Raw genomic sequence first — 144,179 nt, forward strand, 5'->3', positions numbered from 1 at the left:
TGACATTTGTTCCCAATGCAATACTTTGTAAATGAGTTACTGAAAGCAGTTTTGAAATGGGGTCCGTGCATGTAATTTGTAACCTCGTGGGGGACAAATTTTACAATGATAAAATGATCATTACAATGTCCTGATTATGAGAGATAAATGTTTCTTTAAAATGTTGTTGCTATGCATGTAGCCTATGGGGATGGAATAAAATTCCATGTCTGTTGGAAATATTTTTTTGATGTGGTGTCATAATTAAACTTAATGTTGATATGGCACACTAATTAACAAGAACATTTCAAACTGGCACTTCATGTCAAAAAGGTTGCCGACCCCTGCGAGTAGAGTATCGTTTCAGTCGTATCATTTTAGTAATAATAATAATAACAATATAGTAAATATTACCCTAACACTTTAATCCCAATGTCGTGAATACAAAGTTAATGGATTGAAGCGGTGTATGGTTCATGATCAACGATGAGCGGTGTACGGACAAAAACCGCGGAGGTAAGCAAGTCGCCTCGGTTTTTTGATAGCATGTTATAATAGTCCGTGGGCTGAGTAGGGTTTACATGCACCCCCCCCCCCCCCCCCCCCCACAACTTAACTTCCCGGGTATGTCCATGTACCCCCCACCCTAGGGGTTAGGAAAAACCATGTTAACAGAAAAAAAAAACTCATTCCCAAGGTACCTCCCACGCATATTTTGATGTTACCCCCCCTCCCCCCCCCCCCTCCCGTGTCAGTGATTTCCGAAAATTAGGGGTAGGCGAAATTCAAATGGCCATAACTTTTTACCTAGTCATCCTATGGTTGCATATGACCCCTCAAAATGTTTGTCCTGGGACACTCTTTACAATGATGTGTTATATGCAAATGAGGTCACTAATGAGGTCACCAGGTCAAACTATGAGGGAATGAGTTTTTTTCTGTTAACATGGTTTTTCCTAACCCCTAGGGTGGGGGGTACATGGACATACCCGGGAAGTTAAGTTGTAGGGGGGGTGCATGTAAGCCCTACTCAGCCCACGGACTAACCCAACCCTTGTGAGGTATATAGATTACAGTAGAAGCAGGATTAGCGACTGTTTAAAAAGCTAATCATATGTGTTTGTGGTTTATAATATTATGTTTGTGGGGGGTCGGCAATACCTTAGTCCAGGAAGAATTGCATAGGTAGTGAGCTCTGACTGTCATGAAGAAGAAGAAACCCTCATGTATCATAAGTAGGGATCCAGTAGACCGTATGTCGTGGAAGAGCGTATCTTCGTTCCCATCACGAGGGGTGGGGTTATGTTAATTAGTTAGGGATTAATGGTAAATCCCCTGTATGTGACGGCCTCTGTTCCTTATGACATGCAGCATACACACCAGGCAAGAAATCACACATTGAGAACACTAAATAAAACCAACCAGAAGCAGGACATTGAGCACTACCGATAACACCGACCTGGTGAGCGCACAGGCAGGCCGTGGGGCCACGCCCCGAAGACCAGTGATTGGTCTGGAATTTGGTTCAAGCAAGGACTGTTAAGATGGGATTATGGGATTGGTGGAGCAGGCACGGATGACGTCAGAGCCTGGAGTACAAAAGAAAGCTCTGCCCAACATTTGCTCTTCTTTGTCTTCTCGTGGCTGGCTCCGATCTGGCTTTGGCGGTGAATGGCCATGATTTCATATCTCGCTCTGCTTCGGGATTTCACGGCGAGGGGTCGGAGTTCATAGCGCTTTTGTGCGAGGATAATTCATTGACGAGCACGTGAACATTTTGTGGTGCGCTGTGTGGGGTTCGGATTGAAGGCACGGCCGCATTTTCTTTTCCTTGGCAAGTTGGTGTTGGTGAATGAGATCCTGAGGACAAGCGTGGCTGGAGCGACCGAGCGGGCCCAGCCTGTTCGCTTCGCGCATGGAGCCAGGAGTGAGCGGAATGCGCACGGAGGCCTAGTTTCCGCTCGTGGCAGTGCGGCCTGTGTTCCCGCCAAAGAAGGGGGGGCTTGACGATTCCTTATGAGGTTCAAGAGCAACTCGGAGCTAAGTGCGCACAATAAATAACATTTATTTTCGTTCTTTTTTTATTTCCCTTTGTCTGTATTCGGGTCTGTATGGGGACGTCCCATTTAGGATATTCGTCTTATCGCGCATTTTCTTGTTTGCTGGCATTTATTTTCATTAAACCTGTTTATTTGTACATTTAAATTCCGTGTCGGTTTTAGTTAATTGTTGCAGGTGCGAAGACATTGGGTGGAAGCCGTTCAGGTAAGTTCATCATTCTCCTTTCCCTCGCGTGTAACGAGTACCGTCATTTTTGGATTGAACGCCTTGGAGTAAAGCTCGTTTGGTCATCCGTGTCACCCTGCGGTGTTCACTACAGGGTAGTCACACGACAATATATTACAAGCCCGGCTACGCCGCTGTTAGACTTTCGGTCTTGTTTTTTGAAGATTTTGATCAATGTCAATTAAAGATTTATTAGACCTGGTGTTGACTTAATGGTTTAGGTGGCTACCTTGAGATCCTTGGGTTTGAGCTCCTGTCATGAAGTTGAATCAACACCAGGTGGGTTGATTCAGCCTGTCGTCCTTCTGAGGTCGACAACATGAAAACCAGCTGACTGGTAATGGGGGGCACTGCAACAACAACAACAACATGCATTTTAAGGCCATTTTCCCTGCTAGAGCGGGGGTTAGCCTTGCGGTCCCCATGACAATCTTCTCCATTTTGCCCTATTTTCTGCATCTCCCCTTGTTAACCCCCTTGCCCGCATTTCTTCTTCCACCATCTTTCGCCAAGTCTTTCTCGGTCTTCCCCGTCCTCTACTTGCTTCTACATTAACTTCCATCACTCTTCTCAACCAGTCACTTTCATCCTTCCTCAATACATGACCAAACCATCTCAACCTGTTCCTCTTCACAGCATCAATCACAGGCAATATTCCCATCATCTTTCGCAATTCATCATTTGTCTTCCGCTCTCTCAACGATACTCCGCACATCCATCGAACCATTCGCATTTCCACCCTTTCCAGCCTTCGTTGCTGCTCTACGTTCATTACCCATGTCTCGCTCCCATAAATCATAACACTTCTCACACATGCAGCATACACCTTTCCCTTCAGCTTCAGCGACACTCTCCTCCTCATCAGCACGCCACTCAGTTCCCGAAACTTCTTCCATGCACATCTCACTCGAGCAACCGTTGCCGAGTCTGATCCACCTTCTCCATTCAGCATGTCTCCGAGGTAGCAAAATGTTTTCACACCTTCCAGCTTCACGCCGTCTCCAAGATCCAACTCAACATTTCCTCCATCTGCAGCTCCCTCTGTGCACACCTTACATTTGAATGTAGCTGCCACACTGGTAAATGACCCTCTCAGACCACTACATTTTTGATGAACCCACTCAGCACACATTGTACATTGAATGGAGTTCACTCCGACACCCTTCCTGCACACAGCACACGGCCACTTCCCAGTTCTTTCCACCTCACCACATGCTTTACCACTTGCCATCACCTTTGTCTTTCCGATATTCACCTTCAGACCTTTTGTCTCCATACATTCCTTCCACTTGTTCATCTTTTCCTTCAGTCCATCCATACTTTCCGCAATCAACACCAGATCATCTGCATACAACAACTCACACGGTAAACCCTCCTTTACGTTCTGAGCCAGCACCTCCCTCACAGCTACAAATAGTAGTTGACTTAGTACCGACCCCTGATGCACTCCCACCTTCACCTCAAACTCACCACTGTTCCCGTCCTTCGTCCTTACAGCTGTGCGCGCTCTTTTGTACATTGCCATCACTACTCTGATCAACCATTCCTCCACTCCTAACTTCCTTAATGCCCATGTCAATACTTTGCGTGGAACCCTATCGAATGCTTTCTCCAGATCAACAAACCCAAAAAACAACTTCTTCCTCTTATCCATGTACTTCTCCTGCAACTGCCTCACAATGAAAAGCGCATCTGTCGTTCCTCTTCCTGGCATAAATCCAAACTGCATTTCGTCGATCTTCACTTTCTTCCTTATCCTCCTCTCCAACACCCTTTCCAATACCTTCATTCCATGCTCCAATAACTTTATCGCTCGGTACGAGCCACACTCCAGAGGGTCACCTTTCCCCTTGTATAGAGGGACGAGGGTACTCAGTTCCCAATCCACTGGAATGCGGCCTTCTTTCACCACCAGATTACAGATCTCTGTCATTCTCTTCACACCCCAACTTCCTGCTGCCTTCAACATATCTCCCACAACTCCCGTCAGCCCTCCCGCTTTTCCACTCTTCATTGCTTTTATCGCTTCCTCAACTTCCTTCTCAGTTATCTTCTCTGCCGGTCCTAAAACTGGGTTACTCTCTATGTTGCCATCCCATTCATTCTCTGTATTCAACAGCATTTCCATATATCTTTTCCATCTTCCTTTAATTCCATCTGGGTCGACAACGATTTGTCCCACTTCATCCTTCAAGCAACTCACCCCCATCACATCACACCTCTCTTTCGCTATGTGCTTTGCAATCCTGAATACTGCTTTCTGACCCTCTTCTGAATCCAAGCGTTCTCCGAACATTTTCCTACATGCCTCCTGCGCCTTTGCTACCTCTTTCTTTGCAGCCTTCCTGGCTGCCTTATAACTTTCATGCTCTGCTGTTTCTGCTCCCGTACCCTTCGCCTTCTGCCACTCTTTGAACTTCTTCCTCTTCTCGTCAATCCTCTTTCCAACTTCAACATCCCACCACCATGTTTCCGAGTGCCTCGGTGGTCCTTTTGTCCATCCACATACCTCACCAACGGCTCCCAACAGAGCATCTGGGGGCACTGCATCAGCAGGAAAATGATGCAGCCACAGCTGCATACAAACCACCACCAAAGATTCATTAATTCCACCTAGTTTGGGTGAGAAGAAACAAGGTTTGTCAATGAGTGCAATCAACGTTATTATAATAGTAGAAACTCTAATGGAGACTTGGAATAAAATGTTGATGCTCAGAACATCCATGTATTCTAACTCCTGGATGTGTTTAAGACTTGCATAGCAGTGTAGGCCTCAATGGTGGAATGAAGTGAGTGGGCCTCAGCCATTACCTTTTTTCACTTTTCTGCTTCTTCCATCGCACTGCCGCTTTAATCTTTCCCTCACCGACTAGCTACCCTATTTCTAAAAGCTAACATTTACAAACTGAGAATTAAAAATCTATTTACACTCTTTTCCAGCTTCATCCTTCACCACTGGATGTGTCTAATTTAGCCTCCCTCCATACTCCAGAGGGTGCAGGAAGGCTTATACCTGTTGAAGGGTTTGTTTCTACAATTAGTTCCCCCAATTTGTATGGTACCGGAGTTTATTAGACCCCAGGAAGTTGTAAACCACCATTTTGAATTTTATTTACTTCCTGCACTGCGTGACGTGTAATGCACCCCCAATATCTCCGCACCCCCAATTTCTAAGCTGTATCTCGGGGTCCAGTTGGGACTTTCGGAATTAAATTTTGCTTCAATAATGGGAATACAAAGTATGTGGAGTTGACATAATTTTCTTGGCCTTGACCTAATTTTAAGATCATACCCCAATTAGGCATTTTAACATTTTCACCATTACTCGACTAAGATTTGTCCGATCAGAATGAAATTGCCCTCGAGATCAATTGCCCTCGAGACCCTCAAGATGCATTTATGTTTAATTTACATCATACCCCTCCGGGTTAAAGGTCAAGGTCAAATGGCGTTCCGAAGAACAAAATGCATTTTTAGTTATCGCTCAATTTTGCCAATATGGAATGTCAGACTGTTTGGCCGTCCAAGTTGTTCTTGCATCATAATAGCATAGCTGCACTGAAGTTGTGGATCTGATATTTGATTCGTGTCCTTGACCTAATTTTTTCAGATTGTGACCTAATTACCAAAAAACACTTTTGAAATCACGACTTGAAAAATGTTTCTCTGATTGTCATGGTAACATTTCATGGATAGGTTGGAGATGGACCCATTTTCTTAATTTACTCTAGCCCTAAATGTTGAAGGTCAAGGTCGTAAGGCGGTTTGAAAACAAAAATGTCTATAATGGGGTCACGGGCAAAGGATAAGTCGTGGGTGATCGCCAATGTGAATTTGTTACTCTTGGCGATCACAGATATCTAGTTTTAAATGTTTTTCCTCTATTTTCACCATCCCCTCACCCTTTATTCTTGCCTTACTTTGAGAAGGCCTCTCCCCCACCTGCACCATCCCCTCCCTCCCCAATGCTTCAACTCTCTGCATGCACTACCCAGGTACATCATTTTATATGTATTCTTCTTTCGTATCAGCATATGGCTACAAGTAACGTCATTGGCTGAGGCCGGTGCTGTGCCCCTGATGCAATGCCCTCTGCTGGTTAGACCAGGAATTTGTAATTTCTTCAGGGTGCTGGCGATGGCTCGCCTGCTCGTCACAAAGCACACTGAGATCTTTAAATGTCCACCAATGAATTCTGGCAGACAGTACGCCCAGTGTAACGTTTATTAGAGGGACGGCACATGTTGACGAATCACCATCCTGCAAAACACCGGGATGACAGTTTATGGCCGGGCCAAGATTCAAACCCAAGTTTGAAAGCTGAGGTCGGTTTGCGTACATCGAGGCCATCCTGCCAGTCCATTGGCTACACTGCCCAATTCACAAATGTGCAGTGGAATTCAACAATCTGCTCTTTTCCCCCAGGGGATAAACCAGACTGGCATCCCATAGGTCATGTTTGAATCCACCTGGAGACAGCAGTGTGAAGGATTTATATTCCAAGATTCTGGAATCAAAGCCATTCTCTGGAAAGTTATCAATCTTTTTGTTCTTTGCCATTTATTGATTTTAGGGGTTGGTGGTTAATCCCCTCGTCTTGCTTGGTCCCATCTACAGGTATCAACAGACCACGTACACCCTCAAATGCTTCCTGCGAAAACCTCATCTTCTCCCAAAATCATCCAAACCGAAGTGAGAAGAAATATCTAACTTATACCAATTACTAAACCCAGCAGCAGTATCGGTGTTGTGTGTTTAATTTTCTCCACCTTGATATTACTCAGGTGTGCTTTATAATAGAAGGTACAAAAGATCATCTGTTGATAATAGTTAACTTGAACGAAACAGCAGAAAACATGGATAATTGTGTTCACAGTGCATTTTAATATCAAACATGGATTATAACACGACATAACATGTAATGTCATGGACTTGTTAATCCAGAGATTTTATTTCAAACATCTTCAAAAATACACATTTCATGTTCATAAATATAGCACGCCATCATTAATTAAACTAGGAAATGTCTTCACCATAATCCGTTTGTTACACGAGTGTGCGGGAGGTTGTGTGTGAGGGTGTGTACACACTGTGGGTGTGTACGAGTGTGTTTATGTGCATTGTCCAAGAACATTAGCGACGTGGTGCCGTATCTCCTACGTCGTATTTGTAAAAGTGTTCAATGTGTTCCGCGAAGTATACACGAACCCTAACTTTCAAACTGGGTGATGGTGTCGTGCATGACAAGACCTTGTACTGGGTTCTCCAAACACTTTTCCATGTGTACTCGAAAGTTCTCTCTGACAGCAGCAAATTCCATAATGTCTCTTGGCTTTGCTTCCCTCCAGAACTTGTCAAAGTCGGAGAAGAGGATACCTGCGTGGAACCCAGGAGAAATGGCATGTTAAAGCCCATTTATTATCAAATGTACATTTTGATTCGAGAAAAATATTCCACACATTTGATCCTTCGCTGCTTTGAACAATGCTGGAGTAAGTAACACATGGGAGGTAGCGGCAGATAATGGCATTCTATGATATCCTTGTGTTTTGAGAAATGTAGCGGAAAGAATGTCTCCATATTCATGTAACATCACGGTTGTCGTCTTTCATCACATCTAAATATATATAAATGAATCAAACACTTATAACATCATTTACAATGCGTAATTGGTATGGTTACCTTTGGATGTACATGTAACCGTTGATGACAATGCTTCAATTTTAACTAACCAGTGAGGTACCCGTGCTACGCACGGGTGGGAGGCCAGAAGCAACAAACAATGCAGAAATGGCGAATGCTAAAGCATGAAACCAATAAATTCCACATTCCTGTGGCATCTTCAGTCGCACGTCAGACATGGACAGGAAGTTCGTGAAGGACTTCCATGAAAACGTACCCGTTCGCAAACAAACGGGTATGTTTGTTCCATACCCAGTCAATGGCGAATCTGCATATGGCGATCCGCGAATTTCACGTTTAGAAAGCAGAAACCGTCACGGCATTTCATCATTCACTTGAACTCGATATCTCTTTTTTCATTCCAAACAGCATAACTACAATCACAAATGAAATAACATTAATATAAAAAAATGAACTTTTAACAACATTCGTGACGTAAACAAATATTTAAATCCTGATGTGATGTTCCGTACGGTTGGGTGAATACAATTACGAATTCAAAATCGTAATTGTGTTCACTCAATTCCAATCGTCAATTGATACTTTAACAAAACAATTCACACGATTAACGTTTGACGATTTAACATTACTATTGAATGACGGTTGTATTTGGATATTATCAAACAGGCGCATTGCCGTCATCTGTCCACTTCCGCATTCACGGCAGGTTGATAATTGTCATCAACATCTAAACAGTATTTGTAGAATTTCAATAAAAGCCACATCACTGTTCATATCGGTAAATATTATTCCATCGTGTTTGGAAAACTTGGAAAAACAATACAGCCTATTTTACTCCAGGGGGTCCTAGGATTACCCACCCAAAATATTGTTGCGATCGGTTCAGCCGTTTTTGCGGTACGTTCGAACGGACAGACGGACGGACATTTGGTGAATTATAGTAATATAACCAAGAGCACACAAGCATAAATCATCAACAAATGAAGGAGTTTTCTTTTTATAAGTTGATTAAAAAAATTATTTTCAACGAAATTAAAATTTTGAATATGTTTCTCTTTCTAATAATGCGCCCCGCCATTACGGCTCTTATAGACCTTCCAAACTATAATGAGCAACATGATACAATATCTGCAAAAGCATCTGCTTACCATTTTGTTAAAGCAGAAATAAAATTAGGCCTGGTGTCGGCTTAATGGTTAAGGTGTCTACCTTGAGATATTAGGGTCCTGACTTTGAGGCCCTGCCATGTCACTGAATTAACACCAGGTGGGTTGCCTCGGCCTGTCATCTTTCCGAGGTCGGGTTCGAATCTCGTCTCGGGTACAAACTGTCATCCCAATGTTTCACAGGTAGAGCGATTCATCAATGTGTACCGTCCCTCTGATAGGTGTTAAACGGGGGTCTGGTCCCTCGGCATTCGTTGGTGCACTTTAAAACTTTAATGAAAGCAACAATCTGTTTACTTCATATCCTCTCGTGTTGAGATCATTAAAAAAGAAAGTGATGGATGTCCACAGCCTCTGGGAGAGAGATAGTCATTAGGTCATCGGCTATAACCTACTTTGGACAAATACATCCAATCTGGCATCTGAATCTCAGTGTAAAGTCTGTTCGCACCTTATAACTCCATGTGCAAGGCCTTCACCCAGATATGGCTCTGCTGCTTCCCATCTTGCCCTTGTTGAGGCTGTGGAGTCTAAGGCCCTCATCATTGGTACTCATGACTGAGGGACGGGTCCCAGAGCCTGCAGATTGGTGGCCTTTCAGTCCATTACCTGTTATTTTTGTCGTGTCTCACCTCTTCGCCCAACACCTGCTTCCACAGGACACACAGGCTTTTTATACAAGGGTCTCAGCTCATGGAACAGCTAAATGACAATGGGCATAAAGTGAGGTCATCTGCACGCATGTGCTCGAGTTTGTCCTTATGTGATATGATGTGGAGCAAAAACATATCCTGCGATGGGCATTCACCTGCAGAATTGATGCTGAAGTTGGCGACTTTGAAGAATATCAAATTGCTCCCCCTCCACCCTCCACCTACCTGTGAGTCAAACAAGTTATACCTCCCACGCCCACCCCATATACCTCTTCAGACCCCAATTTTTTAATGCTGTGAACAAACTTTGGTGCAACACGGGTGATGAAAGTTGTCGTCAAGTTTCATCAGAGTTGTGTGTGTAGTTTCTGAGAAAAAGCAAATACCTATTTTGGGGGGCAACTACCCTATAGACCACCTTAGACCCTGATTTTTTTTTTTATGCCAGGAACAAGCCTTGGTACATCATGGGTGACAAATGGAACGTTGTGGTCAAGTTTCATCGGCATTGTAAGTGAAGTTTCTGAGAAGAAATCAAATACCTATTTTGGAGGTGAACCACCCCCAATAGGTCCCCTCAGGACTCGATTTTTTTTTAATGCCATGAACCAACTTTAGTCACAACATAACAAATATCATTTGTGCCAAAGTTGGCCACAATCCCTTCAGCAGTTTCGGAGAAGAAGTTGCAAGTATTTTCGGACAGACGATGCGCCATCGCATAAGCTCCCGAGAACTTCCAGGTGAGCTAAAAACCCAAAAGGCTTCTGCTGTACTGTCTAGGTTGGGAGAAACGTGGGATGTGGCAGAAGACCGAATTGATGAACTCGGTGTTCACTTGTGCCATGTATGGTCAGGCTGGAGTGCACAAGGTCAACGAACTGCAACATGTCCGCATGAATGAGCCAAGGAGGATCAACTCAACCTTTCAAATGATGTGGATCTGAGAACATCACCACCATGTACAAATCGTCTAGAGCAGCACATGTGGTGGGTGAACGATCCGATTGGAACCTGGAAGAGCACCCATATCGCAAAACCAGATATTCCAGATGTAATGGATGGGAGTTGAGGGATGGCAAGCTGGAGACACTATGGTACATAGGAAAATGTTCCACCAGTGCAGCTCATCAGTATCATCGATGAACCACCAGAGTCTGCCAATGTGGACTCAGATGACACGGATGCAGAGATGCCAGATATCCTACATCAGGTTGGTGGAGACAGCACTGACAGTGATAAAGATTGATGACGTTGACCAGTGAATGACCTCTGTGCCCATTCATGATATTGAATACATTACCCAGTATGTCTTGCCTGATGGTAGCTTCGGGGTTGTCAGCCCAAGTGTGTCATCTGAGTTCCGGTTAGGTTTTGTTATGGGGGGATGTTTAATTAGTATGTGTGGTGCTATTAATGGTGGGATTCCTCACTAGTGTTTATGTGCAGTGCCATAAGGGACAAAGGATAGATCACAAGGTTTTACGAGCCGGGGAATTGGCATAATCCCTACGATAACTAACACAAGGATCATCCTTGTATGATCACAAAGATACACTTACGTGAACAAACCGCCGAAACAAAATTACATGTGGGGTTCCCTATCACGATAATCGGAGCACACTACCTATACAGATCTACCTGACTCTATATATCACTACCCCAAAACTCATAACAGTATGAAACATGGAAATTGAGTGCACCGCGAATCGACCACAGCAAGTTTTGAGGTTACCTCTAAATATTGATCCAAATGACAAAGTGGTCCCAACTTGTGAAATGTTAACATTTGATTTCATATTCAGGATACCCTAGGTCATCAAAGAAATATAGTGTCAGAGGTTTGTTGGGGGGGGGGGGGGCACTAGAAGCAATAGTGGGGCACTAGAAGCAATAGTAGGGCACGGCCTATCCTTCGAGGTGAAGTAATTCACCTCAGTCAGAGCATATACACAGAGACCAGGGAAATGACCAATGACACACACCACCACCACCACAATCCAAACGAGCAAGGTTGTCCCATAGTTTTTCTCCTATCATCAAAGAATGGGGGTCCCGAAGGCTTTTCCCCAGTCTCGTCATCCGGTGAGCTGCCCAGCGAAGGGCAGATGCTGAGGAATTACTCTCACAGAACAGATTTTTCTGAGTTTAATTTATTTTCGTGAATGTTGCAGAATGAAGTGTTTTACAGTGTCCAGAGTGCAAATCCTGCCACCAACCTCCGATAAATAGGTAACCCAATGGCAGGCCACAGTTGGCCACCGGATATGGATGGCCATTGGCTCACGAGGAGCTACCCTGGCCTTTGGCATGTTTTATTTTTAATCCGCCTGGGGTTCCATATCCATACACCCTCCTCACCTGGTGCGGGAGATGGTTTATTCGCTGACAACTCGACTGTGAAACAGGTTGTGAGTACAACAGTACAGGTTTACATGATAACTGTAGCAAGTCACAGATATGATCTGGGCTGACAATACAAGGAACCTTCAAAGTAATTTTAGTGGGGCGGCTTAGCCCAAATATTCAAAAGAATTGTGCATTTTGTGATACAAGCACCAAATTTGGCACAAATGTACATTAATATGTTGCGAACATTTTCAGATATTGGGCCACTTGAAATTCCGTAATTTTTTTTTTCAAATTTTTTCAAATTTCGTAATTTCAAATTTTTCGGGTGACACCGTCACAATTTCGGTCTTCGAGGCCGGCCGATAGGCAAAGTGTGACCGGAAGGGACGAGGTTCTCCTGACCACGTGGCCCTCGATCTGGGAAGCGAGAGGCGTTCCATTAGTGGACGCGCCCCTCACGCCCGACTTTTGGGCGGCCCCGGCAGGTTTGTTTTGACGTTCCGTGACAGGCCCCGCACCCCCACCTCCGGGCCGACCGGAAGCTTGTGCTGAGTACATCATACCTGAACAACTCAGTGAGGCAGAACACAGCAGTGCACACCAGGGTGACCCCTTCAGTGCATAAACCAATTAACCTGTCCACTGCAGGGCATATAGAAATGAAGTTATTTTCTGCATATAATAATAATATAAGTTCAGTTCTATATAACAATTTCTGTTATCACCACTACCACTACAACTACCACTACTACAAGCTTTGTCTGGAATTTTGTGGACTAACAGACAAACAGACATACAGACAAGCTGGGATCAAAACATTACCTCCTTCCACCATTGAGTGTAGAGGTAAACATCATGGAAATTATATCATGCCCTAGATTTAATTCATGCTTACCCGTGTATTTGCTTCACTGGTTCACAAGGTCTTTTGCATACATGTAATTCAGACTCTCGTCTTCATTGCTGACCACACAATGTTCGCAACATATTAATGTACATTTGTGCCAAATTTGGTGCTTGTATCACAAAATGCACAATTCTTTTGAATATTTGGGCTAAGCCGCCCCACTATATCGGCCGGCCTCGAAGACCGAAATTGTGACGGTGTCACCCGAAAAATTTGAAATTACGAAATTTGAAAAAATTTGAAAAAAAAAATTACGGAATTTCAAGTGGCCCAATATCTGAAAATGTTCGCAACATATTAATGTACATTTGTGCCAAATTTGGTGCTTGTATCACAAAATGCACAACAGGTTTTCTATGCTGCTACACTATTTTTAATCCTTGTACATTGAGAAAGCATGATGTTCCCATCAGCTGTACAATCTTACTATAGCAAATAAAATAAGGCAATGTCAGTGTTTCTGTATGTCTGGTCCTTATGGAATCAAGAACGGCTATGCTGATGACCACCATCTTTTATTCGTGATCAGGGTACCCAGGGTCAGGTCGTGAGCATTAAATAAATCCCCCGTGAGTGTGAGGGGACGACTCGCGATGCTTCCTCTGTACATGCGGAATAATGCAAGTGATCGAAACACCGAGCCCTGCTGGTGGGAAAACGATGCCAATTCTGAAAACGAATCCTCTCACTCCCAAAGGGAGCAGGTATTGACGAGTCTGACCGTCATCTTGTACATTCCTTTTAGCGGGTGTTGCCATAAGCAATGTCTGTTCTTTATTGAATAAAAGACGGCTTGGCCGACCTCCACAAAACATTATCTGAGGCTGTCGGATTCATTCAATGGTTTAACTCTCGTTACCAAGTGGCGAGTGCATGCAATGGATGCGTCATTATTTTAACGTCACGACCCACTTTCCTCTAAAAGGGTGATTGCGGGCCCTATCCAACCAGGTGGTTATTTGTGATGGGAATGCGTACTACAACAAATAGAATGGGATGTGAAATGTCAGCATACTCACAAAACACCTCATTGACATCCCTTAGGCTCGGTGCAGCAGGAGCAACATTGTACATGTGGCATTTCAACGTGCCCTTGCGCAGGAACGTGTACACCATCTCAGTGAGGTCAATCCCTACGATGGCAAAAGAGAACCTGGGAGAGAACAGGCAAGCAAAAAGGGGAATGGTATGGAATAGAATAGCTTTGTTGATTTCATCCATTGGTAATTGGTATACCTGTCTGCGAGCGCAGATCAACACCACACTTTGTGAGCAAGACTAGTTCCTCATTCTACCGGAAAGAATGGAAGTTTTACACACTGAATTTGGCAAAAGGCTGGGGTCAGAGGGCAGCAAAGAAGCACACATTGAATAAACCAATAACAATATTCGAAAAAGATGAAAATAACAGAAGTGTTGCAGGTCGACATCAGGTGGTTCACAGTGAACTGCCACTTTTGATTGAAACACAGGGATTGAACAAATACGTAAGTAATTCAATAGGAAGAAGAAAAGCAGAAGTGTTAAAGATAACCGTGCGGTTATACCGAGGAAGGTGGATAAACAGGAGGTTAATCAATGAGACTGGGGAGATGAACATCACGGATACTCCGGGTGGGAATCGATGAAAGAATGTTCAACAAAGTTTTCAAAAGAAAATGTTCACAGAGTGAAGATTACCAAGAAAGTAGTTTGAAGGATTGGCCAAACAAGAGACGAGTAAAGTATTCAAAGCAGAAAATTGACCTAAAAACACCGACTTGTAAATTTCACCTTTAACCCTCTGGAGTCTACAAGCCGATAAATTCGGCTTGTAGACATTTCGGCGCATGCGTGAAGCCGATAGAATCGGCTTGTAGACTCCAGAGGGTTAAAGAAGAAGAACGGGGGAAATATTCCAAGACCAACATTATAAATCAATCCCTGGAGAAGATGTGTAAGACGCCGTCAATGTCACCGATGTAGTCGTGATTTTACATACAAATAAAAATATTTTATATTCACAAAAGGTTGGGAGAGAGTGGTGGGGGATTCATGCTGGTTCATACATTGGTTCATGTGAGGTAGGAGTTTGGGGGTTACGTAATACAAACCACAACTCGAGGGCTGCAATCGGAGATGGCTCCTGGTATAACCAACTTCGCTAATTGGTAGCATTTAAAATTCTACCTCAAAATGAAAAATACATATTTACAGTGCATTCAGAAAGTATTCAGACCCCTTCACTTTTTTCACATTTTGTTATGTTGCAGCCTTTTGCTGAAATCGTATAAATTCCTTTTTTCCCTCATCAATCTACACTCAATACCCCATAATGACAAAAAGAAAACAGGATTTTATAAAGTTTTGCAAATTTATTAAAAAGAACAAACTGAAATATCACATTTACATAAGTATTCAGACCCTTTGCTATGACACTTGAAATTTAGCTCAGGTGCCTCCCATTTCTCTTGATCATCTTTGAGATGCTTCTACACCTTGATTGGAGTCCACCTGTGGTAAATTCAATTGATTGTACATGATTTGGAAAGGCACACACCTGTCTATATGAGGTCTCACAGCTGACAATGCATATCAGAGAAAAACCAAGCCATGAGGTCGAAGGAACTGCCTACAGAACTCAGACAGGATTGTGTCGAGGCACAGATCTGGGGAAGCCTACAAAAAAAAATTCTGCTGCATTGAAGGTTCCCAAGAGCACAGTGGCCTCCATAATTCTTAAATGGAAGAAGTTTGGAACAACCAGGACTCTTCCGAGAGCTGTCCGCCCGGCCAAACTGAGCAATTGGGGGAGAAGGGCCTTGGTAAGAGAGGTGACCAAGAACCCGATGGTCACTCTGGCTCCAGAGATCCTGTGTGGAGATGGGAGAAACTTCCAGAAGGACAACCATCACTGCAACACTCCACCGATCTGGGCTTTATGGCAGAGTGGCCAGACGGAAGCCAAACAGTTCAATATTGGTTTCATCAGACCACATAATCCTGTTTCTCACAGTCTGAGAGTCCTTTAGGTGCTTTTTTGCAAACTCCAAGCGAGCTTTCATGTGTCCTTCACTGAGGAGAGGCTTCGGATATCATTGCTTCGGATATCAAATCCTTCCTCTTCTCCAATGGCTTGATCTCTGATCATCAATTTGGATTCAGACCAGGTCACTCTACTCTGGACATGCTGCTTCTGCCGTCTCAACAATGGATGGAGGTCCTCAATGCCAAACAGGAAATTGGAGCTGTCTCCCTTGACATATCACGTGCCTTCGATACGGTCTGGCAGCCCGCTCTGCTCACCAAACTCTCCTCCTTTGGTATCCATGGAAATCTCCACACATGGCTTGCGGACTTCCTCTCTGGTCGTAGTCAACGTGTGGCCCTGAATGGATTTCTCTCATCTCCCCTTCCTGTTCTTGCTGGAGTTCCCCAAGGTAGTGTTCTGGGCCCTGTGCTTTTTCTGGTCCTCATCAATGATCTCTCCGACTCTCTTAAAAATCCTCTCTATCTCTTTGCTGATGACTCCACTCTCTGCCGCTCCATTCCTCATCGCTCAGATCGGCCGTCTGCAGCCTCTTCACTCTCTGCAGACCTGGACAAAATCACAGACTGGTCAAACAAGTGGAACATGTCTTTCAATCCTGACAAATCTCACAATCTTACGATGTCTCTCCGAAAAGACCGACTGGACAACCCTCCCATCTACATTCTCAACAATCCTCTCCAAGAAGTTCTGTCACTCAATCTCTTGGGTCTCACTATCTGCCATGATCTTTCCTGGGCAAAAACACATTTCCAAGCTGGCCTCCAAAGCCAGTCGCCGACTGGGCATCCTCCGTCGTGCGAAGTCCTTCCTTGGCACACCTGAGCTCCTCACCACATACAAGGCTTTCATCCGCAGCTCAATGGAATACTGCTCTCCCCTCTGGGCTGGTGCTCCTGCCTCACACCTAGCTCGTCTTCACACTGTTGAAACCAAAGCGTTCAGAATCATTGGAATCTCCCGCGATTACGCTATCTCCGAGGGCCTTTCACTTACTCACCGTAGGCAGGTTGGTGGTCTTTCCATCTTCTACCGACTCCTCTCCGGCCTTGCTCCCCCAGATCTCTCTGGGCTCTGTCCCCCAAATATTCCTGCAGGTCGCACAAGATCTGCCTGCAACCCTCTTATGGTTAAACTGCCAAAATCAAGACACTCTGCTCACCTTCACTCCTTCATTCCTCTTTTCTCCCGCCTCTGGAACAAACTCCCTCACTCTTCAATCCCACTCCTCCCTCCAGGTCTTTAAAATGGCTGTTCACCACCATCTCTTATCTTCCCCAATCCAAAACCTTGATCTTTTCTACCCCCGCTAATTTCACCCCAAATCCACTTTTTTGAGGTGACTTTTGTCTTCTTTCCTGGAAGTACTTGGTGTCCTTGCGTTTTATACCTATTCTGCCTCCCCCCAGGCCCTCTGCCTCCCACACATCTCCCGATGTCCCTGCCCTCAAATGTTGTGTTTGTGTGCTTCCTCCCCTTCTCTCCCCATCTTGTTGACCGCTCCCATTTTTATATACTTTGTTTACTTGTTTGTTTGATTTGTTTGTTTGATAAATGTTAGCTCTTTCAAGAGCCTCGACTCTGTATTCCAAAAAAAAAAAAACACTTCCGGAATTGTTTGCTTTAGTTGTATTCAAATGTCTGGTGATTGTTTTGTATTTATTTATGCAAATGTGTACTTGTATATAACTGCCATTAATTTTAAAAGGCTAAGGCACTATCGAACGATCTTTTTTTTCCCATTTTTTTTTTTGCCTAAAACCCCCCCAGGCACTGATTGATGAACCTCTGAAAGTTTGACGAAGATCCGTTCAGCCATCTCTGAGAAAAATGGTGACACACAGACAGACAGACCAACACACAGACAGACATACAGACAGACATCTCTTATATAGTAGATAATATCAATTCTGGTATTTGGGAAGTTATTACACTTCTTTTCAGTCCGACTTCCATGTACAAAATATCCCTCCACAATCCCGTTCAGCACTCTCACCTCTCCCCTAGTTTATGCATGTGCACATGCAATTGCGCACCCAAACACACATTATTGTGCAAAGATTAGCAAAGAAAGGTTAACAAGACGGTCAACCTTCAGCACTCATTAAATTAAACAGAACTCACCCATACTGTGGATGAAGAGAATGGGACAGTACACTTCTTGCCACATTCTGGTGTTGTGATGCAAAGTATCTGAAAGCAAAGCATGGCCTTCTGTTCGTAAAAGTTGGCCTAGTCAGTCACAGACCAGGTGCAGCTGCATGATTAGGCACATTGATGTACTATGGTTCCAAACAAATCGACCATTTTCAAACATCCGGTCCTGCCCACACAATACATTATTCCTTCAACTGTCAATCTGTCTCCACCTTGTCAGCATTTATACATTAACCGTTTACCTGTAGGTACAGGCAGGGCCCAACCCTGAAAAAAAGCAACAGGTGAAGAATTCCTAAGATTATGCATATATATATAATTTGTGCCCCAACTTACCTTTGATGCATGTCATCTGAACCCTACAGCTCTCTGACGTTATTGATGTTAGTAGTGAAGATGGTAAAGTGCATGTAAATAAACAAATAATTAAAGGTGGTATGTCAATCGTGTTGGCCTTGTCCTACCATTCATTTCAGCCTGGTCACCAGGTTGGCAATGCTTTGCTGTGCACCGGTGCACAGGGCACCATACGAGGGTGGTCTGTGGCGGTTATGTCGCTGCATGGGTTGCACCCACACACCAGGCACACCACAAACCCAACTTGTACTAAATCAATGTCTACCATGTTTTGCACCTGCACTGTCACTGCATCTCTAATTTATTTAAGGCAAGCTACAAGTTCCTGCTTAACTCAAACATTCTCCATCAAACCCCTCTGCTGACTGTTTTCTTTATGGTGTCATGTGATGCAGTAAAAACAGAACAAAAATTGGGGGTGGGAGGGGGGGATGAGGAGGTGACATTCGCGTCTCTCCACTGGTCCTTCTCAAGGAGCGACGAAGCAGAAAGATGAGATGTGCAATCTCTTCTAAACGTCCAACTCAAGTTCGTGAACATGGCTTTTAGGCCTTTTGGAGTGCCCTCTGATATGCAGCTGATCCCATCATTGGCTGTCCGCTACTAGTGGGCAGTGCTGACTTCCGGGTTGTCCTGCCCCTCAGCGCAGAGACCCCGTTAAACATTCCGCCTCCATCCAGGGCCATCCAGGGCCCCGCAACTCACTGCACCGCCATAGCCTCCAGTTGTCTGGGCAAACAGCCCATGATGACATCAAATTAAAGTGTGTTTGGCGTTAAATACAACAAGTCCTCCACCTGACCTCACCTGCATAAGAGGTTTTACACAATACAACCGTACTATACTCTGCTCTATAAAGGCCCTAATTCTGTCACATGCACACAATCACAGTTGCCAATTTATAGTACCCTAATACAGGTGTAATTCTACCCTACTCAAGCACATGGTCCATACTATTCTTGCACAATCTCTGGATCCCCCACCTCCCCCTTCCATGTAGCAATAGGATAAGATGTGTTGTTCAAATTCCGATTCAAGATACATTATCTTGTTTGAGGGGAGACTGTGTCTGAATCTTCATCAGTCACATAGACTACACATGTCACCTGGACTACCAATGTCGCCTGGACTACCAATGTCGCCTGGACTACCAATGTCGCCTGGACTACCAATGTCGCCTGGACTACCAATGTCGCCTGGACTACCAATGTCGCCTGGACTACCAATGTCGCCTGGACTACCAATGTCGCCTGGACTACCAATGTCGCCTGGACTACCAATGTCGCCTGGACTACCAATGTCGCCTGGACTACCAATGTCGCCTGGACTACCAATGTCGCCTGGACTACAAATGTCGCCTGGACTACAAATGTCGCCTGGACTACAAATGTCGCCTGGACTACAAATGTCGCCTGGACTACCAATGTCGCCTGGACTACCAATGTCGCCTGGACTACCAATGTCGCCTGGACTACCAATGTCGCCTGGACTACCAATGTCGCCTGGACTACCAATGTCGCCTGGACTACCAATGTCGCCTGGACTACCAATGTCGCCTGGACTACCAATGTCGCCTGGACTACAAATGTCGCCTGGACTACAAATGTCGCCTGGACTACAAATGTCGCCTGGACTACAAATGTCGCCTGGACTACCAATGTCGCCTGGACTACCAATGTCGCCTGGACTACCAATGTCGCCTGGACTACCAATGTCGCCTGGACTACCAATGTCGCCTGGACTACCAATGTCGCCTGGACTACCAATGCCGCCTGGACTACCAATGCCGCCTGGACTACCAATGCCGCCTGGACTACCAATGCCGCCTGGACTACCAATGCCGCCTGGACTACCAATGCCGCCTGGACTACCAATGCCGCCTGGACTACCAATGCCGCCTGGACTACCAATGCCGCCTGGACTACCAATGCCGCCTGGACTACCAATGCCGCCTGGACTACCAATGCCGCCTGGACTACCAATGCCGCCTGGACTACCAATGCCGCCTGGACTACCAATGCCGCCTGGACTACCAATGTCGCCTGGACTACCAATGTCGCCTGGACTACCAATGTCGCCTGGACTACCAATGTCACCTGGACTACCAATGTCACCTGGACTACCAATGTCACCTGGACTACCAATGTCACCTGGACTACCAATGTCACCTGGACTACCAATGTCACCTGGACTACCAATGTCACCTGGACTACCAATGTCACCTGGACTACCAATGTCACCTGGACTACCAATGTCACCTGGACTACCAATGTCACCTGGACTACCAATGTCACCTGGACTACCAATGTCACCTGGACTACCAATGTCACCTGGACTCTGTGCATCCGAGACATCATGTTTTGTAGCTTTTCTGTGGATATTATCCGAATAAGGATCTGCACTCTTCAGTGCACTGTACACTGGTAATGATCAATACACTGCTATTCACAATTGAAATATAGTAGTATTCACCATTTATAGTACATTCGTTAACAATAAATTTACCTATTACATCGACAAAACTCCTCCCTCCTCCCCTACCATGCAACAAACACTTTGCTTTTGATCAAAAGCACCAAAAGCTGAAAGCAGTACAATTTAAAGAAGAAGAAGAAGAAAAAAATTATTCCATCAGCACAATCATGCTCGTTATTCCAGCGGTTAAAGGATAAAAGTAGAGAAAGAGGAATGTCAAAACAGTGTGCATAAATACTTACTGCAAGTTAAGCAGGCCCAACATGCCCATGCCACGGAAATCTGTTTGAGGATCATTACCTTGGAAACCAATGTCTCCCCACTGTTTGCTGATGCGTGCTGAAAGGGGCACGGTTGGCATCAGCAATGACCACAGCTGAGGAAAAATTAAAGGAAAGCATGAATAATATTTCTTTATGGAATCTAAAATGGTGGTAAGATTATATTTTGCAAGCATTTTTACAAGGCCATTTGAGCCTCGGAAAAAGCAGATTTTGCACTCAGGTTTGCATCCAATGATAAGGTTGAGACATTAGGTACAGGGGGTTTGAAGGAAATCGTTGAACATTCAGCCTTGTCTTAATAAGTGGAGTCAGCTGTGATCCCATTGGAGGAGAGGAAGGGAGAGGAATGGGGGGGGGGGGGGGGACACTGCACCAGACCTAAGGACTTTGAGGAAGGCCACAGGATGGAGAGGTCACCCTTAAGATTTGCCAAATAATGTGTTCTGGCTTACAAAGGAACATGGACGTACATTTCGAGTGTTGTGAAATCACAGTTGCCAAAGTCGGCTTCACCTTTCATGAAACTTTATGGGAAGACTTTACACATGTCCATTCATCATATACATACATACATGCATATCTACCATGTAATATATTGTTACGGATCCGTGGTGTGGGGTTCTCCACGAGGGGACACTCCTCAGGTTTCTCTCAACCTCCGATCCTGAGGCCACCGGTTGCAAATAACTCCTAATCCTCGGTAGCTAACCAACCACGAACGCCAATCAGATGACTAAATCTACCAGGGTCCCTCGTCTGACATCTGAAATGACACCATTTACCTTGGGGTGACGTGGCCTGCCCAACCGGGAACCATGCCCTCGATGTGTACTCATTTGCCTAGCAGTGCAAGTTAAGGTATGTGACACATTCATACAATCAGGTGTTATTCACAAAGTACAGCAGGGCAAAGGCATTTATTCGTGTGGTGCGGCAATGTACAAATGCAAAGGAGACAGTGCTGATCTTGCTCGTCTAAATAACCCCCCCATATAATCTTATCTATCGAACCTAACATTGGCACTTAATCAGACTCACACCCGAGGTAAAGGTAGACTGGTTTTAGACAGACAAAAGCATGGCGAGGCTTTGGGCAACCTCATTGCTCAACGCGCGAGGACTGACAAGTCCGATGCTTCCCTGTGCTAAGAGAAGGGTAATGGGGAGTAATTGTTTTGCTCTTTTTAGAGTCAAATCGCTCACCCAGCTTGCTCCGGTGCTCCTCCCACATTCCTCTCTGCTCCTCTCCATTCTCAGTCTAGATTTCTAACTCCTTCGAGATCCAGACGATTCCATGCTTGATCCAGACAGTTCTCTAATTCCTCTAATAGTTCTCCTCGATTATTCATTTGATCCAGACAAATAGATGATACACAATATATGCATCTGGGGAGGGCCAGGGTCTGGTGGAGGTCAAAGGTGTTGCTCCGCCTTTTCCAGGCATGGTCGCTGGAAGCAAAGGTCATGTGCTCCCTTCCCCTTTGGTCCTGGTGTGGCATGCTCATTGTCCCAAATGAGCCTCCATGTGGGATCATCCTCTCCACGAGCTTGTCTGTCAGAAAAGGTCCTCGGTCACTCCTGGGACGTGTCACGGGTCTCAGCTCCCGGTTTAACATGGGGCTGATGAATATTGTTCCACGTTTGCCGCCCAAATGCCCGGGCCGTGAGGCGCAGGCCGGTGATTGAAGTGGTTGTGTTGGTCTAGTGATTGAGGTGCCGTTGTTGAAGTGGTGTCGTGCTTGAGCCTGTCTTGTGGTGCAGGCGTGAGTGAATGGGGAGCAAATAAGCCGAGATGATGGTTGTTTGTCTTGAGGTGGAGGTAGGCAGTTGTGACTTGGAAGTGATTTGTAGTCCTGCGGTGGTTGAACTGTGGTTGAGGCGATGTTGCGACGGTGATGGCAGTTTGGTTTTGGCACGCAGATTTGAACGGAGTTTTGACACGCATTTGCTAATGAGGGATGATGCGCTTCCTCAGCAGCTCGAGAGAAGGTGAGCGCATCTCCTTTAATAGATAAAAGAGGAGGGAAGGACCTTTAATAGATCCACACATTCCCTATGAAACCCACAAGGGAGGCCTGTCTGGACATTTAATAATGAAACAACGAACTCGGGAAGATATACAGTCGTGGCTAAAAATATTGGCTTCATATTATTTTATTCTGTGCGGACAAACAGACAGACAGACAGACCCTCTCCTCTGGCGAGGGTAATAATCATTTCCATAAGCGCACGCACGCACGCACACACACATGCACACACACACACACACACACACACACACACACACACACACACACACACACACACACACACACACACACACACACACACACACACACACACACACACACACACCCAAATATATTGGCACCCTTGCACTTTTTTTCAAATAATTCACCATTTATTCCAGAAAATTGTTGAAATTAAAAAATATTTTGGTATCCACATTTGTATTTCTTTGGTTTGCAGTGGAACAAAACCAAAAAAACTGAAAAAATTACTAAATCTTAGCTTATTCCACACAGAAATCCTAAAATGGCACGGACAATATTATTGGCACCTTTCAGAAGTTGTTAGAAATAATAATATTTCAAGCAGGTGATTCTCCTTTACTTTGGAATTGAACTCTCCTGTGGTGAGTTGCAGGTGCCTGCAATGTAAAAATCATTCATTAAACCAGTTTGAATAGAGAAAAGGAGTCATTCTGCTGTTTTGTGTCACTGTGTGAATGACAATGAGCATGGAGGAAAGAAAGAAAACCAGAGAATTGTCTGAGGGGGTCAGACACAAGATTGTAGCCAAGCATGGACAATCTCAAGGCTACAGGTCCATCTCCAGAGACCTTGATGTTCCTGTGTTCACCGTACACAATGTTATCAGGAAGTTTAAGGCCCATGGAACTGTAGCCAACCTCCCTGGATGTGGCCGCGAGAAAAAACTTGATCGAAGATTGCAGTGAAGGATTGTTCGAATGGTGGAGAAAGCACCTCGATCAACTGCCAGATTCAAGCTGACCTTCAGATATAAGGTACGACAGTTTCAATTCGCACCATCCATTGCCAACTCAATGAAAGGAGACCAATGAGGACCCCACTGCTGCTGGGAGAGAGACATAAGAAAGCCCGACTGGAGTTTGCCAAAACACACCGGAATGTGTTTGCCAAAACTTGTACAGGATGTGAAGGATGTGTTTGAGTTTGCCAAAACACAAAACACACCATCTGTCCACAGGTTGAATGTCCTGTGGACAGATGAGACCAAATTAGAGCTTTTGGTAAAGCACATCATCTCTATGTTTACAGAAAACAAAATGAAGCCTTCAAAGAAAAGAACACCTTCCCAACAGTCAAGCATGGAGGAGGTTCAGTGATGTTTTGGGGTTGCTGTGCTGCCTCTGGCACTGGGTACCTTGAATGTGTGCATGGCATCATGAAATCAGGAGATTACCAAGGCATTTTGGAGTGAAATGTTCAACCCAGTGTCAGAAAGCTGGGTCTCCGTCGAAGGTCATGGGTCTTGCAGCAGGACAATGACCCAAAGCACACTTCAAAAAGTACCCAGGAATGGTTCAAGACAAAATGCTGGACTGTTCTGAAGTGGCCAGAAATGAGTCCAGATCTAAATCCCATTGAACACCTGTGGGGAGATCTGAAAACAGCAGTTGGGAAAAGGCACCCTTAAAATCTGGGAGAACTGGAGCAGTTTGCACAAGAAGAGTGGGACAAACTCAAACTGCCAGTAGAGTGGTGTAGGAAGCTCATTCATGGCTATAGGAAGCGCTTGACTGCAGTTATTTTGTCAAAAGGCTGTGCTACCAAATATATTTTTTTCTGATTTAAAATAGTCCGGCAGGGTGAACCTTGCACTGGAGTACCTACAAAATGTTTTTTCAGATTATGCATCTATGGACCCTCCATATCAAGATTCCGAGTGATGCCAAGCTGGCTGGCATCATTGAGCATTTTGAGAAAATGGCCCGTTTCCATGGCAACCATTACTAAAATCGAAAAATACAAAAACGCAAATATCTCAGGATGTAGATGAGCGATTTTCACAATTTTGGTGTCTAAACATATATTTGAGAGGATGGTCTATCGATTGGGGTCATGACCTTGATGTTTCAAGGTCAAGGCCATTGTGAAAATCCAAGGTCAAACTATAAAATCGATTTATTTTCTAGTAAATTGCCGTGAAATAGCGATTATTGGCTCCGAAGATTAAAACAGGCCTTCGGCGAATCCTGATAAATTCAAGGGTTGTTTCATTTAGCTGCGAAATCACATTTCACATTGTAAGCCATTTTATAAATGCCAACTTTCTCATTATTGCCTCGCCTATAGACCGTCTATGTTCCTATGGTGAGGCCTACTTTCATGTAACATTTCTATTTCATCTCATTATTTACTAACGTTGGCCTTAGCCTAGGCCTAGAGACCTTATACCTCGATCGGCCTAGAGCCGTGTTTCAGGAAGAAGAAGTCAAGAACACACATTCGACAGAAGTCAGTCATTATGTTGACTGGTGTGTCAAACTGTGTGGGTTTGGTAAATTACGGCTTGTGATTTGCGACAACATTCAACGACAACCACTCCGATTTATTTCAGAGGCAACATCAGACGGGAGGGAAAACAAAAACCCTAAGTTTTCTGGGACTTAGTCGATCGTGTGGGAGAGTGCCGCCCCCCACCCCCACAATCGTAACACATATATTGTTAATGCCATAAATTATGATATTGGCATATGTATAACACTCCTCAGATTTACGGGACCAAAGAAACCAGATATGCCCCAGGAGAGAGCAAGGAAGTCGGTTTTATCGCTGAAGATCTTGGTGACACAGGTCTTGGCCGAAAGAAGAGCTAGAGCAAAGGACTTCGCCTTCTTTGAAGAAGTTAGAGGCGAGAACCCGGGTCCAGAGTGGAATGGCTTCAACAGTCGAATGGCCAGAGAAGAAGGTCATTCAATGAGCCCTCCATCCTTAAGTGTCTATACACCGCTTATCGACATGACGCCATCGGATCCTGATACCATGCTGACTGCCATGGTAGAAGCGGAGAGACTAAGAAAACAGGTGGGGCAGGATATCGTAGTGTTTACTTGTGACCAACAGCTGTATAAGGTAGCCGTCAATATTTCCTGGGCACAACCCGACAGATTGGAGATCTCGCGAGATCTCGGAGACGGTGGGAGGGATTTTCGAAGCTCCACACGGTCTCCACGTTTTTCGAAGTTAAGTCTGTTCACAATTGTATTTTGTCGAAACTGTATTTATCTTTCGGTGTGTGAAGTTATTGTGTGCAACTTTGGTTGTTTCTCGGTGTTTATCTTTCATAAATTGATCGTCTGTTTGCCGTGTCGTGTCTTGAGGCCTTGTACAGTGTGCACTGTACAACCTTGAGGCTTTGTTTTTCTCTCAGCGGTCCGTCGTTTGTGACCCAATAACTTTCGTTCTCTGTATTCCCAGGCTTTTCACCCATAGCCTACTTCCTTGTGTAAATCTCAACTCAAAAAAAGAAAAGAAAAAAAAAAAAAAATAACATTTCCTTCTCTGTTCTCATTCGTTTATTCATTCTTATTCGTTCGTTCGTTCTTCGACCACGTGTTTCTCCCCCATTTCCCCAGATAGTTTTCACTCATTAACCTTCAATGTTTACACTTTCCCCTCAAGTTATGTATTCCGTCATATTTTATAACACCTTTTTCTTCTTCTTCTTTAAAAGGCTGCTTTCGACTTGCTCACCAAATCAATTCATCCCAAAAAAAATATCCATCTCCTATAGTGCCTTTTTTCTACATTCCCTAAACTCTCCTGCACTCCATCCTCCATCCAGCGTCCTTAAACGTATTTTTAACTCGAAGGTCACAAGAAACTCATTTTGCAATAAATGTTCGTTTCCCATAAATCGTACACTTTCAAAAATCCAATCTCACCCCTCCCCTCCAAATCTTCCCCATCACCCCTCCCCTCCAAATCTTCCCCATCACCCCTCCCCTCCAAATCTTCCCCATCACCCATCCCTTCCAAATCTCCCCCCTTGCCCCCTCCCTCCGAAACTACCCCCTCACCCCTCCCCGCCAAGACGCCCCCTCGCCCCTCCCCTCCTAGACTCCTGCCTCACCCCTCCCCTCCAAATCTCCCCCATATCCCATCCCTTTCAAATCCCTCCCCTTGTCCCTTCCCTCCCAAACTCCCCCCTCACCCCTCCCCTTCAAATCTCCCCACCCTCATTGCTTCTCAATTTCCCCCCTCTCACTCCCCCTCCTCAAAGCGTTCTCCCCGCTTCTTCCCCCTTCAAACTCTCACCTCCATCTCCCCCAACCTTCTGCCTCGCTCTTCCCCCTCCTCAAATAACACCTCATTGTGGCTCACCCAATCACCATCAAACCTTTTGTCCGCCCCATCCTTCCCTTTCTCCGAGCTATTCTGAAATCTCTGACACACCTTCAACAGCTCTCCCTATCTCTTCCACCTCTTCCACATCTTACCCTACCCCTCCTCCCCCCTGTTCTGTATCTGATGCTCCCCCTTCCTCTTCATTAACGGTATGGACCTCAAACATCCGCGGCCTTCGTTCAAACTTAACTGATCTCTCCATACAGGTTGCTTCTGTCAAACCAGACGTGATCTGCTTAACAGAAACTTTCCTCCTTTATGATGTCTCTGATTCCATAGTATCTCTCCCGGGCTACTCCCTCCTCCGGTATGATAGACCTGAGCCTCGTCCTGGAGGCGGGGTTGCTATCTTTATCAAAAACTCTCTTCCTCACTCGCCCTGCACTGCACTCTCTCCACCTCACCCCCAGGAATACCTCTGGCTACGGCTTCCCCTTCGCTCCCACCTCTTGTTCATATGTGTGTTGTACCGTCCACCAAACAGTGATGACTCCATCTACATCTCGCTGTCTGATGATATGGACCAACTTCTATCTACTCATCCCAACTCTCTCTTCCTCATATGTGGTGATTTCAATTGTCACCATGCCAGTTGGCTGGGTGTGGGTACCTCTCTCACCAGCCATGGCTCTTCAGCAAAGGACTTCTGCGACTCACTGGGACTGACACAATCTGTCAATTTCCCGACCCGGATCTCAGTCAACGGAACATCTTCTCTTCTGGACTTGGTTATGACTAACTTCCCTGAAAATGTCTGCTGCTCTTCTTCTGCTCCGATCGGATCATCTGATCATGTCCTTGTTAAAGTGGACATCTCTCTGACCATCCTCAGGGAGCCTGCTCAGCGTCGACGAGTCTGGCATTTCACTCAGGCCAACTGGCACGGTCTTCAAGCAGCCATCAATCATCTGGACTGGTCTCCCATCTCTACCACCTCTGACATCAACTCATCCTGGGAATTCTTCCAAAGTAAATTGCTCTCTCTCATGCACAGATTTATCCCATCTCGTCTTCAGTTGTCATACCCTTCCTCCCGTCCATGGTACACGGAATCTTGTGGTGAGGCTGTTGCCCAGAAACAACTTGCCTTCGTCTCCTGGAAAGCAAATCCAACGGAAGGAAATCTCATTTCCTTTCACAAAGCCCGAAACAAGTGTGTGTCCACCCTCAGGAGAGCCAGGAAACAATATCTCTCCGTTCTCAAGACCGAACTCTCTTATCTGTCTCCCTCTTCCAAATCCTGGTGGCGTCTGGTCAAATCCGTTTCTGGTGTTTGTTCCCCCTCCATCCCCTCCCTTACCTCAAACGGCTACACAGCTGACTCAGCACGTGAAAAAGCTGAATGCCTCAACTCTGTGTTTGCCTCTAAATCTTGTGTCCCAAACCCATCCCTCTCTGTACCCACCATACCCAGTCGTACCCTGCTGCTCCTGGACTCCGTGTCCTTTCCTCCTGACAAGGTGGAAAAGTTTCTGTCAACCCTCGACTCTGATTCTGCAACTGGACCCGACGGCATCAGCCCACGGGTCCTAAAATCCTGCTCTGCTGCTCTATCTCACCCTCTCTCTGTTCTCTTCACCCTCTCTTTTGCTCAAGGTCAACTGCCATCTGCTTGGAAATCAGCCAACATCACCGCTTTGCACAAAAAAGGTGCAAAAACAGATCCTAGCAACTACAGACCAATCAGCCTTCTCCCAATTATCAGCAAAGTCATGGAATCCATCATTGCTTCGGATATGAAATCTTTCCTCTTCTCCAATGGCTTGATCTCTGATCATCAATTTGGTTTCAGACCAGGTCACTCTACTCTGGACATGCTGCTTCTGCTGTCTCAACAATGGATGGAGGTCCTCAATGCCAAACAGGAAATTAGAGCTGTCTCCCTCGACATATCACGTGCCTTCGACACGGTCTGGCACCCCGCTCTGCTCACCAAACTCTCCTCCTTTGGTATCCATGGAAATCTCCACGCATGGCTGGCGGACTTCCTCTCTAGTCGTCGTCAACGTGTGGCCCTGAATGGGTTTCTCTCATCTCCTCTTCCTGTTCAGGCTGGAGTTCCCCAAGGCAGTGTTCTGGGCCCCGTGCTTTTTCTGGTCTTCATCAATGATCTCTCTGACTCTCTCGAAAATCCTCTCTATCTCTTTGCTGATGACTCCACTCTCTGCCGCTCCATTCCTCTTCCCTCAGATCGGCAGTCTGCTGCCTCCTCACTCTCTGAAGACCTGGACAAAATCACAGACTGGTCAAACAAGTGGAATATGTCTTTCAATCCTGACAAATCTCACACTCTTACTATGTCTCTCCGAAAAGATCGACTGGACAACCCTCCCATCTACTTTCTCAACAATCCTCTCCAAGAAGTTCTGTCGCTCAAGATTTTGGGTCTCACTATCTGCCATGATCTTTCTTGGGAAAACCACATTTCCAAGCTGGCCTCCAAAGCCAGTCGCCGACTGGGCATCCTCCGTCGTGCGAAGTCCTTCCTCGGCACACCTGAGCTCCTCACCACATACAAGGCTTTCATCCGCAGCTCAATGGAATACTGTTCTCCCCTATGGGCCGGTGCTCCTGCCTCACACCTAGCTCGGCTTCACGCTGTTGAAACCAAAGCTTTCAGAATTATTGGAATCTCCCGCGATGAAGCTATCTCTGAGGGCCTTTCACTCACTCACCGCAGGCAGGTAGGTGGTCTTTCTGTCTTCTACCGACTCCTCTCCGGCCTTGCACCCCCAGCTCTCTCTGTGCTCTGTCCCCCAAATATTCCTACAGGTCGCACAAGATCTGCCAGCAACCCTCTGATGGTTAAACTGCCGAAATCTCGGCTCTCTGCTCACCTTCACTCTTTCATTCCTCTTTTCTCCCGCCTCTGGAACAAACTCCCTCACTCCCTTCAATCCCACTCCTCCCTCCAGGTCTTTAAAACAGCTGTTCACCACCATCTCTTATCTTCCCCCATCCAAAACCTTGATCTTTTCTACCCCCGCTAATTCACCCCAGATCCACCTTGTTTGAAATTCCAACTTCTTTCCTGGAAGTCCTGGCAGTGTCCATATGTTTTATACCTCTCCCACCGCCCCCTTCCCATGCCCCCCCCCCCCCCCCCCAAAGCCCTCGCCCTCTCTCAGATCTCTCGATGTCTCCATGTCTCTCGGTCCCTGCTCTCAAATGTTGTGTTTGTGTCCTTCCCCCTCTCTCCCCATCTTGTCTACCGCTCCCGATGTTATATGTTTTATGTGTCGGTTTGTCTTTCTGTGTGATTAATGTTCGCTCTTTCACGAGCCTCGATCTTGTATAGGAAAAAAAAAAAAAAAAAAAAAAAAAAATTCACCAACATGGTATTACGTCTTGGGGGCATGCACTTCCTCACGAGCTTTATAGGCTGTGTCGGATCGCTGATGGCAGAAAGTGGTCTGGCAGATATCCTGGCCTGTGCGTTTGGTGGAGTTGAACATATGTTGGCAGGAAAGAAGTATCCTCAGAATTTCCGTGCACTGAGACTTCTTGTAGAAACAGTTATACATGATATCATCCGGGAAGCCCGTGATAAGGATGATCTGATGGCAAGTCTGGAGTCTCGTGCGAAGAACAGCAGAACCGCAAAGCTCTGGGTAGATGGACTCATCAAACCAGTCTTCCTCATGATGCTATTCTGAGGAGCTGAAAAGGAGGCGATTGGCCATTACACCTGCGTGCAGTAAGTCTCATAATCCCGTATTTCTTCGCAGCCGGCCATCATAACTATGCTTGTTATGGTTTATACTACCTTCGATCATCTGAAGCAATGCCTGATGAAATCTGTAGGCATTTTCTTCAAGGCGAACACGTGACCCGTCATCTCCCCGGGACCTGGAATGGGATGTGGACAGATATGATGATTGAAACAACCTTCATGAGGTATGGCAAAGGTCCCCGTGGTCTTATTGGCATCACACTCAAACCAAATGCGATGAAAATCTGGGCTTTTAAAACTTTAATTTAAGTGCAAATTTAATCAATTTTTAGCTTGATCTTGAAATTTCGCAATGACCTTGACCTTGGAATCTCAAGGTCATGACCTCAATCGATAGGCCACCCTCTCAAATATATGTTTAGACACCGAGATTGTGAAAATCACTCGTCTACAGCCTGAGATATTTAACTTTTTCTTTTTTCCATTTTTGTAATGGTTGCCTTGGAAACGGGCCATTTTCTCAAAATGCTCAATGATGCCAGCTTGGCATCACTCGGAACCTTGATATGGAGGGTCCATAGATGCATAATCTGCAAAAAAAATTTGTAGGTACTCCAGTGCAAGTTTGGGCCAAAAATCCCAGTTTGGCTGCCGGACTAAAAAAAAAACACCTATAGAGGCCATTTTCCCCCACAAAGCGGAGGTTGGCCTTTTTCGGGCACCGTGGTTGTTGTTTTTTTTGGTCCGCTTTTTGAAGCAATGTTTTACGGCCGGATGCCCTTCCTGCCGCCAACCCTTTTTGTCGCCTTTTACGACAAACAGGGAATTACCAGTGAACTGGTACTCAATTAGCCGACCTCGGAAGGATGACAGGCTGAGTCAACCCCCCTGGCGTTAATTCAGCGATCGACCGGGATTCGAACCCAGGATCCTAGGATCCTAAGCCGGCACCCTAGCTGCTAGCCCAACACCGACACTAAATGTACTTCCTTGTTCTTTAGGAAGGGCATGCAGTGCTTTCAACAGGAAGAACTACCGCGAGGCATTGGAATACTACAAGAAGGTTCTCAGAACCAACCCTGGCTGCCCTGGTATTGTCTCCTTTCTAATTTCTATATACACTATTGCCGGACTAAAAGGATATATTAAGTTCTGAATCAAAAACAAATTTTCTGTAATATTAACAGTGAAATAAAGAATTGTGGATAACAAAAGTAATTGTGGAACAATCGGTTTGTTTGTGTTTCACACTTAATGAAAACTTGAGGGTAGAGCGTGGCGAGTGTGAAATATGACAGGTTCGACGATATGTTCGGCTTGAATGGCATGGAAATCAAAATAGTGGTGTGTGGAATCAGCAGTCATACGCCGCAATGACATCACAGACGTAATCACATCTACATCACCCCTGTGAAGTGACCAAATCCTCACCTCTGATCGGTGTACGTTTGTGAGGGACAAACACCGTTCTAGACGGCTTTGCTCTACGGGCTACGCTGTAAAAAATAAACTGCCCTTTAGTTTTGTATGTTGTAGAGTTGTACAGGGGAGGGGTCGGACAAAGAAGTGGAGGGAGGTGGAAGGAGAAGGATAAACACAGAATAAAATACACAAAAGACAATCAAAGTGTGGGGAATTAATCCATCCCCAAGGACAGGTTTCTTGGTTGTAGGAATAATTTATTGCAACAGGACAACATGAATGGAGAATCTCGAATGAAGATAAATGCATGATAAAGATATACAGTTCAAAATTACCAAACACCAGGCACCATGTTTACTTAACTTTCACCCACAGAGAAACTGAGCTAGGTTTCTAGGCATCCACTGACGGAGGCGTTATTGTTTTCGGGTTGTCCGTCCAGCTGCCCGTCCGTGATAGGTTTTCGTTACCGTGATAACTTCAGAACGGCTGAAGGGATCAAAGTCAAACTTGATACATGTAGAATGATGTAAAGATGAAAAGATTAGATGTTGGGGTCAAGAGGTCAAAGGTCAGAGGTCCCATTAAATAAATAAAACATCTGTTACCAAGCTAACTTGTGAACCAGTGATGGGATTTTGACCAAACTTGGTACAAAAGTCTATGTTATAATGCCAAGATGAACTGATGAAATTTCTGCACCAAGAGGTCAAAAGTCAAAGTCTAACAGGTTTTTATTACCGCAAAACTTAAGAATGACTGAAGGGAGCCATGTCAAACTTAGTACAAGTATGTCTGATGCGGTAAAGATAAACAGATTAGATTATGGGGTCAAGAAGTCAAAAAAAGTCAGAGATCCCATTTGGTAACAATTCTGTTGCTGCGCTAACTTATGTATTTTAATCAAACTTCGTCTAAGTATGTAAAATGATGTAATAATGTGGACGGAGGCATAATCGGTCGACTTTGCAACGTCGAAGAATGCTGTTCTAGTTTGGGATGTTACCAAGCAGTAACTACCAGGGGGCAAAGCAGGGAGCAGCTGGCGCTCAGCTCGAGGTCTTCTCCCTTTTTGTGTAAAATGTATAAATGAAAAATGTGTAAAATTACAAGTACAATTGCTAGCCAGTGTCTCAATGAGGCGAGCAGGCAGAGTGTGAACCGTGATGACTCCTCCAGGCAGAATTCAGCGAAAGACCCCAGAGAGAGACAGAGGGAATAAATGGCTACTCTTGCCTTTACAAGTTCGCAAGCACATCTCCCCTCGTCCCTGCTAGGCCGGCCCACTCCAGCGTGGTATCCAACCACACTGCTCCGTGCAACTAGAGGCAAGCGAATCACGTCTACCATGGATGGGGTCCACTGGGGGTGGCCCTTTTTGCGCACATGCACAGAGCCAAAGGGGGGCTCCAGCATACTTGTGTGGTCCCCCATAAATCATGCGGATGCACAGTAACCCACCGCAGATTCCAATTGCCAGCCCCGATGTAGCGGCCTAGTCACAAAACGCTCCCTGCCCTGGACATGACACCATGTGCCCAACGATCACACCATGTGATCAGTCTTGAATGAGGGTGAACATCAGACGAGATGTGCCAACCTACATAACCACTACATTTGAAAAACACCATCACCGCAAAAGTTGCACGAAGAACAACCTCATTCTTAAACATTAATCTTAATAGAGAGAACTCAACTCATGTATATGTTATGATATATAAAATGCTTTATCTTACCACTAATTTAGATGGTACAAAAACCTTAATTCTGTCTCTGATCCCCACCCCCTAAAGCTCAGAGTTAAAAATGTAACCAATAGTCAAGATCAAATTGGAGACCATTACAATCAACGCCAAACCATTATTTAGTCTGAACCATTTTCACGCCAAGGCCACAAAAATCCTTGGACGTCAGGGTTAAGGTAAAGGTCAACTATTAAGACAGGATCAACTTGCACCATTATTTATGCCATAAATTGTCAAAATTCCATAATGGTCAAGGTAAAAAATGAAGACTATTACATGAGGTTTCAAATCATTATCTATCCATATGCTAAATTTTGTGACTACCGTGAACTGTGTTCATGCTCAGAACACAAAATTAGTAATCAATCATAATAATCATCAAAAGCGGATAACCTGAATAAAAACCTGAGCAGCCACAATAAGCTTTCAGCCATACAAACTCTGAAGCCTAATATCATCATGAAAGGTCCATCATGTACAGCACATTGTATGTACCTACTTGAAAAAGAATTTCTTCATTGGCAAGATTGTGGGAGTCATACGCTTGTTTGCGCTTGGCTTCCACGCCCTTCAAAAGCTGCCGATAACCAGTGATCTGCAGCAGGCAGGTAACCAGAACCTCTCTGAACCTGACCAAAACACGATCACAAGATGAAATCCCAAAGTACATAAAGGAAGTCAGCAGGGAAGCAATATGAACAACCTGGATGTAGATGGATAAAACAATTACTACAGGTAGCAAGGTACCCGTGCTATGCACAGTTGAGCCCAATGGCAAAGACAATACGGAAGCAGTTAATGCCAAACCATGAATGAGTAAATTCCACATTCCTGTGCCACCTTCAGTCGAACGTCAGGCATTGACAGCCACTTCATAGTTTCTATATGGCGAAACTGCAAATGCTGAATCCGTGAATGTCACGGGTGGAAACCTCATAATTTCCTCATTCTCCTTTAAACTCAATCTCTCCATATTTTCATTCCAAACAGCATCGTTCCAATCACAAATTAATACAGTCGGACCCCGCTGTTCACGATTCCACTATTCGTGTGTTCCGCGTATTCACGGGTGATAAAATGCGACCCATTTCCCTATTCGCGGAAAAGTGTCCCGCAAATAGACAGGTGTGTGCCTTTCCAAATCATGTCCAATCAATTGAATTTACCACAGGTGGACTCCAATCAAGGTGTAAAAACAACTCAAAGATGATCAAGAGAAATGGGAGGCACCTGAGCTAAATTTCAAGTGTCATAGCAAAGGGTATGAATACTTATGTCAATGTGATATTGCAGTTTTTTCTTTTTAATAAATTTGCAAAACTTTCCAAAATCCTGTTTTCTCTTTGTCATTATGGGGTATTGAGTGTAGATTGAGGAGGGAAAAAATGAATTTAAACGATTTCAGCATAAGAATGCAACATAACAAAATGTGAAAAAAGTGAAGGGGTCTGAATACTTTCTGAATGCACTGTATATATATATATATATATATATATATATATATATATATATATATATATATATATATATATATATATATATATATATTATATATATAATATATATATATATTATATATATATATATATATATATATATATATATATATATATATATATATATATATATATATATATATATATATACATATATATATATAAATACTCACACATTACACACAGTCACGTGAAAAAGTAAGTACACCACATGTAAAGTTTTGACTTTTTCAACATATTTCAACATACAGCTATTTGATCTTCATTTCAACAATATTGATAGATAAAGGTGATATAATATAACAAATATCATGAAACATTTACATTTTGTAGTCCATTGTATAATTTAAATAAACATAAATGCAAATTTCGCATGTGGAAAAAGTAAGTACACCCTTGGCTCTAATAGGTGGTATTGCCCCCTTTGGCAGAAACAACCTCAAGTAGGCGTTTCTTATAACTGTCTATCAGTCTCTGAGATCGACTGGGAGAAATTTTTGCCCACTCCTCCATGCAGAATTGTTTCAGCTGTGCGATGTTTGAGGGGTTGCTTGCATGCACAGCTCGTTTCAAATCCCCCCACAACATCTCGATGGGATTTAGATCCGGGCTTTGACTTGGCCATTCCAGAACCCTTAGTGGGGCAACTTTGCATAACAATTGTGCATTTTGTGAGGAAAGCACCAAATTTGGCACACTAGTAGACTATCATATTATGAAAAGATCTGGATATTGGGTCATCTCAGATTTAGAGATTAGATTTTTGCAAGATTTCGATTCGATTGGGATCGAAGAGAACACCTTCTTCGTCTTCTGTACAGTGAAATTGCCAGCCCTGAATTATCTGGCTACATCTGGGTGCTTCATTGGGAGTGCAACCATGTCCCTCAGGTGAACAGGGACCCACCTGGCATAGTGTGTGTGGTCTAAGGCATGGAACCATGGGACCAGTTCCATCAGGGCATCAAGGTACATCGTGAATGAAGCCTGCCGCAGAGAACGCACGTAGACCAGTACCAACATCTCTAGTTCCAGCACAGTTGCCCAGTACTGAAAGTTGGGAATGTCTTCTCCTCTCTGGTGACACCAGTCTTCGAACTCAGGCAGGTCTTCTGCATCATCAGCATATGTCATACAGTGGCATTCATACGCACGGTGTTGCAGGATGTGCAGTGCCGCTGCAGTGATTTGATGAGCTCTTCTTGTGCGGGTGACGTGGGCAGCTCGCAGGAAGGAGTCGGCCGTCCCTGGCGTTGCAATCTCAGCTTGCAAATTTGCAAAATCTGCAAATCTTGCAAAAATCAAGTCTCTGAATCTGAGATGGCCCAATATCCAGATCTTTTCATAATATGATAGTCTACTAGTGTGCCAAATTTGGTGCTTTCCTCACAAAATGCACAATTGTTATGCCATATTTAGCTTAGCTGCTGGACTACCTCAATTTCTTTCTTTTCAGCCATTCCTTGGTGGATTTACTGGGATGTTTAGGGTCATTGTCATGTTGCAAGGTCCACCTTCGGTTGAGCTTCAACTTTCCGACAGATGGCCTCACATTATCCTCAAGCACCCTCTGGTACAATTAAGAATTCATAGTGGATTATATGATGGTGAGCTGCCCAGGCCCTGATGCAGCAAAGCTGCCCAAAACCATAATATTTCCACCACCATGCTTTACAGTTGGTATCAGGTTCTTGTGGTCAAATGCTGTCTTTGGTTTTCGCCAAACATGTCTTCTGGTACTGTGGCCAAATAGCTCTACCTTTGACTCATCTGTCCAGAGCACATTGTTCCAGAAGTGCTGGTCTTTGCCTAGGTGTTCATTGGCAAACTTTAGTCTTGCCCTGATGTTCTTTCTGAACAGCAAAGGTTTCCTCCTGGCACACCTCCCATGTAGATCAAATTTGTGCAGCCTCTTTCTAATGGTAGACTTGTGCACTTTGACATCAACAGTGGCAAGAGCTACCTGTAGGTTCCGTGATGACATTCTGGGGTTCTGAGAGACTTCTTTCAGCATCTTGCGGTCTGCTCTCGGGCTGAACTTGCTGGGGCGGCCTGGCCTGAACAAGTTGGCAGTTCTTTGGAATCTTCTCCACTTGTAGATGATTTTCCAGACAGTCGAATGATTGATTTCAAATTGTTTGGAGATCTTTTTAAATCCCTTCCCAGACTCGTAGGCATCTATAACCTTCTTTCTGAAGGCCTCAGAAAGCTCTTTTGATCTAGGCATGGTGATGCCGCACACTTCAACAACAAAGAGCAAACCAAACTAAATGTCTGAGGTTTAACTAAGACAGGTTCCTCCAAGATCCTCTCTCTGACGATGTTCTAATCATTTGCACCTGAGCTGGTGCACCTGATTCTAATTTTAGGTATTTGAAGTAGTGATAACTGTAGGGGTGTACTTACTTTTTCCACATGCAAAATTTGCATTTATGTTTATTTAAATTATACAATGGACTACAAAATGTTAATGTTTCATGATATTTGTTATATTATATCACCTTTATCTATCAATATTGTTGAAATGAAGATCAAATAGCTATATGTTGAAATATGTTGAAAAAGTCAAAACTTTACATGGGGTGTACTTACTTTTTCACGTGACTGTATATGGATGGATGGGTGGATGACCACTCCTGCATCTTCAGATGCATATGGCTGCCTAAGCATTTTCTTGACTACTGGGCACAATCCTGGGCGGGCGTCACTCCTACGCAGGATACACCATTTTGTTTCCTCGCATAGCTTTGAGTCCTCTTTTGTTCAGCCCACGGTATCTTGCTCTCTCTCTCACAGTTTTATTTCAACTTTAATTTTGTCGTGAAAATCAAGCTCAGACACGACTTGACCCTTGGGTAGGTTCAATATCATTTAGATCTGAAGTAACATCCTGTAAAACTACATTCATGCAACAGACATTATATTCAGAGTATTTCATGGGCATTGGCCGATACCAATAGAGAAAACAATCAGCGCAGCATATAGGGGCGTACATACCATTCAAACTACAGGACTATGTCTCAGTGAGTGCCACTGGAGTGTTCGTGCGCCCCGGTTGTCCCGGGTCTTATAGACGCCCCTTTTGAAGCGAGCACACCCTGGGGTTCACCTTCGGTATAATTTCACTACATTCTCCCCGCCGTTAAAACTATACTGCCGCTAGGCAGGTTGCAAGCAAGCGTCAGCAACAATCGAAAGGGGCACGTCAACCCACGTCAGTCGGTCCACCCGTAGCGGTCGGGGCAGCGAACGACCCTGCCAGTTCGGGTTCGGAAACTACCGGGTACGGCGTCCCCAAGCCCGGAGTTCCCCGCGTCGGAATAGCTGCCGGAGGTGGGTGTCGGAGGGGATGTCCCAGAGCCATCAGGCCAGGGAGGAGGTGACGACGGAAGCGGCGGTAGTAGTTCCGTAGTGGAAGCTTCGGTAGAGTCCATAGACTCGTAGATGGGTTCGTCGATATCTCCGTCACCGCCCCCACAAGGGGCGAGATGGCGCACGGAGACAGTAGACTCGCGGCCGTCCGCCGTTAACACACGAGCATGCTCGGGATTAGCCTGGAGGACCCGCACCTTGTCAACGAGGGGGTCGTACTTGCTAGCGCGAACCGCTCAATTGAGATAGGCGGGCCCCGGCTCAGCGAGCCAGCTGGGTAAAGATTGAATACTACCCGAGCTTCTCGGGTGGTGGAACAGTCTTTCGTGAGGTGTCTGGTTGGTGGCGGTACATAGGAGAGCCCGGATCGAGTTTAGAGCCGCAGGTAGCGACCACGCCCATTTATCGAGGCCCCGGCCGAGGGTCCTGAGGCTGAGCATGACGGCCCTCCATATAATCCCATTAAAGCGTTTGATCTGCCCATTAGCCTGGGGCCGGTACGGGGTGGTGTAGCTCGAAGCGACATTATTTTGGAGCAAGTAGCCCCTCACCTCCTGAGACAGGAACACCGCACCCCGATCGGTATGTACATAGGCCGGATACCCAAACATAGAAAACAAATTCTGCAGGCATCGTATAACGGTGGCAGCCGACATATCCCCGCACGTATAAGCAAAGGGGAATCGCGAATACTCATCAACGATAGTGAGCAGATAACGAGAGTTACTTGACACCGGCAGCGGACCTTTGAAGTCCATCGCCAAGCGCTCCCACGGTCTAGTAGCCCGAACCAGCGTCCCCATAGGAGGGTTGTAAAACCGCGGTTTGAGCTCCGCACAGATAGTGCAATCACGGCAGATCTGGCGGATGTCCTCAATCGAGTACGGCAGATTACCACTGCGCACAAAATGCGCGAAACGCGCTACCCCGGGATGACCAATATTGCCGTGCAAAACGCGCAGCCCCTCCAAAGTTACAACCCCCGCGCAAGTGGCCGGCCTCGATAAGGCGTCGGCGACCTGGTTATCCTTCCCCGGGCGGTATTTGATGGTGTAGCAGAAGTCGGCGAGTTCGATACGCCAGCGGGTGATTTTCTCATTCTTAATGCGTTGAGCATGTAAGGTATCGTACATGAATGCAACGCTTTGTTGGTACGTGACGATTTGGAAACTCCGCCCAAGCAGACACGGCTGCCACCGCCGAATTGATTCGACGATCGCGTACGCTTCCTTTTTGACAGACGAATGCCTCCGCTCAGCGGAGGTGAGCGTCCTCGAAAAGAAGGCTACAGGGCGTCCCCCTTGGGAGAGGGTCGCCGCTATCGCATGATCCGAGGCATCACTTTCCAAGACGAAAGATGCACTCTCGTCAATCGTCGCGACAGCGGCGCTAGCGATGTCGGCTTTAAGGCCCTCGAAGGCCGCATGGCGGCCGGACCCATGGGGAACGTGTCACAGGCCACGAGGGGGCGGAGCTTCGTGAAGAAATTTTGCACCCACTTCGAATAGTGGGCGAACAGCCCAAGAGCGCGTTTCAGCGAAGCCCGATCGCTAGGCGGAGCCATATTGAGCAAAGGTCGCAGACGCTCCTTATCCGGAGAGACAGAGCCATGGGTCACGGTGTACCCCAGAAGGTCTACCGTGCGTAGAGAGTAACGACACTTGCCCTCATTCATGGTTAGGCGATACTTCTGCGCGACCTCGAGGAAGCGCTTCAGATTAGCGTCGTGATGCCCCTGGTCGTACCCACAAACCGTAAGATTGTCCAGATAGACAAAGACATCGGTCAAGTTCTCCTTCGCAACAAGGTCATCCATAGCCCTCTGAAAACAAGTGACCCCGTTAGTTACCCCAAAAGGAAGTCGAGTGAACTGGTACAACCGCTGACCCGATTCAAAGGCCGTATAGACGCGATCAGCCCGAGAGATGAGGACTTGATGATACGCACTACGCAGATCGAGTGCTATAAACGGAATACCGGGCCACGTGGCGTACCAGGGCATCCATCCCCGGTAAGGGGTAGGCATCCAGCTGGGTAAAATGATTAATCGTTTGCGAGTAGTCGATTACCATGCGCCGGCGGTGGGCCTCACTGCGCACCACTAAGACTTGGGCCCACCACGGCGACCTACTGGGTTCAATGATACCGTCCTTTAAGAGCTGGGCCGTTTCCCCCGCAATGAATTGCGCGTCTGCGCGAGAGTAGCGCCGCGATTTTACGGCTACAGGGGTACAATCAGCGGTCAGATTGGGGAACAGCGAGAGAGGCTCCACGTCCATCTGAGCGAGGGCGCACACAGCTAACGTGTCCGGCCCACCGAAGTCTATTTCCAGACGTCCATGTCGCTTAAGGAAATCAAGACCTAACAGAACGTCGGCACATAATGCAGGTAATACCATGAGATACACGTCTGGGAACGTGCGTCCCTTTATCACAAGTGTCAATCGACATGCCCCTTTCGTGCTCAGCCGAAGTCCTTGGGAGGCCATGAAGATCCGTCGTGTAGTCCCGAGAACCGGCCACCCATGTTGATGCACCAGGCGTTGATCGATAAAACCATCCGTAGACCCCGTGTCGATCAAAGCTTGCGCAAAAACGCCCGCGACCGTGAGCGGAATGATGGCCTGCGCAAGACCGGCCGACCCGGCAGGGATTGCGCCGTCCGGGCGAGAAGATCGCGCCTCGCGAGTGGATCCCACTCTGGCTGCAGTCTTCCGGTCGCTCATGGTGGATCCTCGTGACGAGTGCATAGGTGGCTCCTCTGCAGTGTCATGTACATCGTAAAACCCGCTGTCAGAGGTCGTTCCCACGCCGGCTGCAGTTTGCCGGTCGTTCGGGCAGCCCATGGAAGGACCCCGTGACAAGCGCATAGGTGGCTCCTCAGCAGTTTCATATGCCAGAGTGAGGGCGTGCGATTCGTAAGAGCCGCCGTCAGATGGCGCTCGAGTCACGTGCTGCGGTGACCGCACATCGAGAGGAGTTTCCAAAGCAGGAGCATGTCGTCTGCTTGAAGGTGGCGTTCGAACGCCAGTCAAGGTCGGTCGCTCCGCGACCAGTCGCATTCGCGCCATGTGTTTTGGCGGCCCGGCGTATCTCACCAAGGTCGTGCGTACAGCCAGGGGCCCGCGAGAAGGAGGTTTGCTCATCAAAGCCGAGTGGGGCGCCCCGTCCGGTGCTCGATCCATTGGCTCAGCGATGAGCCCATTCAAGGTCGCGCGAGTGCGCGTGCCCCGAGCGGCCTTCCTGCAGGCCTTTGCAAAATGGCCCTTGGTGGAGCACAGATGGCATATTGCTTCCCGAGCCGGGCATTCAGCTCTAGGGTGCTGCCGATTCCCACAAAAATAACACTTTGGATACCGGTCAGGCCGTGGCCGGGCAGCGGCTGCAGCCGTTAGGCCGGGAGCGGAGTCCGCTTCCGGAGCACCCAGACCCAGAGACTCGGCCGAGGTCGGGTCTTCCCCCATATCCTCGGCGGTAACCCTCTCCGGTCACGCGAGTTGAGAAGTCCCCGCCACGACTCGTGGGTGATCATAAGCGGTGGATTGTTCACGGGCATCCGTGAAGATGCGGGCCAGCCGCAGAGCCTCCGTAAATGTCAGCTCCGCGGTCTCCAGGAGCCGAAGTCTCAAGACTGTAGAACTAATCCCAGCGACGAAGGAATCTCGCAAAAGGTCATCTTGGACCTGCCCATGAGTCCGTACCTCTTGGACGCAGTCCGCCAAAAGGTAACGCAGCTCCTGCGCGTAGCGATCGATCGATTCCAAGGGTTGTTGTCGCCGCTGCAAAAGCGGTGAAGTAATTCTCCAGCGTTTTGAGCCAGTGGGTGAACACCGACCCCGACTCCTCAGCTTGTGCGTCCGCATCGAGAGTCGGTACCACGATCATCTTGTGTTCAGTCATCTCGTCGATCTAAATGATATTAAATGTCGTGAAAATCAAGCTCAGACACGACTTGACCCTTGGGTAGGTTTAATATCATTTAGATCTGAAGTAACATCCTGTAAAAATACATTCATGCAACAGACTTTCCCTCCAGGTCTTTAAAACAGCTGTTCACCACCATCTCTTATCTTCCCCCATCCAAAACCTTGATCTTTTCTACCCCCGCTAATTCACCCCTGATCCACCTTGTTTGAAATTCCAACTTCTTTCCTGGAAGTCCTGGCAGTGTCCATATGTTTTATACCTCTCCCACCGCCCCCTTCCCATGCCCCCCCCCCCCCCCAAAGCCCTCGCCCTCTCTCAGATCTCTCGATGTCTCCATGTCTCCATGTCTCCATGTCTCTCGGTCCCTGCTCTCAAATGTTGTGTTTGTGTCCTTCCCCCTCTCTCCCCATCTTGTCTACCGCTCCCGATGTTATATGTTTTATGTGTCGGTTTGTCTTTCTGTGTGATTAATGTTCGCTCTTTCACGAGCCTCGATCTTGTATACAAAAAAAAAAGAAAAAAGAAAAAAAAAAGACATTAGATTCAGAGTATTTCATGGGCAATGGCCGATACCAATAGAGAAAACAATCAGCGCAGCATATAGGGGCGTACATACCATTCAAACTACAGGACTATGTCTCAGTGAGTGCCGCTGGAGTGTTAGTGCGCCCCGGTTGTCCCGGGTCTTATAGACGCCCCTTTTGAAGCGAGCACACCCTGGGTTCACCTTCGGTATAATTTCACTACAAATTTTGAGATCTCATTTCATTTTTCACAGTCGCTAACATGGTTTTAGACTCTGTTGTAAAAAACGGGAAGGAAATTCAATTAAAGTTACCGTTTATAGAACAAAATGCAATTTTGAAGGCCTGTAACATAAAGTCCATTCAGACTCTCTAACAGCTTCATTTCAATTTGAATTCACCATCAGTCGCTGGGATGGTTCAAGCCTCAGTTTCAGCTAAAGTTGAGAAAATTGGCGAAATGTATTCCAACAGCCGTTTTGAATGTGTCGACTGTTTGGATGAGATGTGGGCACGGGGAAGGAGAGGGGAGAAGGTTAGAGGGGAAGGAGAGAGGCGAAGGAGAGAACGTTCCCAGGACTTCTTTATTTATATTATTACTTAGGAAAAGTACAGCGACTGAATACAGAAGTTCAGGATCAAACCGAAGTCTAATTATATACTTACATATTTCTGGGGTGTATATACAGTTTGTTTAAAGTGAGAACTCTTTTCAACCATGGAATTAAACAATACATCCTTGTGTATACATCCTTGTATACACAGCCCATCCTTGTGTATACACACATCCTTGTATAAATTCTGTGTTTTATACTTCTGTGTTTTATGTTTTACACACACTTCTTGTGTGTTTTATACTTCTCCCACCCCCCCCCCACCCCCTTCCCACGCCTCCTCCCCCCAAAGCCCTCTCCCTCCCACACATCTCCCTGCTCTCAAATGTTGTGTTTGTGTGCTTCCCCTTCTCTCCCCATCTGGTCTTCCGCTCCCTCTTTTTATATATTTTGTTTGTCTGTTTGATTTGTTTGTGAAATAAATGTTAGCTCTTTCACGAGCCTCGATTCTGTATACAAAAAAAAAAAAAAAAAAAAAAATACAGTACAGTAATACCCCGGCCTCCGTCATTAATTGGTTCCATAAGCCGTGACGTAACTCGGTTTTTGACGTAAACCGGGCGTAATGTCTTAAAAATGCCTTAAAATGAAGACAAACACCATAATTCGTAAAACTAGAGTAAATAACTGGAGGAGGCTGCGGCTTCGCCCTGAATCTTTGCCGCTCCCCGTCGGGAGTCCCTCCGTTGTTTTCTATCGGTCGGGCCATTCCACATACTCATGCACCCAACTAAGCACTTCTTTCTACTCCCTGCACCACAGATGTCAATTTCCAAACAATTTACCTACTCCCTCTACCTAACTTTAAACTACCCTCCCTGGGTATTCGTGAAGGGGTCCATCCTCCCCCATCCACTCCTTTGCACCATGCACTCCACACCACTCATTCCACACCACTCACTCCACACAACATTTATTCCCACATACCAAGTATTCTCTCCATTTATCCACTTGCATCCCATGCAAGTCAATCACTCAACACCATTACACATGTCCTCAATACACCACTCATACACTTTCTCCGGTCATCCCAGACCATTGCCTCATTTCACCAAGTTCAACGATAACCAGATTCTCACACACACAACCATTCTCGACCAATGCCTCATTTCACCAAGCCCAAGAGGCACCCACAATTACACACACACAGCATCATCTAACTAACTACTTCCCTCTAATACTTGTGCTTTCCCTGTCTTCCCTTATACTAAGCACTTCCCTCATCATTAACATCCTTCTAATCTGACTACGTCCGCTCTACCTGTATCAATGTCTCTACTTAAATCTCGGTCTCCTATTGTCATCCTTCTAAATCCCTAACAATATCCTCGCCCGCCCTCGGCTAGTTCACACTGCCAAACCCCATAAATCTACTGCTCCTTTGCCCCAACGTGAGGGATGGTAGAGCTACCATCCCTCTACATCGGACACTATCTCCCACTGTCACCCCCCAGTCCTCTCGCACTATGAGCCCCCGTCATTGGAGGTACTGTGTGTATGTGTGTATGTATGTATGTATGCATGTATGTATGTATGTATGTGTATGTATGTATATATACACAAAGAATTAAGTTAAGCACCCCTACACAACGAATTAAGGTAAGCACCCCCTAATATATATTCTTTGTGTATATGTATACATTGGCATATATTCTAAGGTATGTGAGATCAAATAATGATTGGTATGACATTAGCAATTATCCATTGATGAAATGCAGATGAGTGCACTCATCTGTGACGCCCATCGCTCGTGCAGCACGATCACGTGGGTCCTACACACGTTATTGACGCAAAGATCGCTAGAGGTCTTCTCAGAACAATGACTGTACGTTAGAAAACATAAACGTCATCCACACTGTCCGTGATGGACCTATAGCTCCATACTTAAATTGAGGTGAAAATATGCCTAAAATTCCCAAAAAATTTCACCTTAAATTATTCAGAATAAAATATTGAAAACGGCATGATTGTTATGTTTTTATGTGACCATAATATCACTTCTCCAGAAAATATAGCAATATCATGGGTATATTACACTGTTTTGACGACAACAAACTTGTAATGTGCGAGGTTGTAAAAAAACGGGGGGGGGTGCTTAACTTAATTCTTTGTGTATATATAATGTATTGTTGCGAATATGGAATTTGGCCTCCATATCCGCTTGTAAATATTCCCCTATTTTCTCCAATACTCCCCAACTTTCCCCAATCCCCCATTCCCTAGTCCCATTGCATGTAAACAACAATCAGTAGAGCCGACCTTCCCCTTATTCCCCCATTAAATGTCGTGCCCAGGTCCACCGCACCACACGTAGACAACTTTCGGACATCTTCCTAGTTATTCTTAATCTATGTCAGTTAAGGCCTCGTTTCCATTAATTATGACTCTTCGTTGCACCAGAATGTGATTATATGGCATCAGTAGTGAGTTTAGGACCTTTCCCATACCTCCTCCCATCTTCTTCCCCAAACAACAATAACAACAACTACAACAACAATTACAACTACAACTACGACTACAACAACAGAGGGGCGGGGAGTGTGCGTCCTCACACCGGCTCGGTTACCCGCCATGACCATGCGCTCCACGGCGTTACCCCGAAGGGGCTGGCTGTCAGCTCCTCGTCAGGGGCGGAGCCAGTAACCCCCCCACGCACCCAATGAGAAGCAACGTGCCGATTCCATCTGGGGCGGAGCTAACAAGCCGAGGGCGTGTCACTCCCCGCCGGATATACGCGGCCCCGCGCCGGATGTGACGTCAGATGCGCCTCAGCTTGGAGAGAGAAGCCACCGCCACCCCCAGCGCGACGAGACCTCCCCGCATCTTTGGACCGGACCGGACCGGACCGTACTGTACCCTGCCCCGAGCCCAGGAGGACCTGGAGCCATCGATCCTGCCTTTCCTAGCCATCAAACCCCCGTGTGAGTCAGCCGTTGTCCCGTTTGTCTGTCGTCTGTCCGGGGTTAATATAAGAGTGTGTCTAAGTGCCTGTCTTTCTGTGATTATACCTCTAGCCCCTGTAATCTGACCTTTCCGTACGAATATAATCTCCTCCGGAGGTCTTGAGAATTGAAACATTGGTGTCGTATTGTGTTATTGTAATCCAGCCGGGTGTCTTCTTTTTCTTATTGAGCCAGCATCGCGCGACTAGTCAACGTTCGGGCACAATCGGGTAACTTGTGCAGACGTGGTCATACCATAAAACCGCTCGGTAAATAACATCCAAGCCACGTCTGTAACAATTGGTGTCAGGAGTGGGATTCGAGGCCCGACCAAATTTTTTAAATAAAAAAAACGAATAGAGGAAAAGAAAAAAAAAAAATTGGTCAAAATTTGGAGCGGCCGAAATTCGTTTTGTTTTACAAAACCCGAATTTTGAAAGTCGCGCTATGGCGGATCAAGACGGCTGGGGTCCGGTAGGGGAGAGTGAAGCAGGGTCGGTCCAGGACCAAATTGAGGGACATGAGGGACATGAGGAGAGCGAAACAGCAAGGGTAGCAGGTGCACAAAATGGCGCTCTAGCGCACGTGATTACAGCGGCGCCACATTTAGCCACGCCCATGGTCGCGGTAGTCGAACCGGAGATGCCAATGGATTTGAACCTTTTTTTTATACAAATGAAGGCCCTTATGGCCCAGAATAGTGAGCGATTGGAGGGCCGGATGGATGCTCAGAGTGAGCAAATGGGGGTAATGAGGGACGAAGCGAGGGGTACCAGTGAGAAGTTAGACAATAATTTTGAGGGGTTAGACAACGGGATAAAAGAGGTGAAACATGGGTTAACGGGGGTAGAAAACAGAATGGCCGCTCAAGAGAATCAAATGGAAGGGATGCAAAAGGGGTTAGAGGGGGTAGAAAATAGAATGGCTGCCCAGGAGAATCAGATAGAGGGAGTGAAAAATGGGTTAGAGGGGTTAGAAAACAGTATGGAAGGCAAATTGAGGGACATGAGGGACCAAGCGGAAAGGGAAGTTAAACAAATGGAGCAGCAGATAGAGGGGGTCAGAATGGGGGTAGAAACCAAACTGGATGCTCACAGGGAGGAAATGGAGCAGATGAGGGTGGCATCTGGGCAGGAGATGCAAGTGATGGGAGAGGAGATCAGAAGAGGAGTGAGTGAGGAGGTCGGAGGAGTGCGCGAGGAGGTGAGGCACTGTAAGGAGCGCATGGAGAAAGAGGTGAGAAAGGGGACTGTAAAATTGCAAGGTGGTATAGAGGAGTTGACGCTGGGAGTAGAACAACTGACAGTGGGACAAAAGGAGTTGGGGGACCAGGTAAAGAAGAACACAGCGGTAATAGAGGGTTTAAAATCGACACAGAAGGAGATGAAAAAGGACGTAGGGGTAATTAAAAAAGAGTGTCAGACGGTACATGAGGACCTGACGAGGAAAATGGACAAGGTGGTAGAGGTAATGGAGGTTAAAGAGCGGGAGGTGCGGGAGCACATAGAAAAAAATAAAGTGGAGTTAGAGGAAGAACTTAAAGGGGCGCACGAAGAGATGAAGGAGATGAAGCAAAAATTAGAAGAAGTGGAAGAAGGGGTGAGCGAAATTAAAAAGCGACGGAGAGAGGATAAGAAAGAGATAAAAGAGGAGGTAAAAGAATTGGTCCAGAGTCTGTGTTCGGATCGTGATGATGTGCTCATTAACCGGATGAGGGATTCGCAGGTGATGGAGGAGAAGCGAAGAGAAAGAGGACCCGGTGTAAGTGGTGACCAATATGGTCGTGCGTATGATGCGCCAGGTGATTTAATAAGCTTGGGGGTCGAGATAGACCCGGATGTTCGTGAGAGGCCAAGAGTGAGGTGTATGGCTGGTCCGGAGGGTATGGAACGAGAGGTGCGAGGTGTGGGTGAGCAAGGTTGTGGTGGTGGTGGTATGGAATGGGTAGCGGGTTGCGGAGGTGTGACCCATGCATCAACACCAACAGGGGTAGTTGTTGGAGGGACCGGGGAGGCACGAGAGCCCCTTGGGGGTAGTGTACTGTAGGGGCCCGGCCGGTTCGGCCCCGCGCTGACCCCGCAAGGGGCGACGCACGGGGTCCGGCAGGCGGGCAACGACTCACATATGAGGTGGTCCCACAAGGTCCCACTCGCGCCGTATGACGGCAAGAGTGATCTACGCGCGTACCTGGCGCAGTTCGACTGTGTGTGTAAGGGCAACGGTTGGGGTGAGGACGAAGGTGGAGTACACCTGGTGGCCGCATTGCGCGGCGCGGCGGCGGAGGTGCTGACGGCATTACCAGCGGGTGCTCTCACCCTGCCAGCCCTCCGCGACGCCCTAATTAATCGATTCGGCATAGAACAGCAGAGCGAGCTTGTTAAAGCTCAGCTCGCGCTGCGAAAACGCAAGCCCCAGGAAGCCATCGGGGAACTTGCCCACGACATTCGCCGCGCAGTGGGGATCGCACATGCTAGCATGGCAGCGGATTCCCGGGAAAGCCTGGCGCTGGACCATTTTATCCAGGCCCTCCCGGATATTGAGCTCCGGCAACAGCTCGCCATGTGGCGCCCGCAGACTCTGAGCCAGGCGGCTGACGCTGCGGCCCGTTGGGAAGCAGCGAGGCCCCTAGCCCGAGGGGGCGAGCGTCTCGCAATGGCGGTCCGCCAGGTGGGACCCCCGATGGAGGGCGGACCCCTTAGGGGACCCGCCCCCGACGTGGGTCCTGACCTGGCGGGCATGGTCCGGAGGCTGGTGGACCAGCGCCTGGCGGGACCTGGACCATGGCAGGCGGCCCCGGAGGTGGCCCGCGGTGGACCACGAGCGGGTAATCCAATTCGGACCTACAGGGGGGGGAATTTGGAATTCCGGAGGCAAGCACCTTATCAGGTGAGGTGCTATACCTGCAACCGCCTGGGTCACCTGGCGCGGCACTGTCGAAACGCGCGCCGGGATGATCCCCGGCAGTTGAGGTCCTCAACTCCGCCCAGGGGGGAGCGGGTTAGCCGACCCCAGACACCCCCCCGCCAGACCCCGGGAAACTAGAAGGTGTCGGGCACGTAGGGCGGTGTTCGGCAGCAGAGGATGGAGGAGAGCCCTCATTGACGCGACAGGTCATTTATTGTGGCCAAATTGGAACCGGTAGCCTGACAATTAGATGCAAAATTGCCGGCGTGGGGGTAGACGCCGTAGTGGACACAGGAGCTAGCGCCACGATCATCAGCCCTGTGGTCCTTGATTCGAGCGCAGGTGGCTGGGATAAGATCCAGCGCCTGCAAAATTATAGTTTGCAGCTTGCTACCGGGGTAACGGCCCCGATCATAGGGCGTGGTTCTGTGACCCTCAAGTTAGGGTCGGTAAGGAGGGAGATAGATGTTTGGGTGGCGGAGGTGTGCGACCCATGTTTAATAGGGTTGGACCTGTTGACTGCCAGCGGTTGTAAAATCGACTTGTGCCGGGGGATCCTGCAGGTGGGAGTAGAAGAGCTGCCGTTAGGGGGAGTGAGCACGGCCGAGAGAGCGGAGCTGGAGGCTTCCGAGGCCGTGACCATCCCCCCAAGGGCCGAGGCGATAGTGCCGGCCCGGTGGGCAGCTCGCCCAACATGGCAGGAGTCCTGCGGCCTGGTCGAACCGGTGGCAGCGCAGTCCATACCGGGTTTAATCGTGGGCCGCACCCTTGTAAAAACGGACGGACCGGTAGTGGCCGTCCGAGTAATAAATATGAGTACAGAACCACGCACTATAGTATAGTAAGGGGCACGAGGGTAGCTGGCTGCACCCCAGTTGAGGAAGTCGCGACAGTGAGGGGCGAGAACGTCCAGCCGAGCCGACCCCGGGGGGAGCCTTCAATAACAAGTAGGAATTGGCCCGATCCCATTTGCGAGATGGTAAATCGTAGCAGCGTAGAGTTGGGAGGTACCCAGAGGGAGGCCTTACACAAACTGGTTGGGTCCCATTTGGACCTCTTCTCCCTGTCCACCGAGGATATTGGACGTACGGGCCTGGTGAAACATCAGATCCACACCGGTGAGGCCCGGCCTATTCGTCAGGCCGCCCGACGGCTCCCTTGGAGCAAGAGGGCGGAAGCTGACGAGCAGGTTGCAAAAATGCTCGATGCAGGCGTGATCGAGCCCTCGGGAAGTCCCTGGATGTCACCTGTTGTGCTGGTCAAAAAGAAGGATGGGACCACGCGGTTCTGCGTGGACTATCGCCAGCTAAACAACGTGACACTCAAGGACTCATATCCCCTGCCAAGGATTGATGACACCCTCGATGCCGTTGCGGGCTCAAATTGGTTCACAACTTTGGACCTCAAGAGTGGGTATTGGCAGGTGGAGATGGATAGGGCAGGGAAGGAGAAAACGGCATTTTCCACAGGTAAGGGACTGTATCAGTTTACTGTGATGCCGTTTGGTTTGTGTAACGCCCCCGCCACCTTTGAGAGATTGATGGAGCATGTACTAGGCGGCATGCCATGGCAATCATGCCTGGTGTACCTGGATGACGTCCTGGTACATGCCCAAACGTTCCCCCAGGCACTAGCTAATTTGGACCAGGTGTTCGGGTGCCTCAGACAGGCAGGGTTGAAGCTGAACCCGAGTAAGTGCACTTTGTTTGCAAGAGAGGTGGCCTATCTAGGTCACGTGATTGGCCGCGAGGGGGTAAAAACAGACCCAGACAAAATTAAAGCGGTAGAGGAGTGGCCCGCACCACGTACCATCAAAGAGGTGCGGGGATTTTTGGGACTCTGCTCCTACTACCGGCGCTTTGTGGCGAAATTTGCGGAGTTGGCCCGTCCCCTCCACCGGCTTACGGAGAAGGGGACGCGATTTAATTGGACACGGGAGTGCCACGAGGCCTTCCAAAAATTGAAGGGGTGTCTAACATCCGCACCCCTTCTAGCTTACCCCACTAGTGACGGGACATTTACCCTGGACACGGATGCGAGCCAGGAAGGATTGGGCGCAGTTTTGTCTCAGACACAGGAGGGCGTGGAGAGAGTGATTGGTTATTATAGTCGGGCCTTAAGTAGGCCCGAGAGAAATTATTGCGTCACTCGCAAAGAGTTATTGGCTATGCTGGCTGCCATGAACCATTTCCACCCGTACTTGTACGGGCGGAAATTTTTGGTTAGAACTGACCATTCCTCCTTGCAATGGCTCCTTCGGTTCAAGGAACCGGAGGGCCAAATTGCAAGGTGGTTGGAAAAGTTGCAGCAGTACGATTTTGATGTGGCCCATAGGGCCGGGAAGGCCCATGGTAATGCGGACGCACTCTCTCGGCGTCCTTGTCTGGGGGAAAACTGTAAATTTTGTGCGAGACACGAGGAGAGGGAGCAATTGGGCGATTCCGCCCCGATTCTCGTCGTCCGGGCAACCCGGGTGAGAGGGCCAATTTTGCCACTAACCGCGGACGAGGAATTTGGAGAGTTGGCTTGGAGCACGGCCCAGCAGGAGGATCCTGTTCTGGGGCCGGTGTTCCAATGGGTCAAATTGGGGCAAAGACCAAAGGGGGAAGAGGTCACCCCCCTCGGGGCACAAACAAAGGCATATTGGGCTCAGTGGCAGACCCTGGAATTGAAAGGCAACATCTTGTATCGCAAGTGGGTGGAGGTTCCCTCTGATCGAACTTCCTGGCTGGTGATAGTCCCTGACAAATTCAAGAACGTCATATTGCAACAGGTGCATGGTACCCGCTCCGGCGGCCATTTGGGCAGGACAAAGACAATATCTCGGGTCCGCCGGAGGTTCTATTGGGTGAATATGGGGCGCGACATACAGGACTGGTGTCGGAGATGCGACGCCTGTTCTGCCAAAAAGGGACCAGCACGGAGGATGAGGGCCCCCCTTCAATTACATCAGGTGGGGGCCCCCCTTGAGCGGGTGGCTATGGATATTCTAGGACCGCTGCCCCGCACCCGCCAAGGTAATAAGTATATCCTCGTTGTAATGGACTATTTCACCAAGTGGCCGGAGGCCTACGCCCTCCCCAACCAAGAAGCAGGGGTGGTAGCGCAGGCCTTCGTGGAAGGATTTGTGTGCCGGCATGGGATTCCACAGGAGTTGCACACCGACCAGGGACGAAATTTTGAGAGCAAATTGCTAAAAGATGTGTGCAGTCTCCTGTCAATTCGGAAAACCAGAACAACGCCTTTAAGACCTCAATCTGACGGGATGGTGGAAAGATTCAATCGAACTCTAATCCAACAACTGGCACTGTTCACCACCACCCGTCAGGATGACTGGGACGAACATCTCCCTTACTTGCTCATGGCCTACCGAACCAGCCAGCACGGGGCCACCGCATGCAGTCCAGCGTTGCTTATGTATGGGCGGGAGTTACGGGCTCCCGCCGACTTGCTATGCGGTCCCGTGCCAGACACAGTGGTTAACCCGCCGAGGGAGGGGTACGCACGTCACCTAGAGGAAGGCATGGAGTTAGTCCATGCCTTCGCCCGCCGCCAACTCCATCTGGCGGGGGAAAAGATGAAGCGCAGGTACGACGACCGGAGCCAGGGGAGTCAATACGCTCCGGGGATGAAGATTTGGTTCTTTAATCCCCGGAGGCGAAAGGGAAGGTGCCCAAAACTCACCTCCCCCTGGCAAGGCCCAGGAGTCGTCCTGTCGCAAATCTGTGACGTGGTCATTAAGATCAAAATGGGGCCACGAGCCCTCCCTCGGATCGTCCACGCCGACCGGATAAGACCTTACACCGGCGAGCAGGCGCCCCCGTGGATTGCCTCGGCTTTAGATGCCGAGGCGGGACCCAGTACCTCTGAATAAGGGGGGCTTATTAGTGCCAGAGGACTGGGGGATTGAGGAGCGATAGGCCCGGTGGGAGAGGGTGGCATCCCTGCCACCTTTCCCATGGGGGGCAAAGGAGCAATAGCTTATGGGGTGTATGGCAGTGAAAACTAGCCCGGGTGGGTTAGGATATTGTGTGTAGGGATCTAGAAGATGACATTAGGTAACGTTAAGTTTAGTTAGTGACTGATACCTGTAGTGGGGACGCAGGTAGTTTAGTGTGGATGATAATGACGTGGGAGCGCAATAGTTTAAAGGGACGACTGGGAAGCGCAAGTTTCAGAAGGGAGTAGTTAGCTGAGATGATGCCGTGTGTGTGAGGATGGAACAGGTGTGATTGCACAGGTGTGCAATTGGACAGGTGTGTGGAGCAGTGTATGAGTAGTGAGTGTGTGGATCAGCGCGAATGCGCTTGGGGAGAGAAGGGTGCAGGTGGCACCAAGTGTGAGAGCACAGGTGTGCAATTGGACAGGTGTGTGGAGCAGTGTATGAGTAGTGAGTGTGTGGATCAGCGCGAATGCGCTTGGGGAGAGAAGGGTGCAGGTGGCACCAAGTGTGAGAGCACAGGTGTGCAGGTACAGGTGTGTGGAGAGAGTTGGAGTAAGTGGTACGGAGTGGTGTGCATGGTGCGAAGGTGTGGATGGGGGAAGAGTGGACCCCTTTCACGAGTACCCGGGGCGGGTAGTGTAAGTGTTAGGTAGAGGGTGCAGGTAAATTGTGGTTGGATATTGGCATTTGTGGTGCGGTTGCAGAATGGTATTGTGGATGGGTGCATTAGTGTTGTGGAAATGGCTGGGCGTGTAGCCTGTTAGTGTGTGTAGTTGGTTGGGCACTCCACCACTGTGAGGATGTCGGCCAGGTGAGGCCGCAGGTGGGCTCTGGGAGCCGGTAGAGTTGTGGATGGGGCCCGAGGATCCGGAGGATGGACCCGGGTAGCCCAGTGCCAGAGAGGGCACCGAGTGGGGAGAGTGCCAGAGGGCCTTCCCCAGGTAGTTAGGTTAGGGTAAGGAGCAGGTAAGCTCGGAGGCAACCGCAGTGGTGGAGGTGTGCAGGTGGGTAGACCCACTGGGAGAGGTACACGCCACAGCCCAGAAATTGTGCGAGGGCACCGGGAGATGAATCGGGGGAGTGAGACCCCAAATTGAAAAGCACCACAGTTTGGCCAATGGGAATTGGTTTTTAGAACCCATAGTGTAAGAGGGCCAATGGTTTGGCCGGAGAAAGACCCCGGGTAGTGTAAAGTTGTAAAGTCATTTAGGAAATAGTTAGGATTGATGAACCTGTCGCACCATACGCAGCCACTTACCTGTGGTGATGATGATGACTCCACACCTGTGTTTTCTTTGTTTTGTTGCAGGAAATGAGATTGCTGTGAGGATTTGTGAGACGCATCACGACGTGGATGAGACATTGGGGTGATTCCATCTCTCCCTCCCTAGGAGGGACTGATGATGAATTGGTAATGGCAAATTTTGATGTGCAGTTGGAGATGGCAAATTTTGATGAGAGTTGAAAATGGCAAATTTGATTGGTTAGGAGGGAGAGAAGACGAATTTGGTTTATGGGAGGAACGAGGAAGACAGTAGGGATGTTTGTTGATTTGTAAAGTAGATGTTTATGGGTAGTGTTGTGTTGTGTGGATACAGTAAGGGGTAAGGGAGGGGCCATGTAGGTTACCTGGTGGGGGGGGGGGGGCGTACGATAGGAACGTACCTGTCTCACCTGGTTCCCATGTGCCCCCAGTGTGCATCACCTTACATTGCGTGCACTTTTGCGCCCTTACCACCTTACTCACTTGTTTCTTCTTTTGTCTCCCACCTCCGAGGATCTGGCTTTGGGGTAGAGAGAGAGGAGAGAGAGGTGCTGGCTGCGCAGTTGTGGGCCTGCACTTTCGCTGTTTGCTGCCGGGATCGATACACCATATGGACCGCAATGTTTGTGGCCACCCACAATGGACCGCAGTTCGTTTGCGGCCAAGCACCACCCGGGGATGGACCTATGGGTCAACGTGGCACCTATGCCATAAAGGTGAACCACTGTTAATTAACACCACTGAAGGCCACACGAAGAGCAAGAGACACCTGCAGGGTTAGGGGTTGTCGAATTTATTTTTATTCCAATGAACAATGGTGACTGCACCGATTGGTGGTGGGGTGGTGCTTTTGATGCTGGGAAAGGGTGCTCTGCACGTTATTAAAGGCCGTCGGCCACAGAGCACTCGCGGGTTGGTGTATCGATGTTGGCAAGCGCGCTCTCTCTATGCATAACATCTGCATGTGTTCCTCCAAAAACAGGTCCTGGATCGTAGTGTAGATATCAGCGTAATCTTGTAAATAATGCTCCCTACCGGCTGTATGTTTAGTTTGAGGATTCTTTCCGGATTCGGTTATCCTGTGGGTGTGTTTCTGTGAGGAGAAGGGTGCAACGTCGCAGGGGGACATATTTACTCATTTGTGAATATCTGTAAAACTGTCGCACTCAGGGTAGAGTTAATAGTAGAGGGAACTACATTGCGTGCCACACTAAAGTAGGTAAAAATTTATCGGGTCGGGACGCCCCGAGGGTAGAGAAGGGTGCAATGTTGCGAATATGGAATTTGGCCTCCATATCCGCTTGTAAATATTCCCCTATTTTCTCCAATACTCCCCAACTTTCCCCAATCCCCCATTCCCTAGTCCCATTGCATGTAAACAACAATCAGTAGAGCCGACCTTCCCCTTATTCCCCCATTAAATGTCGTGCCCAGGTCCACCGCACCACACGTAGACAACTTTCGGACATCTTCCTAGTTATTCTTAATCTATGTCAGTTAAGGCCTCGTTTCCATTAATTATGACTCTTCGTTGCACCAGAATGTGATTATATGGCATCAGTAGTGAGTTTAGGACCTTTCCCATACCTCCTCCCATCTTCTTCCCCAAACAACAACAATAACAACAACTACAACAACAATTACAACTACAACTACGACTACAACAACAGAGGGGCGGGGAGTGTGCGTCCTCACACCGGCTCGGTTACCCGCCATGACCATGCGCTCCACGGCGTTACCCCGAAGGGGCTGGCTGTCAGCTCCTCGTCAGGGGCGGAGCCAGTAACCCCCCCACGCACCCAATGAGAAGCAACGTGCCGATTCCATCTGGGGCGGAGCTAACGAGCCGAGGGCGTGTCACTCCCCGCCGGATATACGCGGCCCCGCGCCGGATGTGACGTCAGATGCGCCTCAGCTTGGAGAGAGAAGCCACCGCCACCCCCAGCGCGACGAGACCTCCCCGCATCTTTGGACCGGACCGGACCGTACTGTACCCTGCCCCGAGCCCAGGAGGACCTGGAGCCATCGATCCTGCCTTTCCTAGCCATCAAACCCCCGTGTGAGTCAGCCGTTGTCCCGTTTGTCTGTCGTCTGTCCGGGGTTAATATAAGAGTGTGTCTAAGTGCCTGTCTTTCTGTGATTATACCTCTAGCCCCTGTAATCTGACCTTTCCGTACGAATATAATCTCCTCCGGAGGTCTTGAGAATTGAAACATTGGTGTCGTATTGTGTTATTGTAATACAGCCGGGTGTCTTCTTTTTCTTATTGAGCCAGCATCGCGCGACTAGTCAACGTTCGGGCACAATCGGGTAACTTGTGCAGACGTGGTCATACCATAAAACCGCTCGGTAAATAACATCCAAGCCACGTCTGTAACAGTATATATGTATATATATAATGTATATATGTATATATATAATGTATCATATATATATATATATATATATATATATATATATATATATATATATATATATATATATATATATATATATATATATATATATATATATATATATATATATATACATATATATACATATATATATATATATATATATATATCTATATATATATATATATATTGCGGATATGAGGATTGTATTTTTTTGATTGTGTTGTATTGTATAGTAAATGGTTGTGAATTATTGTTTTAGTCTGAGCCCTCCTTGCTCCAGTGTGTATAAAGGTCAAAGGGTGTTCCGGTAGTTAATTCCATAAAGCATACATTGAAGGACACTATAATATCCCTGTTCAGTAGTTTATTTCCTTATTCTGTGTATTAGGTTAAGGCGTTGTCTTCCATTAAAATGACACTCCATTGCACCAAGTGAAATAAGATAGATTCCCTTCATTCTTCATTCCCATTCCCAAAACCTCCATTTCCCTTTCGTCATGGCCAAGCCTCGATTGCCAATATTACATCCCCTCCAAAACCACCATTGAACATGTGCTCAGGTCGGGGAAGAAAGGCGTGCCCGCCCGTCGTCATCAAGGGGGGAGCCAGAGGGTCGCGCGACCAACCAGGGCCGAGGTGAGTACACCGATGGGCGTGTCCTGAAGGCCGGCGGCTTAATCGCCGGAGGCGTTATAAAGGCGCGCGCGCAAGAAGCAAGGTGGTTGGTCGTCAGTGGTGGTCAGTGGTTGCGTTGAGTGGTCAGTGGTTGCGTTGGTTGCGTTGAGTTGTCGGTGGTGAGGAGCGATTGGACCGAGAGAGAGAAGGTTCAAGGTCAATTACAAGCAGTTGCGCCAGAGACGGCAGACGCGCCCTGAGGTGAGCCAGAGAAGCAGCTTTGGCTCCACAAGCAGCGTTGACTCCACCAGGCAGCTTCAACCCGTTACCCCGCGGGGGACCAGATAGCGGTGGCATCGGTGGCCGTCGAGGTCCAGCCGACGTCCCGTGCGGGATCAAGCCCGAACCATCTGCCCCAGCTGAACCTTCCCATTCCTCCTTCCAGCATTCATTCCTGCCATTCCATCCTTCTTGTGTACGTGAGTTTGTTCTGTTTGTTCTGTCCTGGGTATTTAATTAAGTTTGTATAAGCTAGTATTTTCACTGTGTCACCTGCTTTTTCCATGATCCCTGTATATAACTTTCACTGCTCCTTTTGCTTGTGTGTGTAAATAATAAATCCCGTTACTCTTCTGTATGTCTTCTTCTTCCTCTTTACATTCGGTCACTTTAGAGGTTTCCAAATTGAATATCTGTGGCGCGATCTGGCCAACGTTCGGGAATCGGGTGAATCGGGAAAACTGTTCGGCCGCGGTGCCTCCGCTCGGCAAACAACATCCTTATCCGCGGACCGTAACAATTGGTGTCAGGAGTGTCAGATTCGGACCTGGGACTAAATTTATTTAGCCCAAATTTTGGAACACCAATTGTACTATTGGCGTAACAATTGGTGTCGGGAGCGGGGTCGGACCCGAAGCGCGCTTAACGCGCTCAAAATTATAAGTCACTGAAATTTGTTTTGTTTTACAAAACCCGAATTTTGAAATCGCGCCATGGCTGGTCAAGACGACGGGATGTCGGTGGGAGAGATAGACGGGGTAGAATCGACCCAGGACCTAGGGGAAATGTATGTGGAGGAAAGAGAGGAGAACATTGGCAATGTGGTTGAGGAGGTATCAGGCGCGCAAAATGGCACTCTCGCGCACGAGGTTACGGGCGCGCAAAATGGCGCCTCGCACATGGCTACGGTGACGGCGCCCGTGACCGTAGTATTGTTGGATTCGAACCTTTTGCTACAAATGGAGGCCCTCATGCTAAAAATGGGAAACAGAATAATAAACGGAATGAGGGCCGATAGGGAGGAAATGGAGCAGAGGGACAGAGACCGCAGGTTGGGCGAGAGGGTCCCACGGTGCACGAGGAGGTAACGCGGGTCGAGAAGCGCTGGTTGAGCGAAGCGGAGGAAAGCGCGGGTAAAATGACGGGTGTAGAGATCGCGACCAGGGGTTTGGAAAAGCCGGCGACCGCTGAGGTAGAAGAGGGAATTTTATTAAAGCCAGCGGTCGTTGAGGTGAATAAAGAAAAAGAAGTGCTGGGAATTAAAATTGAAGAGATGACGGAGGTAGCCCGGGAATTGCAGGGAGAAATGGAAAATGTGCAAAGTCCCTGCTCACATCACGATGCTGTGCTTATTAACACCAATAAAGATTTGCAGGTTTTGGTGCAGGGAGGAAGAAGAACCCCTAAGGTGACACGGGCTGCATGTGGTGCCGGGAGATTTTGTAAGAGGGGGTTTGGAGCGAAGAGAATTGTCACGCGATTGGGATCGATATGGCACCCGGGCGTTGGTGAAGGGTCCCGTGTGAGTAAAAATGGCACGCGTGTGAGGAAAAAGTGTGCGTCAAAGAGTGAGCGTGTTATAAAGTGTGGGAGTGAGACCGAGTGCGAGCGAAAATGCACGTCGGGGTGTACGGAGTGTGACACAGCGAGTGAGAGCGATACGGAGTGTACGTGCGAGGGTGAGAGTGACCCGGAGAGTGAGTTGGTGGTGGAGCGGGTGCGAGAATGCACGCTTGGAATGGTTGAGGGTGTGCGAGGAAGCACACCTGAGTTGGTCATAGCACGAGTGCGAGGGAGCACATCGGAGCGCGGTAGTGGGTGGATGCAAGAGCGCACGCCCAGGGTGAGTGTTACGGAGGGCGTAACGGAGGAGCGGTGTGGACCGAAGTGTGCGAACGGCGAGTGTGCGCAAGAGTGTGCGCGAGAGGTGTGGTGTGTAACAGGGAGTGCGCGTTGGTGGAATGGACTGAGTGTGTGGGATGCACTGGAGGCATTGGAACGCCAGGTTTTGTGAGTGTGAAACGGGTCGCGTATGCAAGTGAGGCATCGACGTTGACCGGGTTAGCAGCTAGGGCGACGGATAGCGGGCGCTCGGTGCGAGGAGCCCTTTGTTGGATGCGAGGCCCGGCGCGGATCGAAACTGCGTCGCTTCTCTTCGAAGCGTCGTTGCCGATTCGGGCTTGGCCCCGCCCCGCACGGTCGAGTCCGGGCCTTGTCAGGCGAGGCGACCGGTCCGGTTCAAGGGCGAGTGGGAGGAAGCGGAACGGTACCCCCTGGCGGGGACGGGGTTCCGACCGGGGGAGATTGAGCCATCGGGCCCGGGACCATAAGGTACCGCGCCGAGATGGTGCGTGGAATCTCGGCCCGACCAAACCACCTCCCTTGAACCGAAAGCCGGACGGATTCAACCTGCAGGCGACCAAACCACCCAAATTCATTGCTCGGCTTTGCGAAGCCGAGTTTAATGATGTCATGATGCACCGAGGCTAGGATATAGCGGACTGTGATGATGATGATGATACTGATAGTGTTTTGATCCGAAATTTAGAAAAGTTAATAGAATTGGCAGTAATTGGAAAAAATTTTGATTGGTTGGAATTTGGAGAGCAAAATTGGTAGTGGAAGATGCCCGATGTGGTGGGATGGCAACTTGGCCATCTCTCACAGCGGGGGCAAAGGAGCACTAGACTTATGGGGTTTATGGCAGTGTAAGCTCGCCGAGGGAGGGTTTGGATAATGGTAGGGATCTACAAAAGATTGACAATAGGTAACGTTAAGATTAGTTAGTGACAATGATACCTGAAGTGGGGACGCAGGTAGATTAGTGTGGATGATAATGACGTGGTATGTGCTTAGTTTAAAGGGAATACGGGGACCACTAAGTTAGCAGGGCACCAGGTAGATTAGATGATGCCGTGTGTATGGTGAACAGGTGTGATTGAACAGGTGTGATTGCACAGGTGTGCAACTGAACAGGTGTATGGAGCAGTGTATGAGGGAGTGATGGTGATGTGTATTGTGTTGACCAAATGGTCCAGGAAGGAAGGAGGGTGCAGGTGGCACCAGGTATGATTGCACAGGTGTGCAACTACAGGTGAATGGAGAATGGTTGTGTGGAATACATGGAGTGTGGAATAAATGGTATGGAGTATATGGAGTATTGGAATGGATGGTCGTGGAGTGAGTATGGTGGAAACTATGGAGTGGAGTGGATGGTGCGAAGGTGTGAATGGGGGAAGGATGGACCCCCATCACGAATACCCGGGGAGGGTAGTGTAAGTGTTAGGTAGAGGGTACAGGTAAATTGTGGTTGGATATTGGCATCTGTGGTGCGGGTGGAAGAATGGTGATTGGATGAGTGCATTAGTGTTGTGGAAATGGCTGGGCGTGTAGCCTGTTAGTGTGTGTAGTTGGTTTGGGCACTCCACCACTGTGAGGATGTCGGCCAGGTGAGGCCGCAGGTGGGCTCTGGGAGCCGGTAGAGTCGTTGTGGATGGGACCCGAGGATCCGGAGGACGGACCCAGGTAGCCCAGTGCCAGAGGGCACCGAGGGGTGACAGAGCCAGGAGGGGCCTTCCCCAGTTAGTTAGGTTAGGGCGAGGAGCTAGGTAAGCTCGGGTGGCAACTACAGTGGTGGAGGTGTGCAGGTGGGTAGACCTGCTGGGAGAGCTGCACGACCCAGCCCAGAAATTGTGCAAGGGCACCGGGAGATGAATCGGGGGAGTGAGACCCCAAATTGAGAAGCACCACAGTTTGGTCAATGGGAATTCGTTTTTATAACCCATAGTGTAAGTTGGCCAATGGATTGGCAGGGAAAGACCCCGGGTAGTGTAAAGTGTGTTAAAGTCATTTAGAGGATAGTTAGGATTGAAGTCTCCTCGCACCATCTGCATCCACTCACCTGAGGTGACGTAACTCCACACCATGCCATGTTTTATTATTTTTATTGTGCAGATGTTTGGAATGAGAGACGCATCATGACGTGGGTGTGACATTGTGCTTGATGTTCCATCTCTTCCTCCTTATGAGGATTGATGATGAATTGGGTGATGGCAAATTTTGGATAAAGGGATTGTGGAGACGAATTTGGTATAGGAGAAATATGGGGGAGACGTGACATTAGTGACGAATTTGTAAATGTGTAGATTTTGTAAATATGGGGTAAGGGCAATGGTAGTGTAGGTGACAGGGGGGGTGACGTACGGTAGGGACGAGCTTTTCTCACTTCGCTCTCCGTACGCACTTCACCTTGCATTGCCTTATTGATGTGTACCCTTGTGACCTTACCCCTCGCTCATCTGTCTCTATCCCCTTTTGTCTCCCACATGACCTGTGCGCCACTGGGCGCCGAGGGGAGCGTGCGTGAGTCTGCCATTGTGCGCCCGGAACTCCCAGAACCAGCTGTCTGCATCGATGCATCACATTATGGACCACATGTCTGTGGCCGAGCACCACTTATGGACCCCATGGGTTGGGGCATGGCCCCTCTGCTGGAACCGGCCATGAAGGCCCGAAATCTTGCTGGCGGACCTTGGCCACAGGGCACCGATGCCCCACAGGTGAACCATACATAGTAGGCCCCTGTGGGCCATAAATAAATACAAATGGACACGTTGGGTGCAAGTTTTATTACAAATAGGCCGCCAGCAAAGGAAAATGACAACATCTGGAAGAAAGCAAATAGCCAGCAGAGGCAGCCGAAGAGCAAGAGACCACCTGCAGGGTTAGGGGTTGTTGATTTTTTTTTTTGATGAACAGTGATGACTGTGCACCGATTGGTGCTTGAGGGTGTGTTGGTGCGTTTTGGGTGCTTTCATGGTGCGTCGATGCAGAGCAGACTGTCTCCCCCCCAGAAAGAACAATCATAGGTCCTGGGTTGCGTTTTGTAAATAAAGTAGCGTCAATTGTAAATAATGCTCCCCACCGTCAGTGTGTAGTTTGAAGACCATTCCGCAATTCGGTTGGCTGTGGGCGTGAGTCGGTTAGGTAGGGTGCAATGGAGCAGCGGGACATATTTATTTATGTTTTAAAACTGTCGCACTCAGGGTCAGGTTAAAAGTAGAGGGAACTACACCTACGTGTCACACTAAGTTAAAGTTATAGGCCCGGGACGTGCCTAAGAGGAGGAGAGTGCAGTGTTGCGGCTATGAGGATTGTATTTTTTTTGATTGTGTTGTATTGTATAGTAAATGGTTGTGAATTATTGTTTTAGTCTGAGCCCTCCTTGCTCCAGTGTGTATAAAGGTCAAAGGGCGTTCCGGTAGTTAATTCCATAAAGCATACATTGAAGGACACTATAATATCCCTGTTCAGTAGTTTATTTCCTTATTCTGTGTATTAGGTTAAGGCGTTGTCTTCCATTAAAATGACACTCCATTGCACCAAGTGAAATAAGATAGATTCCCTTCATTCTTCATTCCCATTCCCAAAACCTCCATTTCCCTTTCGTCATGGCCAAGCCTCGATTGCCAATATTACATCCCCTCCAAAACCACCATTGAACATGTGCTCGGGTCGGGGAAGAAAGGCGTGCCCGCCCGTCGTCATCAAGGGCGGAGCCAGAGGGTCGCGCGACCAACCAGGGCCGAGGTGAGCACACCGATGGGCGTGTCCTGAAGGCCGGCGGCTTAATCGCCGGAGGCGTTATAAAGGCGCGCGCGCAAGAAGCAAGGTGGTTGGTCGTCAGTGGTGGTCAGTGGTTGCGTTGAGTGGTCAGTGGTTGCGTTGGTTGCGTTGAGTTGTCGGTGGTGAGGAGTGATTGGACCGAGAGAGAGAAGGTTCAAGGTCAATTAAAAGCAGTTGCGCCAGAGACGGCAGACGCGCCCTGAGGTGAGCCAGAGAAGCAGCTTTGGCTCCACAAGCAGCGTTGACTCCACCAGGCAGCTTCAACCCATTACCCCGCGGGGACCAGATAGCGGTGGCATCGGTGGCCGTCGAGGTCCAGCCGACGTCCCGTGCGGGATCAAGCCCGAACCATCTGCCCCAGCTGAACCTTCCCATTCCTCCTTCCAGCATTCATTCCTGCCATTCCATCCTTCTTGTGTACGTGAGTTTGTTCTGTTTGTTCTGTCCTGGGTATTTAATTAAGTTTGTATAAGCTAGTATTTTCACTGTGTCACCTGCTTTTTCCATGATCCCTGTATATAACATTGACTGCTCCTTTTGCTTGTGTGTGTAAATAATAAATCCCGTTACTCTTCGGTACGTCTTCTTCTTCCTCTTTACATTCGGTCACTTTAGAGGTTTCCAAATTGAATATCTGTGGCGCGATCTGGCCAACGTTCGGGAATCGGGTGAATCGGGAAAACTGTTCGGCCGCGGTGCCTCCGCTCGGCAAGCAACATCCTTATCCGCGGACCGTAACAATATATATATATATATATATATATATTTGTATATATATATATATATATGTATATATATATATATATATATATATATACATACAAACGTATACTGTACGTCCGAGCCGGCATCGTCATGTTTCGCCGTTGCCACGTTACGTTGGTCGTTTTACACAGTAAAGGAATAATCACAAAAATACCAACGAAAGGCAAAGCAAGCACGCGACCACAGCACAGGACAAAATGCATATGGCGTCGCCTTTGTTTTGAATGAGAACCAGCAGCTACGCGTACGTATACTGTACGTACATTTTTTTATTTTTTTTATGTGCTTTTTATTGTATTTTAAATTGTTTCGATCATTAAAACATCAACGTTAAAACAACGATCAACAATCGTTAAAACGTTGAAACATCCAATTATTTAAATTGTTTAATTTCTTTCAAGTCCGTAGGAGTGACGTAAAGTCGCACATAATGACGTTCACTGAACTGAAATTTACTCTAGAAGAGTGGCGTAAAGTCGGATTTGACGTAGGTCGAAATGGCGTAAAACGGGGTATGACTGTACTTCAAAAATGTACATAATAATGTAACGAAGTATGGAATACAATATTTATTAATAACGTTTGGTTTTAATCTATTTTTACTTTGTAAAGCGAAAAGTTTTCGATACTTTCAAGTTAAAAAAAATGAAGTCATGGCTCCATTGGCCTATGATCTGCCTCTGATGTGCAATTTAAGACAGAATCAACACATCTTCAAACATAAATTACTTTTTGAAGAAACAAAGGTACATTTTGATTACAACTCAAGCAAAGGAAACCAGGCAATGGCTGTTTCGTTCGGAGCGATTCTCCACCGCCCAAAGAAGATGCGTTTCATAGCTTTAGGAAATGAAATCGTGAAAACTAATGAATTATTTTTTTTTCCCCATGACTTTTCAAGACTGAATAGTGTTCACATCCAGGATTAATAAAGAAACTCCATTTCACGTGTGCATGGACATGCAATTCACAGATGTGAAATAAATAAATAAACACAGACGGGAAATAATCTGATCCGGTAATTACGATTACAATCACTGCGGAAGTGGCTGCTGCCATTCGTCGTGATCCCGTGCTGTCACGTGTTGCGGACGTTGTTTTGTCAGGTTCTTGGTGCGAGTTGCTCTCGACGCGAGAATATGCTCCATATGCGTCATGTGCATCCGAGCTGTCTTTAGCTCAAGGTTACGTAATGTGGGGCATGTGGGTGATTATTCCTGCTTCTTTATGTCAGCGCTGTCTCAATGAGTTGCATGAAGGTCATTTGTAACTGCCATTTTCAAAATGAATAAAAGAATGAGGGAACAGAACGAGACACCAATGAACGTCGTGATCCTCTCCCACTCCCCCGTGTGTGACCCACTCCCCCGTGTGTGACCCACTCCCCCGTGTGTGACCCACTCCCCCGTGTGTGACCCACTCCCCCGTGTGTGACCCACTCCCCCGTGTGTGGCCCACTCCCCCGTGTGTGGCCCACTCCCCCGTGTGTGATCCAACCCCCGGTGCAGAGTGCGTGATGTGGGAGGGATGGGGGCAGGCAGTGAGAAGATTTGAGCTCTTGAAGTCACATTTTACATGAGATGTAATTACACATTTCAAAGTGTATTTCCCATGTGCACGCACGTGCATTCACATGTTAATCAGAAGTAAATACATTGTGTAGATTACATCATTTGTGGATCTGATAAATTGCCAGTAACCATTTTGTAAAACTGAATGTGCAGCATCTAAATAAAGATGTCCAAATGTCACACGTCCATGCCCGTGGGATTCCCACGGGTGACCCCACTAGTACTTATAATATCCCCCTCCCGAAGCGGTTTTTCCTCCTTGAACAAACGCCATGTCAACGTTTATAATAGCTTATCATGGGGGCAAGCCTACCAGAAGTAAAAAATATTAAACTATAAATGCGTATGATATCATTTTTAAACAGTCGTTCCCACGGTTTAGCACTAAACTGAAAGAAATTTGGAGGAATCCAGATATCGTTCGACCAAGCCTACATCTACTGTAATCTATATACCCCAGTGAGGAAAATAAATAACATAACGCTTCCTGTCGCTGCAGTAGGGAATGGGTGAAATAGTATTGTTACGGATCTCCGACGTCGGCTCTCCCCTTATCAAGGGGAGGTTAATCCCCTTGTCCTTTTATCTGGCCGACGCGAGTCCTGGAAGTTATAACGTCCTTCCCGGTGTGGCGTTAGGTAGGGTTTGTTAGGCCTAGGGATTCACTACTACCTAATTACTAACGCTGACCGGAAACGAGGGAATAACTCCCGCTCGAATCACGGACATAGATGGAAAATGCCGAGCGGATAGCAATCCGCGATCCGAGCTGTTAACAATGTGACTAAACCCGATTGTAGCGGTTCCGAATCGTGCCACGCTTACCCAATTAGAGAAAAGACTGATGCGATCGGATAAGAGGAAACCAGAAAGAACAAGGCAATTTATTAACAAATGTACAGAAAGAAGAGGAAACGAAAGAAATGTACAAGAGAGAAAGAGGAAGGAAAAGCACACAGGGCAGTCTTAAGTACAGTCTTATCTTATTCCCTGGACAAACGGGCCCGTCTCACATACAGACATTCACACGGGGATTTGCAGATGGTAGGTTGGAAGGTCACCAGCGCGTTCAGGCTCCAGTCCGGCTCCGGTCCAGGCGATGAAAAACCCGGCAGGCAGCTCTTCGTATAGCGTAACGCAAATCGAACGGACAATTATATCACGGGGAAGGCTGGTATATTGCGTACGTACTTTGCGCACGACTCGCGCCAAACGCTGCCTCCCCAATGTCCTGTACGCAAGCGCCAATTGTGCAAGTCCTGTCCTCTCCGCACCGTCCTCCAAATCGCAGCAGTCCTGGACAGTCCTCTGTGAGAGTCCTTTCACAAGCGCATATATTCTCGAGTCCTTTCACAAGCGCATATATTCTCGAATCCTGTTAGCGCAAGCTTCCTCGGTGAGTCCTCTCTAACGAGCGCTCTTCTCATCAGTCCTGGACAGTCCTCATGCAACGCGCAGATTGTGCAAGTCCATTTAAGCCCTTCAAATCGCAGCAGACCTTATACTCGCGAGTTCTCCGGGTAGGTCCTCTCAAAAGCCAACCTTCCAACGAGTCCTGTGAAAGGGCTTTGTGTGCTCGCTTTTATAATCCAGCCAGCGATCGCTCCGCACGCCCAAAAGCCACGCCTATCAGGCGATGTCACTACAGCCCTGGTTGGCTGGTTATTGCTTACCGGCCCCGCCCTGACGGCTGGGTGATGTGGCCACACCTTCTCCCTGGCGCTCCGCCCCCTTTTTCCGGGCCTCACCTCGTGGCTTATGGCGGCGTTGAGCGAGCTTACGGGCAGCTAAGGCTGCTGCTGCTGGCCAAGGAGCGCACCAAATTGGAAAGGGCCATGGGGCACAGACTGGGAAGCGCGCTTAATGGCGTCGATTGGAGGGGGGCTGCAAAATGGACGGAAGGGGCCTACTTCTTATTTGATTGACGCAACGCAGATTCAACTATTGGAAAATGGCCTTATCTAACACATACTAAGAAATAACTGATGTCCTATGGTGACCTACGTGTTGCTTGTGGCCTATCCATGGGGTGCTATCTTTAACCTTTAATGATGTGATATTTACAAGTGTGGGTTCTCAAAACCGCAACAGTATATATTGTTGCGGATATGAGACCTGTATTTTTTTGATTGTGTTGTATTGTGGTAAATTGGTGATGATTATTGTTTATTCTGCGCCCCCTACCTCCGGAGCTGTGTAAAGGTGAAAGGGCATCCCATAATTAGTCCACAAGCATACACGTCAGCCAAATAATAGAATACCCCTGTTTGATAGTTATCTCTTATTCTGTGTTTTAGAGTAAGGCTGTGTCTCCCATTAATTGAAGTACTCCATTGCACCAGTGAAAGAGAATAGATCCCCTTTCATTCCCATCCCCAAAATCTCCAGTTCCTTTCACATCCCCTTTCGTCATTGCCGAGCCTCGATTGCCAATTACCTCCCCTCCAAAACCACCATTGAACAAGTGCCCGCCCGTCGTCATCAAGGGCGGAGCCAGAGGGTCGCATGAACAACCAGGGCCGAGTTGAGCACACCGATGGGCGTGTCCTGAAGGCCGGCGGCTTGATCGCTGGAGGCGCTATAAAGGCGCGCGCGCAAGAAGCGTTGAGTGAGTCAGAGTCAGTCAGTGGAGTCGGTGGTCAGTTGGTTGCGTTGGTTGCAGTGAGGAATCGGTGGTGGTGGTCAGTGGTTGCGTTGGTTGCGGTGAGGAGTCGGTGGTAAAGAGTGAGTGGACCAAGAAAGAGTTGAGGGTTTGGACCAGACGAGTCGGACAAGTCCTGGGAAAGCACGCGACGTCCACAGCAGCCACAACAGCAGCTTGGGGCCTGGACGGCGGTTTTGAGCAAGGCAGTGAAGGAACGGCGGCTGCTAAACGCGCCGATCGTGCTGCAGGACCCCCTTGGACCTTCCTCTCCCTCCAGCCATCCACCTCCTGCCTTTCCACCCTTCTTGTGTACGTGAGTTTGTTTTGTTTGTTCTGTCCCTGGGTTAATTAAGTCTGTATAAGCTAGTATTTGCACTGTGTCACCTGCGTCTTGTGTTGTAAATAAACGTGACTGCCTTCTTTTTGCTTGTGTGTACAATAAATCCAATTACTCTTCTGTCCGTCTTTTCGTCTTATTCCTTTTCCTCTTTGCATTTCGTCGTTTTAGTCTTTTCCCAGATTGGGCAGCTGCGGTGCGATACGGCCAAAGTTCTGGGTGAATCGGGTGAGTCGGGGATCCTGTAACGGTCACGGTTGGACCATCCGCTCGGCCCATCATAACATCTAAACCGCGATCAGTAACAATTGGTTGTCAGGAGTTGGGATTCGGACCTGGGACTAAATTTGTTAGGCCCAAATTTTGGAACACCAATTGTGTTATTACAGTAACAATTGGTGTCGGGAAGTGGGATCGGACCCGAAGCGCGCTTAACGCGCTCAAAATTACAAAGCGGACGAAATTTGTTTTGTTTTAAAGCAAAACCCGAATTTTGAAATCGCGCCATGGCTGGTCAAGGCGACGGGATGCCGGTGGGAGAGATAGACGGGGTAGAATCGACCCAGGACCTCGGGGAAATGTATGTGGAGGAAGGAGAGGAGGAGAACATTGGCAATGTGGTTGAGGGGGTATCAGGTGCACAAAATGGCGCTCTCGCGCACGTGGTTGAGGGGGCCACGGCCGCGGAACCAATGAGCGCGGTCCAAATGCAAGCCTTCATGGCCCAATTCATGGTGGAAATGCAGAAAAAAAACGACAGTATGGAACAAATGGAAGACAGAAGGAGGGCTGATAGTGAGAAAATGGAAAGCAGAATGATAGGGGTAATGAGGGACGAAGCGAGGGGTACCGGTGAGAGATTAGACAAGAAATTTGAGGGGTTAGACAATGGGATAAAAGAGGTAAAGAATGGGTTAACGGGGGTAGAAAACAGAATGGCCGCTCAAGAGAATCAAATGGAAGGGATGAAAAAGGGGTTAGAGGGGTTAGAAAACAGGATGGAAGGCAAATTGCGGGAGATAGGGGAGCAATCCGCCCGAGAAATTAAACAAATGGGAGAGCAGATAGAGGAGGTAAAAATCGGGGTAGAAACCAAATTGGATGCTCAGAGGGATGAATTGGGACAGATGAGGGTGGCATCTACAAAGGAGATGGAGGAGATGAAAGAGGAGATACGACGAGGTGTGAGTGAGGAGGTCTCGGGGCTACGCGAGGAGGTAAAGCGAGGTGAGAAGCGTTTGAAGAAAGAGGTGAGAAATAATACGGCTAGGTTACAGGGGGGAATAGAGGGTCTGACGGACGAGGTGGAACAGCTGACAGAGGGACAAACGGAGTTAGTGGAGCAGGTTCAAAGGAACACTGCGGCACTAGGAGGGTTAAAGGCGACACAAAAAGAAATTAAAAACGAATTAATAGCGACACAGAAGCAATGTCAGATGGTACGTGAGGGACTGACAATGAGGGTGGACGAGGTGACAGAGATAATGGAGACGAAGGACCGAGAGGTGAGGATGCACATAGAGACGGTCACGGTAGCCTTAGAGGATGAACTTGAGGAGACGCACCGGGGAATAAAAGAGGTGAAGCAAAAATTAGAGGAGGTGGAAGAAGAGGTGAGTGAAATTAAGAAGAGACGGACAGAAACTAAGAGGGAGATAAAGGAGGAAGTAATGGAATATGTACAAGGTCTGTGCTCGAATCGTGATGTGCTGCTCACTAACCAAATAAAAAGTTTGCAGGTGGCAAAAGAGGTGCGGAGACGAGGTGCCAAGGTGAGTGGCGATATAATCGGAAATGTACATGATGTGAGGAAAGCTTCAGTCGGCTTGGGGATTGGTTTGGATCCGGGTGTTCGTGAAAGGCCGTTGGTGAAGTGTGTGACAGGTCAGGTGTGTGAAAAAGAGGTGTGCGAGAATGTCCGACCATGGGGTGTGTGAGGAAAAAGTGCGCGCCGACCAGTGAGTGTGCTGCCAAGAGTGAGTCGGTCGTAGCGCGTGAGCGAGGGGGTACATGGAAGCGCGGTGTGGTAAGTGTTACGGAGGAAGTAACGAAAGAGTGTGCGCAAGAGGATGCGCGAGAAAGGTGTGTAACGGACAGGTGCATGGGGAAAGAGTGCGCGGTCAAGAGTGAAGGAGAATGCACGCCTGTGGTGAGTGTTACAGAGGATGTAACGGGAGAGTGTGCGCGAGAAAGGTGTGTAACGGACAGGTGCATGAGGAAAGAGTGTGCTGTCGAGAGTAAGGGTGAGTGCGTTATCAAGAGTGGTGGTGAGAGTAGTGAGAGTGGCACGGAGCGTGAGTTGGTTGTGACAGGTGAGCGAGGATGCACACCTGGAATGGTAGAGCGTGTGTGGGAATGCACATTTGAGTTGGTCATGAGGCACGTGGTTGGGTGTGCGGGTGAGAGCACACCTGTGATTGTCACAGAGGAGGTGACCGAGGAGGGGGCGCGAAGAGGTGTGTTGGTGAGGTGTGCGAGCGACGAATGTGTGCCAAGGTGTTCGGTGGTCAGGTGTGTGACCAAGTCGGTGAGCGGAATGAGTGTACCGAGGTGTGTAAGGAAAGGTACGAGGAGCATGGGAACAGCTGGAGGTATGAGCAAAAAAGGGGTAGCGTATGCATGTAAGCATGCAGGTGAAGCATCGACGGTAACCGGGTTAGAGGTTAGAACGACTTATAGCCGAATCGGGCCCTCGGTGCGCGTCGGGCAGCTTCGCGTGCCACGAGGACCAGCGGGGATCCGAACCACGGCGGTTTCGAAAGAACCGCCGTACGCGATCCACGCTGTGCCTCGCTTGGAACGGCCGCGTCCGGGCTCCACTAGGCGGAGCGGGCAGCCCGATAGGAAGGGTCATCATGGCGACCACTTTCTATTGAGACGTGCCGGCAGGTCGAGATCGGGACATTGGATGGCTCCACGCCGAGGTGGTGCGTGGGATCTCGGCCCGGGTAAGCCCCCGTCCCTGCCACGAATGCGGGACGTATCCAGCCGCTGGCACAAAACAACCCGTATTCATTGCTCGGCTGTACGAAGCCGAGCTTTAGAAGGGAATTGGCGCACCGAGAGGATCTAATAAGTAGACGGGTGATGAGGATAGTGTTTTGGCCCCGAAATTAGAAAAAGGCAAAATTTGATTGGCAGTAATGATTGGCAGATGATGGGTAGAATTGGCAGTAAATGGAAAATTTTTGAATTGGCTGAAATTTGGTGTGCCAAATTGATAGTAGGACCTCCCCGATGTGGTGGGATGGCAAATCCACCATCCCTCACAGGGGGGGCAAAGGAGCACTAGCTTATGGGGTGTATGGCAGTGAAAACTAGCCCGGGTGGGTTAGGATATTGTGTGTAGGGCCCTAGAAGATGACAGTAGGTAACGTTAAGGTTAGTTAGTGACTGATACCTGTAGTGGGGACGCAGGTAGATTAGCATGGATGATAATGACGTGGGAGCGCAATAGTTTAAAGGGACGACTGGGAAGCGCAAGTTTCAGAGGGGAGTAGTTAGCTGAGATGATGCCGTGTGTGTGAGGATTGAACAGGTGTGATTGAACAGGTGTGATTGCACAGGTGTGCAACTGCACAGGTGTGTGGAGCAGTGTATGAGTGAGTGATGGTGATGTGTGTTGTGTTGACCAACTGGTCCAGGAAGAGGAGGAGGGTGCAGGTGGCACCAGGTGTGAGTGCACAGGTGTGCACCAACAGGTGTATGGAATAAATGGTATGGAGTATTGGAATGGATGGTAGTGGAGTGAGTATGGTGGAAATTGTGGAGTGGAGTGGATGGTGCGAAGGTGTGAATGGGGGAAGAGTGGACCCCCATCACGGATACCCGGGGCGGGTAGTGTAAGTGTTATGTAGAGGGTACAGGTAAATTGTGGTTGGATATTGGCATCTGTGGTGCGGGTGAAAGAATGGTCTTTGGATGGGTGCATTAGTGTTGTGGAAATGGCTGGGCGTGTAGCCTGTTAGTGTGTGTAGTTGGTTTGGGCGCTCCACCACTGTGAGGATGTCGGCCAGGTGAGGCCGCAGGTGGGCTCTGGGAGCCGGTAGTAGTCGTTGTGGATGGGGCCCGAGGATCCGGAGGACGGACCCGGGTAGCCCAGTGCCAGAGGGCACCGAGTGGGGTGACAGAGCCAGGAGGGGTCTTCCCCAGTTAGTTAGGTTAGGGTGAGGAGCTAGGTAAGCTCGGGTGGCAACTACAGTGGTGGAGGTGTGCAGGTGGGTAGACCTGCTGGGAGAGCTACATGTCGCAGCCCAGAAATTGTGCGAGGGCACCGGGAGATGAATCGGGGGAGTGAGACCCCAAATTGAGAAGCACCACAGTTTGGTCAATGGGAATTGGTTTTTAGAACCCATAGTGTAAGTTGGCCAATGGATTGGCAGGGAAAGACCCCGGGTAGTGTAAAGTGTGTTAAAGTCATTTAGAGGATAGTTAGGATGAAGGATCTCCTCGCACCATCTGCATCCACTCACCTGAGGTGACAGGTACTCCACACCATGCCATGTTTTGATTATTTTTTACTGTGCAAATGTTTGGATTGTGAGACGCATCATGACGTGGGTGTGACATTGTGCTTGATGTTCCATCTCTTCCTCCTTACGAGGATAGATGACGAATTGGGTGATGGCAAATTTTGGATAGAGGGATTGTGGTGACGAATTTGGTATAGGAGAAATATGGGGAAGACGTGACAGTAGTGACGAATTGGTAATGTGTAGATTTTGTACATATGGGGTAAGGGCAAGGGTAGTGTAGGTGACAGGGGGGGTGACGTACGGTAGGGACGAGCTTTCTCATTTCGCTCTCCGTACGCATTTCGCCTTGCATTGCCTTATTGATGTGTACCCTTGTGACCTTACCCCTCGCTCAATTGTCTCTTTTGTCTCCCACATGACCTGTGCGCCATTGGGCGCCGAGGGGAGCGTGCGTGGGTCGGCCATTGTGCGCCCGAAATTCCCAGAACCAGCTGTCTGCATCGATGCACCACATTATGGACCACATGCCTGTGGCCGAGCACCACTTATGGACCCCATGGGTTGGGGCATGGCCCCTCTGCTGGAACTGGCCATGAGGGCCCGAAATCTTGCTGGCGGACCTTGGCCACAGGGCACCGATGCCCCACAGGTGAACCACACTAGTCGGCCCTGTGGGCCATAAATAAAATCAAATAAAAAGGACACATTGGGTGCATTTTTCAGTTAAAATAGGCCGCCAGTAAGAAAATGAAAGTGACAACATCTGGAAGACCAAATGATAATAACCAGCAGAGGGAGCCGAAGAGCAAGAGATCACCTGCAGGGTTAGGGGTTGTTGGTTTATTTTTATTGATGAACAATGGTGACTGCACCGATTGGTGCTTGAGGGTGCTTGTATTGGTGCGTTTTTGGGTGCTTTAATGGTGCGTCGATGCAGAGCAGACTGTCTCCCCCCCACAAAGAACAATTACAGGTCCTGGGTTAGTCTTGTAAATAAAAGTAGCGTCAAGTGTAAATAATGCTCCCCACCGTCAATGTATAGTTTGAAGACCATTCCGCAATTCGGTTAACTGTGGGCGTAAGTCCGTTAGGCAGGGTGCAATGGAGCAGCGGGACACATTTATTTATGTTTTAAAACTGTCGCACTCAGGGTCAGGTTAAAAGTCGAGGGAACTACACCTACGTGTCACACTAAATAAAAGTTGTAGGCCCGGGACGTGCCTAAGAGGAGGAGGGTGCAGTGTTGCGGATATGAGGCCTGTATTTTTTTGATTGTGTTGTATTGTGGTAAATTGGTGATGATTATTGTTTATTCTGCGCCCCCTACCTCCGGAGCTGTGTTAAGGTGAAAGGGCATCCCATAATTAGTCCACAAGCATACACGTCAGCCAAATAATAGAATACCCCTGTTTGATAGTTATCTCTTATTCTGTGTTTTAGACTAAGGCTGTGTCTCCCATTAATTGAAGTACTCCATTGCACCAGTGAAAGAGAATAGATCCCCTTTCATTCCCATCCCCAAAATCTCCAGTTCCTTTCACATCCCCTTTCGTCATTGCCGAGCCTCGATTGCCAATTACCTCCCCTCCAAAACCACCATTGAACAAGTGCCCGCCCGTCGTCATCAAGGGCGGAGCCAGAGGGTCGCATGACCAACCAGGGCCGAGGTGAGCACACCGATGGGCGTGTCCTGAAGGCCGGCGGCTTGATCGCTGGAGGCGCTATAAAGGCGCGCGCGCAAGAAGCGTTGAGTGAGTCAGAGTCAGTCAGTGGAGTCAGTGGAGTCGGTGGTCAGTTGGTTGCGTTGGTTGCAGTGAGGAATCGGTGGTGGTGGTCAGTGGTTGCGTTGGTTGCGGTGAGGAGTCGGTGGTAAAGAGTGAGTGGACCAAGAAAGAGTTGAGGGTTTGGACCAGACGAGTCGGACAAGTCCTGGGAAAGCACGCGACGTCCACAGCAGCCACAACAGCAGCTTGGGGCCTGGACGGCGGTTTTGAGCAAGGCAGTGAAGGAACGGCGGCTGCTAAACGCGCCGATCGTGCTGCAGGACCCCCTTGGACCTTCCTCTCCCTCCAGCCATCCACCTCCTGCCTTTCCACCCTTCTTGTGTACGTGAGTTTGTTTTGTTTGTTCTGTCCCTGGGTTAATTAAGTCTGTATAAGCTAGTATTTGCACTGTGTCACCTGCGTCTTGTGTTGTAAATAAACGTGACTGCCTTCTTTTTGCTTGTGTGTACAATAAATCCAATTACTCTTCTGTCCGTCTTTTCGTCTTATTCCTTTTCCTCTTTGCATTTCGTCGTTTTAGTCTTTTCCCAGATTGGGCAGCTGCGGTGCGATACGGCCAAAGTTCTGGGTGAATCGGGTGAGTCGGGGATCCTGTAACGGTCGCGGCTGGACCATCCGCTCGGCCCATCATAACATCTAAACCGCGATCAGTAACAATATTAAATAAACAGCATTCTTTATCAAATCATAACTATACAAAGGTTAGCACCGCACAGAACCGATACACCAACTCATAAACCACACGATTATTACTACTACTACTACTACTACTACACATACTACACATGAGGGGAATAGCAAACACTTTAGGGTCGACCCCTTTGCACTTCACCCACTTAAAACAGGGGGATTGCAAGGCTAAGGCAGGAATTTTGTAATTTGTTGGCCATGGTGCCAGCGGTAGTTCGTGGGATCTTTGAAGTCAACCAACTGTCAGTAAATGGGATTCCCAGTTTAACGTCCATCCTAGGGATAACACACACATTAACTAATCACCACAAGTGATTGTGAAACACTGAGATGACAGCTTATGGCTGGGTCCGGATTCAAACCTAAGCTTGACAGCTTAGAGGCGAGTGCACGCACCTACATGCCGCCCTGCTCGGCCGTAAATAAACACGTACATAAATTGGGACACTCTCCTCATTGTATACCCTCCATTTTCTCCCCCATCTTACCAATAAAAATTCCCTTGCCCAGTACATAACTTACAAAAGTTGCAATTATGCTTCAGTTTGACAGTGAAAATAATAAATATGTGGCAAACAAGAACATCCTCGTGTTTAAATTTTTCTTATGAGGATCAGCTCCCAATACTTTCAAACTTTACTTTGTATTGGTGCAAAGGTCTATTTTCTTGCATTCCATGACATGTTCAACTGCCTTTTCCACGGAGGTCTGCCCAACTTCCATAGCTGAATGCAATATCTGAAAAATAAAGAGGGAATTACGCTTAGGAGATGAAGAATACAATACCACGGATCCAGGTGCAAGTCATGAAGATCCAATGAATCCTGGAGTTTTTTATTTTTTTTTAACATCACATGTTCAAAATAAATTTAATAAATCAACGGTGCCAAACAGCAATTAAAAGGCACTCGTGCAAAGTGCTTTCCAGTATAATGGACAACACACTCAACTCGAAGATTCAAAGAACTCCGATGATGATGAACATGCAAACACTCTCCGAAGGTCTCAACTCCCAGATACAAATTCCCATGACCTAGCAAGTTGACGGATCTTCCACCCCACAATTATTTTAGCTGGGGCGCTGAAACGGACAACAATCGTTTTTCAATCTTTCATGAGAGACGACATTGATTCCTTCACCAAACCACGCAGTGATGCAAATTATTTCAACTGATTCACATAAACCCCTCAGATGACAAATGAAAACTTTGCCATCAAACTTCACATTTTTTGGCCCACTCTGTAATAATGATACATTTGAGAACGAGAACGACACACGGTAGAGCACATACCTCTATCAGGCAGAACAGTTAGTTTTGGATCCCACTGATAGGCGGGATCTGGATCCGGACGTGAACCAAAATCTAATCGCTTGTTCTTGTCACCTAACTGACTCATCCACCAAGTTTCATCCGAATCGGTCTACAACTGAGATAATGTGCTCACAGACAGAGTGACAGGTGTGAAATCATAACCTCCATCCACCTTCAGTGGCAGAGGTAATAAACGTTAGACAAAAATATTAGAATGGGCATGGGAATCTGACCAGTGTCCTAATCCCAATCCTGAGGCTGATATTAGGGTGGGCCATGGGGTAGACACTCGGTCAAATCTTCCACCCGAACTATGACTAATTTAGCGACGGGTGGTCCTTGGAGACCTACGTTGTCTCCCTTGAAAGCAGAACAGATCTTCTCTTCAGTTTCTGACGTACAAACTATAATGAGATGTGTCACCAACAACCGCTTCATCCATCTGAAAGGATGGGTGCCGAGCTATGTACCCAGGACAACTGCCGCGGTTTTACAACCTCCTAATGAGGATAACCCTGGTGTTGGGCTATCGGCTAGGGTGCCGGCTTAGGATCCTAGGATCCTGGGTTTGAATCCCGGTCAATCGCTGAATTAACGCCAGGGGGGTTGACTCAGCCTGTCATCCTTCCGAGGTCGGCTAATTGAGTACCAGTTCACTGGTAATTCCCTGCTTGTCGTTAAAGGCGGCAAAAAGGGTTGGCGTCAGGAAGGGCATCCGGCCGTAAAACATTGCTTCAAAAAGGGGACCGAAAAACAACAACAACCACAGTTCCCGAAAAAGGCCAACCCCCGCTTGCGGGGAAAAAATGGCCTCTAAAGGTGGTTTTAATGAGGATTGGCACCAAATTTGCAACAGCAGCGGTTACAATTGCCAATTTTGAACTGCATATGGGGCAGAAGCGCTGGTGATGAGAAACAAGTTTATCGATATATAAAATAATTAAAGAGAGTGAAGGAGAACAAGTGCACACACACATCACAGTTATTATTTGTGCAATAAAAATACCTCTGCGCACACGATATATCCACACCTTATGCAACATCTTCCTCAATCACAACATCACAACATGAAGAATGAATGAAGATTCAGACAGGGAGAGTTCACGAGACAAGAAAAGAAACCCGATACCGACATGTTTGCATGGGGCTGGTGTTGGCTGGGGCAAGTCTTTGGTGGGAGAGAAATAAGTGTCTGGCAGGCTATGTCCAGGCTCCGTATCTTCTAGCGCCTTGGTTCCTTCTTCGTTATCTGCCGCGTCCACTTGCTGGCCTCCACGGGACGTCTCTCTAAACTATGCGCTCCTCTGCACTGAACTTAACTGTCCGAACAATGTGTTCATTTGTTCCCCGTCCGGCCTCTTAGGGCATCTCACCACACCGGCAGTTGTGAGCGAGTCTGGGTGGTTGTCGGCATGGGCACACCTTTTATCATGGCACATGGTCACAAGGGGTTACTTTTGACGTTGGGATTGCGGGAGATGAAGGGGGTGGGGGGGGGGAGTACACTGCCCCCCACCCCCTTTCTCCGATGTCTGTCCCGGATCTGGGCTGGCAGTGTTAATCCTAATTACGCACAAGCTCCAACCTCTTGTAATACCACACGTATACAATGTTTTCCCTATTCTGTGTATGGACAACTCTTCCTACTCATTAAAAACATACATAACAGGTTTAACCCCCTGGCTTTATAATAAAGCAACAAGGCCCATATGTACACAATTTAATCTTGGCCCAGCTATAAACTCATATCCTGGTGTTTTGCAGGTAGGGTGATGCATAAATGTGTGTGCCGTCCCTCAGATGAATGTTAAACTGGGCATCCCATCTGACAGCATTAATGAGTCGGCGTTAAATATCCCGATGTGTTTCGCAGAGTAGGGGATTTATTGCCGGCACCATGAACAAACTACCAATTCCTGCCCAATTGCAACACACATGACCAATTGCAATATGTGAATGAAAATCGTGCATTTTTAAAACTTACCTGGCTTTTTGACGACTCCATTGATTTTTCTGCAACAGAAAACACAACAAAACAAACAAACAAAAAGGAATCAGAGATTACAAGTACAGATACATTCATACCGCCCCCATGCCAAATAAATAAATAACATCCTCCAGTGCGCGGCATTGCCGGGGTGCCTTTGGCGCCCAGCGATACTGCCGTGCAGCACATAGAGATAGTATTGTAATTAAAATCAATAAATAATAATTGTAAAATGATTTTTTAATCAATTGGCCACTGTCGTGTCCAAATATCAGCTTCCTAGTTCAAAAGGTGCCTGAGATATTGCCCAGATGAGAATTAAAATAAATAAGTGCTTAATAAATCGATAATAATGAAATCATAAATCAATTAATTGATTAATCAAAAAAAAAAAATACCGTTTTTGCCAAAGCACGTTCTCACTATTGTGCTGAAATTTCACCTTCCTAGCTTAAAGACTGTCTTTCCCTCGCGGTCCCCCTGTGCTGTCTTTACCTCGCGGTCCCCCTGTGCTGTCTTTCCCTCGTGGTCCCCCTGTACTGTCTTTCCCTCGCGGTCCCCCTGTGCTGTCTTTCCCTCGCGGTCCCCCTGTGCTGTCTTTCCCTCGTGGTCCCCCTGTGCTGTCTTTCCCTCGCGGTCCCCCTGTGCTGTCTTTCCCTCGTGGTCCCCCTGTGCTGTCTTTCCCTCGTGGTCCCCCTGTGCTGTCTTTCCCTCGCGGTTGTCAGCTCTTTCACGAGCCTCGATTCAGTATACAATAAATAAATAAAAAGGCTGGTTGAGATATCGCCTGCCCGGACAAACAAACAAACAAAATGGTATTCATAGAATACGTACCTTGCGCAGTCTTGAGAAGGACTTGGTGCAAGCCAAGTCTTCTGTTTTTTAAGGGGGTTTTTTTTTTCGGAGATAGAGGTGCAAAGTTTTTCGTTTTTTCCAAGATGGCGCCTGTACTATGTGACCTATGATGTCATAATTATCATTTAAAAAATTATACAGGAGGAGGCGCTCCTATGGTGAAGATTTAGTGTCCATCGGACCAACAGTTGCGAAAAAAAAAATAATAATCATTACTTATCTTATCAAGCGTTGTACTTGTCGAATGATGACGTCATAATGAAGACATCAATGACATCATTGACATATCTTATTCCCCATGGGGAGTACTTGATAATAAGCCACATTTCAATTTTTTCCATCGAGTGGGGTCGGAGATTTTGAGGGGCAAATTTTTTCGGTTTTTGCAAGATGGCGCCTTTACTGCTGAACTATGACGTCATAATTACCATTAAAATACTCTACAGGAGGAGGCGCTCCAATTAGTAAGGGCATTTTATGAGATATTTCACAAATCTGTTAACTAAATTGTTACCAAAAAATTTCTTCAGCAATATGTTTGTAAAGGTGTGTAATAACATTTGTTAAAATGTTGAAGTTCAACTCCCGTGGGAAACCCAGAAAAAAAGCTGTTGAATTCGGGTACCGAAAAATTATTTTCGAGAATTTTTTTTTTTTTTTTTTATCGGCCCTTAAGTAACTTATGAGGGGTCAAATAAGGGTTTTTCATGATTCTGAGTTGATTGTTAACATTTATATTTTCACTTTTACATTTACACACAAAGTAGCTTTTATTTCACATACATATATAATACTCAAGAGTTATTTCTCATTCACAATGTCAGAAGTTTCAACAGTCATTGTCTATGTCTTCTTCAGACTCAACAACATCATGACTGCAGTTTCTGCATGTAATGCCATGACAGACTCCACAGGCCGAGATGCACGTGACCCCATTCTTCTTGCAGCTGCATCGCCGGTTGCTGCAATCTCCATGACAATTACAGCTCGTGAACTGCAATAGCTCCTCAGGAGCCGTGGGGTCCAGTGTTGGAACTGGCTCATACCCATGCACACCTATTGTCCATCCATAGTCACTGGGGTTCAGAGACATGCTCTGTAGAAGGATCCAGTCCCGGGTCTGCAGGTAGGCACGGAGTGAATGTTGTGCAGCTGCACCCTCTGTTGGAGGTAGAGTCCCTGGTTTGATCACTCCTGCCGCTGCCTTCCTTGAGAACATGTTGTACCGAATTTCACCCTTCTTCAATTCCTTCAATCTCCTTCTCCTGGGAGGAACTCGATCTGTGTGCTCTGCTTTGCATCATTAGCATGGATTCTCTTCATCCAGCCATTCCAGTTGGAGTGTGGGAACTCAGGATCGTTGGCTTTGATCACCCACCCCGCTGCCCAGAGTGTGTCACCTGGAGTGAGGAGTGGCTGATCATGAGCCAGGGAGGAGGAAAGCTCAGCGAGGGGGAGAAACATGATCGCGTTCGTTCCTATCTGTTTCCTGTTCGTAAATGGAATAATCTTTACTTCAGTTCCTCTCAGGATCTTAGCTTTGTCGAGTGCCTTCAACTTCACCCGGGGGAAAGCTGCTGTTGTCTGTGGATCTGGCAAAGGTGGTGCCGGAGAGGTGACTTCGATCCAACCCATTGAGTGAAAGGGAGTGTTTCCGTGAATAGAGACAATGTTTAAATCTATATTGTCTCCAACAAACTGAGTGACTGCATTGTTTGTTTCCCCAACCTCCATAAAGACCACCTGATCATTACTTGACAATTCACTTTCACTGGCTGGCACTTTGGCTGTCATCACTGATTGATCCTCAAGCGCAGCATCAACCGCAACCTCATCATTGATCTGTTCAACGGTTTCCTCCACAATGGTGTCAAGAGTGCCAGAAGTATCTGGAACATCATCTCCACTCCTACTATTAAGGAAGCAGTATTTGTAGTTTTGTGTCTCCGTGTAAGACTCAGTGTATCCCAGCCGGTGGAACTTGTTCAGCATCCATTTTGACCCAAATCTATGATCAAGTTGTATGGCAAGCCCCATTTGGTGTGGCAATACTCCAGACCGAGGTCGACAGGCCTTAATAAAATTCTGCCCCCAAACGGCAACTCTTTCGTCTGTCTTGACAATCGGTCTCAAGAACATCTGAAGGCTTGCAGGAACAAGTGTCAGCTGACTATCGATGTCAGTCATACTGTGTGTGGTGGGGTATGACTTTGGACCTAAATAAATCAAGGCAATATCATTGGATATGAACTTGAGTGCCGTCTTTATGATCTGAGTCTTCTCATCTCCATGGTCAAGATTAGCATGATGCACTCGCAGAATATTGTCGGTGCCATCTTTGAGACAGAGTACATCTGCCTGTGTTGTGAAATACAAGGTGTCTTCGTATTTCTCTAGAAGTTTTATCTTTAGCCAATGCTTTGAATAAGAAAGGCTCTTCTCTGGTGACTGATCAAACTCCTGCAGCTTTTCATGGACTTGGTCCATGTTCATTACCCCATGCTCTAATTCTGAGTCTAACCATTCGCAGAATTCAATAAAAACTGCCTCTCGATCCTCATCAATACTCCTCTGTCCTCTCTTCCTTTTTCCTTCCTCATCAGTCTTGGACAAACTGTCACCTCTCGCAAACATAAGTTTGCATCGCAAATGGTACAGTGTTTCTTCTGCTACCAAGTCGTTGATCCCTTCCAGGCGTCCAGTGACTTCAGTGCCCCAGTCAGCCCCGCGACTCCGTGCTGTCTTCAGCAAGCTTGCCTTCAGTGTATCTGCAGTCAAATTATCTGGCACTCTGTATTTCTTTCTAGCTTGTGCTGGATTATTTTTGTAGAGCTGGGCTGGTTGGTTGCAAAGAATGCATACATCCTTATACAGGAGGTCAACTGACTGTGATCTTCTAGAACTGCAGCCAGTTGATGAACTGAACTCACAAGTAGTGCGTCTTCTCTTCAACTTTGATGACTCTTTCTCTGCCTTTGATGCTTGAGCTGACTTCTTGGTGGTTGCAACAAAGCTGTTGTACAGATCATTTTTACACTTCTGGTGGTACCTCAGTTTTCCTTCCTTTTGAGCCTCCTTCATACGTTCCACAACAGTAACATTTTCGACAGTTTCTGCTTGTTTCAATAAAGTTGAGTATCCCTTTGGAGTTGCCTGTATGAGCCTTTCAGCTGGTGTATCCGAGCGTGCACAGATGAAGCAATTGAGCACAGGTGGAGTAACGTCTTCATCCATATTGCTAGACTCCATGTCCTGCAAAGTAGAAAATGAGATATATTTAGAAATTATTTTTCCACAAAGGAGTGTCTGTGGTGAAATATAAATGTTAACAATCAACTCAGAATCATGAAAAACCCTTATTTGACCCCTCATAAGTTACTTAAGGGCCGATTTAAAAAAATAATAATTCTCGAAAATAATTTTTCGGTACCCGAATTCAACAGCTTTTTTTCTGGGTTTCCCACGGGAGTTGACCTTCAACATTTTAACACATGTTATTACACACCTTTACAAACATATTGGTGAAGAAATTTTTTGGTAACAATTTAGTTTACAGATTTTCATGTTTCCCTTACTAAATGGTGAAAATCTCCTGTCAATTGGTCAAAGAATTGCAGAGAAAAAAAATTCATACTGATCGAATCAAGCGTTGTACTTGCCAAATTATGACGTCATTATGACGGTACTGATGACATCATCATTAACATATCTTATTCCCCAAGGGGAGTGCTTGACTGAGCCATATTTCAATTTTTTTTCCAATGGAGTGGTTTCGGAGATATAGATGTGCAACATTTTTCGATTTTTCCAAGATGGCGCCTATACCACGTGACATATGATGTCATAATTATCATTAGAACAATTCTACAGGAGGAGCCGCTCATATTCTGAAAATTTCGTGTTCATCGGACTAACAGTTGGACGATTTTTTTTTTTTTTTTTAAATACTGATCAGATCAAGCGTTGATAGGATGAAGTTTTGTACTTGTCGAATTATGGCGTCATAATGGAGGCACCTATGACATAATCATTAACATATCTTAGTCCCCATGGGGTGTACTTGACAATGGGCCATGTTTAATTTTTTTTCCATTAAGCGGTTTGGGAGATATAGAGGTGTAACGTTTTTCAAAGATGGCGTCCGTACCACGTGACGTATGACGTCATAATTATCAGCAAAAACATCTGCAGGCAGAGGCGCTCCTACGGTAAAATTTCATGTCAATCAGACCAACGGTTGCCAACAAAATGAATTTTTAAAATGCAGACACGGCACACGTACACTCGTACAGCACACGGCACACATATGCAACCGATTGCTTAACCCTACTTTCCGCTTTGCGAGCACAGGGTAACAAGAAAACAAACAACCAAAGTGAAAACGGAGTACTCCCTTTCAGAGTATCCCAATTATAGGCCCCAAAACGGAGTATCCCAATTATAGGCCCCAAAACGGAGTATCCCAATTATAGGCCTACTTGGATCCGGACCTGGCCAAAATACAATTGGCTTATTTTTGTCACCTACCTAACTCATCCACATAATTTTGTTATAACTTGTCCATAACCTTTTGAGATATCGTGCTGCATGTCATCTTTGGCCCCATCACTCAATGGTGGAGAACCACTTTGAAAAAATATATATATCTATATATAAAGGAGGAGTGTCTGTGTGTGTGTGTCTGGATGTCCGCTTATAACTCAAGAACTACACATCGGAGAAAAGTTTTAGACACAGATTCGGAATCAGCATAAAATCCCGGTGGTTTTAGGCTACGTTTTATTTTAATACCAATGGTTTAAAAAAACCGCGCCAGCTGCAATTCCATGGTGTAGTTTGTGGCGGCGCTAGACGTTCGGGGTGTATTGCAATGGTTTGTCGGGTTTGGCTGTGGGTCCAGAATAGCTCCCATTTCCTTATGTTCTTCCACTTTTATTTTGATTCTTCTGTTACAACGCCTTCCTTATCTACCTTATATCCCCCCCGACGAGGCCTCTACATAATTTCATGCGGCAGAATTTCGTGCATTTTGAGTGAAAGAAGTGAGACGAAGTTGTAGGAGGAAGAAGAGGCGCGGTAACTGTGGAGGCCACGATCGTGAGTGGAAATGGCGGGAATTGCGTTTGTATCGCAAAGTAAAGGATCTGCATTCATTTCTGAACTTGCATTGGTGGATTGTTATACATCTGCATTATTTTTCATGAAAAACTTTATGTTGAACTTTAAGGCTCCAAGCACGGACTATATATATAGCCCTCAGTGAGGTAAAAATAAAAGTAAAAAGCCTGCTATCGCTTGCCAAGCTAGCCGTTCCCCCCTCCCCCTCCCTTTCCCCCTCCCCCCTCCACTCCCTTCCCCCCCTCCCCCACTCCCCCCTCCACTCCCTTCCCCCTCCCCCCCTCCCCCCCTCCACTCCCTTCCCCCCTCCCCCCCTCCACTCCCTTCCCCCCTCCCCCCCTCCACTCCCTTCCCCCCTCCCCCCCTCCCCCCCCTCCACTCCCTTCCCCCCTCCCCCCCTCCACTCCCTTCCCCCCTCCCCACTCCCCCCTCCCCCCCTCCACTCCCTTCCCCCCTCCCCCCCCCTTCCCCCCTCCCCACTCCCCCCTCCACTCCCTTCCCCCCTCCCCCCCTCCACTCCCTTCCCCCCTCCCCCCTCCCCCCCCTCCACTCCCTTCCCCCCTCCACTCCCTTCCCCCCTCCACTCCCTTCCCCACTCCCCCCCTCCCCACTCCCCCCCTCCACTCGACTCCCCCTCCCCTTCCACTCCCCCCTACCCTCCCCCCCCCCCCTCTTCTCCCCTCCCCCTTCTTCTCCCCTCCCCACCCTCTCCTCCCCCCACCCCCGTTCCCCTCCCCTCCCCCTCCCCCTCCCCTCCCTTCACCCACCCGGCAATGCTGGGTACTTCCCATGGCCAGCTGTACGTGGGCTGCTCGAGGGTTGGAAAACCAAGCAATCTTTATGTCTTGGCACCAAGTAAGAAAACCAGAAATGTTGATGGTATACAAGAATATACCAAGGTATACAATGTTGGTATACAAGAATGTATACCAAGAGGTTTTGAGAAATTGACAATTGCCAAAACGTCATGTAGGAAATGTACTGTGATATTGCTCTAAAATATACATGTTCTTTTCATCATATATTTGTCTTATTCTTATTCAACGCGGGCGAAGCCGGGTACCTCAGCTAGTATATATATATATATATATATATATATATATATATATATATATATATATTGTTACGGAACCCAACGTCGGCCTATGGTTCCCCTTTGAGGGGGGATTAGACCCCTTGTTTATTGCTGACCGACGTGGTCCCTGACGCCGTACCGCGACCTCCGGAAAGGCCGGTGCACAGCCCCGTTCGTACCGCGGACAGATGTTAATTGATTGCCGAGCGGTGTTTAGCAACCGCGGCACGGACTATTACCAAGACTAACCCGATTCATAAACGTTGGCCAAATCGTGCCACAGGTGCCCAATGGAGAAATCACAAAGATGACATGGATGTGAAGAAGAGGAAGACGAAGGCAAAAAGGTTTGAAAATGCTACTATGTTTATTCCTACTATTTACAGGACCAAAATAACCAAGGAAGAAGGAAAGATAATAAAATAAAGACAGAAGGAATCAAGGAGACACAGTGCAACGCTAGCTTACGTACAGTCTTAATTATACCCAGGACGAGACACACAAAACGGACGACAATCAAACTCACACGAATGGGGAAATGAAGGCAGGAACGATTCGGTGGAAGGAGAGGAAGGTCCAACGGGAACCGGAGCTGGAGCTTGATCCCGCACGGGACGTCAGGCGGGACCTCGACGGCCACCGATGCCACCGCAATCCGGCTCCCGCGTCGCAGCGGGTCAAAACTGCGTGGTCTCAAAGCTGGTGGTGGTGGACTCCAAGCTGATGGTGGTGGACTCAAACTCTCTCACCTCTTGCGCGGCACGTATATCGTCTCCTCTCTTGTGCGTCTCCTCTTATCTCGTCTCCTCTCTTGCGCATCTCTTCCTGAAGCTCGTCTCTGGTGGGGGCGTCTCTCGTGCGTCTCGACTCATCTCTTGCGCGTCTCCCTCGCATCTCTTTGAAGCTCGTCTGAGGTGGGGGCCTCGTGGAGCGGGTTATATATGCCCCTCCCTCTAACCTTTTTGAACCTCCCCGATCGTTCTTTCTCCGCCCGCTCAAGCCAAACCCCTTTGGCTGGGTTGGTTGAGCGGTGCCGATTCACTCCTCCTTTCTATGACGAGGTGGAGACACGCCTTTCTTCTCCGAGTCGACCGCGTGCTCGATGGAGGCAAATGCAGTTGGTAGTAAAGGCTTTAGGAATGGGAATGAAAGGGGATCTACTCTATTTGAATTCGGTGCAATGGAGTATTAATTAATGGAAAACAAAGCCTTAACCTGGAGTAGGAATTTCAGAATTATTGGAATCTCCCGCGATGAAGCTATCTCTGAAGGCCTTTCACTCACTCACCGCAGGCAGGTAGGTGGTCTTTCTGTCTTCTACCGACTCCTCTCCGGCCTTGCACCCCCAGCTCTCTCTGTGCTCTGTCCCCCAAATATTCCTACAGGTCGCACAAGATCTGCCAGCAACCCTCTGATGGTTAAACTGCCGAAATCTCGGCTCTCCGCTCACCTTCACTCTTTCATTCCTCTTTTCTCCCGCCTCTGGAACAAACTCCCTCACTCCCTTCAATCCCACTCCTCCCTCCAGGTCTTTAAAACAGCTGTTCACCACCATCTCTTATCTTCCCCCATCCAAAACCTTGATCCTTTCTACCCCCGCTAATTCACCCCAGATCCACCTTGTTTGAAATTCCAACTTCTTTCCTGGAAGTCCTGGCAGTGTCCATATGTTTTATACCTCTCCCACTGCCCCCTTCCCACGCCCCCCCCCCCAAAGCCCTCGCCCTCTCTCAGATCTCTCGATGTCTCCATGTCTCTCGGTCCCTGCTCTCAAATGTTGTGTTTGTGTCCTTCCCCCTCTCTCCCCATCTTGTCTACCGCTCCCTATGTTATATGTTTTATGTGTCGGTTTGTCTTTCTGTGTGTTCATGTGATTAATGTTCGCTCTTTCACGAGCCTCGATATTGTATACAAAAAAAAAAAAAAAAAAAAAAAAAAAAAACCTAATACACACAATAAGGAAATAACTACCAACAAGGAGGAAATCTATTATTGGCTAACGTGATTGTATATGACCTAACTAAGGGACGCCCTTTGACCTTTATACACAACTGGAGGAAGGAGTGTGATATTTTTACAACAATAAAAAAACACAATTCTCATTTCCACAACACTGCACCCTCCTCCTCCTCTTAGGCACGTCCCGGACCTATTACCTTTACTTTTAGTGTGGCACGTAGGTGAAGTTCCCTCTACATTTAACCTGACCCTGAGAGTGACAGTTTTAAAACACAAATAACTATGTCCCGCTGCTCCATTGCACCCTACCTAACAGACTCACGCCCACAGCTAACCGAATTGCAGAATGGTCTTCAAACTAGACATTTACGATGGGGAAGTATTATTTACAGTTGACGCTACTTTGATTTACAATACGCAACCCAGGACCTGTGATTGTTCTTTTGGGAGGGAGACAGTCTGCCCTGCTTCGACGCACCAGAAAGCACCCACAACGCACCAAAACACCATCAAGCACCAATCGGTGCACAGTCACCACATTTTCAAAAATAAAAATGAACCCAACAAACCCTTGGTGGTGTCTTGCTCTTCGGCTCCCTCTGCTGGCTATTGTTCTCTTCCAGATGTTGTCAACTTCGTCATTTTCATACTGGCGGCATATTTGGACATAATAAAACTTGCACAGAAAACGTGTCCGTTTTTATTTATGGCCCACAGGGCCGACTACGTGTGATTCACCTGTGTGGCATAGGTGCCCTGTGACCAAGGTCTGCCAGCAAGATCTCGGGCCTTCATGGCCGGTTCCAGCAGAGGGGCCATTCCCCAACCCATGGGGTCCATCAGTGGTGCTCAGCCACAGACATGTGGTCCATAAGGTGGTGCATCGATGCAGACAGCTGGTTGCGGGAGTTTCGGGCACACAATGGCAGACTCCCGCACGCTCCCCCCGGCGCCCAGTGGCGCACAGTCCTCGTGTGGGAGACAAGGGGGGGGGGGGGAAGACAGGTGAGCGAGGGGTAAGGTCACAAGGGTACACGTCAAACAAGGCAATGCAAGGCGTGGTGCGTTTGGAGACGGAGCGGAGAAAAGCTCGTCCCTACCGTACGTCACCCCCCCCCCCCCCCCCCTGTCACCTACTCTACCCTTGCCCTTACCCCATATTTACAACAATCTACACATTTACAAATTCGTCACTAATGTCTCGTCTTCCCCATATTTCCCCTATACCAAATTCGTCTTCACTCCCACTAATCCAAAATTTGCCATCACCCAATTCATCATCAATCCTCATAAGGAGGGAGAGATGGAACAACAGCACAATGTCACACCCACGTCATGATGCGTCTCACATTCCAAACATTTGCACAATAAAAAATAATAAAAACAACAAACCATGGCATGGTGTGGAGTCCTGTCACCTCAGGTGAGTGGATGTAGATGGTGCAAGGAGATTTCAAACCTAACTCCTTCCTAAATGACTTTAACACACTTTACACTACCCGGGGTCTTTCCCTGCCAAACCATTGGCCTTCTTACACTCTATGCGGTTTTAAGAACCAAATTCCCATTGCCCAAACTGTGGTGCTTCCTCAATTTGGGGTCTCACTCCCCCGATTCATCTCCCGGTGCCCTTGCACAATTTCCGGGCTGAGTCGTGTAGCTCTCTCAGCAGGTCTACCCACCTGCACACCTCCACCACTGTAGTTGCCACCCGAGCTTATCTAGCTCCTCACCCTAACCTATCTACTGGGAAAGGCCCTCTGGCGCTCTCCCCACTCGGTGCCCTCTGGCACTGGGCTACCCAGGTCCGTCCTCCGGATCCTCGGGCCCCATCCACAACTCTAACGGCTCCCAGAGCCCACCTGCGGCCTCACCTGGCCGACATCCTCACAGTGGTGGAGTGCCCATCCAACTACACGCACTAGCAGGCTACACGCCCAGCCATTTCCACGACACGAATGCACCCATTCAACCATCATTCTTCCACCACGCACCACAGATGCCAATATCCAACCACAATTTACCTATACCCTCTACCTAACTCTTACACTACCCTCCCCGGGTATTCGTGGTGGGGGTCCATCCTCCTTTCCCCCATCCACACCTTCGCACCATCCACTCCACTCCACAGTTTACACCATACTCACTCCACGACCATCCATTCCCTACTCCATATATTCCACACTCCATGTATTCCACACAACCATTCTCCATTCACCTGCAGTTGCACACCTGTGCAATCTCACCTGGTGCCACCTGCACCCTCCTTCCTCTCTGGACCATTTGGTCAACACAACACACATCACCATCACTCACTCATACACTGCTCCATATACTTTCGATTCTCAAAACCATTGCCTCAGGCACCCAGATGTTCCCACGCTCACACACACATCTCTCCCGAGCACTGCCCCGCAATTTCTCATTTGCTCGACATCAATACTCACACATACGGCATCATCTAATCTACCTGGTGCCCTGCTAAAACTCGCGCTTCCCCGTCGCCCCTTTAAACTATTGCGCTCCCTCGGTTACCATCCAACTACCCTCTCTATGTCCCCGACTACCTGTCCACTGTTGCTACCTAACCTTACCGTTACCTATGGTCATCTTCTCTAGATCCCTATCATTATCCTAACCCTCCCGGGCTAGTTTTCACTGCCAACCCCATAACTAGTGCTCCTTTGCCCCCGGTGTGAGGGATGGCAGAGTTGCCATCCCACCACATCGGGTATCTCTCACTATCAATTTGGCCCATCCAAATTCCAACTAATCAAAATTTGCCAATTATCTGCCAATCATTCTACCAATCATCAATCTGCCAATCATCAAATTTTTGCCAATCACAAATTCCCTATACTCAATTTCGGGTCCAAAACACTATCATCATCACCGTCCATTAAACTTGAGCCTCGGTGCGTCGTTACATTCCCAAGGCCTGGCTTCACACAGCCGAGCAATGAACGCGGGTGGTTTGGTCACCTGCAGGTTGAATCCGTCCGGCTTTCGGTTCAAGGGAGGTGGTTTGGTCAGGCCGAGATTCCACGCATCATCTCGGCGCGGCACCTTGCGGTCCCGGGCCCGATGGCTCAATCTCGCCCGGTCGGAACTCCGCCCCTGCCAGGGGGCACCATTCCGCTTCCTCCTACTCGCCCTTGAACCGGACCGGTCGCCTCGCCCGACAAGGCCCGGACTCGACCGTGCGGGGCGGGGCCAGGCCCGAATCGTGTGCGACGCTCCGAAGCAGGGCGACGCAGCATCGATCCGCGTGAAGCTTCGCATCCAACAAAGCGCGCCCCGCGCGAGGCTTCGCATCCAACAAAGCCCTCCACGCACCGAGCGCCCGCTATCCGTCGCCCTAGCTGCTAACCCGGTCAACGTCGATGCTTCACTTGCATGCTCACACCACGCGACCCGTTTCACACTCACAAAGCCCGGCGTCTCGGCGCCTCCAGTGCATCCCACACACTCCGTCCATTCCACCACCGCACTCCCCGTTACACACCACACCTCTCGCGCACACTCGCCGTTCGCACACTTTCTTAACACACCTCGCGCACCGTCTTGCACACTCTCCCCACTCGGTACGTACCCCGTACCACTCACCATGGGCGTGCACTCTTGCATCCACCCACTAACGCGCTCAGATGGGCTCTCCCACACCCACGCCACAACCAACTCAGGTGTGCTTCCTCGCACACGTTCCACCACCACTTTACTCTCCGTGTCACACTCACCCTCGCACGTACACTCCGTATCGCTTTCACTCCCTGTGTCACACTCCGTACACCCCGACGTGCATTCCCGCTCGCACTCGGTATCACTCCCACACTTTGTAACACGCTCACTCCTTGACGCACACTGCTTCCTCACACGCGCGCCATTTCCACTCACAGGGGACCCTTCACCAACGCCCGGATGCTTCCTCGATCCCAAGCGCGCGAAAATTCTTTTGTCGCCAAACATCCTTCTACAAAATCTCCCCACACAATACACAGCACGACTCACCTGGGGGATTCTCTTCTCCACGCGCACCTGCAAATCTTTATAAGGATTAGCAAGTACGGCATCAGGATGTGAACTTAGACTTCGTGCACAATCCATTCCTTCCTCCTGCCGCGAGTGCTTTTCTAAGTCCCCGGTCTCTCCAATTTCAATTCCCAGCACTTTTTCTTTATTCACCTCGACAACCGTTGGCTTTAATAAAATTCCCTCTTGTACCTCAACAGTCGCCGGCTGCCCCATACCCCGGGTCGCGATTTCTACCCCGGTCCAGTTACCTGTGCTTTTCTCAACTTCGTTCAACCAGTGCTCCTCGACCCGCTTTACCTCGTCGTGCACCCTTGGGACCTTTTCGCCCACCCTGCGGTCAATGTCTTCCCGTATTCTTTCCATCGTGGCGTTTATTTGCTCCTGAAATCCAACCGGGTTGTACCTTGCTTCGTGCCTCGCTTTTTTCGCGTCTAGCCCCTGGGTAGCCATCATTGCATCAAATCCCTTACTGTCACCCATCAGAGCGGCACTGAAATGCATCATCAAAAGGCCCCAGTCCATTGGCACTGCGGGTCCGGCTATCGCCGTCACGTACGGGAGGCCGCCATTTCGTGTGCCTGTAACCCCCACGACCGCACCTTCTTTACTCTCCTCTTCCACTATTCCCACTTCTTCCCTGGGGTCCTGGGTTACCCCTAACCCCTCTAATTCCCCCACCGGCATCCGATCATCTTGACCATCCATGGCACGACTTAAATTTAGATGTTATTGCAATCTCGGCCGCTCCAAATTTTGACCAAATTTTTTTTTTTGATGTTTAAAAATTTGGTTCAGGCCTCGAATCTCACTCCCAGACACCAAATGTTACGGAACCCAACGTCGGCCTATGGTTCCCCTTTGAGGGGGGATTAGACCCCTTGTTTATTGCTGACCGACGTGGTCCCTGACGCCGTACCGAGACCTCCGGAAAGGCCGGTGCACAGCCCCGTTCGTACCGCGGACAGATGTTAATTGATTGCCAAGCGGTGTTTAGCAACCGCGGCACGGACTATTACCAAGACTAACCCGATTCATAAACGTTGGCCAAATCGTGCCACAGGTGCCCAATGGAGAAATCACAAAGACGACACGGATGTGAAGAAGAGGAAGACGAAGGCAAAAAGGTTTGAAAATGCTACTATATTTATTCCTACTATTTACAGGACCAAAATAACCAAGGAAGAAGGAAAGATAATAAAATAAAGACAGAAGGAATCAAGGAGACACAGTGCAACGCTAGCTTACCTACAGTCTTAATTATACCCAGGACGAGACACACAAAACGGCCGACAATCAAACTCACACGAATGGGGAAATGAAGGCAGGAACGATTCGGTGGAAGGAGAGGAAGGTCCAACGGGAACCGGAGCTGGAGCTTGATCCCGCACGGGACGTCGGGCGGGACCTCGACGGCCACCGATGCCACCGCAATCCGGCTCCCGCGTCGCAGCGGGTCGAAACTGCATGGTCTCAAAGCTGGTGGTGGTGGACTCAAACTGATGGTGGTGGACTCAAACTCTCTCACCTCTCGCGCGGCACGTATATCGTCTCCTCCCTTGCGCGTCTCTTATCTCGTCTCCTCTCTTGCGCGTCTCTTCCTGAAGCTCGTCTCTGGTGGGGGCGTCTCTCGTGCGTCTCGACTCATCTCTTGCGCGTCTCCCTCGCATCTCTTTGAAGCTCGTCTGAGGTGGGGGCCTCGTGGAGCGGGTTATATATGCCCCTCCCTCTAACCTTTTTGAACCTCCCCGATCGTTCTTTCTCCGCCCGCTCAAGCCAAACCCCTTTGGCTGGGTTGGTTGAGCGGGGCCGACTCACTCCTCCTTTCTATGACGAGGTGGAGACACGCCTTTCTTCTCCGAGCCGACCGCGTGCTCAATGGGGGCAAATGCAGTTGGTAGTAAAGGCTTTAGGAATGGGAATGAAAGGGGATCTACTCTATTTGAATTCGGTGCAATGGAGTATTAATTAATGGAAAACAAAGCCTTAACCTAATACACACAATAAGGAAATAACTACCAACAAGGAGGAAATCTATGATTGGCTAACGTGATTGTGTATGACCTAACTAAGGGACGCCCTTTGACCTTTATACACAACTGGAGGAAGGAGGGTGATATTTTTACAACAATAAAAAAACACAAATCTCATTTCCACAACAATATATTGTTACGGAATCCGGGGGACGGCACTCCCCTTACAGAGGGGGGTTTAATCCCCTCGTCTTTTTAAGCTGGGCGTCTGACCGGTCCTGGTACTTGTAACGCTCCTTTGCGAGGTAGAATTGATCAGGGTTATTGGTAAAGGTGTTCTCCCGAATACCTTCACCAATCCCTCCGCAAAACAGGGAGACAAGTACCGCTCGAAACCACGGACAAGATGGTATTTGCCGAGCGGGTTAGCAATCCGCGGCTTGAGCCGTTAGCCAAGACTAACCCGATTATAAAGCGTTGGCCGAAATCGCACCACAGGAACTCAATGGGGAAATCACGAAAGCGATCGGACAAGAAAGAAACCAAACGGGTAAGAAATAACAGGGATTTATTTTCTACTATACAAAACTAATCAAAGAAGAAGAAAACGAAAGTAATTTACAGAAGACACAGTACAGAAGACAGAGTGCAATCCTTATAACAAGCTTAACTTATACCCCGGGACAAGACAAAACAAGACAAACTCACGTACACGAATGGGGAATTGAAGGCAGGAATGAATGGCTGGAAGAAGGTTCAGGTGGGACACAGGGCAGGAAGGTCCGGGCAAAATGCGCAGCAGAGAGGTTCGCTCCAAGTTCACAGTTCGGAAGCGAACAGCCGGCGGCTCCACACGGCAGGGCTTTCTGCAGCAGCAGGTCCCTCCTTACTTGTCTGCCTCGAAAGCTGCTTGCCAATCTGTTGCGTGGCGGGACGTATATCTCTCGCCATCTGCGCGCGCGTCTCTGAAGCTCTCTCCTCTCTCTCTCATCTGCGGTGGGGGCTTTTTGCAACGGGTTTCATAGCCCCGCCCTTGGAACCCTCGCGATCCTGCTCGATGTTTCGCTCCACGCCCTCTTAAGCCAAACCCACCGATTCCTGGTTGGTCGTAAGGGCTGGCTGACTCCACCTCTGATGACGATGAGGTGCCACGCCCCCCTTCTTCTCCAAGATGAGCACATGGCAATGGCGGCTTGCAGGAATGGGAAAACCACTCGCACCCTTTTTGGAAAGAACATGGGCCTACTCTTATTTGATTGATGCAACGTAAGGTCAACTAGTGGAAACATAGCCTTACCTGACACACATAATAAGGATATAACTATGGAGAAATCCTATGGTTCGCTACGTGGTGCGATGGACTAACTAAGGTGCGATTATTTCATTTAACAGCCAATTAAGGGGAAATGTACACAAAGGTTATTTATAAGGGAATTGAATACTAAATTTCATGTGAAGGTTCTGAAAACTGCAAATATATATATATATATATATATATATATATATATATATATATATATATATATATATATATTGTTGCGGATATGGGATTTGGCCTCCATCCATATCCGCTTGTAAATATTCCCCTATTTCCCCAATACTCCCCAACTATCCCCAATCCCCCATTCCCTAGTCCCATTGTCTGTAAACAACACTCTGTAGCCCCGACCTTCCCCTTTTTCCCCCATTAAATGTCGTGTGCAGGTTCACCGCATCTCACGTAGACAACTATAGGACATCTTGCTAGTTATTCTTAGTCTATGTCAGTTAAGGACTCGTTTCCATTAATTCTGACTCTTCGTTGCACCAGAATGTGATTGTATGGCACCAGTAGTAAGTTTAGGACCTCCCAATACCTCCCCGCATCTCTTCCTCATGAAACAACAACACCAACAACAACAACAGCGGCGCGGGGAGTGCGCGTCCTCACTCCGGCTTGGTTAGCCGCCATTGACCATGTGCTCCGACGGGGTTACCACGAAGGGGCTCACTGTCAGCTCCTCATCAAGGGCGGAGCCCGGTAACCCCCCGCACCCAATAAGAAGCGGCGGACCGATTCCATCTGGGGCGGAGCTGACGAGCCGAGGGCGTGTCACTCCCCGCTGGATATGCGCAGGAAGACGGAGGTGACGTCAGATGCGCGTCAGCTACGAAGAAGAAAGGACGTCACCTCCTAGCGCTGAGAGATACCTCCCGCATCTTTGGACCGGACCGGGTCGATTCTGCCCCTGAGCCAAGGTGCACCTTGAGCCATCGACTACCTGCCCCTCCTTGCCATCAATCCCTGTGTGAGTCAGCCTTGTCCCGTTTGTCTGTGGTCTGTCGGGGCTAAGATAAGACCGTGTATAAGTGCCCACCTTTCTGTGCTGTACCTCTTGTGCCGTGTAATCTAAACGTTCTGCATATCCCATATTATATCCTCCTCCGGAGGTCTTGAGAACTGTACCCCTGGTGTCGTGTCATTTAACCCAGCCGTTGTGTCCTTTCCTTCATTGATCTAGCGTAGCGCGATTCGGCCAACGTTCGAGTATAATCGGGTAACTTGTGCGAACACGGCGGCCATTCCGCTCGGCCCAGCATAACATCTTAATAAGTCGTGTCCGTAACAATATATATACATACAGACTTGGCATTTAATATGGAATATTTTTTTTGTGGTGGTGAACTTACTTTTCAAGATGACTTAGAACCAAAAGTTCATTGGAATTATGTTGAAATTATTCTAGATTTTGTTAATGTGACCTTTAAAAGAAACAAAAACCACATTTGACATTTCGAAACAAATGAATTGATCCTTGAAAGTGATGTAAACTGATATCGAACTCAATTCATGGACAGTACTGTGTTAAACTTCTGTACGTTTTCCAGAAGTATCTCTTTATTTTGCACATTAGCCCAAAATGTTTTTAACAAAAACAAAAGTTAAATTACGACTGGGATTACGGACAGTAAAATTACAGTTCAGTACTTCGTGTAACCCCCACGAGCATTCAGGAGAGCACGTACACGTTGAGGCATGCTGTTCACGAGATTTGCCAAGGTTTGGACAGGAATCGCTTGCCATGCAGTGACAATAGCCTGCTGCAATTCACACACAGAGGTCGGCTGCTGGTCCAAGTGGTCGATTTGACGCGTTAATTCTGCCCACAAGTTCTCTATCGGATTCATATCCGGGGACATGGCAGGCCACTCCATATGCTCTACACCACGGTCAGCAAGAAAGTGTTGGATCATGCGAGCACGATGAGGCCGTGCATTGTCATCTTGGAAGACAAAGTTTCCTCGAAAGGCTGCACGAGCAAATGGAAGCAATGTTTCTTCCAGAATGGCCCTGTACTTGAACTGGTTTAGGTTTCCATTCAGAACAACCAGGTCAGTTTTGCCCCCTGCATGAAAAGCAGCCCAAACGGTCACCCCACCACCTCCAGCTTGGACTCTTGGCACTATACAATCTTTGTTGTAGGCTTCATGCACTTGTCTGCGCACTCGGACGCGGCCATCTTGACGATAGACCAGAAATCTAGACTCGTCACTGAAGGTCACGTGATTCCAGTGTCCTGGCTGCCATTGACGGTGCTCTCTGGCCCACTGCAATCGGCGCTGGTGGTATTGTCTGGTCAGGCGTGGCTTTCTCAGGGGACACCTGGCACGATAGCCTGCTTGAACCAGTCGTTGGTTGACTAGCCTTCTGGCCAAGCCTCAATCTGCCAATTACATCCCCTCCAAGTCTCCATTGCCAACTGCACTGGGCAGTTGGCCAGTTTGTTATATACATACATATATATATACATACATACATATATATATACATACATATATATATATATATATACATACATACATATATATACATACATATATATACATACATACATATATATACATATATATACATACATACATATATATACATATATATACATACATACATATATATACATATACATATATATATACATACTGTTGCGAATATGGAATTTGGCCTCCATATCCGCTTGTAAATATTCCCCTATTTCCCCAATATTCCCCAACTATCCCCAATCCCCCATTCCCTAGTCCCATTGTCTGTAAACAACAATCAGTAGAGCCGACCTTCCCCTTTTTTCCCCCATTAAATGTCGTGCCCAGGTCCACCGCACCACACGTAGACAACTTTCGGACATCTTGCTAGTTATTCTTAGTCTATGTCAGTTAAGGACTCGTTTCCATTAATTATGACTCTTCGTTGCACCAGAATGTGATTATATGGCACCAGTAGTGAGTTTAGGACCTTTCCCATACCTCCTCCCATCTTCTTCCCCGTCTACAACAACAGAGGGGCACGGCGCTGCGCGGGGGGGGAGTGTGCGTCCTCCCACCGGCTCGGTTAGCCGCCATCGACAATGCGCTCCAGACAACGCGCTCCAGACCATGCGCTCCACGGGGTTACCACAAAGGGGCTCCTTGTCAGCTCCTCGTCAAGGGCGGAGCCGGTAACCCCCCCGCGCGCACCCAATGAGAAGCAACGTGCCGATTCCACGAGGCGGAGCTAACGAGCCGAGGGCGTGTCACTCCCCGCCGGATATACGCGGCCCCGCGCCGGATGTGACATTAGATGCGCCCCCAGCTTGAGACGAAAAGACGCCACCTCGAGCGCTGTGCAACCTTCCGCATCTCTGGACCGGACCGGGTCGATCCTGTCCTGAGCCCAGGTGCACCTGGAGCCATCGACAACCGCTTTCCTGCCATCAACCCCCGTGTGAGTCAGCCTTGTCCCGTTTACCTGTCGTCTGTTGGGGTTAATATAAGGTTGTGTCCAAGTGCCTATCTTCCTTTGCTGTCCCTCTCGTCCCTGTAATCTGACCTTCCGTAACGAATATAATCTCCTCCGGAGGTCTTGAGAACCGTATCCCTGGTGTCGTCATTTTAATCCCAGCCGTGTGTCTGTTCCGTCATTGACCTAGCATCGCGCGACTAGTCAACGTTCGGGTATAATATCGAGTATAATCTTGTGCAGACGTGGTCATCCCAAAACCGCTCGGTGAATAACATCCAAGCCACGTCTGTAACAATTGGTGTCGAGGAGTGGAATTCGAACCCGGGACTAAATTTATTAGGCCCAAATTTGTAACAAGTAGAATCGATTCGGAGCGCGTTTTCCGCGCGTTATTAGGCCCAAATTTGTAACAATTAGATTCGATTCGGAGCGCGTTTCCCGCGCGAAATTATAACGGCCGAAATTTGTTTTGTTGTATAAAAACCCGAATTTTGAAAGTCGCGCTATGGCAGACCAAGACAGCTGGGGTCCGGTAGAGGAGAGTGAGGTAGGGTCGATCCAGGACCAAATTGAGGGACAAGAGGAGAGCGAAGCAGTGAGGGCGGCAGGGTCGCAAAATAGCGTTGTCATGCACGAGGTGGCCGCGGCGTCCACACCCGCGACCGTAGTGGCGCCACTGGTGGATTCGAACCTTTTCGAACCTTATCCGAACCTTATGGTGGATTCGAACCTTATCCTGCAAATGAGGGCCCTTATGGAACAAATGGGTGAGCAATTGGGAGACCAAATTAGAGGTTTGAAAAGCAGTATGGGACAAATGGGGAACCGGATGGAGGCTCAGAATGAGCAATTGGGGGTAATGGGGAACCGGATGGATGCTCAGGGTGAGCGATTGGAGGGCAAAATAGGGGTAATGAGGGACGAAGCGAGGGGTACCAGTGAGGGATTAGACAATAATTTTAAGGGACTAGACATGAAATTTGGGAAATTAGACGATAGATTAGGGGAAATACAGGAGGGGTTAACGGGGGTAGAAAACAGAATGGCCGCTCAAGAGAATCAAATGGAAGGGATGCAAAAAGGGTTAGAGGGGTTAGAAAACACCATGGAAGGCAAATTGAGGGACATGAGGGACCAAGCGGAAAGGGAAGTTAACCAAATGGGGCAGCAGATAGAGGGGGTCAGAATGGGGGTAGAAGCCAAACTGGATGCTCACAGGGAGGAAATGGAGCAGATGAGGGTGGCATCTGGGCAGGAGAAGCAAGTGATGGGAGAGGAGATCAGGAGAGGAGTGAGTGAGGAGGTCGGAGGAGTGCGCGAGGAGGTGAGGCACTGTAAGGAGCACATGGAGAAGGAGGTGAGAAAGGGGACTGTAAAGTTACAAGGGGGCATAGAGGACCTGACGCAGGAGGTGGAGCAGCTAACAGAGGGACAAAAAGAACTAACGGAGCAGGTTCAAAGGAACACTGCGGTATTAGGAGGTTTAAAAGCGACACAAAACGACATAAAAAACGACTTGATAGCGACAAAGAGGCAGTGTCAGACGGTACGTGAGGGACTGACAACGAGGTTGGACGAGGTGATAGAGGTAATGGAGACGAAGGACCGGCAGGTGAGGACGCACCTGGAAACGGTCAAGGTAGCCTTAGAGGACGAGCTTGAGGAGACGTACCGGGGAATAAAAGAGGTGAAGCAGAAATTAGAAGAAGTGGAAGGAGGGGTGAGCGAAATTAAGAAGCGACGGAGAGAGGATAAGAAAGAGATAAAAGAGGAGATAAAAGAATTGGTCCAAAGTCTGCGTTTGGATCGTGATGATGTGCTCATTAACCGGATGAGGGATTCGCAGGTGATGGAGGAGAAGCGAAGAGGAAGAGGACCCGGTGTAAGTGGTGACCAATATGGTCGTGCGTATGATGCGCCAGGGGATTTAATAAGCTTGGGGGTCGAGATAGACCCGGGTGTTCGTGAGAGGCCGTGGGTGAAGTGTGCGACAGGTCTGGTGTGCGAAAAAGGAGGTGTGCGAGAAAGTCCGACTCTGGGGTGTGTGAGGAAAAAGTGCGTGCCAAGGAGTGAGGGTGCTGGCGAGAGTGAGTCGGTCGTAGCGCGTGTGCGAGGGGGCACATGGAAGCGCGGAGTGGTGAGTGTTACAGAGGGTGTGACGCGAGGAAGGTGTGTGACGGACAGGTGCATGGGGAAAGAGTGCGCTGTCAAAGGCAAGGAAGAATGCACACCTGTGGTGAGTGTTACAGAGGGTGTGACGGGAGAGTGTGCGCGAGGAAGGTGTGTGACGGACAGGTGCATGGGGAAAGAGTGCGCTGTCAAAGGCAAGGAAGAATGCACACCTGTGGTGAGTGTTACAGAGGGTGTGACGGGAGAGTGTGCGCGAGAAAGGTGTGTGACGGACAGGTGCACGAGGAAAGAGTGCGCTGTCAAGAGTAAGGGTGAGTGCGTTGTCAAGAGTGGTGGTGAGAGTATTGAGAGTGACAAGGAGAGTGAGTTGGTTGTGACAGGTGAGCGAGGATGTACACCTGGGATGGAAGGATGCACACCTGGAATGGTAGAGCGTGAGTGGGAATGCACGCTGGAGTTGGTGGTGAGGCACATGGTTGGGTGTGCGAATGAGGGCACACCTGTGATTGTCACAGAGGAGGTGACCGAGGAGGGGGCGCGAAGCGGTGTATTGGTGAGGTGTGCGAGCAACGAATGTGTGCCAAAGTGTTCGGTGGTCAGGTGTGTGACCAAGGCTGTGAGTGGAATGGGTGTACCTGGGTGTGTAAGGAAGGGTACGAGGAGCATGGGCACAGCTGGATGTGTGAGCAAGGAACGGGCTGCGGGGTGTAAGCGTCCAGGTCTTGTCCCGTCCGGTCTTCGACGGAAGTGCCGCGAATTTAGACCAACTTGGGGCTGACTCAGAAGAAGACCTTTGTTGGTCGAAAGCTTGTCGACAATTAAAGATCGACGTCCTGAAGCTACGTCCGCGTCTTATTTAATCTAACGATTATATATTCAATACAAATGAGACGCCCTGCTCGTACTTTGGAGTTTCTACTATTTCTTACAGATATATATATATATATATATATATATATATATATATATATATATATATATATATATATATATATATATATATATATAGTATCCGGACCTTCACCAAATTGAAACAATCCCTCCTTGGCACGCACCCAACCTGTCCACCAAATTTTCTCTGAATCTGTTCGTAACTTTTAGAGATATCGTGCACTAACACGGAAAAACAGACAGGGGTAAAAACAACCTCGATCCACCTTCAGTAGTAAATAGAGCTCATAGAACAACTTACCATTTGTGATAATATTCCCAGGTATGGTTTTCAAAATATCAGTGAGGTTCTTCTTCAGCATTCCTGTTGCTCCAATTATCACTGGTGTGTGTGTGCGTGTGTGGGGTATGTTTTTTGTAGAGTTCCACTGGAGCTGATGTGGAGTGCGATATACCAAAATGATAGTCATGATCTCCTGCGTTGGTTAGGCTAATTAAAATTCAGCTACCATAATCCTCCAAATAAAGAAACAGTAATAACCGTTTTGGTATCTAGGAGTACAGGGCTTTCCAAATAACCTGATCAGATCTGATACACCACACTGATTGCCACGAGTTCCTACATTGATTAGACCAATGAAAATTTGGTCCAATGGCAGAACGTGAAAATTTGGTCCAATGGCAGAATGGGCCCACTAGTTGAGAAAACTAATATGCAACAAACAAACAGCATCAAGTGCCACAATATTTGTCAGAATGCTGGATCTCAGCTATGCTGCTCTCAGAGCATGACTGCACAAATGGTCATTCTCATAGCTTTTCTGCCCACAGCGAAACGGATGGTTTCTGAAAATGCCAAAAAGGTGATTTGTGTTCTCCAATGTTCAAGTATATAATTCAGTTGAAATAAAATAAAGAGTTTAAAGGTTGTAGAAAAAAAAATTTGAAGATTTTTACCGCCGTTGATGCAGCGGCTATTACACACCACCCTATCTAACACGCTACATTAGTTACCTGTGCCCTTGACGACATCCTTAAAAATAGTAAGTTTCCTGTTTGAATGATTTTAAATTTTGTTTACCTGCCAGACATGCACAGAGTAACAAAATTATCTCACTCCTGTCTGCACATGTGTGATCGGGATGAATTCAGAAGCAAAGAACTGATAAGCTGCAGGTTAGAACAGTACTTAGAACAGTAGAACAGACTGGGTCTCTACCATTCCTGGATGTACATCTTTCCAGGGACAGAAACGACAAGCTACACACGCAGGTGTACCGTAAACCGACTAACACAGACAAAGTATTGGATTACCGTCGTGGCCATCCCACCTGCCACAAAAGAAGTTGTGTTCGCAGCTTAGTAGATCGTGCAAAAACACACTGCAGTGACCATGAACAACAAACAAAAACAACCACCTTTAGAGGCCATTTTTCCCTGCAGAGCAGGGGTTGGCCTTTTTCGGGCACCATAGTCCCCTTTTTGAAGCAATGTTTTACGGCCGGATGCTCTTCCTGCCGCCAACCCTGTTAGTCGCCTCTTGCGACACACAGGGAATTACCAGTGAACTGGTACTCAATTTGCCGACCTCGGAAGGATGACAGGCTGAGTCAACCCCCCCGGTGTTAATTCAGCGATCGACCGGGATTCGAACCCAGGATCCTAGGATCCCAAGCCGGCACCCTAACCGCTAGGTGACCATGAACAACGCCGGATGGAAATGCTGCACATCACTCAACTACTGCGAGGAAACCACTACCCAAATGCATTTATCAAATCTTGTCGCCAGAAATCCAACTACAACAACAACCATCCAACCACACCTCCACACACGGTGGCACTTCCGTACATACAACACGCTTCCGAAAGCACAAGCCGCATTCTATGTGAATACAACATCAACATCACCCACAAACCACAAACACCCTTACGAGCACAGCTGTCAAAGCCAAAAGACCAGATGAACAAATTTGACAGAAAGAATGTCATCTTCAACATACAATGTGAAGATTGTGAAGCCAATTATGTGGGCCAAACATCCAAACGCTTAACCACAAGGCTAACTGAACACCAACGTGCTGTAAGACAGGTTGTTATTGGTTGCGACACACATACACACACACCAACACACATTCTCATGGAATCAGACCACGCTCCAGGGCACAGGATCTTTGAGAGTGAATCGCAAGATTGTCGAGGCCTGGTACTCTGATAAAAAAAACTCACATCAACCGACACATCGATTTACACCCCTCATACATAGCACAACGCAATCAACTACAACGTCAAAAACAGCAGAGTCAGTTGAATGCAGGGAAGCCCTGTGATTGGCAAGGACCTGGACCAATCCCCAACGGAACTGAACGCTTAACACCACACTCAACGCCTCTGAGGAAGAGAACTAGTTTGTTCTTGAAACGTCAGGCCAATAATAAAGAATTTTTAATTATTTTACTGCTCAGTGTGTTGGCTTAGCGGTTAGCGTGCCGGCTTGGGATCCTAGGATCCTGGGTTCGAATCCCGGTCGATCGCTGAATTAACGCCAGGGGGGTTGACTCAGCCTGTCATCCTTCCGAGGTCGACAAATTGAGTACGAGCTTGCTGGGATGAATGATCCCGGTGTGTACCCCGGTTTAGAATAGGTACACCGCATCCCTGCGCATCGTAAGAGGCGACCAAGGGTTGGCATCAGGAAGGGCATCCGGCCATAAAAACATTGCCTCAAACAGGGAACCATGATTGTCATGGGGCCTGCAAGGCTAACCCCTGCTCCAGCGGGGAAAATGGCCTTAAAACGATCATTCATATTCATTCTTTCATTCAGTGTGCTATCATTTACAATATATATATATATATATATATATATATATATATATATATATATATATATATATATATATATATATAATCTTCAAGGAAAATAGGAGTAACTCACCCACTTTAATGGTGCGCTGCCCTCCAGGCAAACTACTCAAGCAGATGCGTTGTAGTTCACATTGTCCTGTGAATTGGTTTAGCAACCACTTGTAACAGCCACGCAGTAGATGGGTATAAAGGATAAACCAGAGCTGGTACAGCATAACCTGAACATCAATAGCACAAGATTACTTCATCAAACTACCACAGCAATAATGACACAGCAGTTAGCAATAAATATATAAAAATCACAAGATGGAAATAAAACAGAATTATCAAAAAAATAGAACGTCGACCGATAGGCCTCCGCCCACATGTTTACATCATTATATATACTTTTACCAAGTTTTATTTAAAACCCATCAGCTTTGTATACTGAATCGAGGCTCGTGAAAGAGCTAACATTTATTTCACAAACAAATCAACCAGACAAACAAAACACACAAAAAGAGGGAGCGGAAGACAAGATGGGGAGAGAAGGGGAAGCACACAACCACAACATTTGAGAGCAGGGAGAAGTGTGGGAGGGAGAGGGCTTGGGGGCAGGAGGCGTGGGAGGGGGAGGGTGGGGGGGAGAGGTATAAAACACAAGGGGACCGAAGTTAGCGGGGGTAGAAAAGATCAAGGTTTTGGATGGGGGAGGATAAGAGATGGTGGTGAACAGCTGTTTTAAAGACCTGGAGGGTGCAGTGGGATTGAAGAGAGTGAGGGAGTTTGTTCCAGAGGCGGGAGAAAAGAGGAATGAAGGAGTGAAGGTGAGCAGAAAGTCTTGATTTTGGCAGTTTAACCATAAGAGGGTTGCAGGCAGATCTTGTGCGACCTGTAGGAATATTTGGGGGACAGAGCCCAGAGAGGGCTGGGGGAGCAAGGCCAGAGAGGAGTCGGTAGAAGACGGAAAGACCACCAACCTGCCTGCGGTGAGTGAGTGAAAGGCCCTGTTCTCAAGTATCAGGTATCTCAAACTATCTCAAACCCATCAGCTGTTCTATAGGGCAAAATGGAGAAGATTGCCATGAGGACCGCAAGTCTAACCCCCGCTCTCGCAGGGAAAATGGCCTTAAAATGCATGTTGTTGTTTGTTGTTGTTCTCAAGTATCATATTATTACCTGACATGACCTCTTAAATTATTTTAAAACGAAATTTCATTAAAATATAGTACAGTACAAGTACAAGCCATTTCCTCCTGAAATCCCGAGGTCACAAGGCCTAACAAGCACCTCGTAAGGCCTTGCCGACTTGTAGCTGGTGATGTATAATAAATAAATTACAAAATAGAGTACAGAGCGAGTGCCCTATGACAGTGTATGAACAGGTTCATATGCACGTGCAAAATAAATAATAAACAAGAAGACGTCATGCGGAGCACGATACTTGCAAAATCCGCCCCCCACTCCCCCCCCCCCCCCCCCCCATCTCAAAAAGGTTTCCAGTGATACAGCAAATTGTTCATTTCATGAAAATAAAAAATTTACGATCTTGATCAAAGCTCGGGTCAACAGGATGAAAAGTGACGATTTTTCAGATACAACAACAACAACATGCATTTTAAAGGCCATTTTCCCTGCTAGAGCGGGGGTTAGCCTTGCGGTCCCCATGACAATCTTCTCCATTTTGCCCTATTTTCTGCATCTCTCCTTGTTAACCCCCTTGCCCGCATTTCTTCTTCCACCATCTTTAGCCAAGTGTTTCTCGGTCTTCCCCGTCTTCTACTTCCTTCTACATTCATTTCCATCACTCTTCTCAACCAGTCACTTTCATCCTTCCTCAACACATGACCAAACCATCTCAACCTGTTCCTCTTCACAGCATCAATCACAGGCTCTATTCCCATCATCTTTCGCAATTTATCATTTGTCTTCCTCTCTCTCAACGATACTCCGCACATCCGTCGAACCATTCGCATTTCCACCCTTTCCAACCTTCGTTGCTGCTCTACGTTCATTACCCATGTCTCGCTCCCATAAATCATAACACTTCTCACACATGCAGCATACACCTTTCCCTTCAGCTTCAACGACACTCCCCTCATCATCAGCTCGCCACTCAATTCCCGAAACTTCTTCCATGCACATCTCACTCGAGCAACCGTTGCCGAGTCTGATCCACCTTCTCCATTCAGCATGTCTCCGAGGTAGCAAAATGTTTTCACACCTTCCAGCTTCACGCCATCTCCAAGATCCAACTCAACATTTCCTCCATCTGCAGCTCCCTCTGTGCACACCTTACATTTGAATGTAGCTGCCACACTGGTTAATGACCCTCTCAGACCACTACATTTTTGATGAACCCACTCAGCGCACATTGTACACTGAATGGAGTTCACTCCGACACCCTTCCTACACACAGCACAGGGCCACTTCCCAGTTCTTTCCACCTCACCACATGCTTTACCACTTGCCATCACCTTCGTCTTTCCGATATTCACCTTCAGACCTTTTGTCTCCATACATTCCTTCCACGTGTTCATCTTTTCCTTCAGTCCATCCATACTTTCCGCAATCAACACCAGATCATCTGCATACAACAACTCCCACGGTAAACCCTCCTTTACGTTCTGAGCCAGCACCTCCATCACAGCTACAAATAGTAGTGGACTTAGTACCGACCCCTGATGCACTCCCACCTTCACCTCAAACTCACCACTGTTCCCGTCCTTCGTCCTTACAGCTGTGCGTGCTCTTTTGTACATTGCCATCACTACTCTGATCAACCATTCCTCCACTCCTAACTTCCTCAATGCCCATGTCAATACTTTGCGTGGAACCCGATCGAATGCTTTCTCCAGATCAACAAACCCAAGAAACAACTTCTTCCTCTTCTCCATGTACTTCTCCTGCAACTGCCTCACAATGAAAAGTGCGTCTGTCGTTCCTCTTCCTGGCATAAATCCAAACTGCATTTCGTCGATCTTCACTTTCTTCCTTATCCTCCTCTCCAACACCCTTTCCAATACCTTCATTCCATGCTCCAATAACTTTATCGCTCGGTACGAGCCACACTCCAGAGGGTCACCTTTCCCTTTGTATAGAGGAACGAGGGTACTCAGTTCCCAATCCACTGGAATGCGGCCTTCTTTCACCACCAGATTACAGATCTCTGTCATTCTCTTCACACCCCAACTTCCTGCTGCCTTCAACATATCTCCCACAACTCCCGTCGGCCCTCCCGCTTTTCTACCCTTCATTGCTTTTATCGCTTCCTCAACTTCCTTCTCAGTTATCTTCTCTGCCGGTCCTAAAACTGGGTTACTCTCTATGTTGCCATCCCATTCATTCTCTGTATTCAACAGCATTTCCATATATCTTTTCCATCTTCCTTTAATTCCATCTGGGTCGACAACGATTTGTCCCACTTCATCCTTCAAGCAGCTCACCCCCATCACATCACACCTCTCTTTCGCTATCTGCTTTGCAATCCTGAATACCGCTCTCTGACCCTCTTCCGAATCCAAGCGTTCTCCAAACATTTTCCTACATGCCTCCTGCGCCTTTGCTACCTCTTTCTTTGCAGCCTTCCTGGCTGCCTTATAACTTTCATGCTCTGCTGTTTCTGCTCCCGTACCCTTCGCCTTCTGCCACTCCTTGAACTTCTTCCTCTTCTCGTCAATCGTCTTTCCAACTTCATCATCCCACCACCATGTTTCCGAGTGCCTTGGTGGTCCTTTTGTCCATCCACATACCTCACCAACGGCTCCCAACAGACTAGCTTTCATTGACATCCAACCACTTTCAAGCTCAACCACATCATCCTCGACCCTACTCAGCCTCTCTTTTAATGCCTCCCTTACTGTCACCTCTTTCAACCTCCACACCTTCATTCTCGGTTGGTACTTCACCCGCCGAGCTCTCCTCGCACCTTTCACCCTTACGTCGCAGACAACCAAGTGGTGCTGTGAAACAGCCTCCTCCCCCGGGATCACCTTTGTGTCTCGGAGGTGCCCCCTATCTCGCCTACGCACCATCAGGTAGTCAACGGTTGTCGTCGACCCACCTGACGTGTATGTAACAAGCTTATTATCCTCTTTCTGGAACTGAGTATTACAAATCAACAAATCAGCTCTATCAGCAAACTCCAAAATCCTTTCACCTTCTCCATTTCTCACACCATATCCGTAACCCCCATGAACTCCTTCAAAACCATCCATACTCCTTCCCACATGTCCATTTAGGTCTCCTCCTACCACAACAACTTCCTCATCTTTCACGTTTTCCATCAGCTTCTCTATCGCACACCAGAACTTGTCCTTCTCTTCATCGCTCCGACCAACCTGCGGAGCATATCCCGAGATGACGTTCACCAAGAGCTTTCCAATCATCATTTTCACCATCATCAACCTATCACTCACTCTAGTCACACTCACCACACTGTCTACAAACTCCTCAGAAAACAGGACAACAACACCATTCACGCCCTCCAGGCACCCTTGCCACACAAACTTGTATTTGTCCCTGCCTACCCTTCACCATTCTCACACCACTTCCCTTCCATCTCGTCTCTTGCACACAACATATGTCCACTCTTCTTCTGACCAATACTTCCACCACTTCTCCTGATCTCCCTGTCATTGTCCCTACATTCCATGTCCCAAACCTCAGAAACCGATCTCCACTTCGGGCTGTACCCTGCCCACATGTAGTTGTAATTGTCATGGTTCTCTTTTTGAGGCAATGTTTTTTTTTATGGCCGGATGCCCTTCCTGACGCCAACCCACTTAGTCGCCTCCTACGACACGCAGGGATACGGCGTACCTATTCTTATGCAGGGTACACACTGGGAAACGTTTAAAACATGGAAATCCTGGGGGGGGGGGGGGATCACCGCTGCGGTTTAAACATATTTAAAGAAATATTTCAACAAAACCATGAAAACAATCTGGGAAAAGTCTCTAAGTGAGAACGTGGATTTGAGAAAGCAGGAGCAGAGGTGAAAGAACAAACGAGAATATAGGGGGCGGGGCACAAGTCGAGACGAGGAGGCCGCAAGAGACACCAGGCCGCACGAGGCGCGGACAAAGAAACGACTAATTACACACAAATTTGCAACAACTACAAAACCAAAACCAAATAGAAACACACAATAACACATACACAACAAAATACGCAGCGGAAATTTGACAAAGAAACGAACGGGAAAACACTCAAACTTTGATGCCGTGGAGAGATCAAAGCAAGCCCCGTCGCTCGAGGGATTTTTCAGATGAAAAATGATTTTAGAAGTTTGACCTTGAGTTGACCTTTGACCTCAAAAATAGTTGGTTTCCCAATTCAGTGAGGCAACACACAAATGCTGTTCTATTTTCAAGTCAATCGAATGAAAATGGATGGGTTTTTTTTTCAGATAAAAATTTATGATTTTGGAGGTTTGACCTTCAGTTGACCTTTGACCTTTTGACCTCAAAAATAGTTGGTTTCCCAATTCAGTGAGACAATATGCAAATTTTGTTCAATTTTCAAGTAAATCGGATGAAAATTGACGGTTTTTCAGATGTAAAGTGATGATTGTGGAAGTTTGACCTTGAGTTCAATTTTCAATTGTTTCAATTTTCAATTTCAATCAAGTCAATCGGTTGAAAATTGACGGCTTTTCAGATGAAAAATTGATGATTTTAATTTTTTTACCTCGAGTTGACCTTTGACCTTTTGCCCTCAAAATACTTAATTTCCCAATTTAGTGACAATATACAAATGCTATTCAATTTTCAAGTCAATCGGATTTAAAATGGCGATTTTAGAAATTCGACCTACAGATGACCTATGACCGTTGACCTCAAAATCAATAGGCTTCTCAATTAGGACGACCTATACAACTTGGTGAAGTTTCGTGACGATCGGTTTTGAATTGTGACCTGTAGGCCGGTGACAAACAGACAGACAGACAGAACCACAAACGCAACCGACCACTATACTTGAAAAATCTTCGATTTTGCAAGTAATAAAAATTAACCAGCAATCCTGACACGGAGAGTGCAAGATGGTTCCGGGCACCAGTTTAACGCTGTCTACAACCTACTACCTAAAAAACCGGTCCAAACCGGATGGGTGTTTTTTAGGAGACACAATCTCCTTACTGGATGGCCATTGGCTCACTAATGCCTTAGTCACATATGATGCTGCCGCCGCACGGTTCTGCGGTCTGCAGATGGGATTTTTACAAATCGTACGGCTTTGCGGGCTGCGGCAGCAGTGCTCACAAATGTTACGGGGTCCGCACGGCAATCGTAAAAGTCATGAAATCAAAATGCATGAGGAGACCGCAAGGCGAACCGCGAGGCGCCCTCACGGCGACCGCAAGGCAATCGCAAGGCGCCCGCACGGTTGTCACGGTTGCCATTAGGCCATCTAAGTCACTGCACGGCCGCCGTACGATATTTAGAACATCGTACGGAGGCCGCAAGACCTTGCGATACTATATGCGGTGGGGTTGCGGCCTACGGCCTAGCGATTTCCGAAAAAAGTTTAATGTCAAATTTTAAAAATCGTAAGCCCCGGCGACGAGCAAAAAACCTTGAGATCGCCTCATGGCTACCGTATCTACCGTGCGGCCACCGCACGGTTATGGCAATTTTGGGGACTTACGGCCGCCGCGAACATGCCGCAGGCCATTTGTGACTGAGGCATAAGGGAGCTAATCTGGCCTTTCACAGGTATTGTTTTTAGTCCTGCAGGTGTCACAGTCATCCTCCCCACTGGCAAGGCAGTGAGGATAGTCGGTTTAGTCACCGACTACCGAGTAGCACTGGGTTACATGTTACTAATGGCAGTCAAGAGATCGATTTGACCTAAAGATTGACCTGACCCTACAGACCGACCTGACCTAGAGACTGACCTGACCTAGAGACTGACCTGACCTAGATTGACCTGCCCTAGAGATTGACCTGCCCTAGAGACTGACCTGCCCTAGATTGACCTGACCTAGATTGACCTGCCCGAGATTGACCTGCCCTAGAGATTGACCTGCCCTAGAGATTGACCTGCCCTAGAGATTGACCTGCCCTAGACTGACCTGACCTTGACTGACCTGACTAAAAGAGTAACAAAGATTGACCTGACCTAGAGACTGACCTGACCGAGACCAACCTGACCTAGAGATCGACCTGACCTCGACACACCTGACCTAGAGACAGACCTGACCTCAAAATAGACCTGACCAAGAGACCGACCTGACCTTGACTGACCTGACTAAAAGATTGACAAAGATTGACCTGACCTAGAGACATACCTGACAGAGACTGACCTGACCTCACGACAGACCTGACCGAGACTGACCTGGCGTAGAGACCGACCTGACCGAGAGACTGACCTGGTGTAGAGACTGACCTGGCGTAGAGACCGACCTGACCTAGAGACTGACATGGCGTAGAGACAGACCCGACCTAGAGACTGACCTGACCTCAATACCGGGCGCGATAATTCTGCACAGAACAAGTAAATCTGTTCACTGGTAAAACAGCGTTAAAACCAATAATCATCTCAACATACACTTTGTTAAAGGAAAACAATGCAACAAAGCAACTACGATACCTGTACTGACCGGTACCTGTCCCAGTACCGTAGCCTCACCGTGTTCAAGTCTCAACTCCTGCCAGGAATTAAAAAAATTTAAAACCCCGAACTCTCAAACACGACCACAGCACAAATCTGAAGTGAAGGTAACACTGTACAGTACGAATGTAATAAGAATCCGACGAAACACAAACGTGTAAATGAAAATTTCAGCAAACAGAGCTTTTATTCCCTTCTTCGGCAGCGCAGATTCGCCATACTGTATGTACTGTACATACATACGGCCACACATCCGGTTAATTATTATATAATTACAGTCAAAGCGTCCTCACACTTCCACAGATATTTCGCATTTACTTAAACGGAATTTTTCTCTTGATATCCGTCTTGTTTATTTTATTTGGAGTTAAAGCCCAACATCCGCAATACATTTATGGACGCAGAACAACAACAACAACAACAACAACAACAGCTTCGAGAGGGAAATGAAAACTCACGATAATTAACTTATTTCAACTCATTCTCAAGAGTTCACAGTCGATTATGACTTTTTGCTTAAAAACGATACGAACTAAAGGTTTTGAATTGTTGTTCCCAGCTTGCCGGCGCGATGACGCAAGACGCCATTGACGTGATTTTTCCGCCTTCATCGCGGCCCTACCCTGCTTAGAATCGCGTGTTAACAACTTGTTACTACAGTCTAAAATGTAAAGTTGATTCAGGATTTCCACTGAAATAAGGGTTTCAAACATGGCCTTTTGAGAACCACAAATATGTGTCAGAACTGTCAAGCACAAGATTCTTTTATATACACCTGTGTCCACCTTTTATATACACCTGTGTAAACCTTCTATATACACCTGTGTCCACCTTTTATATACACCTGTGTACACCTTTTATATACACCTGTGTACACCTTTTATATACACCTGTGTACACCTTCTATATACACCTGTGTCCACCTTTTATATACACCTGTGTACACCTTCTATATACACCTACACATAGTAGCCGGAGAAGCCGGTGTTGTCAATAAACGCGTACGTATTATGTCGAAAACCAGATTATGCCTTGGCTTGAGAATTCCGAAGCTCAATCACTGATGTCTACAACCACTGGATAGCGCATTGGCTGATCGATCTGACGCCAAACGCCGCCATCTTAACCACTCGCATTGATTCTCCAAGAAAGCTCGCGTTGACACTCCTGCCGAAACATATATAATTTTGATTCGTTATTACTATAAATGGACTCAAGATGCCTTCATGTGCTGCGGTCAACTGTACAAATAGGCAGTTCAAGGGTTCAACACATGAACGAGTTAGATGTTTGTACAGACCCATGTGTAGATTCCCTTGTTCGTTGCTGTGTAAAAAAGTTCTATATTTTACATTTACATTACAATCTAACTTTTAGTTAGGCTACTTTAAAACAAATAGCTTGCAAAACCACAGATTTGTCCATCAAACCCAGATCCAACCGCATCCATCAAACCCAGATCATCGTGTGTTTGTACTCGTTGACATCTGTCACATGCTGAAGCCGATAAGAAACACACTGGCGGCAGGTTGAGTCATAACTTCACCTGATGGTGGCAAGATCAAATGGACTTACGTGAAGGAGTCGCACAAACTTCAGGAACAAGAAGGACTTCGCCTTGGCAATAAACCGAAGGCAGCACACATGGCCTGGAAAAAGCAAAAAATGAAGGTCAACCTTGCTGCACAAGCACTGAGCAGTAGTGTGGCTGATGCAATCGAGTATTGCAACAAGGATCTCAAGCTTCCACAGTTTCGTGAATCAGAAGCCACGGTCGAGTTCATTCGGACCATCGACCACCTGTTTGACATCATGAACTCACCTAATCCTCTGGCACGAAAGTACAAGTCTCCGATGAGAAAGGAAAATGAGCATCTTTGGAAAGGATTCCTTACACATGCTTACACCTACCTCACCACCCTCACGCATGCAGATGGGCAGCCAATGTACCTCACCAGGAGGAAAACTCCATTCATCGGATTTCTAGCTGGAATCAAGAGCTTGAAGGGCCTGTTTGGTTTTCTTGTTAAATGCGATGAGCCCAAGCTTAAATACCTGCTCACCTACAAGCTCACAGGACCAGGTCGAACTGTTCTTCTGTGCGGTACGGTCAGCCAATGGGACAAACAACAACCCAACAGCTAGACAATTCCAATCCACCTACAAGAGGCTGCTGGTTCGTCATGAAATCAAGGGAATGGGAGGTAATTGCATCGCGCAAGACAAGACACCGATCCTCCATGTGTCCGGTGTACTTGTCAGCCATGACAGAGAAGGCCGCATCACCGATGAGAGCGACATGTTTCTTATCAGGAAATACGACTTGGGAGATCGGCAGCCATGTAATGAAGACCATGATTACATTGATGCACCTAACATCCCTCCCTTGTCTCCAGTGCTACATGATGCTATAGGATACATAGCAGGCTACGTTGTACGGATGGTAAAGAGACGCACACCTTGCCTTGAATGTCAACAGGTTCTGACTTCAAATGGGATGGATGCTGGTGGACGCCTCTTGAAGAGAAAGAATCGGGGTGGCCTTCTCAAATCTTCTGATGATGTGGTGAAGGTGTGCAAATCTTCTGATGATGTGGTGAAGGTGTGCAAATCTTCTGATGATGTGGCGAAGGTGTGCAAATCTTCTGATGATGTGGTGAAGGTGTGCAGATCTACTGAGCGATGCCTCCAGAGACTGCTCCGTACAACAGACGGTGCTCTACCTCGGTCCGAAGGGATTGCATCTGTCCTATCGACGGCCGTTCTGCATGATGTCGGATCTCAATGTTTGTCTGCACAGCTGAACGATCACATGTTCGACTGTCCGCCAGACTACGATCACGTTTTTGTGCTTATCAAGTGCATTGCAGCATGTTACATCAAGATCCGGATGCATCACCTTGCCAAGTGCTTCACTGAGAAGATAACAGGACCCAAACTACGCAAACAATTGTCAAAGCTCATGTTATTTCGGCATGAGTAGTTCGAACTATTAGCAGCTTTCATGAACAAGGAAACTACCCGCATCCTATTACCATGGATGGACGTACAGGATAACTGTTTAGATATTTTATCTAAATCACTACATCTATTGACTTTGTCAATGCAAACCAAAAGCTTGCAAGTCAAAGACCCACAACAAATGTAGGCATATTAAATGCAACTAGAGTCCCCCTGTGGCAAGTCGCTGTAATGAGAATAGCCTCAGTTGATAGCTCATTGTACCAGTACGATTGTACTCCTTTAAATACCAACGTTGCCAAAGGACAATCAATTACAAATTGCCTTTTATTGCCATAACAGTACTTTTTGCCTTACAAATTGCCTTTCATTGCCACAACTGTACTTTTTGCCTTACAAATTGCCTTTCATTGCCACAACTGTACTTTTTGCCTTACAAATTGCCTTTCATTGCCACAACTGTACTTTTTGCCTTACAAATTGCCTTTCATTGCCACAACTGTACTTTTTGCCTTATATATTGCCTTTTATTGCCATAACAGTACTTTTTGCCTTACAAATTGCCTTTCATTGCCACAACTGTACTTTTTGCCTTACAAATTGCCTTTCATTGCCACAACTGTACTTTTTGCCTTATATATTGCCTTTTATTGCCATAACAGTACTTTTTGCCTTACAAATTGCCTTTCATTGCCATAACAGTACTTTTTGCCTTACAAATTGCCTTTCATTGCCACAACTGTACTTTTTGCCTTATATATTGCCTTTTATTGCCATAACAGTACTTTTTGCCTTACAAATTGCCTTTCATTGCCACAACTGTACTTTTTGCCTTACAAATTGCCTTTCATTGCCACAACTGTACTTTTTGCCTTATATATTGCCTTTTATTGCCATAACAGTACTTTTTGCCTTACAAATTGCCTTTCATTGCCATAACAGTACTTTTTGCCTTACAAATTGCCTTTCATTGCCACAACTGTACTTTTTGCCTTATATATTGCCTTTTATTGCCATAACAGTACTTTTTGCCTTACAAATTGCCTTTCATTGCCATAACAGTACTTTTTGCCTTACAAATTGCCTTTCATTGCCACAACTGTACTTTTTGCCTTACATATTGCCTCTTTTTTTTTTCTTTTTTTTGTATACAAGATCGACGCTCGTGAAAGAGCGAACATTAATCACACAGAAAGACAAACCGACACATAAAACATATAACATCGGGAGCGGTAGACAAGATGGGGAGAGAGGGGGAAGGACACAAACACAACATTTGAGAGCAGGGACCGAGAGACATGGAGACATCGAGAGATCTGAGAAAGGGTGAGGGCTTTGGGGGGGGGGGGCATGGGAAGGGGGCGGTGGGAGAGGTATAAAACATATGGACACTGCCAGGACTTCCAGGAAAGAAGTTGGAATTTCAAACAAGGTGGATCTGGGGTGAATTAGCGGGGGTAGAAAAGATCAAGGTTTTGGATGGGGGAAGATAAGAGATGGTGGTGAACAGCTGTTTTTTACTGCCATAACAGTACTTTTTGCCTTACAAATTGCCTTTCATTGCCACAACTGTACTTTTTGCCTTGCAAATTGCCTTTTATTGCCATAACTGTACTTTTTGCCTTACAAATTGCCTTTTATTGCCATAACAGTACTTTTTGCCTTACAAATTGCCTTTCATTGCCACAACTGTACATTTTGCCTAACAAATTGCCTTTCATTGCCACAACTGTACTTTTTGCCTTACAAATTGCCTTTCATTGCCACAACTGTACTTTTTGCCTTATATATTGCCTTTTATTGCCATAACAGTACTTTTTGCCTTACAAATTGCCTTTCATTGCCACAACTGTACTTTTTGCCTTATATATTGCCTTTTATTGCCATAACAGTACTTTTTGCCTTGCAAATTGCCTTTCATTGCCACAACTGTACTTTTTGCCTTACATATTGCCTTTTATTGCCATAACAGTACTTTTTGCCTTACAAATTGCTTTTCATTGCCACAACTGTACTTTTTGCCTTACATATTGCCTTTTATTGCCATAACAGTACTTTTTGCCTTACAAATTGCTTTTCATTGCCACAACTGTACTTTTTGCCTTACATATTGCCTTTTATTGCCATAACAGTACTTTTTGCCTTACATATTGCCTTTTATTGCCATAACAGTACTTTTTGCCTTACAAATTGCCTTTCATTGCCACAACTGTACTTTTTGCCTTACAAATTGCCTTTTATTGCCATAACTGTACTTTTTGCCTTACAAATTGCCTTTCATTGCCACAACTGTACTTTTTGCCTTACAAATTGCCTTTCATTGCCACAACTGTACTTTTTGCCTTACAAATTGCCTTTCATTGCCACAACTGTACTTTTTGCCTTACAAATTGCCTTTCATTGCCACAACTGTACTTTTTGCCTTACAAATTGCCTTTCATTGCCACAACTGTACTTTTTGCCTTACAACTTGCCTTTCATTGCCACAACTGTACTTTTTGCCTTACAAATTGCCTTTCATTGCCATAACAGTACATTTTGCCTTACAAATTGCCTTTCATTGCCACAACTGTACTTTTTGCCTTACATATTGCCTTTCATTGCCATAACAGGACATGTATTCCTTAAATGATTTTTAAGATTCATTCATGCCTCCTCCCCCCCCCCCCCCCCCCCCCATTTACTACTGAAAAGAGTTTACTTCTGACAAGAAATAAGAATGGAAATAAATCACTAGAAAGTAATTACCTTTTTTAATTACTTTTATTCAGCAAGGAAAACAAATTACCATTCAATAAGAACTGTTAGTGGACGCCATTACTGATCTCGTCTGCAAAATGCTGCAACATTAATAGCATTGTTTTGTTTTGAAGAAGGAAGCAAATGATTGGGACTTGGTGTAGTGGGGGACATTTTTTTGATGATTAAACAAGTTGATGTTGATGTAGGCCTCTATTACGAGAATACAATTTGAAACTATAGTATAAGGGATTTGATATAAAGTCCAGATCTGAAGGAAAGTAGCGAGCTTAGTTGGGAATTGCATACAAATTACGTGTTCTTCACTCCCTGACTCCTGACGCGTCCGCATACGATGCGAGTGGTTAAGATGGCCGACCTGTGTGTGCGGCAGCGTCAGTTGTGTATGTTACGTTCAGTGGGCGATGCGCTATCCAGTGGTTGTAGAGATCAGTGAGCGCATGGAGGCCGCCATCTTGCGAATGCGGAAGTATGCATAACAAATTGAAAAACGTTCAATAGGAGTTTCTTTCACCCGTCTTTGTTTGATTCACAATCTTATGCACCTCCAATTTATTATTAAAATACTTTAAGACCAACCTCGGCCCGCACGGGCCTGGTTATCTTCAACGAAAAGCGTCACCAAACACCGGAACCAATGAGATTCGAGAATTTGAAAAAATATTTCTAAAACCAAATCACGCAATGGAGGCCGCCATCGACCGGATGCGGAGGTTTGCATAAAACAATTGCGAAAAAGTTCAATAGGAGTTTGTTTCACCCATCTTTCTTTGATTCACAATCTAATGCACCTCTAATTTGTAATTAAAATACGTTAAGACCAACCTCGTTATCTTCAACGAAAATCGTCACCAAACACCGGAACCAATGAGATTCGAGCATTTGAAAAATATTTTTTTAAAGCTTATTACGCGTTTCGGAGGGTGAAAACGGCGTCAAATATTCAAAAATTGACGAAGAATTATTTTTTAGAAATCTCGCGGCCGTAGGGGATAGTTTTTCACGGCCAGAAATACGGTATAAGTGGTTTACATAAAGAAAGAAAGCTCGGTTTGATTAACGACAGTCACACATTGCCGTTGAAACGGCGCTATCGTCTGATCTGTCGGCACTGATCTTACTGCAAGCTAACTTCTTCTGGTGGAGGAAGCTGCCGTGCCCGGAGAGAACCAGCCCTGACAGCGACTGAAGTTAGAAGACTACACACATACTGTGAAAACGTATGTTAAGCCCAGTTAAAATTTCTTAAAATAGGCCTTAAGCTAGCACATCGTATAGTTACTTCCTTAAGCTACTTGTGACATTTATTGTATGTAGGTATTGGGGAGGACTGTCTGCTCTTCTCTTTTACCAAGTCTTACCAGGTACGGTACCTACACCGACCTACTATCAACCTACACCTACCTACTACCAACTACCTAACCAACTGATGCCACAGTGATGGGTAAAATAGTGGCAAGAGGCTTTGGCTTCGCTGGCTCATTGCGGCTTTGCAGTCGGGTACTAGTAGCGAAGCCGGTGTTGTCAATAAACGCGTACGTATTATGTTGAAAACCAGATTATGCTGGATCCCTTGGCTTGAGAATTTCGAAGCTTTGACGCACCAAATCGCTCAATGGAGGCCGCCATCTTGCGAATGCGGAAGTATGCATAACAAATTGATAAACGTTCAATAGGAGTTTGTTTCACCCGTCTTTGTTTGATTCGCATTCTTATGCAACTCTAATTTGTAATTAAAATACTTTAGGACCAACCTCGGCCCGCACGGGCCTGGTTATCTTCAACGAAAATCGTCACCAAACACGGGAACCAATGAGATGCGAGCATTTGAAAAAATATTTCAGAAACCAAATCACTCAATGGAGGCCGCCATCTTCCGGATGCGGAAGTTTGCATAAAAAAATTGAGAAAACGTTCAATAGGAGTTTGTTTCACCCGTCTTTGTTTGATTCACAATCTGATGCACCTCTAATGTGTAATTAAAATACTTTAAAACCAACCTCGTTATCTTCAACGAAAATCATCACCAAACACCGGAACAATGAGATTCGAGCATTTCAAAAATTATTTTTAAAAGCTTATTACGCGTTTCGGAGGGTGAAAACGGCGTCAAATGTTCTAAAATTGACGACGAATTATTTTTTAGAAATCTCGCGGCCGTAGGGGATAGATTTTCACGGCCGGAAATATCCGAAGTTGAGACCGAATTCACCGAATTAATCAAGAAGGAAATTTTATCAATTTAATCTCATCCAGAATGCAAATGGTGTCATTTTGAACTAGGTACGGTACCTACTACACCTACCTACTACCAACACCTAACCTACTGATGCCACAGTGATGGGTAAAATAGTGGCAAGAGGTTTTGGCTTCGCCGGCTCATTGCGGCTTTGCAGTCGGGTACTAGTATACACCTCCTTCTATATACACCTCTGTAGCGGTTACCGCTGGATGTACATAATCGCCTTGCACCGGCCAGAACACGGCCAGACGCGCCTCTCCCGGGCATGCCCGGACTCACTGTTCCCGGGCACGCCCGAACCTCCCGGGCACGCCCGGTCTCGTCTTTCCCGGGCATGCCCGCTCTCGCCTTTCCAGGGCTCGCCCAGAGCGTCCGGGCATGCCCGCTATCGCCTTTCCAGGGCTCGCCCAGAGCGTCCGGGCATGCCCGCTATCGCCTTTCCAGGGCACGCCCAGAGCGTCCGGGCATGCCCGCTATCGCCTTTCCAGGGCTCGCCCAGAGCGTCCGGGCATGCCCGCTATCGCCTTTCCAGTGCTCGCCCAGAGCGCCCGGGCACGCCCAGCCTCGACTTGCCAGGCCGCAGCCAAACACGCCCGGGCAGGTCCAGACTCGCCTTTCCAAGGCTCGCCCTTGATACCCGGGCATGCCCGGTATAGCTTTTGCCGGGCAAACTTCCCGACATAAATGTGTATATATATTGTTGCCCGAAAAACGGGCTTGTCAGAATACCTGAGCTGTTTTGTTTCAATAAAGCAACTCGGACGAATTCCGTCTTTGGTCGCGTCAATTCTTTCGACTCGCGTTGGAGCGCAGTTCCTTCATTGGTGACCTACCGACATGGATACGGCAGTGACGCTTAAACTGCCTACCTTCTGGGAGACTCACGTGGCTGTTTGGTTCGCCCAGGCGGACTCCCAGTTCGCCCTGCGAGGCATCACCGCGGACGACACCCGCTTCCACCATGTTGTGGCGGCGCTCGGTTCCGCCAACGCGACCCGCGCCTTGAGCCTCCTCCAGCACCCGCCGGCTGCTGACAAATACGACGCGCTGAAGACGCTCCTCCTCAGCGCTTTCGCCCTCTCACCGGCAGCACGCGCACGGCGCCTGCTTGACCTGCCCGAGCTCGGCGACACGCGCCCGTCCGAGCGCATGGACTATATGCTCTCGTTGCTCGGCGAGCACTCTCCGGCATTCCTGTTCCGGGAGCTGTTCCTCCGTCAGCTGCCTAACCCGGTACGCCTCGCCCTGGCTGCACGTTGATCACGGATTCCCGCGCCCTCGCCAGGGAAGCCGATAAGATCTCCTCGGCGGGCCAGCACATCGGCGCGGTTACCTGGAGCCCGCCGCCGTCCGAGGCGACGCCCACGACGCCCGAGCGCCCTGCGCGGTTGGAGGCCGAACTGCCGGTGCAACTGGCGGCCGCCACGCCGCACCGCCCGCTTCCGACACGACGGCCGGGGCCTCCACCTGACCGGGCGTGGTGTTATTACCACGCCAGGTTCGGACACAAGGCTCGGACGTGCCGGCCCCCGTGCACTTTCGGCAGGTCGGGAAACGGCCGGGCCGGCGTTCATTCCCAGCCATGAGCGCCGGCCACTCGGGCAACTTGCTGTTTATTCGGGACAAAGCGTCTGGACGGCGTTTCCTGTGCGACACCGGCGCCCAACTGAGCGTCATACCTGCCTCCGAGCAGGACAGGCTGGACGCAGTTTGCGGTCCCTCTTTGGTCGCTGCTAATGGCTCGGCCATACGCACTTTCGGCCCACGCGTCGTCACCCTCTGCTTCGGCAGCCAGCGCTTTCAATGGACTTTTGTTACCGCCAGCGTCCCCGTGGCTTTGCTGGGCGCCGACTTCCTCTGCGCGCACGGGCTGCTGGTCGACGTCAAACGACGTCGCCTTGTCCACGCCGAGACCTTCAGCTCCCTGGCGTGCACAATGAGCAGCTCCGCGCCGACCGAACTGGCGTGCGCCCTCCCGGCAACGAACGAGTTCGCTCGCCTGCTCGTGGAATTTCCGGCCCTCACGCGGCCGACGTTTTCAGCCGTCGCGGTGCGGCACGGGATCGAGCACCACATACCCACTACGGGCCCGCCGGTCTACGCCAGGGCCCGCCGCCTCGACCCAGCCAAGCTCGCCGTGGCAAAGGCCGAATTCGACGCGTTGGAGCACCTCGGCATCGTGCGGTGCTCCGACAGCGCGTGGGCCTCGCCACTGCACATCGTGCCAAAGCCGGGGGGTGGATGGCGCCCGTGTGGCGACTACCGCCGTCTCAATGACGCTACCACCCCCGACAGGTACCCGATCCCGCATATTCAGGACTTTTCCGCCCGTTTGGCGGGACGGGTCATCTTTTCGAAAATTGACCTGATACGGGGCTACCACCAGGTACCTGTCCGGGCGGCCGACGTCCCGAAGACGGCTGTCATCACGCCGTTCGGCCTGTTCGAATTTTTGCGGATGCCGTTTGGCCTCAAGAACGCGGCCCAGGCGTTCCAGCGCTTGATGGACGGCGTGCTGCGCGACCTGCCGTTTCTTTTCGTCTATCTGGACGACATCCTCGTCACCAGCACGTCCCGCGCCAAGCACCTCCTCCACCTCCGAACACTGTTCGGTCGCCTCAGCGAGCATGGCTTAATTGTCAACCCGGTCAAATGCCACTTCGGCGCGACGACCGTTGACTTTTTGGGCCACCGCATTACCAAGACCGGGGCCGTGCCGCTGCCGACCAAGGTCGAGGCCATCACCACGTTCCCGCGTCCCCGTTCCATCAAGGCCCTCCAAGAGTTCCTCGGCATGGGGAATTTTTATCACCGATTCGTGCCCCGCGCTGCTCAGCTCATGCGGCCCCTTTACGAGGCCCTCCGGGGCAAGCCGGCCAAGCATGACATTGTTTGGTCCGCGGCCATGGACGCGGCCTTCGCCAGTGCCAAACGGGCCCTCGCCGACGCAACGCTGCTGGCTCACCCGGTGCTCAACGCGCCCATCGCCCTCACTACGGACGCCTCCAACTACGCGGTGGGCGCCGTCCATGAGCAATGGGTGGACGGGGTTTGGCAACCACTCGCTTTTTTCAGCCGGCAACTCTGGCCGAACGAGTTAAACTACAGCACGTTCGACCGCGAGCTGCTCGGGCTATTCCTGGCCGTTCGCCATTTCCGACACCTCCTGGAGGGCCGCCCGTTCACGGCTTTCGTCGACCACAAGCCGTTGGTCTACGCAATGGCTAAGGTCACGGAGCCGTGGTCGGCCCGCCAGCAGCGCCACCTCTCCGCCGTGTCGGAGTTCACCACGGACATCCAGCACGTCGCCGGCAAAGACAACGCCGTGGCCGACTGCCTTTCGCGGGCCAGCGCGAACGCGGTCCACCTCGGCGTGGACTTCACGCTCATGGCGGCCGACCAGACCACCGACGCCTCGGTGCAGGCACTCCGCGTGGCGGACACGGGCCTCCGCCTGGCCGACATCCCCTTTGCGGGCACCGTCCTGCTCTGCGACGTCTCCCAGCGCCAGCCTCGCCCCATCGTGCCCGTTTCCTGGCAGCGCCGCATCTTCGCCTCCATCCACGGCCTTTCTCACCCGGGCCGGAAAGCTTCTCAGAAGCTGGTGTCGGCGCGTTTTGTCTGGCACGGCCTTTGACGAAACATCCGCGACTGGGCCAACGCCTGCACGGCCTGCCAGCGAGCCAAGGTCCACCGCCACACCCAGGCCCCGCTGGCACCTTTCGCCGTGCCTGAACGGCGTTTCGACCACGTCCACGTGGACCTGGTGGGTCCCCTGCCCCCCTCGCGGGGGTTCACCCACCTGCTCACCATGGTGGACAGGACCACCAGGTGGCCGGAGGCCGTGCCCCTCACCTCCACCACCACCGCCGACGTGGCGCAGGCGTTCATTGCCACCTGGGTCGTGCGCTTCGGCGCACCAGCGGACATCTCGTCCGACCGCGGCCCACAGTTCACGTCTGAGCTTTGGGGCGCGGTCGCCCGTTCGTTGGGGGTCACGCTGCACCGCACCACGGCCTACCACCCCCAAGCCAATGGGTTGTGCGAGCGGTTTCACCGCTCCATGAAGGCCGCACTCATGGCCGGCCTTCAGGACGACGGTTGGGCCGACCGGCTGCCGTGGGTCCTTTTGGGCCTTCGCACGGCCCCCAAGGAAGACCTCCAGGCGTCCGCCGCCGAGCTCGTCTACGGCCAGCCACTCCGCGTCCCAGGCGAATTCGTGCCTGACGCTACCAGTCCCTGGTCCGCCGCTCGCCAGCGCTCGGACCTCCAGGAGGCCGCCCGACGATTTGCCCCCGTGCCGACGTCCCGCCACGGTGGCCCCCAGTCCTACGTCCCCCCCGGCGCTTCGCACAGCGGAGTACGTCTTTGTGCGTCATGACGCGCACCGGGGGCCACTCCGGCCGCCGTACGACGGGCCCTTCCGGGTCCTGCGACGGGGCGACAAGTCTTTCATCGTCGACTTTGGCGGCCGGCCGGACCGGATTTCTGTGGACCGCCTCAAACCGGCGCACATGGACGTCGACCGACCACCACGGTTGGCCCTTCCTCCGCGGCGAGGCCGCCCCCCGTCCACAGTTCCCCCCGCTCGACCACCCACCACCACGTCAGACCCCTCCCCACGACCCTCCAGGGGTCGCTTCGGCCGGGTCATCCGGACCCCCCTTAAATTGACCCTGCCGGTGCAGGTCGATTCTGGAGGGGCGTGTGTAGCGGTTACCGCTGGATGTACATAATCGCCTTGCCCCGGCCAGAACACGGCCAGACGCGCCTCTCCCGGGCATGCCCGGACTCACTGTTCCCGGGCACGCCCGAACCTCCCGGGCACGCCCGGTCTCGTCTTTCCCGGGCATGCCCGCTCTCGCCTTTCCAGGGCTCGCCCAGAGCATCCGGGCATGCCCGCTATCGCCTTTCCAGGGCTCGCCCAGAGCGTCCGGGCATGCCCGCTATCGCCTTTCCAGGGCACGCCCAGAGCGTCCGGGCATGCCCGCTATCGCCTTTCCAGGGCTCGCCCAGAGCATCCGGGCATGCCCGCTATTGCCTTTCCAGTGCTCGCCCAGAGCGCCCGGGCACGCCCAGCCTCGACTTGCCAGGCCGCAGCCAAACACGCCCGGGCAGGTCCAGACTCGCCTTTCCAAGGCTCGCCCTTGATACCCGGGCATGCCCGGTATAGCTTTTGCCGGGCAAACTTCCCGACATAAATGTGTATATATATTGTTGCCCGAAAAACGGGCTTGTCAGAATACCTGAGCTGTTTTGTTTCAATAAAGCAACTCGGACGAATTCCGTCTTTGGTCGCGTCAATTCTTTCGACTCGCGTTGGAGCGCAGTTCCTTCACCTCCATATATGTATATACACATTTTATATACACCTCCACATACGTATAGTACTATACCATATGCCTGTGTGTGCACTTCCACGTACGTACACCTGTGTACACCTTCTATATACACCTACACATACGTATACACCTTCTATATACACCTCCATAGACGTATACGCCTGTGTGTGCACCTCCACATGTGTACACCTGTGTGCACCTTCTATATACACCTACACATACGTATACACCTTCTATATACACCTCCACATTCGTACATACAACTTCTATATACACCTCCACAAACGTATACAGCTTCTGTATACGCCTCCACATACATATTGTTGCGGTTTTGAGAACCCACACGTGTAAATATGACATTATTAAAAGGTTAAAGGTTGCACCCCATAGTTAGGCCACAAGCAACACGTAGGCCACCATAGGACTTTAGTTATTTCATTAGTATGTGTGTAGGTAAGGCCGTGTTTCCAATAGTTGAATCTGCGTTGTGTCAATCAAATAAGGAGTAGGCCTTTTCGTCCATTTTAGCAGCCTCCCTCTCCAAGCGACGCCATTACGCACCCTCCAGTCTGCCCATGGCCCCTCCCAAGTGTTACGCGCCTCGGCCAGCAGCAGCTGCCTTAGCGCTCGCTCAACGCCGCCATAAGCCACGAGGCAAGGCCCGAGAAAGGTGGGCGGAGTGCCAGGAAGAAGGTGTGGCCACATCAACCCACCATCAGGGCGTGGCCGGTAAGCGATAACCAGCCAACCAGGGCTGAAGTGACATCGCCGACAGGCGTGGCTTTGGGGCTCGCGGAGCGATCACTTGGTTGCATTATAAAAGCGCGAACGCAAAGCCCTTTCACAGGACTTGCTGGGAAACGCGCGTTGCAAGAGGACTTGGAGAACTGCGTCATACGATTGGCATTGTAAAGGACTTACTTGGAAACGCGCGTTGCAAAAGGACTTAAATGAGATATACGGCGCGCTTGATGAGAGAGAACTTACCGGAGGACTGATGCAGTGGCGCTGATTAAAGGAGGACCTTATTAAAGGAGGGCTTATCAGGAGAGCGCACCTTTGTGAAGAGATATACGGCGCGCTTGATGAGAGAACTGTCCAAGACGGCGTCGTACGATTGGCCTTGTAAAGGACTGGTTGGAAATGCGCTGTGCGAAAGGACCTTGGAGAGAGGGGGGCGTTTGGCACGAGTGTGCATTTATTACATACGCCATAGGACACCAGCTTCCCCCTACTATATAATTGTCCGGTCGCGTTCCAACTACACGCGGAGCTGCCTGCCGGGTTTCGTCCGCTGGATCGGAGCCTGGACCAGAGTCTGGACCGGAGCCGGGCTGGAGCCTGGACTCACTGGTGGCCATCAACCATCTACCATCCCCGTGTGAGTGTGTACGTTTGTCCTGGGTACGAAGAATAAGACTGTCTAAGGCTGCCCTGTGTCCTGCTTCTTCCTCTTCCTATCCTGTACATTCTTTCGTTTCCTCTTCTCCCTCTTGTACATTGTGAATAAATTGCCCTGTTCTTTCTTGGTTTCCTCTTATCCGATCGCATCCGTCTTTTCTCTCATTGGGTAAACGTTGCACGATCGGAACCACCATAATCGGGTTTAGTCCCTGTTAACGGCCCGAATCGCGGCTCGCTTCGCTCAGCGTGTCCACTAACGCCGTGGTTCGGGCAGGAGTTATTTCCCTGCTTCACCGTCGGTGTTCGTAATTAGCTATTTGAGACTAAATTGACCAATAACCCTACCTAATACGGACCGGAAGGAGCATATAACTTCCAGGACTCGGGTCGGCCAGATAAAAGGACAAGGGGATTAACCCCCCCTTGATAAGGGGAGAGCCCACCTCCGAGATCCGTAACAATTGGTGTCGGGGAGTGGGATTTGGAACCCAAACCAAATTTTTTATCATCTGAACAAATATGGTCAAAATTAGGAGCGGCCAAAATTTTATTAACAGCTAAATTTTGAATCGTGCCATGGATAACCAAGGCGATTGGATGCCGGTGGGGTTAAATGAGGAGGTAGAAGAGGGGTTAGAATTAACCCAGGACCCCAGGGAAGAACAATTGGGAGAGATGGAGGAGGAAAGGAATGAGGGTGCGGCAGTGGGGGTTGCAGGTGCACAAAATGGCGGCGCCTCGCACATGGCGACGAGGGCCGCGCCCGCTGCGCAAGCGGGAGGGATGGATCTGCAGGACCTCATGGCGCAGCTACAGGCAGTCATACAAATGGAGATGGCAAAGAATAGTAAGCAAATGGAAAATAGAATGGGGGAGCAATTGGGAAACCAAATTGGGGGATTGAGAGACGAGGTGGGAAACCAAATTGAGGGAATGAGAAATGAATTGGGAAGCCAAATTGGGGGATTGAGTAAAGAGATGGGAGAAGTGCGAAGCAATTGGGAAGTCAAATTGGGGGGTTAGAATGCAAATTGGGGGGATTCGAAAGCAAATTAGGGGGCCAGTTGAAGGACGTAGGTGGCCAAGCCCAATAAATAAATGAGGGGTTAGCGAGGGAGAAAGCCAGGTATGAGATAAAACAGATGGGGAAGGACAGAGACCGCAGGTCAGGCAGGAAAGGCACAATGGTATGCGACGGGGTAACGCGGCTTGAGAAGCGCGGGGAAAGTGAGCCTGAGCAGAGCACAGCTGGGTGGACCGGGGTAGAAATCGTGACACGGGGGATAGAAAAGCCGACGACCGCAGAATTAGAAAATATTATTTTATTAGTACCAGCGGTCGTCGAGCTGAATGAGGAAAAAGAAATTGAAATGAAAGAAATAGTCGAAATTGGAATTCAAGACACGGCGGACTTAGAAAAGCACTCGCGGGAGGAAGAAATGGAATATGCCCAAAGTCCGTGTTCACATCATGATGCCGTACTTGCTAATCCCAATAAAGATTTGCAGGTGCGTGTGGAGAAGAGGATCCCGAAGGTAAGCCGGGCTGTATATGGCATGAAAAGGTTTGGCGCGAAAGGATTTTTCGCATGCTTGGGATCCCGGCGTAACCCGGGCGCTTGTGGAAGGTCCGTGGTGTGCTGTGTGAAAGGAAATGGCGCGAGTTTGAGGAAAAAGTGTGCACCGAAGAGTGAGTGTGAAACAGAGTGTGATCGTGAGAGTGAGAGCGACACAGAGTGTGAGATGGATATGGATGGAGAGAGTGTGCGAGGATGCACACCTGAGTTGGATGAGGAGCGTGTGCGGGAATGCACACCAGAGCACGTGATTGGGTGTGCAGCGGCAGATTGCACACCCGTGGGTAGGTGTGCGCTGAGTGGGTGGATGCAAGAGTGCACACCCGTCGTGGTTACGGAGTACATAACGGGGGAGAGTGCACGGGAGGAGTGCGTGGAAGAGAGGTGTGTGGAAGAGAGGTGTTTAACGGAGTGTGTGAGCGTGCCTGGGTGGTGTGCACGAGAAAATGCAGTGACGAAATGCATGGGATGTTTGGGAGGCGCTGGAGCGCCGGGATGTGTGAGTAAAGAAAGGGTCGCGAGGTGTGGATGTGAAAATGCGATCCGAGCATCGATGCTGACCGGGGCAGCGGTTAGGCTGACGGATAGCCGACGCGAGCTCTCGGGGCGTGGTGCGCGTTGTGTGCTGCGGGGGGCCGGCGGGGATCGTTTCCGCGTCGCTCTCGCAAGGAGCGCCGTGCACGATTTGGGCCGGGCTCCGCCCTGTATGGTCGGTGGCGCGGCGACCAGCACGATTCCGGGGGAGAAAGACCAGGTCGGACCTTCGCCCCCTGGGGGGCGCGGTGTTCCGACCGGGCGAGGTTGGGTCATCGGGCCGGAGACCACAAGGTTCCGCGCCGAGATGGACCTTGGAACCTCGGTCCGAGTATGCCTCCTCCCCAGAATCGAAAATGCCGGACGGACCCAACTTACAGGAGACTGACCATCGCATGCATTGCTCTGTTTTTCGAAGCTGAGCAGTAAGAATGTATTCCCGCACCGAGAGGCTCAAGTTTAATGGACATTTGGTGGTAGTGATAGGAATGGTAGTTGTACCATTCTTTTGGGGGCAAAGGAGCTATAGACTTATGGGGTTTTGGCGGTGCAAACTAGCCAGGGAGGGCTTGGATAATCGTTAGGGATCTAGAGATGACCATAGGTGACTGAGATTTAAGTAGTGACATTGTACAGGTAGTGGGGATGTAGAGTAGATTAGATGGATGGTAATGACGAGGGAGTGCTTAGTGTAAAGGATGACAGGGAAAGCACCAGTATTAGGGGAAATGAATGAATGAATGAATGAGCTTTTTAAGGCCATTTTTCCCGCTAGAGCGGGGGTTAGCCTTGCGGGCCCCATGACAATCATGGTTCCCTGTTTGAGGCAATGTTTTTATGGCCGGATGCCCTTCCTGACGCCAACCCTTGGTCACGCTCCAACGATGAGCAGGGATACAGTGTGCCTATTCTGAATTGGGGTACACACCGTGATCATTCATCCCAGCAAGCTGGTATTCAATTTGCCAACCTCGGAAGGATGACAGGCTGAGTCAACCCCCCTGGCGTTAATTCAGCGATCGACCGGGATTCGAACGCAGGATCCTAGGATCCCAAGCCGGAACCCTAACCGCTAAGCCAACGTCAGGCTCACCAGGCTCAATGCCAGCCAGGAAATAGTTCGATTAAATGATGCTGTGTGTATGACATTGAAGTTTAGGATGAAATGAGGAATTGAATGAGAGTCTTGCTGGTGAGCATGTTGAAATGAGGAATTGGAGCGTGGGAAAATCTGAGCGAATGAGGCAATGGTTTGGAGAAGTGATGTATTGTGAGGGTATTGAGGATGTGTGTCATTGTGTTGAGTGATTGACTTGCATGGTGTGCAAGTGGAGGAGGGTTGTGTGGAATAAATGGTGTGGAGTAAATGGAGTGTGGAATACGTGGTGTGGAGTGCAAGGTGCAAAGGAGTGAATGGGGGAAGGATGGACCCCTTCACGAATACCCGGGGAGGGTAGTTTAAAAGTAGGTAGAGGGAGTAGGTAAATTTTGGTGGATATTGACATCTGTGGTGCGAGAGAGTAGCAAAGTATTGCTTGGATGGGTGCATTAGTGTGTGGAATGGCTGGGCGTGTGGCCTGTTAGTGCGTATGGTTGGTTGAGCACTCCGCCACTGGTAGTCTGTCGGCCAGGTGATGCTGCAGGTAGGCTCTGGGAGCCAGTTAGTGTTCAGTTCAGGTAGAGTTCAGTGGGGCCCGAGGATCCTAGGAGAGGACCCGGGTAGCCCAATGCCAGAGAGGGCATCGAGGGGGTAAATGCCAGGGAGGGCCTTCCCCAGGTAGGTTAGGGTGTGAGGAGCTAGGCAAGCTCGGGTGGCGACGTTCAGTGGCGGAGATGCGCAGGTAAGTCGGACCTGCTAGGAGAGCCACACGACCCAGCCCCGAAATTGTGCGAGGGCACAGTAGAGAAAAATCGGGGGAGTGAGACCTCAAATTGGTAGAGCGCAACAGTATGGTCAATGGGAATTGGGTTTTAGAACCGCATAGTGTAAAGTGGCCAATGGATTGGCAGGGCAAGACCCCGGGTAGTTTAAAGAGAGTTAATGTCATTTAGATGTATAGCTAGGATGAAAGTCTCTTCGCACCATCCGCATCCACTCACCGAGGGTGATAGGACTCCACACCATGTTTTGCAAACATTTGGAATGAAAGACGCATCTTGACGTGGGTGAGACATTGTATGTGATTCCATCCCTTCCTTCTGGGGAGGGATTGGTAACGAATTTGGTTTAGGGGAGATATGGGGGACAAGATGGGTAGAGACGAATTTGTAAAGTTGTAAATTGTGTAAATACGGGGTAGGGGCAAGGGTAGAGTAGGTGACATGGGGGGTGACGTACGGCTAGGGACGAGCTTTCTCAGCTCGCTCTCCCGCGCCCTTCATGTTGCATTGCCTTGTGATTATGTGTACCCTTGCGCCTTTGCCCTTTGCTAACCTCTGCTTTGTCATCCTTCCCCACTCATGGACCATGGTCTTTTGTGTCCGAGGGGAGTGTGCAGGTGCCCTGAATTGTGCTGCCTGCACTCTTGCTGCCTGCATGCCTGCCTGCACTGGTACACCCTATGGACCACACGTTCTGTGGCCTGGCACCTATGGACCACACGTTCTGTGGCCTGACACCCTATGGACCACACGTTCTGTGGCCTGGCATCTCTGCTGGGACAGACCTTTGCTGCCAGCAGTATCTGGCTTGCGGACCACTGTTTTAAGTGGCATCCATGCCCAGCAGTCGGACCACCTGAGTTGGCCCTGCTGGCCATAAATTTAAAAAAGCGGACGCGGTTTGTGCCATTTTTATTAAAAGAAAACATCAAGCAAGAAGATCAAGCCAAGATACATCGGCCCAGCAGCACAGGAAGCAGAAGACATCCTTTATTATTTTTGAAATTTGTTTTGTGCCTTTTCATGCTGGTGTTTTCATGCGCATTTTTTTATTACGGTGCATTTATTGTGCATATGGGTGTATGGTGTATCGGTGCAGTGCATTGCAGTGGCATTTCCTCTTTTCAAATTCTCTGCTTTTTCCCACAAAAGACAGGTCCTGGGTTGTAGTGTAAATAATAGTAGTCTTGTAAATAATGCTCCCCACCGGCTTAAATGTTTAGTTTGAGGATAATTCCGTAATTCGGTTAATTGTGGGCGTGAGTCAGTTAGATAGGACGCAACGCAGCAGGGGGGACATATCTAGTGTTAAAACTGTCGCACTCAGGGTAGTAGGTTAAAAGTAGAGGGTAACCCCACCTAAGTGTCACACTAATTAAAAGATAGTCCTGATGGGTTTCAGCTCGGGCCGAGCCTGGAAAAGGGGGGGTGCAGTGTTGCGGTTTTGAGAACCCACACGTGTAAATATGACATTATTAAAAGGTTAAAGGTTGCACCCCATAGTTAGGCCACAAGCAACACGTAGGCCACCATAGGACTTCAGTTATTTCATTAGTATGTGTGTAGGTAAGGCCGTGTTTCCAATAGTTGAATCTGCGTTGTGTCAATCAAATAAGGAGTAGGCCTTTTCGTCCATTTTAACAGCCTCCCTCTCCAAGCGACGCCATTACGCACCCTCCAGTCTGCCCATGGCCCCTCCCAAGTGTTACGCGCCTCGGCCAGCAGCAGCTGCCTTAGCGCTCGCTCAATGCCGCCATAAGCCACGAGGCAAGGCCCGAGAAAGGGGGCGGAGTGCCAGGAAGAAGGTGTGGCCACGTCAACCCACCATCAGGGCGTGGCCGGTAAGCGATAACCAGCCAACCAGGGCTGAAGTGACATCGCCGACAGGCGTGGCTTTGGGGCTCGCGGAGCGATCGCTTGGTTGCGTTATAAAAGCGCGAACGCAAAGCCCTTTCACAGGACTTGCTGGGAAACATGCATTGCAAGAGGACTTGGAGAACTGCGTCATACGATTGGCATTGTAAAGGACTTACTGGGAAACGCGCGTTGCAAAAGGACTTATGAGATATACGGCACGCTTGATGAGAGAACTTACCTGAGGACTGATGCAGTGGCGCTGATTAAAGGAGGACCTTATTAAAGGAGGGCTTATCGGGAGAGCGCACCTTTGTGAAGAGATATACGGCGCGCTTGATGAGAGAACTGTCCTAGACGGTGTCGTACGATTGGCGTTGTAAAGGACTGGTTGGAAACGCGCTGTGCGAAAGGACCTTGGAGAGAGGGGGGCGTTTGGCACGAGTGTGCATTTATTACATACGCCATAGGACACCAGCTTCCCCCCGCTATATAATTGTCCTGTCGCGTTCCAACTACACGCGGAGCTGCCTGCCGGGTTTCATCCGCTGGATCGGAGCCTGGACCGGAGCCTGGACCGGAGCCAGGCTGGAGCCTGGACTTGCTGGTGGCCATCAACCATCTACCATCCCCGTGTGAGTGTGTACGTTTGTCCTGGGTACTAAGAATAAGACTGTCTAAGGCTGCCCTGTGTCCTGCTTCTTCCTCTTCCTATCCTGTACATTCTTTCGTGTCCTCTTCTCCTTCTTGTACATTGTGAATAAATTGCCCTGTTCTTTCTTGGTTTCCTCTTATCCTATCGCATCCGTCTTTTCTCTCATTGGGTAAACGTGGCACAATCGGAACCGCCATAATCAGGTTTAGTCCCTGTTAATGGCCCGAATCGCGGCTCGCTTCGCTCGGCGTGTCCACTAACGCCGTGGTTCGGGCGGGAGTTACTTCCCTGTTTCGCGGTCGGTGTTCGTAATTAGGTATTTGGGTCTAAATTGACCAATAACCCTACCTAATACCGACCGGAAGGAGCGTATAACTTCCAGGACTCGGGTCGGCCAGATAAAAGGACAAGGGGATTAACCCCCCCCCCCCCCTTGATAAGGGGACAGCCGACATCCGAGATCCGTAACAATATAAACCTTCTGTTTATACCTACACATACATATACACCTGTGTACACCTACACCACTCCCCCCCCCCCCCCCAGGTCTACACCCGCTCCCCAGGTCTCTACACCCTCCCCTCAGGTCTACACCGCTCCCCTCCCCCCCCCCCCCAGGTCTACACCCGCCCCCCAGGTCTGCACACCCGCCTCCCAGGTCTATACACCCTCCCCCCCAGGTCTATACAACCACCCCCCAGGTCTGTACACCCACCCCCTCCAGGTATACACCCACCCCCCAGGTCTACACCCACCCCCCAGGTCTATACACCCGCCCCCAAGGTCTACACCCACCCCCAGGTCTACACCCGCCCCCCAGGTCTATACACCCACCCCCTCCAGGTCTACACACGCCCCCCAGGTCTACGCCCACCCCCCAGGTCGACACCCGCCCCCCAGGTCTACACCCGCCCCCCAGGTCTATACACCCTCTCCCCAATCTACACCCGCCCCCCCTGGTCTATACACCCACCCCCTCCAGGTCTACGCATTCCCCCCAGGTCTACACCCACCCCTCAGGTCGACACTTGCCCCCCAGGTCTACACCCGCCCCCCCAGGTCTATACACCCTCTCCCCAGTTCTACACCCGCCCCCCCCCCCCAGGTCTATACACCCACACCCTCCATGTCTACACACGACCCCCAGGTCTATACACCCACCCCCTCCAGGTCTACACACGCCCCCAGGTCTACACACACCCCCCAGGTCTATTCACCCACCCCCTCCAGGTCTACACATGCCCCCCAGGTCTACACCCACCCCCCAGGTCTACACCCGCCCCGCAGGTCTACACTCGCCCCCCCGGTCTATACACCCTCTCCCCAGGTCTACCCCCGCCCCCCAGGTCTATACACCCTCTCCCCAGGTCTACACCCGCCCCCCAGGTCTATACACCCTCTCCCCAGGTCTACACCCGCCGCTCCTCTTTCTCTCCTGTACGTTTATCACAAGCACGAATCCGCTATCTCATCTGTTCGTAATAAATAGATAGCGCCGTGGTGACGAGATCGTAATGTACCACATCATCATCTTCATCATGATCATCATCACCATCATCTTCATCATCAGCATCAGCATCGTCATCGTCATCAGCATCGTCATCGTCATCATCATCATCATCATCATCTGTACGGAAGGATAGGATGTCCGATACCAGTATCTCTTCCGGTCTGCCTATGATCCGTTTTGTAGAGGACATCGACCCGCTCATTGTCAACTTTAACCTACTCAATGAAAGTAATGGATTATTTCAGCTTAAGCTTTACAGTTTTCTTGATTAATTATTTCACTATTTTAGATACGTTTATCTAACTCGGCGCGCTCCACTCGGCGCGCTCCGCACGCCTCACCACACGTCGTTTCAGAGGGATAGGCATCTTTGACCACTTCGGTGTCTTTTGGGTCTTTTGGGTCTTCATGGTGTTTTGGGTCTTCAGGGCCATTTGGGTCTTCAGAGTCTTTTTGATCCTCTGGGCCTTTAAGGGTATTTTGGGTCTTTGGGGTGTTTTGGGTCTTCGGGGTCTTTTGGGTCTCGGTGTCTTCAGGGGCTTTTGGATCTTAAGAGTTTTTTGTTTCCTCTGGGTCTTTAAGAGTCCTTGGGGTATTTTGGTTCTTCAGGGTATTTAAGGGTATTTTGGGTCTAAAGGGTTCATCTGGGTATTTTGAGTATTTGGGGCCTTTTGGGTCTTCAGGGTCTTTTAGGGCCTCAGGGCCTTCAAGGGTAATTTGGGTCTTTGGGGTCTATGTGGTCTTAGGGGTCCACAGGGTATTGTGGGTATTTAAGGGTCTTTGTGGTCTTCTGAGTGTTTTGGGTCTTTGGGGTGTCTTGGGTCTATGGGGTGTTTTGGGTCTTTGGGGTGTTTTGGGTCTTCGGGGTATTTTGGGTCTTCAGAGTATTTAAGGGTCTTTGAGGCCCTCAGGGTGTTTTGGGTCTTCAAGGTGTTTTGGGTCTTTGGGGTCTTTTGGGTCTTTGGGGTCGTTTGGGTCTTCGGGGTATTTTAGGTATTTGGGGTCTTTTGGGTCTTCGGGGCCATTTGGTGTTTCAGGGTCTTTAAGGGTATTTGGGGTCTTCAGGGGTCTTGGTGGTCTTGAGGGTCTTGGGGTAATTAAAGGGTCATCAAAGGTCTGAGGGGTCTCAGCAGTCGAAACGTAATTAATAGGGTTATTTAAGAGGGTTGTGGCGGACACGAAAGCTCACTGGCGTGAGGGCATCATTCCACGCACCGAGTGGGCGGCGGCCACGCCCGAGGGGTAGGCGTGGCTGCGGGATATACACCGGGCGCGCAGTCCGGAGCGCGCCAGTGCTACAGTGAGCTCTTTTAATAAAGACTTCAACTCACCGCGTTGTCCGCTTCCTTCTTGTTGTGCAAGCAAGTGCGCGTAGCACCGCGCTTCATTTGGTGACCCTCCGACGTTCTGGTCAGCCGTCGCTGACCACCCGAATACGCCATCGCAATGGCAAACAACGCGGTCCAAATGAAACTCCCCGAGTTCTGGGAGACGCAAGCCGAAGTCTGGTTCCTGCAGGCAGAAGCCCAGTTCCGACTTCGAGGCATCACGGTGGACGAGACCAGGTACTGCCACGTGGTCGCTTCCCTCGGGCCTGGCACAGCCGGCCGCGTCGTGTCGGTCCTGAGGAACCCACCGGCCGACGGCAGGTACGAGGCGATCAAGCGTCTCCTCCTCGCCACGTTCGGCCTCACGGTGGACGCTCGGGCCGACCGCCTCCTGAACCTCCCCGAGCTCGGTGACACGCGACCGTCGGTCCGCATGGACCATATGCTGTCGTTGTTGGGCGATGAAACCCCGAACGCTCTTTTCCGGGCATTGTTTCGACGCCAGCTACCGGCACGAGTCCGCCTCGCCTTGGCCGGTTCTGTGACGACAGAACCCCGGGCTCTCGCTGCCGAAGCCGACAGGTTCTTCGCGGCTTTGGACGTGCAGGCGAGTTTTGGCGCGGCCGCCGCGCATCCCGAGGCTGACCCTGATGCTGATCCACCACACCTCGGGGATCCCGAGGTTGACGCACGCCGCGTGGCCGCCGCCACGCCACGCCCACCACCGCCGCGAAAACCGCGGCCTCCGCCTTCGCCGCAAACCTGGTGCCATTTCCACGCCAGGTTTGGCCACAAGGCGAGGAATTGTTGCCCGCCGTGCTCCTTCGGCAAGTCGGGAAACTACAAAGCCGGCGCTCGGTAGCGGCCCTGAGCGTCGGCCATTCCGGCAGCCTTCTTTTTATAACGGACACCTTGTCCGGGCGCCGTTTCCTATGCGATACGGGGGCACAGGTGAGCGTTATCCCTGCCTCTACGTCCGACAAGCACACCGCGGGCTGGGGCCCCGCGTTGCTTGCCGCGAACGGAACACCCATACACACATTCGGGAAGCGCTGCCTCTCCCTGCGGTTCGGAAGGCAACGCTTCGAGTGGACGTTCGTAACCGCTAGTGTCCCCATGGCACTACTTGGTGCGGATTTCCTCTGTGCACACGGGTTGTTGGTCGATGTGAAGAACAGACGTCTCGTCCAGGCTGAAACGTTCAGCTCGCTTGCTTGCGCGTTGAGCAGCTCGTTGAGCGGCTCACTGAGCAGCTCACCGAGTGGCTCGCCAAGCGGCTTGCTGAGCGGTTCGGTCCCGGCGAGGTTAGTTTGTACACTTCGGCAGCGGATGACTTCACCCGCCTCCTCGCCCGCTTCCCGGCCCTTACGCGGCCCACTTTCTCGGCGGGGGCCGTCAAGCACGGGGTGGAACACCACATCCCCACCGCCGGGCCACCGGTCTATGCTCGGGCACGCCGCCTCGAGCCGACGAAGCTCGCGGTGGCTAAAGCGGCGTTCGCTACGCTGGAGCGGCTCGGCATCGTGCGGCGCTCCGAGAGTGCTTGGGCGTTGCCGCTTCACATCGTGCCCAAGCCCGGCGGGGGATGGCGACCGTGCGGGGACAACCGGCGCCTCAACGACGCCATCACCCCCCGACCGTTACCCCGTCCCCCACATCCAGGACTTCTCCGCCCGGTTGGCGGGCATGTCCTTCTTTTCGAAGGTGGACCTCATACGCGGCTACCATCAGGTCCCAGTCAGGCCGGAGGACATCCCGAAGACGGCGGTCATCACGCCGTTCGGACTGTTCGAATTTCTTCGGATGCCCTTCGGTTTGAAGAATGCGGCTCAGGTGTTCCAGCGACTCATGGACAGCGTCTTGCGCGACTTGGATTTTGTGTACGTATACCTGGACGACATCCTCGTCGACAGCGCGTCTCGCGAAAAGCACCTTCACCATCTCCGCACGCTCTTCGAACGTCTGGGCCAGCACGGCCTGATCGTGAACCCCGCCAAGTGCCGGTTCGGTGTCGCTGAAATCGACTTTTTGGGGCACCGCGTCACCAGGCACGGGGCGGTCCCCCTACCGGCCAAGGTGGAGGCGGTGAATGGGTTTCCGCTCCCCCGCACGATCAAGGGGCTCCAGGAGTTCCTGGGCATGGTGAACTTTTACCATCAGTTCCTGCCCCGCATCGCCCAGCTCCTGCGCCCCTTGCACGAGGCCCTCCGAGGGAAGCCGGGCAAAGGTAACGTTACCTGGACCGCGCAGATGGACGCGGCGTTTGCAGGCGCGAAGCTTGCCTTGGCTAACGCCACCATGCTCGCGCACCCGGCGCCCGATGCACCGATCGCCCTCACCACCGACGCCTCGGACTACGCGGTGGGCGCGGTGCACGAGCAATGGGTGCGTGGAGCTTGGCAACCGCTGGCGTTCTTCAGCCGGCAGCTTCGCCCGCCCGAACGCCGCTATAGTACCTTTGACCGCGAGTTGCTTGGGCTTCACCTGGTGGTCAGGCACTTCCGCCATCTGCTCGAGGGCCATGCGTTCACGGCCTTCGTCGACCACAAGCCACTGGTCTTCGCGATGGGCAAGGTCGCCAAGCCGTGGTCGGCCCGGCAGCAGCGTCACCTCTCGGCCGTGTCCGAGTACACGACGGACATCCGGCACGTCGCGGGGAAAGACAACCCGGTGGCGGATTGCCTTTCCCGGTCCGTCGCCCACGCCGTCCACCTTTGCATCGACTATGCCCGGATGGCAGCGGACCAGGCCGCCGACCCCGGCGTCCAGGCCTTGCGGACCGCCGTCACGGGCCTCCGCATCACCGAGGTGCCATTCGACAGCGCGGCCCTCTTGTGCGACATCTCCCTCGGGCGGCCTCGCCCCCTCGTGCCCGCGGGCTGGCAGCGCCAGGTGTTTGACGCCATCCACGGCCTGTCCCACCCGGGCACGAAGGCCTCCCAGAGGTTGGTCGCCGACAAGTTTGTCTGGCATGGCTTCCGGAAGGCCGTCCGCGGCTGGACCAGGACGTGCCTCGCGTGCCAGCGCGCAAAGGTGCACCGGCACACCCAGTCCCCATTGGCCCCGTCCACGGTGCCGGAACGAAGGTTCGACCACGTACACGTGGACCTGGTGGGACCTCTGCCCCCCTCGCGGGGTTTCACCCATGTCCTGACGATGGTGGACCGCACCACCCGGTGGCCAGAGGCCGTGCCTTTGGCGGCGACGATGGCGGCGGACGCCGCACAGGCGTTCATCGCCACCTGGGTCGCCCGGTTCGGCGCCCCCTGGGACATATCATCCAACCGCGGCCCCCAGTTCACCTCGGAGCTCTGGGGGGTGGTCGCGCGGGGGCTCGGGGTCCAGCTGCACTGAACCACCGCCTACCACCCCCAGGCCAATGGCCTGTGCAAGCGGTTCCACCGCTCGTTGAAGGCCGCGCTCCGGGCCACCCTCCGCGACGGTGGCTGGGTCGACAGGCTCCCCTGGGTCCTGCTGGGCCTCCGGACGGCGCCCAAGGACGACCTGCGCGCATCCGCGGCGGAGTTGGTCTTCGGACAACCGCTGCGGGTGCCGGGCGAGTTCCTCCCCGACCCCACGGCACCATGGTCCGCGGCGCAGGAGCGCTCCGCGCTGCAGGAGACGGCCCGGAGGTTCGCCCCGGTGCCGACAGCGCACCACCGGCACCCGCCTACCCACGTCGTCCCGGAGCTTCGCACCACGGAGTACGTCTTCGTCTGGCACGACGCCCACCGGACACCACTGCGGCCCCCGTACGATGGGCCTTTCCACGTGCTGGAGACCGGGGTGAAACACTTAACCTTGGACATCGGCGGTACTCCCGACCGCGTCTCGGTGGATCACCTCAAACCGGCCCACCTCAACGTGGACCACCCACCGCCGGTGGCTTGGCCCTCGCGTCGGGGCTGCCCCCCTGCGGGCGGACCCCCGGCACCGCCCAGGCCCGTGGCACACCACCCCCCGGTGCTGCGCCCATCCCGGGTGCAGCCGGAGGCATCCCAGCTGGCATCCCTGCACCCCGGACGCCGCCGGTCGCCAGAGGGCGCTTCGGCCGGGTCATCCGTTTGCCCCGCAAACTGGCCCTCCAGGTGCGTGGGAATTCTGGGGGGGGCGCGTGTGGCGGACACGAAAGCTCACTGGCGTGAGGGCATCATTCCACGCACCGAGTGGGTGGCGGCCACGCCCGAGGGGTAGGCGTGGCCGCGGGATATACACCGGGCGCGCAGCCCGGAGCGCGCCAGTGCTACAGTGAGCTCTTTTAATAAAGACTCTTAAACTCACCGCGTTGTCCCCTTCCTTCTTGTTGTGCAAGCAAGCGCGCGTAGCACCGCGCTTCAGGGTGTCATTTTTCTTTGAAGAAGAAGAAGAATACGTTTGCGTCGCCGATAAACAAACATACATTACTACATAACCATATACGTTTGCTCTATTATAACAAGATATGATATGATTAGACGGGTCAATATATGAAAAATAAGGGCCTAACCCCAAAAAAAATTATAATAAAGGTTTTTTTGTTTTAGGTGTATCATTAGGTTGTACTAGACCCCTGAAAAAAAGTTTACCAAAATTTGACTCCGGGAAAGTGGTTAATTAGCATATTTTCAAAATGGCACCCCCAAAATTTACAATGTACAGAAAAAAAATTTCTTGTTCAATTTAGACCCTATAAATGTATTACAAATAGATAGAAACATGGTTGCTTTACCTAATGAACACATCAGAAAATTTCTATGACGTCATTGTGACGTCATAATGACGTTGCTGTCTCAGTTACGTCATATGATATCATGAATCATTACTGTTTTTCCTTACTACCAAGACTTAAATAAATATTTTTTGTTTCAGGATTTGAAAATGGATAACGGAGAGCTTGACGAAGACGTCTGCCCAATTTGCAAAGCGAGTTTGGAAGACGCCAAGGACACTGATGTTTCCAAACTTTCAAGGAAGGGTGTTGAAAAAATCAACAAATCAAGCCAAGAAAGGGGTTGTGATGATGTTGTCGCAAGACCAAACCAACGAGTACACAAGAAATGTCGATCCTCGTGGACAAATGAAAAAGCAATCAAACAGGCTTTAAAACGTTCTTCTGAATCATCATCACCTGTAAAGAAGAAGAGCCGCCGTATTAGCTTAGGGCCATATGACCCTAAAAAGGACTGCCTCTTCTGTGGCCATGAAATTTCTAAGGGTACTCATGGACATGATGAAAGTGCCGGTAAGATTCTCACTGACTGTTTCCCTCAGACGATAGTTAAACATTGCAAAGAAAGACACGATGATTGGGCGCATATTGTTCAGGGTCGAATTGAATATCTTGGTACAAATTTGCAAGCTTCTGACTGTGTTTACCATAAACGCTGCAATACCTACTTTCGATTGGGGCAGGAAATGCCAGACCAGTTTCGATCAGAGGCAGTGCAAAAACCAAAACACATCGGGCGGCCCACAAACGAGGACCAGCGACAAGCATTTGTGACAGTTTGTGAATATTTGGAAAGCAATGATGAAGAACAAATTACGATATCTGAACTTGTGAGCAAAATGGGTGAATACTTACTTGAAGAAGACTCTGTGCCATATGGAAGTCAATATTTGAAGCAAAAACTGATAGAACGCTACAATGATTCTATATGCATAGCGGAAGTAGAAGGGCTTCAGGATATAGTGACGATGAGGGGGAAAACTGCAAAAATACTTCGTACCTATTTCGAGACTTCAAAAGATGGTGATTCCGAAAGTCAGAAACGTGCAATCATTGATACAGCTGCCAAGCTCCTGAAGTGCGATATCAAGACTGAAATCCCATCAGTCACTGATCGATATCCTTCTTCGCAGAGCCTCAAACTAGACACTACATTAGATTACTTGCCGATTTCACTGCGTACCATGTTGAATAAACTGTTTGTGGGGACAGATAAAGATGAAAAAGTTGCTGCTATCGGGCAGTCAATAATACAAGGTGTTCGCCCGCGGGCACTTGTAGTGCCACTTCAAATAGGACTTGCTACTCAGCTACACCATGTCTATAAGTCACGATTTCTCATTGACACCTTGTCTGTGATGGGGTTTAGCTCTTCTTATGGGGAGGTGCAGAGATTCTTGCAAAATGCTGCTGATGTGGTTGCACCAGAGTTACTTGGGAAAGGATCATCTGGTACAGTATTATTCGCTGCTGATAATGTTGACCACAATATCATAACTCTGGATGGAAAAGGAACCTTCCATGGAATGGGAATGGTGGCAGCAACAACACCAGGACAGGTGACAACCCATGTTGTCAATAGGAAAAACGTTTCCAAATTGAATGTGAAAGAAATGTCACGGGTTGATATCATTGATAATTATCGCTTCTCCACATTTGCACGTCGTAACATTATGTTTGAAAAACTTCCAGAACTTCACTGTCCTGTCCCAGTTGTAGACATTCTATGGGAGCTCTCATTCTGTTTCCACATGGACACACCCAACTGGCAGGGAATGATGAACATAGTTCATAGCGTATCTGACCACCCTGGAAAATCATCTGTCACATTCCTACCAATGATCGACATGTATCCAAGTGAGCCAACTTGCATACTCTCCACACTTAGTTTCATTTGTGACCTAGCAGCGAAACACAAGATTGCGCCAATCGTGACATTCGACCAACCCTTGTTCTTTAAGGCCTCGGAAATAATCTACAATTCACCAGAGTGGAGCCACCTGAAGAACATTACGTTGATGTTAGGAAGTTTCCATACGTTGATGAACGTGCTCGGTGCTATTGGCACACTTATGCAAGGTTCGGGTCTGACGGACAGCCTCGAAACTGTTTATGGTGACAATGCAGTAAAGCATATGATTGGTGGTAAAGCTGTGCAGAGAGCATTGCGGGGCCATCTCTTGGTTGA

At 48.9% G+C, this 144,179-nt stretch overlaps 1 protein-coding gene across 14 annotated transcripts; it reads right to left on the reverse strand.

Annotated features, from left to right (window-relative positions):
* Positions 1-7,129: 7,129 nt before the first annotated feature.
* On the reverse strand, positions 7,130-113,487 carry LOC137417805 (ELMO domain-containing protein 1). 14 transcript variants are annotated; one of them, XM_078775414.1, is made up of 10 exons: positions 113,392-113,477; positions 113,226-113,273; positions 105,714-105,861; positions 79,990-80,018; positions 77,333-77,430; positions 35,022-35,151; positions 21,246-21,379; positions 18,139-18,207; positions 14,006-14,139; positions 7,130-7,641 (listed from the first exon to the last, which is right to left on the reverse strand). In XM_078775414.1, exons 3-10 carry the CDS (start codon positions 105,856-105,858, stop codon positions 7,475-7,477), a joined length of 906 nt encoding a protein of 301 aa, XP_078631540.1. In that variant the 5' UTR covers positions 105,859-105,861; positions 113,226-113,273; positions 113,392-113,477; the 3' UTR covers positions 7,130-7,474. The 14 variants fall into 14 exon arrangements, with proteins under 14 accessions (XP_078631540.1, XP_078631535.1, XP_078631539.1 ...); XM_078775409.1 differs by having other exon boundaries at positions 18,139-18,246; positions 113,392-113,471; XM_078775413.1 differs by having other exon boundaries at positions 113,216-113,273; positions 113,392-113,469.
* Between the last annotated feature and the right edge of the window lie 30,692 nt (positions 113,488-144,179).

This window comes from Myxine glutinosa, chromosome 4 (genome assembly GCF_964187855.1).
Source record: "Myxine glutinosa chromosome 4, kmMyxGlut1.1, whole genome shotgun sequence".
NCBI lineage: Eukaryota > Metazoa > Chordata > Myxini > Myxiniformes > Myxinidae > Myxine > Myxine glutinosa.

Excerpts from the sequence above, each read along its gene's own strand:
- LOC137417805 (XM_078775404.1), bottom strand. The coding sequence starts at position 84,096 with ATGGAGTCTAGCAATATGGATGAAGACGTTACTCCACCTGTGCTCAAT.